At 42.2% G+C, this 144,179-nt stretch overlaps 2 protein-coding genes across 22 annotated transcripts; both read left to right on the top strand.

Annotated features, from left to right (window-relative positions):
- Positions 1-45,960: 45,960 nt before the first annotated feature.
- On the top strand, positions 45,961-106,446 carry col13a1 (collagen, type XIII, alpha 1; the record flags this gene model as incomplete). 18 transcript variants are annotated; one of them, XM_083774833.1, is made up of 42 exons in its annotated part: positions 45,961-45,981; positions 50,687-50,722; positions 52,136-52,162; positions 54,734-54,784; positions 62,129-62,164; positions 62,879-62,905; positions 63,195-63,221; positions 64,941-64,967; positions 65,056-65,082; positions 65,405-65,431; positions 66,672-66,746; positions 68,335-68,397; positions 70,379-70,459; positions 71,181-71,222; positions 71,340-71,357; positions 72,099-72,125; positions 72,594-72,638; positions 74,476-74,502; positions 75,226-75,270; positions 79,183-79,218; positions 80,797-80,832; positions 80,945-80,998; positions 82,063-82,149; positions 84,728-84,763; positions 84,961-85,017; positions 85,129-85,152; positions 85,309-85,362; positions 86,556-86,600; positions 87,145-87,279; positions 88,112-88,183; positions 88,487-88,528; positions 88,778-88,828; positions 89,018-89,044; positions 89,170-89,256; positions 91,194-91,229; positions 92,500-92,553; positions 93,000-93,053; positions 93,235-93,270; positions 96,790-96,876; positions 97,846-97,923; positions 98,905-98,943; positions 102,047-106,446. In XM_083774833.1, exons 2-42 carry the CDS (start codon positions 50,702-50,704, stop codon positions 102,077-102,079), a joined length of 1,953 nt encoding a protein of 650 aa, XP_083630959.1. In that variant the 5' UTR covers positions 45,961-45,981; positions 50,687-50,701. The 18 variants fall into 18 exon arrangements, with proteins under 18 accessions (XP_083630959.1, XP_083630949.1, XP_083630960.1 ...); XM_083774823.1 differs by having other exon boundaries at positions 70,376-70,459; XM_083774834.1 differs by lacking the exon at positions 102,047-106,446 and adding an exon at positions 99,505-101,661 and having other exon boundaries at positions 70,376-70,459.
- A 571-nt stretch (positions 106,447-107,017) lies between these two features.
- Positions 107,018-142,504, top strand: prkg2l (protein kinase cGMP-dependent 2, like). Of its 4 annotated transcripts, none has more exons than XM_083774694.1 (20): positions 107,018-107,133; positions 107,542-107,670; positions 108,032-108,409; positions 110,086-110,252; positions 110,593-110,706; positions 111,143-111,248; positions 111,934-111,997; positions 112,104-112,181; positions 112,522-112,616; positions 112,896-112,964; positions 114,390-114,488; positions 117,377-117,524; positions 120,850-120,986; positions 122,762-122,851; positions 123,108-123,249; positions 127,244-127,407; positions 130,192-130,314; positions 132,452-132,514; positions 137,815-137,881; positions 142,259-142,504. In XM_083774694.1, exons 2-20 carry the CDS (start codon positions 107,552-107,554, stop codon positions 142,352-142,354), a joined length of 2,319 nt encoding a protein of 772 aa, XP_083630820.1. In that variant the 5' UTR covers positions 107,018-107,133; positions 107,542-107,551; the 3' UTR covers positions 142,355-142,504. The 4 variants fall into 4 exon arrangements, with proteins under 4 accessions (XP_083630820.1, XP_083630818.1, XP_083630821.1 ...); XM_083774692.1 differs by having other exon boundaries at positions 107,031-107,133; positions 107,429-107,670; XM_083774693.1 differs by having other exon boundaries at positions 107,124-107,133; positions 107,407-107,670.
- The last annotated feature ends 1,675 nt before the right edge of the window (positions 142,505-144,179 follow it).

The following is a 144,179-nucleotide window of genomic DNA, read 5'->3' as shown; positions in this document are numbered from 1 at the left end:
AGACTGACGTCTGAGTTAGTCTTTGTGTATACAGGGCTGTTCATATAAGTCATTATTGATGTGAAGCAACTACAGTTGTGGTGGTAATTTCTAGACTGACGTCTGAGTTAGTTTCTCACAACATTGTCAAGAGTTTTCCTCCCCGGCCGTCTCCTTGAACGACTCTATGGAAAATGAGTCCAGCCTGGGGAATTCGCTCCCAATATTTTCCTTTTCTCATTTTTGGGGCTTTTTTGCCTTTTATTGATAGGTTACAGTAGCTTGACAGGAAAGGGGGAGAGAGACGAGGGGAAGACACGCAGCAAAGGTCGTCGGGCTCGGGACTCGAACCCGCAACAGGCTGTCAGGCTGGATTACTGGCCTAGGTGCCTGGACCGCTCAGCCGCGGCCCAGGCCTGGTGGATAATGTTTATGGTAGTAGGTCGGTCTCTCTCTCTCTCTCTCTCTCTCTCTCTCTCTCTCTCTCTCTCTCTCTCGCTCTCTCTCTCTCTCTCTCAGATTATAACCTCCCTAACATTTAAAATACTATCCAATTTTCAAACATTTTCAAATGTAGCTTTACACGTTCACAATGCATCGGCACATCGTGAGCTTATAGATCAGCTATTTTTGTATTTTAAGTATAACATATGGTGTAAGTGATTAAAGTTACAAATAAGACAAAGTCTTCCTCATCTTGTTGAGGCACTATGTTTTTGTTGCATTGCCAACCCAACATTATTATTATATGGCAGGCAAATATACTTCTGCCCTTTGCCAATGTCAGAACCGTAATCTCTTCATAGGCAACATATATTTTCCAATTTCTTCATTACAAGCATAGATGCACTGCCCATGGCCGAAACCTCAACAGGTGTCCAAAAAGAGAATACTTGCGAGGTGACTGTATTAACTCATACTCCATCAAATCAACCATGTACTCTTAAAAACATGAATTGAACCTGAACGCACCCTTATCTCGCCCCAGAGTGGCCTCTTTTGACATTTACAATTAACCACAAAGTGGCCTCTGCAGACTCGGCAGGGACCTAGTACACATTCTCGGTTGCGGAGGCTTGGTGTGAGTTGCAAGCCAGATTCAGAGGTGTGGAAAAGTGAGAAATACAAACACCCTCTACCCCGGTTTCCTCACTGTGATCCCCATAGATCTGTCACCCAACACAATGTAAAATATATGTACTGATGTGATGTGCTTGGATACGCATGTGTGCACACACACACACACACACACACACACACACACACACACACACACACACACACACACACACACACACACACACACGTGAAGCGTGAATGCAGAAATACAGAATGACATACAGACAGACAGATAGACCGATGAGTGCACACTGCACATATTAACACACATACACAATGCATGTGTATGTAATGTATTGTGTATTTCCCGTGTGCGTATTTGAAAGTATGAATGCCCTATGTGCTAATCAGACAGCCTAATGCAAACAGCACACTCTAGGAAAAGTGCCTGTTCAACCTCTGCACTTTGTCAGAGCACAGTTAGTGAAGGCTTCAAGATATGCACAGATGTGCAAGCAAGCACACACACACACACACACACACACACACACACACACACACACACACACACAGTCACACACACACACACACACACACACACACACACACACACACACACACACACACACACACACACACACACACACACACACACACACACACACACACACAAATAGCAGGAGTCAAGCTCTCAACCTATCCGAATGATTTATCCAAGGGATTAAAGCCACTGAACTCTGTACAGCCCTAATGCATTACAATAATTTTCTTTCACTTTAATGATTATAACTTGTACTGTGACAGTTCTTATCTTCTACTCAGAATGCGTCCAACTGTCCAGTGTCCAGTCTCAGAATCACTTGTTGCTGTTGGTTGAGGATTGTAGATGTTTTGTGTTACGATCCCCTGTGTCCAAATTTAGCAATGCTGGAATTCCTCAAGTACCTCAGTGCCTCAGTTTTACAACCGCTAGGTGTAACACCTTGTATCCTTGATGTGCCCTTGAGATACGGCAGCATAGCAGGATTTACAACAAGCTAACACAAGTATGTTTCCTTAATGACGTATGTTGGCAAACATGGGATCGTTGGTGAGAACAAAAGGATTCAATAGGAGCCTTTATGACATAGCGTTAAATGATTTAGGACCCCCATGGTTGATGATAGGGTTAGTGCTAATGTTACATCTGTTACATAAATCAGCTGGATTTACTTGTTTCACCCTAGAACAGGGGGACTAAGAGCAACCTGGGGACCACCACGATTGTGTCGGGTGGGTCCATCATAGACCCACCTGATACAATAGTGGTGGGAGTTCATGCACCAAGATTATTATTACTTGTTACTCACTAATCACACTATCACAGGCTACATTCTTGAGCTGGACAAAAAACCCAAAAACAAAACATGTTTTATTACCAGTCAGCAGGGATATAATCTGGCAAGAAGCACAACATTGTTCTTGGATACAGCCACACTTGAATGCATCAACTATTTACAGTATTTTTACCCTGGACCAAACAAGTCCTCTCTCAAAATGTTATTATTCACATGCAAACTAGACACAAGCAAATAAATTAATGATTTTCTGAATGCATGACCAGGGACCACCTGCAATACCTCTGTGGACCGTCAGTGGAAATCCCATGCCCTAGCCTCTAATACGCCGCTAGGCGTCCCATGGTTCCTTGATGTGGTAACAGTGATACAGTATAACCTGGGAAGAGATGGAGGACAGTCTGAATATTATTTTGAGCAGCATCAGTGAGGCCCTGTGGGGAGCTTAGTATAGCTTTAGGACAGTAGAAGGTTTTGTCATGCATTCAAAATAGAATGTTAAAACCAGATCAAAAACTCTGGCATCGGGTTACCATTAAAGTGGGGAGGCATAGAGGCGGAGAATGCAACGCCCCTCCCTCTCTTTTTATCACCCCATCTCTCCATCCACTCTTCAGCTCCCTTTCTCCAAAAGTACTGGGCAGTGGGCACCCCAGCTTTTATTCATGCATGCATGCATGCATGCACGCACTATGCATCATGCAATAATTTACGCATGTGATTTGTGTATGCCACACTCATATTCAAAGATGTTCATAGAAGCTTTGTCACTGGTCGAAAAAAAACCCCGGTCGCAATGACTAACCAATCAGGAAGCAGACAGGCAAATCGACCAATGACAGCTTCTAGAATCTTTGAATGCAGATTGCAGCCCCTACATCTTTTGGGGGGCGTTCTACCCATTACTGGCTGTCTGAATATTAAAAAAAAAGAACATCATTAAAATGTTGACATATTATTGCTTATAGCAGCTTTAAGTGGAATAATATACGAAATATAGTGGTGTATATTCATATTTTAGTTGTTCATAAAGTTGCTCATAACATTTATTTCATTTGTCTACCCGAGTGAGATTCACTTACAGTCTATGTACTGTGGTAATCCCTGACTGGCACTCCACCACCCAAATACAGTTACTACTAATCCAAAATTATTTTGTTTAATGGTGCACATTTGGACCTGAGTATTCAGGTATGATCCATGGCCACAGTCATGACATGTACTGGGACAGTGATCACACTAGGCCAACAGGCGGTACAGAGAATAGAGACGCAATGCTTAGAATGGCAGAGCGTTCATAACATCCCCTTCAGCACCTGTTTGCAGGCCTCTAAACAACCAGCCCTGGCATTCCTATGATAGTAACCATCACCAATGGGACTGCTGCTATGCCACAGGGAATGTACTAGAATGTTTTTGTGTTCTGCTCAGGGTCAAATCGCAAGCGGCCTTTTGTGGATCTAACAAGGTCAACTGTCACACGTTGATATTGTGATGAAGTTTAAATCGAGACTAGTGGCAAATCCATTGCATGTTTTGATTGATGTTTTCTAATCTCACTAATACTATCTCTATGTGTTGTACATTGTTTATACACATTTAAAGACAGGTCACACTTGGATATATTCACAGTATTCTGTCCAAGTGATTGGCATTGCCAATGAAGCTCACCAGCTATCTAAAAAACGTTATTGGACATTAGTAATACATCTGACATTGATTGATGGAATCAGGCCAACTGAAGTTTATACAATTATAAAGTACAATTTTACCATATTCTATACCAATGTCACCATATTGTAACATTGCTGTGTGTTTTGTCTCCTGTGCAGAAGCTTGCGGCTCGGCTACCGAAGACGCGAGAGGCCAGAGAAGTCTCCCACGCCTGCTTGTGTCCTCCAGGTAATCAATCACCCGCTTCTTCTCTCGCATACATCCCAACACCTCATGACTGACTCTTCTACACCTTCATGGCTGTGTTCTCAGGTCTAACCTAGAGGGTATTTAGCCACCGCGACTAATTGCCACTACTGCTCAAAGCTCTCCTTTGGTTTCACTCCTCTTGGGGGGGGGGGGGGGGGGATTTGCCCTGCTTAGATAGGTCACTAGATCGAGGTAGTGTGGGTGGGGTTCTTCGATTGTTCAGTAATAATGAGACCCTTCCCTCAATGTGTTAACCTAACTGCTAAAACCTTAAAAGGACATACAGTATGTTGCCATGTGTGTTGCCATGAAAAGGTTTAATTCGTAGCTTTGTTTTATTGATGCAATACTAACAACTGTTATCATTCATGGTGCTTTGGTTGTCAATGGAAACAGGGTAATAAGCAATAAACGGGAGATGACAGGGGTGAGTTTACATCAGCGTTATCTACACCTGTTATAATACTCTTGACATAGTAATGACACTTTTATCGCTCAAATATGATTAACCTAGGTAATGAATGATGTTGTTTTAAGTGGGTGACATAAACGATTAGAAACAGAAGAAATGCAAACATTGAATACTCTATAGCAATGTTTTTCTTTTCTTTTTTTAAGTAGAGAGTGTACACATGCAATCAAATGGACCTGCAAGAGTAAGGATTAGTGTATAAGAGAAGAGCAGCAGAGGTGAAACTGGGGCAACAGGGCAAACAATGCTGCATTCTTTGCCTCTTGGTCGTTATGGAGCACAAATTGGAAGGATTTAACAGGTTTTATTTGGTACATATGACTATCTGCCACACTTGATACTGTACATGCCAACTGGTGCCCTCCTGCACTTGTGCCTTCCGACTCTCTCTCAGCCATGCCGACAAGTGTAGGTGTATTTCGGGCACAGTTGGTTGGGGGTGGGCATTTGGTGTCACATTGAGTCATGATGCAAGAGGGCGCTTCATCCATTGCTGGGCATTCATTATTTTAACACGGTTCAAAATGCATTGTATTTTGTTGTGGCCAACAGACCCACTGATGTCATTGGCCAATTGCACGATTATTTTCAGTATTAGCAGTATTTAGTAGTATTTGTGTACTTTGTTTCCCTTTTACTGCCAAACCCCACTGTTGGTCTGGGGAGGGGTAAGACAACAATACACACTCACCAGCTGCTTTTTTCTCTGAGGTTCACGCCGTCTGGCCCAGTTCCCCTCCCTGTAGGCAGGCTGACCGTCCAGCAGGAGTCACTAGTGCAGCGAAAAAGAACAGCTGGCATTCCCAACTGCGGACAATGCCAGTCGCCTTCGATGGAAGCACTGCTAGCTACTGCTAGGAAAGCAAGCCCCAATCGCCATGGTGGCGAATGTGGCCTTCCACCAAATTTAAAAATAATCTCTAAATTAATTAAATTAGTTAGCATTTTCAGCATTTATTACTTTTTTATCGACATCATCAGCGACGCTAGGTTCACCTTTTTTCAAATTACATGATTAAAACAATTACATTCTTTCAATGATTAAAACCCTGTACAAACCCTGTACATTTTCTTACAGTAAATTGACCACTGAAGTCTGTGACCCTGATTCATGTTTTTTTTTCATTTGTATTGTAGGGCAATCTTAGATCGCCTCCATAAGAACTATGTTAAAAAAATAAACGAATCATCCAGGCTTTTCTGTCAGGGGGTGGCTCTGCATCATTTATGATGTTCATTCATATTGATACAGCCTGTTTCTGGAGAAATTTGAATTCATTCTGCCGTAAAGATCATAAAACTATACTTCCAGGTCGGAAATCAATGTTGCTACTAAAATACATCACGCTACGTCAAGACAACAAGCGATGGGTATGTTGTGCGCGACGGGTCCAGCTCAGAAATCTAGTCTTTGGGAATTGTTTGACTGGTTTCTTAAAGTTTATTGTGTTACTCTTCTGTAATATTTGTACATTTCCACCTTCAGTCGATGCTTCATATCAATATGAGTACAATCTCTGGGGTGATTTGTTTAGTGAGGTGATCTAAGAGCGCCCTATGGGGATTAAAAAAACAACAAAAAAAAACAGGGGAATAGAGCCATCTAGCGACAGTGACATCAGGACTTCAGTGGTCTATAAACAGATCAATAAATAAATCAACCAATCAAGACAAGTCAGTCAGTAGGCCTGCTGTCCAGTAGCGTCCTTTTTGCAGTGAGTCAAACTCCAGTGAGTCAAAATGTGCACTCGCACATTCAAATGTATATTTATTGTATGTGTCGGTTGAATGGTTTCTGCTTCTATTTTGCGTGTGTGTGCGCGTGCGTGCGTGCACACACATCATTGCATGTTTACTGCATGTCTCTTTACTAGGCTGTCTGTCTGTATATGCCAGGCTGGCCCATCCCCACTGACCTGTGAGAACTAGGGGAGGTGCTGGCCACCACACATTAGTGCTAATTGGACTTGTCAATAGGATGTCAGCGTTTCAATGTTCCGGTAAGTGTCTTCTGGACGTACCGTGAACACCAGTTATGGTGGAGGTGCTGTCAGAGCTTCAGAGAAGAAGCCACAGTCACTGCAGGTGTGGAAGTCTTTCAACTCCGGCTGTCCAGCTGGCGTGTGCTTTACAGCGGGGGCTGACTTTTGTGGGTTTCCGTGCGTCCCACGGCTCTGACCTCCTGTAAAAACGGGTGTCTTGAGACATTAAATTATTTTCCTGCACGAGCAGATAAATTAGATAAACTGGCAAGATACAGTTTCTCTTTTCACAAGGCATTTCGGCATAGAATCTTTTTCATTGAAAGCACTGAATAAAATAAGGTCGTAAAAACGAAGCCTTGACCGTCACACAGCATGATTTCACTCTTAACCTAGAGCTGTTTGGATAGGTTTTTTGTCCACAAACCATAGCCTATAGGCTATATCTTAGAGTTTATAAGCATTCCCATTTGAATTACTAATGACCAACCATGGCCTGTTCAAAAAATACAATTCAGCATGGCTGCTATCTCTTTGGGAGGCTCATCGCTGTGTTGTCTTGCATTGCATTGTGGGATATGTGTATGTATAGATGGCTATACTAGAGCGCCGTCCCATTGCCCACCTGGCCCCTGCCAGTCAGCATGACTGCACACCATGTTCACATGGCTGCCATTCTTTTGTTTATTTTCAGTGCCTGGTGATCAAGGTACAGACTGGGTCTCAAGAGCCCCCTGGGCAGAGACTAGGGACTCATGTTTGATGATATGGGATTATGTGGAAGACATAACAGTAGTTGAAAATTTATTTTCTTTTTGTCAATGATGAAGGTCTAAAGACCGAAACGTCATTTGGTAACAAAGCTTTTTGCAAGTTCTAGACAGTGTACGGTGCTTTTTTTCATTTGCATTTGGACTTTCCTTTTGTCCTTACGCACCTGCCGTTAAACTCTTTGGCATGGGCCCTTTTTCAATGTTTTCAATGTTGATTGAATACTTTTACAGTCAGAAATGTAAACGACACATGGAACAGTAAGACATTAAAGCTGAAAAGATAACACAAAACAGTCCTGGGGACTTGTTGCTATTGTGGTCCTGTGTATTCAATTAAAAATGTGTTGCATGGTCCTGTGCAGCACGGATTGAACTGTACATGCATATATGCACATGTGTCAGTGGTTGTTTCTGGTCCACGTGAAGGACATTGCGTATTATTCTCAGCTTGACATGTTTTGTGGGCAGCTTGTGAAGAATTTACTCTTATTATCTGTATTGCCTGTAGTTTTTCAAAATGCTATCATGATTGTGCAAAGCCTTGATGTGCCTAAAATAGATGTAACATACAGTACATGCTATTTTAAGTTGATGGTAATTAACCTACCAGACACATGGTTATGGTTGAGTGGTTCCATATCATCAGTCTGGGTATGCCAAGCCATGTGTACAGTATGTGACTACTTGTGTGTGTAAGCAGCCCATATGTGCCTCTATGTAAACATGGTATACGTAGTTGACAAGATGACTATAAGCCTCTGTATGTGTCACTTTCCAATAACCTTACAGTCACCGTCATATGCTAGCCTGCCATGTTTCACACAGATGGACAGACAACATTACAGATCGCAAAGGATATGAATATTTCACAAAGCCACTGGGTTTAAGGCATCTCTTACAGCAAAGGCCTGAGTTGTCAGACTTGTTTGTTATGATAACCTGCATGGTTTTAGATCTTAACAAGAAGAAACATATTTATTTTCTGGGCGGTCATAATAATGAGACATGCTTAGGGAAATTGAAACAAGATTTTCCAAAGAGCTTAACATGTTTTTTGTCACATCTTTGGTGGAGTCGAGACACTAAAAGCAGCACTCCTAAACCTGTGATGAATGAGTCTCTGTTGAGTGTTCCCAGTGTGAGATGCCTCTGGCAACCACCAGAGGGTGAAGACCTTCAGGTCAGATAAACAGCCTGCGGATTGTCAGTGGGAGTGAGTCTGCATGTTGTGTGGAGTGGACCATTGTTAAAGTGGGACTTTGGGACAAAGGATATGCAATGTATACGTTAGTGCTGTGATTTATGGTTTTAAAAATGTCTGTGCCTCAGTGTTTACCAACGCCTGTCCACGACTGTTATAAGCAGTGTTTACTTTTTATTATTTATAACATTACACTAAGTCACACATAAAGAGTGATTACGACATGGCTGCACTGGAGATAAAAAATCACAAACTGAGTGTTACATGTGACCAAAACAAGCCTGAGGTCTTAGTTGTGCAAGTATTAACACATTGGTCAAAGTGAAGAAAAGTGTCCAACAACAGTGATGACGGCGAACTTGGAAGCAGACTAAAAATACGACTCGAAACACCACGTTGCTGCAGGGAGCGGCTGAGTGGCACTTTCTTAGATGGAAAGTGAAGAAAAAGTAGAATGGACTTTGGGCACAACAGCCCCTCCTCCGTCTTTTTGTCAATTGCATTTCCGTCTCACCAAAGAACCGCTAACTCTGTGGATTTAGTTGCTTTGTGCCATGGAATCACAATGACCTATGTCTTCAAGCTATGGGGGAGGGAGAGTTTTGGTGTGTATGGAGCACATGCTCACATGAAAGATCATGTGATTCCGTAGATGTTGTCACAGACGGATGGTTTAGGATTTTTGTTTGCTAATGCATATGTGTGTTAATGCATCTCCATCTCCATGTATCACTACAATTATGTCTTGGTGAGATCAATGGGTCTCAGTTCGACCACTTGGCTTCCACGGAAACCGGCCCATCCTCACCACATGGCTTTGGGACATGACAGGGGTGCTGTCATAAGGGGGATTAGCCCCGGGTAAAAACAGGAAAGAGGGTGGGTGAATGGGGGTGGGGGGGGGGGGTGGAATAAAGAACTTTTTAAGCCTGCCGCCGCTGTGGGAGGAAGTAGGCTTTGACAGTTTACCTGGCCGGGATCCCAGGGGAAGCCATGTCCAGGGAACAGAGGCATGTAATCCAAGACCACATGCTCTGCCACACAGGCTGGCATGGTTGGCATAACTCCATTCAGTCTTCATTTAGCTGCTCGCCCACCCAGGACAGGACACCGTGAAGGAGACTGAAATCCTGCTGGTGCCTTTGGCTAACATCAATACTATCTGGGTCGTGGCTGGGTATGTAGACAAATACCTGTACATGCAGTGTGCCATGACAGAGCACTATATACACAGCTTGTCGTCCACATTTTTCATGTGACACGATGAGGTATTTATTGCAGTTTTCATATGTCATATCACATTGCATAACTGCAGCGCTTTCCCATGCCCATGTCCATCAGATCTAATTTGGACACTGCTTAGAACAGGATGGCTACTTGCGAGGACAGTAAGCCTTGCCGAGCCATGAGGCCCATAGGGCAGGAGCCTATCTCCTGTTTCTGTAGCGTGAGTCAGCTTGATGTACAAGTACACCCCCTGGACATGACGCTAGTATGTCGCAGGGACTTACCCCCAATCCAACCCTTGATGCTGAGTGTCAAGCATGGAGGCACTGGGCAAGGACAGTGCTATGTGCAAACATTGCAAGTCTGATATTGTCCAAGGTATGATGAGCCATTGTCAGATGGTCACCAGTGCCCCAGTGTGCGTGCCAGGGTTGCACGGTACACTTGTGGAGATGGAACTACCGGCACTCTAAGCATGCCTCCTCAGCCTGACTGCTGACAGCCTACTGCAGCCTTCAGTCCAACTGCAGCCTCCAGCTCCCCGCAGAGAGAGAATAAAGAAGCGACAGATGGGCAAAGGGGCAGATAAGAGAGGGAGTCGAAGAGGGGCGGGCAGAAAGCAGAACGAGAGAGAGCCTTCGTTCTGGTGTAATCAAACAATACGCTCATGGCATACATTACCACATGCACAGACACACACCAACTCCATCACCTCCTAAATTAGGCTGATGCTGTAAAGCCAGGTAATCCAGAGCCCCTATCTTTTTTTGTTCAGCATAAATACCCGTGCTGCGAAGATATATTTGCAGCTGTAAAAGACCCTTGCGATGCCCTTGTAAACAAGAGGCTTCCTATAATCTTTTGCTGCCGGGGGGGGGGGGGGGGGAGAAGGGGGGTGTTGGAGGGACCCAGGGTCGAAGGGCTGGTTATTTAAGGAGTCCCCCAAGTTCACCTTGACATCTCTGCTGACAGGAAGAGAGCCTGGCAGATCCCCTTTCTTCGTCCGTGATAAGTTTACAGCGCAGCTGCCAGTCTGTGGCCATACTTGGAGGAGGGCTGATGCCCGAGGCACCAACAGGCCGCGGGTAGAGAGAGAGCGAGACTAGAGATGGATTGGGTGAGACAGAGAGAGAATGCCTTGATATGAATGGGATGAGGAAGGGAAAGTGTCTGTCGACTGAGTCGTCGGCCTGCAAACATGCCATAAACATAGACATGGGTGTCTATCAGTAGCGGTCTTACATTTTAATTCGTTTTCTGGACCAAGCGTTCTGTTGGTGTCATCACATAATAAATAAATAAATTTCTTTTTTATAACACTTTTACATGTGAGACATTCGGCCTAATATTGGTTCTTGCTACTCTTATCTCCTTACTTTCGGCATTGGCGACGATAGTAGAGAGAGAAAGAGCCCAAAGGCGATGGTGAACCACACAAAGCTACAATCAATGTACAAGAAAGGTGGGCAGTGAACATAGAGCTATTAGACCATATGGTTTCCCTATAATGAATGCTGTCCTGGGCATGCAGCCACCTGATCTCCTTGCTACCACTGTTCCAGCTATTACACAGTGTACAACACACACACTTCCTAAACTTCTTAGCATCTTGTTTAGAAAGTCGCTTCATAGCCAACACTGTATGCACTGCTCAGGGAGAATTGTTGTTCTGGCTGATTGCCTACCTTGTCTTCATCACCCTAACTGAATTGGACAAAATACGGATATAGTGCAACAATGTATGTGCAGTATGTGTACAGTGTTTGCATACAAAAGCTGAGTTTTTGTTTTTATTCACATCACATTGTCATTTTTAGATACTTCTTCTTTTAGATCTGTTGCAATACAAAGTCCACTATATCTGGTTTCACACTGGCCCATTCAGTGCGTGTTGTATGATTTAGGAAATGCGTAGTCATTCAACAAGAGCTGACCGCAAATGACGCCCATTTCTGCTGTTACAAATAAAAGCATGATAGTGAATACAGCAAGGTGAAATTAGATGTAATTGAATCCGACCTCCCCCAGTGAGCCCCCCACTACAATTATGGCTAGTTTTCCTCGTATGGGAAAATGTCTAGCTGTCTTGGCATGGTACAGTACTGCACCGTTAAGGGCTACCAACTGTCAGGGGATTAGAAATCATGGAACAGAGTTTGTAATCTTTGTTGTACAAGTTGTAGAAAAAAGTCTAAATTGTCTAGAGATAGATAACTACATTCCAAAATATTGCCAGATATGTCAAAAGTGTTCATAGATGATATGCCCATTTCATGTTGGAGTCAAATGTATAATTTAGGATTCACTCTTGGCATCGTAATGATCTTTATGTCCTAAATCTGAAACTTCATGTAACATCACCCACATTTTCTTGGTCTTATGACCATGTATGCATTTCAGGAATTTTAAATTGTAAAGGTATTTGAGGGGAAATTATTCATTATTTATTGGACAATGGCCAACAAACACACCTAAGCTTTATTTCCAGTCTCAGATGTTTGGCTTTGGGGTAGATGAGTACTTTCCCAGATGGTGCTGAATTTACCTGAAATTCCTAACATAACAGCTATACCTTATAGGTTTTATAGGCATGGTTTATCTGATGTTTTGCCAGTTGGAATGCTCAGATTATATGTTATTTTCAGGGTCAGATTTTACATGCAAGTATATCACAGATCTGCAGCACAAAAGTCCTTGTATTCCTTTACATCCGCACATTGTTGACATTTGAACACAACACAGACGTATACCTTCATTATTTTCTCCCTGAGTATCACACTAGCAGTTCCACAGAATCCACACTACAGATCAGCAATGTGATCAAATACCATAACGCAATGCACACTCTGAGAAATAAATGACCTTTTTTATGACCATATCATTTAAGTCCACATTCTAGATAATTTCATAAGTTGACGCTTTGCATGAAATAAAATACACGTCCATAATTGCACAGGCATGACTAATGTCTTATAAAAACCTAATCGCATCCTAATCAGCTTGACAGTCAGCCCTTTTCACTGAGGGAATTGCTGTGTGGGAAGTCTGGATGAGGACTGACGTTCCTAGTTTATAGTACAACTCTGTTTGAGTTTGACGGGGGTTTGCTAATGCTATGCTTCCTTTATGTATGACAGGAAAGGCGGCACAAGTTAAACAAGGAATTGCCATATTTGTAAACTTCAGCTCCAGGTAGAATTGACTGAGCTCTAATTCGTTGGGAAATCCTGACGTATACTGTAGTTTGTTTCTTTTTTTCCACTGGCAAAGAGCTACGGGTGAAACAAACCCAGGGTGTTGTTACAGTTCTTGTGCTGCCACATCAATTCTGTACAGCTAATGTGCTTCATTACGATATATTTATTCAATAACACATGTTTACAGGAAACAAGGGGCCAAGACTTGACACCAGGTGTGTGGCCTGAAAGCGAGACCTCCAACACACCACTCACACACACACACACACACACACACACACACACACACACACACACACACACACACACACACACACACACACACACACACACACACACACACACACACACACACACACACACACACACACACACACACACACACACACACACACATAATTATGCATGCGCACAAACATGCACACACACTCCTTCTCAGAGGGCAGTGTTGTACATTGGCACTCAGTCTGTGAGGCCCCCCTCCCTGGCCTGCTCCAGACATCCTGTGGGCATCAGAGCGCAGCATGGCGAGCGAGTGAACAAACCCACAGGGAGTGCACTCTTATGTTAACAGACCTGGGATGCCTGCCAACAACAACACATTTTGTAGGCATTTTTCGAAAGGGGAGAAAGAAAAGAAAAAAAGAAAATTGGTATTGTTTTCCCCTTCTCCCATTGGCTACAGGAGGTCGATCAGTACCGGGAACAGTAGTTGAAATTGCAGTAGCTCATTTGCAAAAGGTCATGCATCACCTTTAGAGTTCACTTGTAATTAGAACCACTTGAAAGTCTTGGCCAAAGGGGACACACAGTCGCACGCACGCACGCACGCACACACACACACACACACACACACACACACACACACACAGGTTTCCTCCACATACTGTACGCCCCTGCACGATGGAATGGCCTTGCGCCACTTACAGCAGATAGGGTTGCGTAACTTGCGTGAATTGAGAGCTGATTGTTAATAAGGGCTATTAGGGGGGGTGTGTGCAAGTGTGTATCCATCACAGTTAATGGTCCTGAAGACACAGGCCATCTGCTTTGGATCATAGTCTGATTGAGAAAAGGAGTGGAACGGACCTTGAATAATATTATGATCGGCTGGAAAAAGTCTCTCTGTCTAGAAATCGTCCTCCAAGATTCTTCTGTTTGCCAGTTTCTCCCAGCTGCCGGAACATCAGCAGTCAATGGAGGGGGGAATGAGTTTGTTTGCCATATGTCGACTTTGATGGATGTTGCTTTTCTCCTGAATACTATTAGATTTTCATGAGGTGTTTCTGTTTTAAACCACTTTTTGACACATGCCCTTGAGCTCCTTTTGCTGATGATTTGTATTTCTTTCATTATTCCAAATTGGAGTCTTTCTTAAGTGAAATTAAAGTTTGGTTCTAAGAAATGGGGTTAGGGTTGTAGAGTTGCTGTGTAAGGACAATCTTGGGTCAGTTGTTCAGGTCACAACCTGCTGTGGTTGTTTGGAGTTGTTGCTGAAAAGGATCATTGTTTTGGACTCTATGAACTTTCAACTCTTTATATCAAACAAACGAGACTTCCCGGTAAATCAATTCTGAAGTAATTTCCCATTTAAGTTAGATGGAAAATTCGGGGACATTTACATTCCACTTCAGATGATGCAAACTGTAACTGACACTATAATAGGTCATGTGGAGAAAAAAAAGAAAAAAGAATTCCCCAGTTTAGGATAGTATCTATTTCTGTCTTATATACATACATTTATATAATATATGTGGTTTTATACAAACAATAAATATAGTCAAGTTGGTCTTAATAAAACAAATTGCTCAAAGAGTAGGTAATAGTGGTTGCACACATCATAGAGAAGTCTCTGAAATATCAAGCCCTGTTAAAGAAGAGGTCCAATCAATGTACAGATCACTCTTTAATAAAAGTTTGGCTTTCTTGTCTTCTTTTTTTACAAGGAGGACTTTTCCAGATGTTAAAAATATGAGAGGCTTTGCCCATGGATGGGTTACCTTTTGTGTTTGACATCAGGCACTGATTTGGTTGATCGGCCTTGGGGCTCAGCTTAAGCTATTTCCCCTTATGCTCATTGACTTCATATGAGGCCATAAGCCACAGGGTCTGTGACGCACACAGCCACTCTATGCTGGCCATTTGCCCTTTAACAGTGCCATTCCCCGGCAGAAATGCAGACTCTCGTAATACGACTTTAATCACATGACGGAGATTTCTCACAATGAAAACTGGAAAGGCAATAGTGACCTTAGTCAACTTGTAAGAGAACTGCCCGTAGAGTACCGAAGTCCTGACGTCACTCACTCGTTCATCCCTTTTACAGAAGTAATCTCTCCATGGAGAATAACATTGGGGGTTATCTTAGAATCGTCTCATATAAGAATTGTGGTCCAAAAACAAACAAACTGTCCGAGCGATATAGTCTGTCACTCATATTTGATACAGTCTGTTTCTGGCGAAAATGCAACTAATTCAGTATGGGGGAAAAACTGACCCAGGTAGGATGAGTAAATTACGTCATACTTTGCTCTATTCATAGCTCTGTTACCGTCAGTATTGTAATAGATACAGAATGGATTGAGGAGGGCTCATATTTTCAATGATGACAGGCCTCTTTACTGTCCACTCCACACGCATTCTCATCACATTGGTCATGGTGATGCACTGCGTCAACAATGATGTGTCGTAACAGTGGGGATCATCCTGTGATTTGTGGGAAATGGACCCTGTATCAGAAGCCTTTTAACAGGAGCCCTCTGAGGACCCATGTTTCTTTCTGCAGATTTGTGCTGAGGATAGAAGGGGTGGGGATACAGGGAGAAGAGGGAACAGAAGGGCGGATGACAAGTGTTGCGTCACAAAAACACACCAAAGAGATACCGGAAGATCGTCGGAGGTGGGAGGGGGCTGGATCTATTACAAGTCTGAGGCTCTTCAAGGGGTCGCCTTGATCTATGACCCCACACCCCCACTCTACCCTAAAATTGTCCACTAATGAATTGGGAGTGGGTTCACCCGGACCTCTAATGGGTTTTTAATGAGGTCTCTCAGCTTTGCTGTCTCTCCCTGTCTCCTCTCTCCCCACTCAGTTTGTCTCCATTTATTGTTTCCTCCAGGCCGGACAGTCGGAGGCCGGAGACTATATTTTCGCCCTTGTCCGTCAGTCTGTGTGTCTGTCCGTCAGTCTGTGTGTCTGTCCGTCAGTCTGTGACCAGCTCATCTCCAGCACTGTTAGACCGCTCAGCATGAAAATTTGCACGAACGCTCCTAGGAGGCCAAAGAAGAATATCAGCCTGTTATAGTGCCACCATGAGGCAAAACAATGTTTTTGCAACTACTCCTGCAGATTTTGTCCAAACCCCACGCAAATCAGTACACGTTACCTCTGGTGTCATTATGATCAAGATCTATGATGTTTCATATCCCCATTCTAAGACTTCTAATTCCTGACAACGGGTAGACAACCCGGCCAGGTCGGCCCTGGGTAGGCAACCCGGCCAGGTCGGAGGACACTTTTGTAGTTGCTTCAACATACTGGCTGTAGGTTTTTCTGACCCTTACTGGCACTCACTCACTCACTCACTCACTCGCTCAGTCGCTTGCTCGCTCGCTCAGTCGCTCACTCACTCACACACACACATGCTTAACCTCCTGTTGTTTCTACGACCCCCCACACCTTCCCCTAACCTCTCTCACCTTCTACTGGCCCCCTGTGGCCCCTCTCGATCTAATTAGGCCTATTAAACAGATAGGCTGTGTTTTTCTAAGCTGTACAGATGGAGCCTGGCCCTTCGAACTCTGTCAGCTTGGTTTGCTGCCTACGTTGTTAATTTAAGCGCGTGAATGTGTGTGTGTGTGTGTGTGCGCGCACGCCCGGGTGTGTTTGTGTGTGTGTGTGCTGTATATGCACATGATCAATAAAAGCAGTGATATATCATGTGTATTGCACATTTGCACACACACAGACTTGAAGTAATACCGTGTTAGATTTAACACAACCATGGACTTTTATGATATGTACAATAGCAATATAGGTATGCGTGTCAAACCACTGTTATGCAAGTGCCGCATGATTTGTTGATTTCATAGAGTGCACAATATTTGCGGAGACGATAAGACTGGCGTCAAAAGGTCACATGTCATATTCCTGCTAGATTTAGTTTTCCTTATCACCGTTATCACCATTGCTCTTGACCTGTCAACCTTTATGGCATTCGTCATCTAGGGCTGAAAGAAAGGGGAAGGACTTCATCTCACAGGTTGCACTCCAACAATGTTACACTGAAGTTATTGTACAGAGGCTATTGAGTGTAGCTTCTGTTTGATTGAGAAGGTTGTGCTGTTTGTAAGTTGAGCATGTCATTATGTAGAGCTATTTAAGTCTATTTAATGAAAAATATCACTTGCACCCCCTTTAATATACTGTACAGTCAACAGTAACACGAGGGGCATATTGGAAGTCCCTTATGTTGTGTAGGGAAAGAAAAAGTGAATTTGCATCAAGCATCTCTTTAGAGCACCATTCATCCACTATTGCTGTTCACTCTAAGGCAACAATCAACTCCTCCACTTTCAATAGAAGCTTTGTTGCTACTTGGATTTGGCTGATAGATCCAGAGTGCCTCGGATTCCTTATGGTCGCCCAAGAATGCACTAAGCTCCCACGTAGGACCTACTTCTCTCTTTCTTGTTGTCTTGCAAAGACGTTAGTGTGTCAGGTCTCTGAGGTGAGGTGAAGAATGCAGGAGAGCTCTATGGCTTTTCCAGAGTCCTGGGCTAGCCAGAAAGACACAAGAAGCCCAGAGCGGTGGGGATGGAGCCTGACCCTCATGACTTTCAGTGTGGAGAAGTGAGCAAAGGTATCGAATTGCTCTGGGTTTCATTGTTACGCGAAAGACTTGAGTCACGTCCATCCAGTCCATCGGCGAACAGCTATAGACAGAAAGTTCATCCAGATCCTTACAAAGTGAATCATCTTGTCAATTAATCATTAAAGGGGTCCTGAAAAGGGCACCTCTGGTGTGGTCCAACAAGCGCTAATACACCCGTATATCTTTACAGTTGTCTGGTAACAAACTCAAAAGCTACCATTTAAAAAACATTAAAAAATCATAAAGACTTCATCCACAGACAGTGTTAGATAAAGCCGCAGGAGGCGAGGGGCCAAAGTTAGGTTAAGCATTTTACCACACACCAGTGCTCGCCCATTCAGAAAAACATTAATGCATACTTATCAATTACAGTTTCTGTAAAGCCACAAAGCCCCCCCCTTACAGTTTCTGTAAAGCCCCCTCCCGCTGAGGGTACTGGAGCGTTTGCCTGGCAGTGTGTCAGACAAGCTACAGTATGGGCCTGTCAACAGAGTGAGGCCTTCCCAGAGTTTTGCCGTCGAACCCACTTCTAAAGACGGAAAATGGCTGCCAAACTAGGGTCAACTTTTAAGAGGACCTTGTTGGGGAAGTCGTATAAAAACCATTTGTGACCTGGTGAGGTTATAATAATAATAAGTTTTAATAAAAACCTATCTTGGCAGAGCATTCTAGTCAGGATCAAGGAACCTACTGTGTTTGAATGTGGCTGGTGAACCTCATTTCGTTCCACTTTACTTCCCTATCCTTCCCGTCATTCTTGAATATAGCATTTAATATCTGTGCACTATAAATAGTAATAGTAATAATCTTTCAAAATATTGCCAGTTGATTTTTCATCAAAATGTCAATGTTTTTCTTCCATTGTAAAACTACGTTTTAATATTGTAAGCCTTTTAAAGATGTTTCCATTACACTGAAGAAAAAAATATATACCCCTGTCTCGTTGAGTTTATTCACTGCCATATTTCTTCTTGTTGTTCTATAACAGTATGTGCCTATGTAGAATCTTTTAATAATAATAATAATAAACTTTATTTGTATAGCACTTTTCATACATAAATGCAGCTCAAAGTGCTTCACAGGGCAGGACACAAAAATAAAATACAATAAAACACAAGTAGTTAAAATGATAGAACAATGGCAGAGGACAAAATTGAATATAAGAACATAAAAAATAAAAAAAAACTAAAAGCAAGGGTGAAGAGGTGAGTCTTGAGTTGAGATTTAAAAATGTCTACAGAGGGTGCGTGTCTGAGCTCGAATGGAAGTTTATTCCAGGCTGTTGGGCCATAGAAGCAAAAAGCTGCACATTCTTTTAGGCACTTCAAGTAGGCCAGCATTGGAGGACCTGAGGGGGCGGCTAGGGACATATCTAGGTAGGCAATCACGGAGGTACGGAGGTGCGAGACCATTGAGAGCTTTATAGACAAGTAAAATAATTTTTAAATCAATCCTAAAAACAACAGGAAGCCAGTGCAGTGATGCCAAAACTGGAGTAATATGTTCTCTCATCTTAGTTCTAGTTACAACTCTAGCTGCTGCATTTTGGACAAGTTGTAGTCTGTCAGTTGTTTTCTTAGGCAGTCCTGACAAGAGCGCATTGCAGTAGTCAAGCCGAGAAAAAACAAAGGCGTGGATTAGCGTTTTTGCATCGTCCAAGGACAAATAGGCTCTGATTCGTGCAATATTTCTAAGGTGAAAAAAGGCAATCTTGGTAACATGATTAATGTGTGAATTAAAATTCAATTCAGAATCAATAATAACCCCCAGGTTCTTTACTGTACTGTTACTTTCTACAGTCAGGTTGCCAAGTCTGCTTATTATTGATTCTTTCTGCTCGCTAGAACCGTTTATGAGAACTTCTGTCTTATCCTCATTTAGCTTGAGAAAGTTCTCACTCATCCAACATTTGATGCTAGACAGACAGGTCAACAGCGGGTCTAAAGCACAGGGATCATCTGGGGCCACAGAAAGATATAGTTGGGTATCATCAGCATAGAAATTAAAATTTCATCATTTAAGACCTGCCAGATAATGGCTTTGTTCAGATTGCTGGGAAATCTGATATTTAGTGTGTGTACAAGTGATCAGATAGGATTTGTGTATTCACACAATATTGTTCCTTGCTTGCTAATTCCTAATTTATTCTGTCATATGGCAAAATGCAGCGCGTTGTGAGCTTGTAGATCGGCTATTTTCACCATCGTATGACATGTGATTTATCGTATCGTAAGTAACTATGAATCAGGCTTCAGTGTGAGAGTGACTGAGACACATCTTATGATCTTTTATAACTCAGGTTTGAATCATTTCAAACCACCCAGGCCAGGACTGGTGTTCAAATATAATGCAAAAAAATCATGTTACCATGTTGTTTTTGTATCCAATCTGGATAGGCCAGAAATAAGATTTGGGCTGTGAGTGTGAATGTTAATGTGTCTGAGAATGAATGAATTCAGAGAGATGGAACCAAACTGAAACAAGACAAAGAAGGGACAAATTGACTTCCAGGATGTCAAAACGATATCTTCCTCAGATAAACTGACAGGGTGCTTTGTAAGCAGCTGTGAATGGAGCTTATCTGTCCAGGTATCTCTAGTGTGTGGATCCCTTATCATGTAGGTCATAGGGCAAGCCTGTTGCCGACTCACCCCTGGGCTGTGTCGTGTGTGTGTGTGCAGTGCCTGGCTGTGTGTCACTGTGTGCACATGCATGCCTGTGTGTCTGTATATGAGTATGTGTTTATCTGTGCGGGAGTGTGTGTGACTCACATGTGCGCTTCTCTTCCTGTAAGGCGAAGGCAGATGATGACACTGTGCTGCTTCTGCACAATGACTTCCCCAGCTGTGAAACGAGAGAGCGCTGCTCACTCACAGAAGGAGGGTTGAGGAGGGGGGGATACAGAGAGAGAGAGAGAGGCTGGGTGAGTGAAAGCACCGGTGCCATGCAGAGGGCGGGGCGGGGGGGGGTCTGGGGCTGTCGGGAAGCCTCCCAGGCTCAGACAGTTGTTTAGCTCATCTAGTCCCTAAACAGGCGTTTGATGTCCTCAAGATAAACAAGGTTATTTATGGTCCTGCCGGCAGGGGACCGTGACTTGAGGAGGTGACAGTAGTGGCATCTCCTCCTCCTCAGCCTTCACGGAACGGCTCTTCAGTGCACATTCGGACAGATGGGCCTTTTAAGTGATTAGCAGCCTGTTGTGTTTGGGAGCGAGAGTGACTCTCTCTCCTTGTTTACACACATGTCTTTCTACGCCGGCGTGTGTTTGGGTTTGTGCTATTACACAGCCAACAAAAGTGTTTGCATTAGTGTAAGTGTACTCCCTGGGCTGAGTTCTTTTTTCTTTTCTTTTTTTACCTGACCTCAACATGACCTTTTGACCCCTGGAGACGGTCCCACTGTACTTCACACAGGAAGGAACCTTCTGTCCCTGGCGGCACTCTAGCTTGTAATGAAAGAAGAATGACCAGGTCGCTTACAATTACACTGTTACAGGTCCTCTTTAATCTCAGTGATAGGAAAGGCCTGCTTGGGGGGAGATGTGGTGAAATCCTCCTCTCCTCTCCTCTCCTCTCCTCTCCTCTCCTCTCCTCTCCTCTCCTCTCCTCTCCTCTCCTCTCCTCTCCTCTCCTCTCCTCTCCTCTCCTCTCCTCTCCTCTCCTCTCCTCTCCTCTCCTCTCCTCTCAGTGTGATGGGTCTCTCTATGTGGTTGAGAAGGCCACTTCTCCCCTTCCTCCCCTCGTTCTTGTGCCAAGACCTGGGGGCCCCCCTACTGCAAGGCAAGGCTGTAGAGATAAAGCTGGCAGCCCCCGCTGTCCCAGACACTCAGGACTCACACCACCAAAACCTGATATCATCATTTACTGTAGTGCATAATGTGTGTGTGTGTGTGTGTGTGTGTGTGTGTGTGTGTGTGTGTGTGTGTGTGTGTGTGTGTGTGTGTGTGTGTGTGTGTGTGTGTGTGTGTGTGTGTGTGTGTGTGTGTGTGTGTGTGTGTGTGTGTGTGTGTGTGTGTGTGTGTGAGTGAGAGAAAGGGGTCAGGACTCAGAAAGGCTTTCACAGCCAGGTTGAGTGACGGTGATGGGATGAAGGCACAGCATTCTGAGCCTGTCAAGGTCCCATTCATGGTATTGAAGGATTAAAACCCTGTGTGTGTGGGTGCGTGCGTGCATGTGTGTGTGTGTGTGTGTGTGTGTGTGTGTGTGCGTGTGTGAACGCTGCCCTCTTATTGTTTAGCTTCTGTCAACATGGTCTCAGCAGGGTGCTGATGACTGACCCTATAATCCAGACGGGACAGGAGGAGAACCTCTGCCATGGTAACGCTGACCACATAGTCAGAGACCCAGACGGGACAGGAGGAGAACCTCTGCCATGGTAACGCTGACCACATAGTCAGAGACTCAGACGGGACAGGAGGAGAACCTCTGCCATGGTAACGCTGACCACATAGTCAGAGACTCTTGAACTGCGGGCTGCTGGGGCACTAAATAATGGGCCGTGGTCCAAGTGCTGGTGGGTGCTGCAGTGCTTACATAACACGAGTAGCTATGGATTGTTTGGGTAATTTGCAGGCTGTTGGAAATGTTTGACCATGGTTCACAGGGTGTCCATGCAACTGGAATGGAATGGAGACCAGAGAATGACACTAAGCGGTGGGCGTCCAGGGGACATGCATCCGTTTGTCTTTAGGATTATGTACAGGCGCTATTGCTATCTTGATAGATGAAACAAATAATTGTAGGTATTAGGTACCGTATGTATCTGTGAATGAGTCCACTCTTACATTTACCTTCTGCATGAAACAAAGTCAGTTAGTATAGTTGAAAAATCAGACCCGTTAGAGCTGAGTGGTGCTGTGTGTGTGTGTGTGTGTGTGTGTGTGTGTGTGTGTGTGTGTGTGTGTGTGTGTGTGTGTGTGTGTGTGTGTGTGTGTGTGTGTGTGTGTGTGTGTGTGTGTGTGTGTGTGTGTGCGTGTGCATGTGTGCGTGCGTCCCCAGTGAGAATCAAACCCAGGACCTTCTAGCTGTGAGGCGGCAGCAGTACCGACATGCCCCCAAACAGCTACTGTTCATCAAATGGGAATCCCCCACTGGTCAAAGGAGATAATATAGTAATATGGGCTTCATGCAAGGCTACTCTGCTACATTCAGCCCCTCTTTACCAAGGGAGATATTAGGCTTGTTGTGGTCTTCACGGGCACGACTGTTCTTCTACACTTGCATGAGCAAATATGTGGGTTTATCTAAGGATGTCTGATACACTTGTACGTACAGTACGTATGAGATAGAAGAACTGCAAGCATTGCCACCGGACCAGTAAATTCAGCTCTAAACATTAAAGCAGGGCCAGGATGTTGTCATCAATCCTGAGCTCATGAGAGCATTCAGAGGATGATCCAGCTCCTCGCGTCCTGTCCCGCTGGTAGTAGGAAGTCCCTTAGGAAGTCAGGCTTCCACGTTCTTCATCGTTTTCCAGGTCCTGTCTGGATTTCAGGTCAAACCATGTGGTCAAGTAAAGAGCTATGACAGGGCCACCTGCGATTTGGCTGCATAATATTTTTGTCCTAATAGCGGTGGGGCTGTATGCATTGTTTTATTGAACCCATGGCCTTTCCTATAGAGTATACAGTAGCAGTGGATGTGGTTTTCTTGACCCACTTTTCATTTTCCTTTTTTCCCCAGAATCAAAGGATTTATGGTCATGACTCACCAGGATCATTCTAGGCTTAAACTAATGTACCGTATATAAATATTTCTTTGTAAATCTCTCTCTTTTTCTGTGGGTCCAGAAAACCATGCCCACTGCTATGCTCTATAGTGTCAATCTTAAGCCAAAATGTCCACAAGCCTCCAAGATATCCCAGGTTCTAATGTGTGGCTTGCAAGATTTACCCTGCTGATTTTGGTGAACCCATGGTTTCTATAACCATGGCCTCTAGCCCCTCTTTCAGTGAATATTTTATATACAGTATATGTATACAATAATCTTCTGTTCTTTTTCATCTCAACGTTGTCATAAAGTAATGTGCAACTAGACTAACTGGCCACGTTGTTAGCTGGGAGGTGCTGTTGTTCTGGACCACTTCAGCAACTCTGGGCACTAATGGGGAGTGAGTCAGGAATGCTTGCACGAACAGGCATCCTCCCCAACCAACGTCTCTCTCTCTCTCTCTCTCTCTCTGTCAACTATACCTTGACTCTTAAGAATCTGACCTCATGCCAACTCTAAATAGCTTTGAATATGGACTGCTGATCTGTAGTGGCCTCACTATTTGCTGTCACGGTTGACCTTTGTGCTTGCTCACACGTGATGACATGGATATCCCAGATTATGAGGCCTGACACTGCCCAGGGGATTTGAACAACCACTGTGTCTCAGTCTCGCTCTAGTGAGCCAAAATGGATGCTATAGCTTCCTTGGTCACAGCACTATGTCAGTGGTCCAACAGTGCAAGTAGAAGGCGGGGCATCAGCCCCAGCGGTATTTGGACAGGGGTTCTAGTTGGCTGACCATGGGGGCCACTGTTGCGTACAGGAGTCGGTTTTGTTCTGTAGGTAACAATTGAACAGCAGATGGTTGATCTGAGCCAATGTGTTCAGCACACCACAGAGATCTTCAGAAAGAGGCCCATTGCTCGTATCCCAGAACTTCCCCTGTCCGGAAACCCTTGGATTTTTTAATTATCACCCCAAGGAGTCGTCGGCAATTTAGGATTGTTTTATTGGATTTGGGCGCAAGGCTGGGGTTTCTGTTTGTCAAGCTTTGAAGTCTATAATTCCTGGAAGTGCATGACCAGTGACCACCTCAGTGTCCTACCCACATGTCCAAAGTCCAAACACATATACACATATGGATGGACATACGCACGCACACACGCACGCACGTACGCACGCACGCACGCACACAGGTTTTTCTAAGATCGAAATCTGTTTTCCAAGGATTGAGGGCTGAGGTTTCATGGACGTTCGTCTGGTTATGTCTGACGATTTTCCTAATTGTATCTGATGACAGTAAAAGGGAAACCTGCAGTTAATTTAAATCAGATCAATCCCTCAGTCAAAAATCTGACCATGAAATTACCAGCTTCTTTCATTAATAAATCTAGTGTGTCCCTCTAAAGAAATGTCATATGATACACAATACGACCCATTGTTGCAACTTCCTATCATCGATTTTGAAAGGGAGCAATTATAATGCTGAATTCACTTTTGACAAGCCAAACATTTTTTTTTTTTTTTTTTCACATGGGAATTCTACGTTTCCTCCTCTTCTATGAAAGCAGATTCCTTTTTATAAAGGAAGCTTAGCCTGAGGCATGAGCAGACTGAAGTTTGATCTCCCTGGCTTCTGAGTGGCATTTGTTCAACTCCTGGAAAAGGAGAGAGTAGAGGAGGAGTGGGGGCGGGGGCTGACTAGCTGCACACGCACGTGTGCGCGAGTGTTTTGCCCTAGAGCAAGTGTTCTGTGGCTTGGGACATTGTTAATTTCTGGTGTGGATTGTGAGAGAGACCATATGTCAGCCCTTTTGAAATGTGCTTGGAAACAAATAAGGCCTGTTTCTTGTTTATTGTTGTACGATAATGATTTTGGAGTGTGTGTGTGGGGGGCGCGATTTGTGTTTTGGTTACATATATCTGCTGCAGAGGTTGACAGAGTTTATTATGCTCTCTGCAATGTTAAGGGTTGCAAGCTCAATGTGTACGTAGTCTCGCATGCCATAAATATATATGAAAATGTTGTTTGGAAAGCCACATACTGTAACAGACCTGCTTTGAAACCTAACACTTTGTGCTGAACCGGTATACTTGACATTTCCTCCCTACCCCACGGCACAACAGATTTATTTTTCATTCATAGGTTGCATGAATCCAACCTATGAATCCTTCTATCATACACTATAGAACAGAGAACAACCACTCTGGCCAAACCAAGTGGTAGTTCTTGACCTTCTGAGGGCACAGTAGACCCTGTCTAGACAGAAATATCTCTGGCAGACAAGTTATTGTCATTGTCAGATTATAGAGATTTGGTTGCATTTTGTACTATTTTCTGTTGATATTACCAACTTTTTTCTTCTTTCTTTTTTACAAGAATTGAGCTACAGTATGTGAAAATAACCAACCACACCAACAACTACTCCCAATAGTCACAACTCCTTGCAACAAAACAGTTTTAAGGTCAACCACACCAATGTGTGTGTGTGTGTGTGTGTGTGTGTGTGAGAGCGTGTTTAGTCTTAGCCCTGTCTTTATATCTGAGATGCAGATGTGTAGGAAATCCTGTGAAGATTACTCAGAAGACATCTGGAAAGAGACACAGAGGGGGAAATGTGTGTGCGTGCGTGCACACACGCATAGTGTCCGTGCATATGTGCGTGCGCCGTGCGTAACTGTGTGTGCGGGTGTGCATGCGTGCGTAACGGAGTATGGGAGAGAGGAAGACACACAGAGAGAGAGAGAGCAAAATATCTGAATATTTCTGTTGATGCAGCAGGTTCTGGGAAGTGCTTATGTCCAGGGTCTCTATGTAGCTGTAGACCAGCCTATAGGACGTACAGATGACGCTAGGTTGCAGTTTGTCCTCCCCTAAACAATATGTTGTGACATTTCCATTCCATTCCCATTGGCAATATCATGCAAACGTTCTATATTAACATGCCACACTTGCATGGCATCAGCTGGCAATATTTAATGGTAATGTATGTAGTTGCAGTTAGACATTGATGTTTTATTTAAATATCAATAATGCCACTTAGCTCGAGGAACACTATTCAATTTCATTAGGTATGGACACCTGGTATTCTGCACACTAGGTCCCTGCTACCATACTGGGGTGTTTTCGTTTTGCACAGCAGGATCAGTCTGAGTGCTAACGGAGAGGGGGGGCGCAAACAGTAAAATGTCATTGGTGTCCCCAGCAGTAGTATTTAACTAAGCTGCAGCAGCGGGCTTCACATATCGCTGCTCCGGGTTACAAGCCTCAAGCGTGTGCTGCATGTTTGATTATGTCTGCTTTTGCCCCTTTTTTCTGCAGTGAATTTCCTGGTCTGGCTGGAGAGAGGGAAGACAGAAAGATAGACAGAGAGAGAGAGAGAGACAGAGAGAGAGAGAGAGAGAGAGAGAGACAGAGCGAGAGAGAACAGGAAAGGAAGGAGAGGAAGGGTTGTGGTGGTAGGGTGAAGGAATGTGAGAATGTCTTGTCAGTCATAACTCCGCTCGGCTGGAGGTGAGGTGGCGTTTGCGGCCAGCGCTGTTTTTCTCATTTGGGGCTGTGTTAAGGGAAACTTGATCCGTTCATGTGATTTGGCGTTTCACTTTGTTTGTCTTTGCAGTGGACATGCCATCCCTCATCAGCCCTACTGTTTATTTTGATATCCTGTTTGGGACCAAGAGCTGAGCTAGACAATATATTGATTGGGCACCGTCTGGACGGCTTGTCAAAAGGATTTACACAAAGCTGTTCTGTTCCCAAATCAGAGTATGCCTGTTGAAACAAAACACAAAAATGAATTAATACCATGTAGTATGCAACTTTTCATTGTACTGTTTATTATTATCTTTTTATTTTTTAAACAAAGGACAAGATATAAAATTTTGTCACTGTCTGGCAGCTTGATATCTGCTATTTTCACTATTTTATGATTTATTTTTTGAGCGTATATTAATGAATAGAGGTACCAGCTTGAAAGTCTTTGTGTTTTATATATAAGTCAGCAAGTCGCCCAATAGTGACAATATGCACCCTTATCATTTAAGGCAGCATTTTAACATTCAAATCTATCCTGCCATGCATGCACATACACATATCATGACTAGTATCACGTTACAGCAACAAACCACAAAAATATCTCTGTACGGTTTTGAAGTGTTTGTTTACCCCCGTCAGAACTGCATACAGTATGTACTTGATTCATTTGTTTTGCACAGGGAAGTCAGACTGAATAATGTCACCGATGACAGCTCAACCTAAGCCTGGCTTGTGACATTGAGGTGTCTGGGCTAATGACAAACAGCAGACCTATGGTCTGCTAATCTTCGGACATTGCGACATTGCTTAATGCCTGGCTTGAACAAGAGATTGTTGCCTAACAACACTGTAACTCTCCTGCAGCCATGCAGGGGTCTGGTATAAAAGGTGAGAGGGGACAAGGGGTCGGATAAAGTGGGGCGAGGGTGGGTCTTTTTTTCCCTGGATGTTATTTCAGAGAAGCTGAAATCCAAGCTTTGCTGCGGTCCTACTGTCAGACTGCACAAGGGGGGGCTTAGATTATATCTCAAGCTCATCTTTCAGCTTCACGAAGCTACAAGAACACTTCAAGGACTTGCGCGCCCATCAGTGGCCACCAGTTCATTCAACTTGAGTGTGGGGACAGCAGAGATTGTGGGGCCTGATTACAGGCTCTCTATATTAAGATATAGAATGTCTGTCCTGTAGCTAACCACAGCTAGCATTATCACTACCAACAGTCAATTGTAGCCTACTAATTGAATAAAAAATAGAAAAAGTGCCCCTCGGGGCACAGGTCTCAAGTTATTGTGGCCTCCTGGTGGCGCTATAATAGGCCAATGTGCCATTTCTTCTTACGCTTTTGATGGCAATTAGATGATTTGAGGCATTTTGTTCCAAAAATGTATTTAGCAAAAATCCACCTGTTGGTGGCGCTATAACAGGCCAATGTCAAAAGGGTGGGATTTATTCCTCAGCCTAGTAGGAAAGTGCGTGAAAGCTTTCACGTAAATTGCACGCTGCGTTCATGATTTGAGGCTTTTTGTTCAAAACCTTTTTTTTTTTTTTGGGCCAAACCTGCAAACTTTGGAAGCCAATGTTAGCCAATTTGATCATGGAATATGAAACATCGAACAGATCTGTCTTGAGCACATGACTATAGAGATACTGTGTAACGATGTGCGGGATTTTTTGACAGAATCTTGATGAGTAATATAAAAACATGTGTTTTACAAAAGTCGGCCTCTTGGTGGTGCTATAAAAGGCAGATGTGAAAACTGCAGGGCAAAGGTTTTTCCTTGGCCTCTAGGGAGTGTGCTTTCAACGTTTCACGCAGATTGGTGCAGTGATAGGTACAAATCTGGAAATCTGCCTCATGGTGGCGCTATAACAGGCCGTTCTGGAAAATTTGGGGCACAGGTTCGTCGTTGGCATCCAGGGAGTGTGTGTGCAAAGTTTGTCATTGACCAGGTTAACAGTGCCGGAGATTAGCTGGTGACAGACGGACACAGACACACGGATGGAGGGCATAACATACTCTCTCCCCATGAGACAAAAATATATATATTTCCAGTTCAAAACTTTGAAAGTGGGTAACATTTTCAATTTAGTAACGGTTTTGTTTTCCCTCTGTATGAATGAGTGCAATTTTGGCTTGTTCCCCACCTGATTAAAGCCATCCGTATAAGTCCCTCTCAATGCATAGGACTTGTGATGTTTACCTGGTGTTTCTGCCTTTGTATTTAGCCCGAGAGAGAGAGAGAGAGAGAGAGAGAGACACAGAGACAGAGACAGAGACAGAGAGAGAGAAAAACCACATTTTAACACTATAGGACCTAATGTGCAGTGTGAAGCTGACCAAATGCCAAACTCCTACGACACACATGGCAAATGCATTGACTTCCTTCTCATTTATTTCTGCATTCTCTCTTTATGTCTCTCTCTTGCAGGCCCTCTCTGTGAGCTTCAGTTTTAATAACTTATAGCATGACAAGAATAAGATACTACAATTCTTCTGTCTTGTTGCTCAGTATGAGAAGTAATCCATACAGCTGCTCAGTTTTGATCTTGGCAGATGACTTGGACTTATGAATTCAACGGCTCCTAGCTGGTGGTCCTCAGGGAGACTTGACATCTGCACTATTTCACATTTAATAATGCTCAAAGTTGGACTAAAACATTAAGCCTAATACTTTGTTGTGAAACGTTGTCGCGTGCCAAGCTAACAATGCATTGTTATGTGACTAATTGAATGTAGGCATTAGTCTCTCTCACTGCCATAGAATGATAGAAATCAACATGAGAACCCGAGGAGACCAAACCAGCCTGTTTTCGGTTGTTATAAGACCACAGGGGATTAAGAGAGTGACTAATTGCCACGTCAAAGCCATGCTGTGATTACATTTGTCAAAAAATTATGATATATCCCAGCTGCCGCATGCATGATTACACTGAAGATTGATGTCACCAATTGAAGAATGTCAACTCTTAAAAATTCCCTCACCTCACTGTTGAACTGAATTATTCTGAAGTTTAACTGTTTTCAAATCAAGTAAGCTCAACAAACCATCCTAGATCATAAGTCTTTATCAAGTGAGAGGAAACGTCAGTATCACATGTCATGCCACCAGCACCACTTATTTTCTGACTCGACGAAAACATTTCAGGTTCCTTTACGAACGCAGGCTTAAATCCGATATCTCACAGCTACCTGTTGATGTGACTAATTGACTGTACTTCTCCTTGTTTGTTTTCATAGGGCTGTTTTTGCAGGGTCAGTGATTCATTTATCAGGCTCTAAAAACAATAACACTCATTTAGATCATGTCTCAAATCGCTCACTTCACAAAGTCATCAGAGGATACACATAGATGAGGCCCGAGAGGCTGGAGGAAGGGCGAGCAGGCTCGCTTGCACAATGCATCCTCTGTTGTCCTCGACCCGGCATAAAACACTCTGAGGGTTTCACGTTAGCCATGAATGTTTCTTCTCCCGGATCGTTGTCAAGTTGTTGTTTTAACCTTCACTCTGATGCTATTTGTCTGGGTTAAATAATGTGCTTTGGGGTCAAAAAGCGGTGGCTTTTCCCTCCTGGAACGCCCACCGTCTCTCGTTAACGTGTGGCTCAAAGGAAGAGAGTGGCGCCTGGAGACTGCTCGCCCAGCGTTGCTGTGCACGTGCCGTGCCTATTATTAGAGCCCTGTTTCTACTGTTGACATCAGTGCAAATATTCTGCTCCTGGAAAACAATGGGTTTTAAAGTCTTCATAGCCTACTCTATGGTTGACTGAGGAGCCTGACACATTTTGGCACACGGTCAAAAAGTTTAGGTGTATGTAACTATTTTAATTCCTACTGTCCTGCATGTAAAGTATATATAAGTAAACTATTTATAAAGTAAAGACTGTTTTAAATAACTTCAGTCTTTAGTTGAAGAGTTAAAGAGGACGTGGTGAGTGGAACATTTATTTGGGAGGGAAAATAATCCAAGTGCAATTATCAAATCAGACAATATGAAATCAATAAAGTCCTTTGGCATGCTTTCCCTTTCAGCAATCATGGGTCTGTTTGCTTCATTAATTCGCTGCTGAAGGTTTGCATGCCATAGCATCCAATCCAAATCCCCCCATCCACGGACAGCATAGCAGACATCTTCCTCTGGCACACGCGCTGTCTGTTAACCCGTGCCTAACTCCTGCTCAGGGCCAGGCAGACATACAGTAACCCCACCCTGAACCAAAACCCACAGGATACGTCTGAATAACTCTTGATGATTTTAAAACCTAAAGAGATGGATTGTGAGTCTCTCTCTCTCTCTCTCTCTCTCTCTGTCTCTCTCTGTCTCTCTCTGTGTCTCCCCTGTCTCCATGCACTCCACTTCCCATATAGCTATGTACCTTCCCGTAGCTGTTTCCTTTAGTCGGTGACAAACAGCAAAGGAAGTACATGCTGCATGAGATATTAGTTTTCATGACAGAGGCCTGTGTGCTTTTGAAGGTTATTTAATAGCACAGAGGCCCCTCTTGGGTTACAGTGTGGGAGGTGGGCGCATCATCACTGAAGGCATTGAGCAGAAGCCATTTCTGGTTGGCTCTGACTGAAAATTCCAACACTGAATTCTATGTTTTCCTTTTTTTACACTCTAGACTTTAGTTATTATCTCTTTCATCAGCCCTTGCTATTAAATAGTGAGGTTTGGTTTATAATCTTTGGCATCAGCTTGATTTGGCAGGTAATAGTACAGTCTTCCTTCATCTAGTCTGTGGTTAGTTGTCGTATAGCCTGGAGTATCCACTGTCAGTTTTTCTTTTGTTTTGTGTTGTTTTTTCTATGTGGAAGATAAGAGCCGGGAGCCGGGAAATCAGATGACCTCTGTCTGTTGACTTCCCTATGGCTTCTCTATAGCCATTAAGTCAAATAGCTTTTTTCCCCTGCCTGCCACAGATCTTTTGTGTTGTGTTAATTCATGGCCTAAAGGTCTAAGAACAGCTCAGCATGTTCAAAAGCAAAACCCATGTCAACCTGAATAAAGCTTCAGTGCAACTGAATGCAACCCCACTATTAAGTCAATGAAAGAGGAGCCAGGGTTGAGGGCTCATTAAAGCACTGGGCATTTGCAGAAAGGCCCTGACTGTGCACTTCTAGTGGTTAGGTGAATTAGCAAGTCAGGGAATTGTAACCTAGTAGTATCCCTAGGCACTGATGTTTCACCTAATTTCTCAATGATATAGTCTAGGCTTTATTAGTTTCCACAGTACAGACAAAGTGTTCAGAATGTGAGAACATAATGTACAGTTATAGAATTCTATAGGGTATGTACTGTAGTAAATATTATTTTATTAATGTATCTGTTACCATGCAAATTCACAAGGGCACCACCTGCACAAGCAGTTCATGACACATATAGACTCAAATGGGAGTTTGAGAAGGAAGGTTCTGGAGCAGTTGGGAAGATTTAAGGCTTAAAAAAAAAGAAAAAATGTAGATTAACAACATCATCAGAGGCACCTCATGGCTGAGGTGCAGTGTAACTCCCTTTCTTCTTGCATTCAAATACAGTTTACAAGTTTTCTGTTTTGCTTTGGCTTAGGCTCGCATATACATAATTGGTTGGGTTTTTGCCGTAGTTTCACGCCTGTGATTTAAATACAGGAAAGTATGGTAGATGGGGAAAACAAAGGAGAGATTTATGCTTCCGCAGCATGAAAGTACTCAGTTGAGTGAATTGCTTTTGGAAGCTTTTGTAGAGTGGACTAGAGTGGAACTGTTAGGATTTTTTATGTATGCCTTTTCTTCCCCCCTGGGAGCAATTTGGGAGAATAATGGTAAAGGCAGATTAATTGTTGCCTGTCTGGCACAATGTCATCTCTGTAGCAGTCTGATGTAAACACCACAGACTCATTATTTAATCATCTCTGTAGCGGTCTGATGTAAGCGCCACAGACTCATTATTTAATCCTAGACTTAGTGGCATTATTAATTGCGCTCAAAGAGTCGGAAAATAGTCTCTGTGAAGTCATGTTGCATAGAAAGCATAACAGGTAGTAATTTCTCCCATTCCAGAACTGAACAGTGCTAAAGGAAACTGAATAGGATTCTTTGAATCAAGATTTAATTTGCATAATGCATGGTAAGCTGGCGTCTAGACCTGTATTTTACTGATACTGTGATGAACTGTTCATAAAGGATGTGGACTTTAAAAGACATTTGAACGGTGCACACCACATGTTGCTCGTCCACCCAGCCCCTAAGCATATTGGCTCCCCACCCAGGGTTCATTTCCCATGGCCTCCCAGCCCATCCCATGGATGCTAACGAAGCCAAAGCCTTCCGTGCGTATAAAGATCCAGCTCTTTGCCATGAGCCAGCTCACTCAAACTAAATTACGTAGGAAATGTGTCTGGACGTTGCTGGTATGAGTTCACGTGAAGGCGCTGCTTATGACAAAGAGCCAAAGCAAAATCATCTGTGGTGATTCTTCTCAAAATGTTTTTTCAGCAGATTAGAGAGCATCTTTTCATAAGGGTTGGATGACTCCCTTGCCTCCCTTATGTACCTTACATTTGATGATTTGACATTTTTATGGCATGAGCCATTTGAAATCACAGGCTCTCATGACATTATGCTCAACATGGCTGCAGAGTTACAGGAGCTCCGAATGAATGGGTCATCTGTCATCTACGGGTGCACGTAGGTGACGAGGTCGAGGATGAGGAATGAGCCCCCCCTACACGCACGCACACACGCACAGTCGCACACACAGTCACACTCACACACTGGTTGTAAATGAGCAGAATATAGAGGTAGTTTGATAAACTATTAGTTTGTCTAGACATGAATGTTTCGGTGGAAGGCATATAGGAACCCAATATATCCATTGTCAGCGTTTATTGGATCCCCGTGGATGCAGTGGCGGCAGTGGTGTATAGAGAGAGTCGTACTATTTCATTTTCCTTTTTCTAAGGAGTCAACTAATCTCCCTCGCCTCCCTGAAGGTCAGATTTCCCTTTTTTCCTTTTTGGAAGGGGAGGACATTCTATGTGTATGTGTGGGCAGGGGGGGGGGGGTTGATATGTACAGTAACAGCAGTGAAAAGGCATGAAATTTGAAGAAGAATTTTTTTCCACATCTCAATAGGAGGTGGAGGCGTTTTCTTCCCCCTCCCTATGACAGAAGTGCAAAAGTTCAGTCTGTTTTATCCTTGACAGATACACACCCCGAGGTAAACCTCTACTGTTTGCACAACTGCAGTTGAAAATCCTTTAAGGTTGAAAGTGAATTTACAGAGTAAAATCAATTGGTTGTTTTTGCTAAGGCTTCTTTTCCCCTAAAAATCTGGAGATTTGTTATGTTTGTTACGGTTTGAGAGCAATACAATTTATGATAATGATTGGCCTTGAAAGTGCAAGTTCTGCTGACAGAAATAATTTAAACTTCAATCTTCGGAACGAATAAATGAATAAATATATAATTGAGTCTAATATAGTTTTATGTTGACTCATACACTTACTTAGACTTAGTTCCTCCCGTTCCTATTGGAACATTGGGAGACGAGTCCTCTCCATTTACTCCGGCCTCTGGCGACCCTTCTTGCTCCGTGCCAGCTGACACCCATCTCGCTTAGGTCTTCCTTCGCTGTCTGTCTCCATGTCTTTTTTGGCCTCCCTCTCTTCCTCTTTCCACCTTCTGGCATCCAGTCCATTGCCACACTTGCCGGTCTCTCTCTTGGCAGTCGGAGTACGTGTCCAGCCATTCTCCTTCTCCTTTCATCGATGATGACAGACAGTGGTGCTACCCCTGCCCTTCTCATCACCTCCTCATTGGTGATGTGGTCTCTCCATGAGATCCTCAGGATGGATCTGAGGCATCTTCGGTGGAAGACATCCAACTTGTTGGTGGTGTTGGCTGTCTTCGTCCACATCTCACAGGCGTAGGTCGCTGTTGGGATGACCACTGACATGTAGAGGCCTAGCTTGGTGGCCGTAGAGATGATTTTAGACGACCAAATGTTGCAGAGACGCTGAAACACTCCTGCAGCTTTGCCAACTCGGTTGTTGACGTCTTTCTCCACGTCTCCTGTGTTCGAGATGTTACTTCCAAGGTACGTGAAGTTGTCAACGTACTCTATGTCATGTAGGCCTATAGTGAGTGGTGGAAGGTGTTGGTATTGTCTTTTCTTGGCTTATCCGTAAACCGACCTTATCCCCGTGCTCATGGAGACTGTTGGTCAACTCTTGGAGTGCAGGCTGGGTATGACTTAACAGAGCCAAGTCGTCCGCAAAGTCCAGATCGGCTAGTCTGCCCCCTCCCCACTTGATACCGAAGTTTTTCCCGGTGACGGACTTCCTCATCACAAAGTCAATTGTAATGATGAAGACCAGCGGTGACAGAATGCAACCCTGTCTTACACCGGTCACGATGTCAAAGTCATCGGTTGTGCCGTTGTTGGTTTTGACTCTGCAAGTGGAGTTGTGGTACAGGGACCTGAAGATGTTCACGTACTTGGGTGGTACACCATACAGCTGGACGATCTGCCACAGTGATTCCCTGTGGATGCTGTCGAAAGCTTTTTTAAAGTCGATGTAGTTGATCATGAGGGGTGTCTGAAGCTCTTGGCACTGCTCAATGATGTTGCGAAGAGTAAAGATTTGTTCGGAGCAGGACCTTCCCTTCCTGAAGCCAGCTTGCTCTTCCCTTAGGATGTTGTCCACCTCCTCTTTAAGGCGTTGGAGCAATACACTGCAGAATACCTTGCCAGGGATAGACAGCAGTGTGATGCCCCGCCAGTTGTTGCAGTCCGCGAGGTTTCCCTTCTTGGGCAGTGTCACAATGACGCCACGTCTCCAGTTGGCTGGAACTTCTTCAGCATATTCAAATCATGTTGAACAGGCTAGTGAGGCTCAACAACGTCTTGGCCGTGCTTCAACAACTCGGCGGCTACCTCATCGAGTCCCGGTGCCTTGTTGTTTTTGAGGCTCTTGACTGCTCGTACAACCTCAGTCCCGGATATTTCTCCTGAAGTAACGTTCAGAGTTGGAGCCGGTGTTTCGTGATCGAAATTGAAGAGCATGGAAGGTATTGGCTGATTGAGAACCTCCTTGAAGTGCTCCACCCACCTTGCCTCCTGTTCTTCGTCGGTCAGGAGTACCCTGCCATCCTTGCTCCTGATTGGCACACCGGAGCTGCTCCTGGAGCTGGTTAGCTCCCGCACGATCCTGTACAACGTTTTTGTGTTGTTCTTCTCCGCTGCCTCCTGTGCCTCTCTTGTTTTCTCCTCTAGCCACCGTCTTTTATCATTTCTGCAGCTCTTCTTCACTTCCCTGTCCAGACGCCTGTACTCCTCGTCTTCCATCCTCCAACTCCGGAGTCTCCTCTTCTGTTCTCTTATTATCTTGGCCACCTTCCTTTCATCGATCAACTTCCATGTGTGGTCTGTTATCCACTTTTCCTTGTTGGTACCCCTCCTTCTGCCTAAAACTGCCTCTGCAGTCTCAGTGATGGCACGTGAGAACAGACTCCACTGCTCCTCAATGGTTGAAGGATGTTGTGGTACCGCAAGCTTCTTGCTCAACTCCTCACGGAAGCTTTCTCATACGTTGTTATTCTTCAGCTTGTCCACCTTCTTTAGCTTCAGCCTGATTTTACCCACCACAAGGAAGTGATCTGATCCTACATCTGCACCTCTATAGGAGCGAACGTCTAGCAATGACGAGCGCCACCTTGTGTTGATGCAGATGTAGTCCAGCTGACTCATACACACACATTCCTAAATGTCAAATAACCATTAATCATATATATTCTTTGAGGGGTGCTAGCCCCTCTTATATCCACAAACATTAAATTCCCATTGACAATGAATGGACAATTAACATCATAGTGTCTGAGCAAACAGACATAGTGTTTATTTTACGTCATGATGATTTTATTTTATAAAGTTATTTTCCTAGCGTATGGATCATAGCATGGTTTATAGAGGACTCTCCTCATCCTCTGAGCTTGTCCATCACGGTTGACCACCAAAGCCCCAAACGATTGTTAATAGCTTTGTAACTATTGAGATATATATGTTGTTGCATTCACTATTTCAAGCACGTAACCTGCTAGCCATAACCTACTAATATTGAACCTATAATGGCTGTTAGGGCTGTGTTTTTGGCAGGGCATGTTGTACATGATGACATATATTCTGTTTGTTTTCCTCTGCAGTATTTTCTTTTTAAAGATTTTTTTTGTGGCTTTTTTGCCTTTATTGATAGTATCAAGTGAAGATGGACAGAGAGAAGTGGAGAGACATGCAGCAAAGGTCGTCAAGAACGAGACTCGAACACGCGACACGCTGTCAGGCCAAAGCTTATATGTGGCATGTGCATGGACCACTTGGCCAGCGGGCGCCTCCTCTGCAGTATTAAGCATTTCCTAGAACGTGTCTCTCTTTGACACTTAAAGAATAGAAGCCTGATAGGCAACACATTTGCGCTGGCCACTACTGTGTGTTTACAAGAGCAACCCGAGAAGCAGGGAATCTGAGAGACTGGTGCCGAGTGAGCGGGTGAGGGTTTGGATCTGGGTATTTTCAACACTGGAATCCCATGGGTTATTCCTGGATCTATATCCTCGGACAGGGCATGTCTCAAGATGGCAACCCACCTGCCCAGAGGCCCCCACCACTGGTGTACTTTAAATGACACAAAAGGTCAAGCGAGCTTAGAATGAAGAGGATATGGTTATTTAACATCAGAATTATTATGTTTACTAGTGTTATGGGCATTGTCAAATATGATTTTGGATGGTGCTAGCATGCTAACAAAGTTTCCTGCTGCCCGCCTGGAACAGTGTTAGGTCAGATGGGTTCCACTTGCCATAGGACTCGGAGTGGATCACCCATGCATGTTGGCATGCAATATTCGATGGATGCCCATTTCGAGCTACTTCCTACCAAGGCTCTTACGTAAGAAGGAACAGGTGTTAGTGATACTGTAACTGTACACCATTAAGCCCAGTGGAGGTGAAGGCGGGGCATATATAATATCAATGCAGTGTAACTACTTCCCCTTTCATGCCATGTGTACTGTATGTGTGTAAAGTATGGTTCATTGCTCAATGCCTGCTGCGTGTGAAGCTTTTGCTTGAGTGGCCCCTCTGCAAGCACCATCACTTAAGCTATATTTATTTGAAAGCCCTTCCACCCTGTGTGCCTTTGGATCAAGGTGGTCTATAGATGTCCCCCCTCACCCAAGGTTTCAGCCAACAGGATGTGATGGTGGGCCCAGAATGCAACTGGAATCTGGGTTCCATACTTGCTTTCCCCTTGCTTGCATGCAGAGAGGGTTTAGGCTTACGCTTTGGGGACAGACTCGCAACCACAAGAATGACTGGAGCGGCCCAAATGAGTTGCTCCTCCCACCAGTAACTGATCTCCTTGTTTGATTTGAGTTTTGCAAATGCATTGCTTATTTTTTTTTAGATATGAGCTGCTTGTGTGGCTATACAGTGAGTGGGTTAGTGCAGGAGTGGCTTAAAATCATGAAATATCCTGGTACCTTCTAAGCTTAGGAAATTGCAGGTTTTGTTTATTGTATACATCTGCAATGCCATGATGCTGGACATACTGTACAGTATAGGCCATTTCTGGTTTAAAGTGTCAAAGTTTGGTAGAACCTTGTGTTGTATACTACTTACCTGGGCATGATATACATCTAAGGCTTAATACGGTATTGTCAGTCTTCTTTATGTGTTTCTTGTGCTCCTTGAGTGATAAGTAGAGGCTCATGTTTATATATTGCTGGAATCCATTTTGTGTTTAGGCTATGTGCTAAAAGTGTGCTGTGATTTTGAGATATAGTATGCCTATTCAGCTATATATCTCAAGGTTCTATCAAAGTTAAGTATTACTGTAAAGGGATATTGCTTTAGCCAGTGACTAATGTTTACCTGATGGTTGTGTCTCAACCAGGGCGTCCTGGGTCGAGAGGAAAGAGAGGTCGCGGGCATCCAGGTACAGTAGGATGAATGAAACCTGCCCGTGTGTTACAACATGCACCGTCCTTCTGTAACTACACAGGGGAAGGGAAAGATTTCAGGTTGCACGCCACTCTCCCTAGTGGGTTGTTTTATGTGTAGCTGTCTGTATATGTAGGCTAGTATACTGTTCTGTACTTAACCGTACTGTGCTGTTTTGATAGATGCTCTCTGGTGGTGATATACTGTATCTGTCACATTTCAGATATTTTCATTTAAAGACTATTTAAGTCTTGCATTCTGTGATGAAGTCACAGTGAGATATCTCTGCTGCAACCCACCATTACCTGAGGGTTTCAGCACCCACTTTTGGTTTGGACGGTTACTTGCACTCAAGTCTGCGTGAACAAAAAGGAGAAAAGAAATCTCAAATTACTAGAAAAACACAGCCAAAAAAAAGGGAAAGGAAAGAAAAATGCCTGGTCCAAAAGGGGGAATATTTGTCACCACCGACCGCATCATGCTTTAACCCCTGAATGTTATCATTCATGTCAGACTATTTCACCAGGTTGCAGTAGTGACCACTGACCTTTACCTTATGCTCACTTCGTCAGTTTTTGCAAGTTATTGATTTATGGTTGGCTGTCTCTTTTTGAAACACCATACATTTCTTAATCTCTGAGTGCTTTTAAAGCAGGATTTATGACAGACAATTTGACTTAGGCGTCCTGTGTTACAGTGTTGCACCGTATTAAGGCGCTTGGTGTCCCTAGTGCCCTATTTCTGTCTCCTCCTTACCAAGTGCTAGTCTGCACGTCTGGCTCCAGTCAATTTAGCAGGAAAATTATCATTTTTTTTTTCTATTTCAAACTGTCTGTATAACCTCCTCTTAGTATCCCTCAAACTGTCTCGTTTCTCGGTGCCAACTGGTTTTCATTTAAAGGCAGAACAAAGTGAACAAATTGATCTGACAGCGGGACTTTCATCGGGGACAGACCAAACCTTGAGGAGCAGACAAAATAAGCCTGTTTAGAAGATAATGCAGGGGATTTGTGTTGACATTTCATGGAAGTGATTTGTCATTAGTGGTTTTCCTCGCCTCATTGTGATTGACGTAATGGCATATTTAGTTGCCCCCTACCCCCGCCTCTGTCACGAATCATCGGTAATTGATTTTGTCGGATGACTCTGGGCTTTCTGATTATACTTGTGTGAAAGCGTCATGGGAGCAATATTCAGTTCCCTTTTGGGTGAAAAGCCTACCTGAGCAGTCTGAGTTTGAGTGTGTGGCCCTGCCTCAATGTGTCCCTCCCATATGTTTTTGATGATCATTTTAAAACCTGGTATTACCCAGCAGGGCAGCCTTTTGATCTGGTCTCTCTCTATGGAGCCTTGAATAACCCGACTCTAAAGATAATAAACAATACATTTCCAATTTAAGCCCATTTGGACCTACAATAATGCAATAATTATTTTAACATTTGAGTTCATCGAGTTCAATATAAGAGTAGTTTAAGATATTCTTACTGAGAGTTAGAGTTTATCCCTGAATGGAAAAACGTCTCACCGCTTTGGCCAGATGCCTTGAATTAATCTGTGACTGGGCGTGGAAGAAGTGCTTAAAGGAACGACCCTGTTCATCTCTGGCACAGGCTGCGCATTGTATTGTCAGACAGCACCTCCCTGGCACACGCCATGTCCTTCTCTCTTACTTGCTCTCCATCTCCTGCCTTCTCTCATCAATCAATCCAAGGATTGATCGTTGGGCAGAATATCTGTCAGTGTAGCCAGGGTCATGAAAGGTTTTCAACAAGGCAAGGACAACTGACAGTATTTGTCAGATGTACTGTATGATGATTGACTGCATTAAAGGTACGTATATTCAGTGATTTCACTCAAAAAACCTTAGGTTTCGTTTTTGGCTGTGGGACCCAGCCTTTCGTCCAATCAGGATAGAGAGTAAAAAACGAAACCTAAGGTTTTTTGACCCCCAGGGGTTAACTGGGGACAGGGAGGAACTATATGGCCAGCACACTCTATAGTAGGGAGGATTATCACAACAAAACAAAAAAATAAGTGATATTTGAATTAAGTGAAATCACTGAATATACCTTTAAGGGCAAGTCCTCTGAAATTGATACATTGGTTTGTGCTTCAATGACGCGACATAGGTTCGAAAGCACCACTTGGCTTTATGCGTGGAATTAGCTCCTGCAGTACACCAAGTACTACACAACTACAGTATTAAGGCAACAGACAGACTGAATGCACCAGTGAGACTATAACAGGTGATGCCAAAGACTTAAATTTCAAAGCACTTTTCCTCACCAGTTTTGTAGGTCTTGCTGAATCAGACATAACACTTTTATAATCCCCTGTTTGTAAATGTTAGAATGTTCTCAAGACATGCTCAATTTGAATTTACTCTACTATGAATCGGTCAAAAACGGGAAGTTTGCATGGGTTAAATACTGACTGGATTCTGAACAAATTGAATGCAGATTGTTTGAAACTCTCAATGCCTATCCTTAAGGTAAATTGTTTTTTAAATCACAGAAAAACTAAACAGTCTTTTTTTCTCTCTCTTTCTCTTTCTCTTTCAGGACCTCCAGTAAGTAGATGAGAAGCCTTGTGTGACCCGATTGTGGTAAAGTGACTGTTTTCTTTATGCATTTTGGTGTGGAGGCACTTTCTCTGAGGTTGAGTATTCAGGTTGGTTGATACCTGCGTCTTACCGTGCCTTGAATCTGAGTGTGTGACGTGTGCACAGGGCCCATTCATACTCTGTAAGTGGTCATAATGTTATATTACATTTCCACATAGCCGCACAAGTTCAGACTTTTTAAGGACTACTCTATCAAGCAATCACAGTTGAAAATGAGACATTTAGTGCTTAAACTACTGCTATTATGCATTCATTACAGTGTCCTAAAGGCTCATTGAGTATGAATGCCGTATTTGTAGTCGTTAATCCACACCTCAGCCAAACGTCCCTCCCTGGAAAGTATGATGGGTGATTTCATAGAGGAGATATCCAAGGTACATGATGTCAGACAACGAGGCGCGTTTTCCATTTTCGTACACTTCCAACACCACAGGAGCTGTAAACTCCAAAATATACTCAGATTAAACGTCTCTTCTGCACAGTTAAATTCTCAGTGTTAAACGCTGATTTTTACTGTATACGGCAGGGCCCTATCTTCAAAATAGTAAAAAATGCCAAATAAGTTTAGGGGTAAAGGGGTGTCTAGTGTCTACCCCTTATCCCTTAACTTATTTGCCATTTTTTACTATTTTGAAACACATTTTTAAATCGCCAATCTACATCGGCGAGTTGTGAGCTTGTAGATTGGCTATTTGAACTATTTTAAAAGCTTTTTCAAAATAGTAAAAATGGCAAATGGCGCAAGGGGTGGTGCAAGATTCTTTCATCCCTAAACTTCTGTGTCTTGTGTCGATGTAGATCGGCTAGTTGAACAATTTTCAAATGTTTTTCTAAATAGTAAAAAAAATGCAAAGAAGTTTAGGGATACAGAGTTTAGCACTGACGAAAATAGGGCCCAATTGCCTAGTCTGCCTTATGCCAAATCCCTATGATGTGGTATCTCATCCTATCAGTTGCGTATCAAGGCTAACCTGTAAGGCCAGTCTTTGCCTTTGGTGCCTTTGGAGGGATGTATGCAACTTGTTGGTGCTAAAATTGCTCACAGCTGTGACAGCTGCGTCCTGGCACTGAGCAAGGGTGAAGGGCCATGGCAATGATGGATTGTACTGGGACAGCCAGGGGGAAGGATGGAAGTGGTAGAGCCAGGGATAGCCAGAGACTGACAGGGTAGACAGGCTGGGTGTGTACCACAAGGGCTTCTGTAGGAATCCATTTGGGTCGTTGTGGGTACGTAGGTCAACTAAGAGGATTAATTACAGCTAGTTAGATGGTTTGATAAAACAACTAAAGTTACAATAGAATTATACAGTGCCTATTTTGTGATCAAAACGTAATGTCTGTCAAGCTGTTTGAATATTACAAATCTAAAATGTTATTCATCCTTTTTAGGCAGATTTAAATTAAGCTTTGGACTAGCCAGCTTCACCAAGCCAAAGTAGTAAACCATCTTATGAATAAATCAAGTAAACTATAGTATGTTAGTCTCATATATCAACTTTAAATAGATAGTTTAGTTGTTGTTTTGTAAATCTATGTTCCATAAATCTGTCTTCTAACACACTGGAATTAATGTGCACTTTGACAAGGGTGGGAAGTTCTGACAAGACAATTTGTATACATTATTCCAGGAATCTATTTACATAAGAAGCTTAAGCTAACACAATTACCCGAGTGATTCCAAGTGTAAAATGACGTGAAATTAGTCCTTTCCTGCTCTCCTGAAAACCGTGCGCTGTCGAACACACAATAACATTATCATTCTTCATAGGTCACATCACAGGGGCTTGGCCCTCTGCCCTCGCTCTGGCCGTGTGCGTTTAACACACTCTAAAACAATCAAGTGTGATGGGAAACACCCTCCAACGCTAATAAAACTGAACAGTGCTGCCAAATTGGCGCCTTCAAAAGCTGTCAATCACAAACTCAACAAACACAGTAAGCCACCATTTAACACCATCATGGGTGAAAATGGAGGGCATGTTTATTAAAGATTAATTGCCAATGCATTTTCATAGTCAGTTAGCCATCACCTCACATTGCTCTGATGTCAGTTTCTGGGTAAAATAACACCAATCAGAGTACAGCTAAGTCGGGCCTTTCTCCCACACATCCCAACTAGTTCCTTAGAGGCTCCAGAGAACCCAGGAGACTGTAGATCACCCGCATGATAGCCAAATACATCCCACCCCCTTTCTCATTCATTCAGCGGCACTTTGCCAAATGGGAGCCACATGTTGCAGGGCTACCGCGTAATTCCAATGAAGAGTTCCTTCCGGCGGTAGGGAACCCCTGACCCCTGCAGACGGCCCCTGGAGGCCCTGTAGCTTATGGGCAGGCACCCATGTGTCTCACTCGGCACCTGGCGCTGCACCTCACCACTGCCCTCTGACTGCCGGTGCCGCGTACGCGTAAGGTGCTTTAGTCAAACTACTCATCTTCTGACCAAACACTAGTCACTGGTCTCACTTGTTGTTTTAAGTGTCTGGCAGAGCATGTCACATTCAATAGATGGGCTGCTTACTGTATACAGCACGTAGACTCTAGAGTATGCACTGGACATTAGGGCTAAGTGATATGACATCACATTTTTCAAAAAGTTACAGGTACATAAGAGTAAAACATATTTATGTTTGGCTTCCTACTGTAGGCTACGGTACATACTTAATTTTGTCCTTACTGTAGCTTATACTCCTAAGCATTGTAGATAATTTAATGATTCCTCAGAAAGACATATCACATAGAGGCAATATATCATCAAAATATGGTCCTACTGTAGTTTTGCTGGTAGCTTTTGTTGCTGTTACTTAACTTAATTAATTTTGTCAGAATCAAAGCGCAATGAGAAATGAAAGGCGTGTTAATGTCTCTTCCCTCTAGTATAATTGAAGTAAGAATAATGACTTCCCTTCTCTCGCTGTCGGCCAGAACTCACCCACACACACAGACACACATTGGGATGGTCTAACAAAGTCTCTCAGGACTCCTCAGGGAGGAATAGCGATGAAATGCCAACATTCAAGTCCAGGAACTCCAAAAGAATGATCATACTTCTTAGTAAACAGCCAGTGTGTCTAGGTACAGTTGCCTTTTAGAAAATGTCAAGAGTTCCTGTTTAATCTTACAGGCAATTAGTTGATCATCCTTTGCCAAAGGCTTACTTACAAAAGAACCATTTATTTGTTTTCTTCTACCATGGAGAAGACAAAGCACACTTGACATTGACAATGTGGCCCCACTTCTTGAAGACGTCCGTAATTGAGTATTATTGTACTCACTGACATTGTACCCCTCTGCCTTTGTTTGTTGTGGAAGTCACTGAGCAGAAATGCCCTTATTTCGGCTTTCACTTAAGAGAGAGTGAGTTCAGTGTTTGGAAGTTCATGGTCAGTCGTGCAGGTGCAGAAGAGAGTTTAAGCCTGATTTATACTTGGTTGTGCATTGTCATGCACCGAAAATAACCAACACATTGCAACCCATTGTGACCTTGAAGATTTGCTATTTTTGGTGCAGATACTGGAGCACAACAGAGAATAAATCAGGCGTTAGTCTGTAGTTAAGATAGTTTAAAAATGCATACTGTGGCATGCACTTTCACAAAAATCTTTGCATGTTTCTATACTGATAAAAATTGTTGTGATCTGTAATGTTCATGAAAATCTTATTTGTTGATATGTACTTTCTGATATGTACTTTTTCTTTTCTTTATAGCATTTGACCTCGATTTAAAGAGGCATGTGATTGCATTAGCCATAGTTAGCATTCAACTAAAATCAATCACTTCAAGTAGCTACTTTCTCATGTATGTTTTTCTTCAGTCATGGAATGCTTTGTTGTCTCTTTTTTTGTCTGCCTGTTTTTGCTGAACCATCAAAGGTCAAAATAAAAATGTACACATACTGTACAATTTAAGTCAAAACCTTTACTATTATTAGGTATGAAATTGTGGTTTCAGTAATGCTTATCAACACTATTTTATTCTGGCCTGGCTCAGTGATTTGTTCTTTACCTTTTATGATATAGACTCTCTCTATAATACATTTACTCTCTCTTTTTTGTACCCATCTTCTCTCACCCTTTTTTCAGGGTCCTCCTGGACGAAGCGGCTTTCCGGTAACTGTCTTTTAACTTGTGTCCTTTCTGTACCTCCGTCTGGTTGCCTGTGTGAAGTATTGTCCAGTATTGATCTGTATCTCCGTCTGGTTGCCTGTGTGAAGTATTGTCCAGTATTGATCTTTCTACACTGGTTGCCTGTGTGAAGTATTGTCCAGTATTGATCTTTCTTCATTCTACCGAGAAGCTCACATTTCTGTGCTGGGTGCAAAAATGTAAGCAAATGGACCCTTTGTACACTCTCAAATGGATATATGTACTGTGCTATAACTGTACTATTAATAAGAGATACAAGTTATATAATTGAAAATGATGAGAGATTTAACTTGATCACGATTGGAATTAAAATATCAGTTGCCGGTTTGATTAGTTTGTAGCTAGATGTATTACTTAGTTTAAATATATGACAGCTTCTCAGTAGATCTCAGAGACATCAATGCAACAGACAATTAGTGTGCATACAAAGCAGTTTGCAAATGAACATGATTTGTCATGATCATTGCAGTCTGTTTGGTATAAACCTCACCTCCCCTGTGTCTATTGGCCTAACAGCTCCCCCCCTGATCAGCCAGCCATCTCTCTAACATGTCTTAACAACCATGGACCCAGGCCAAACCCCACCTGGTCTCCATCACAGCATGGCAACAGGAGACCGTCTAATATCAGATCTTTGACATGAGTTTGCAGCCACCCCACTCACCCCACCCCCCATCTCCGTTACTGACTAGCTCGATTATGAAACAGACTTATGAAACAGTCAGCAGAGGCAGGACACGGGTTTCTCACAGCAGATTATCTAACTAGCACCTTTTGTCAAAGATAGGACGAGAATCTTTACCAGACTTTGTGATTGATTATACCTGTCAGCAAGCTGGAAATGAAGTCACAAGTGGTCCTTGAGTAAATGAAGGGGAAGGATGTGGTTTTGGAAGCGGAACTGTCTGCTTTCAAATCAGTATGCAGTGTTTCCATAGAATGTGGTTATAGTAGATTTTTCAGCAAAATTGTTGAGTGATGATGGATGGATTGTAAGCACGTTGTTCCCTCTTTGTCTTACACAGCACACAAATACGGCGGCCACGCACGCACGCACACACACACACACACACACACACACACACACACACACACACACACACACACACACACACACACACACACACACACACACACACACAATATAATATAGTGTCTTTGCCACATAATTCTCCAAAATCTCCACATACTGTATATTTCAAACTACATATGGATACGGACAATTAACCCATTCTGACCTGAGATCAGATTCATACGAGGTTTCCGCCGGACACACACTGGTCTGATTAACCCATTCTGACCTGAGATCAGATTCTAGAAATGTCAGTCGCTCTTCGATTTTTCAAAAATAGCAGACCTACAAGCTCGTATCGCGCCACTCGGTGGCGCGATATGAGCTTGTAGATCTGCTATTTTTAAATAGCTAAAGCATAACATGATGCTGACACCAAAATGGGTGCCTGGTCAGAATGGGTTAAGCTCTGGGCTGTCTTACAGCCCAACAATAAGAACCATAACCGGGCTACAACCATAAAAGACATTAATGTATCATCATGCTATAACTTTATTGAAACTGCTGTGCCCTAAGCCCTGCAGGGATTTTCATTTAGCAATGCCCTGTCATCAATGTATATAGAAGCAAAAGCCATATGATTGTGTGTATATTTTACCAGTAGTAGCTTTAGTGTTGAGTGGGAGCTTCTGCAGCAGGCGTGTGTGCGTGTGTGTGTGTGTGTGTGTGTGTGTGTGTGTGTGTGTGTGTGTGTGTGTGTGTGTGTGTGTGTGTGTGTGTGTGTGTGTGTGTGTGTGTGTGTGTGTGTGTGTGTGTGTGTGTGTGTGTGTGTGTGTGTGTGTGTACTTGTACTTGTACTTGTACTTGTACTTGTATATTACTATAATTGTGAGGGGCAAATGTCCCCACAAATATAGTGGAATTTGGGAAACAGACATTATTAGCACACATTTCCTGGTCCTCACTGGATAATTATTAGGGTTACGATTAGTTGAAGACTCAGGTTGGAGTTAGGGTCAGACTGCATTTTGTTCGTTATTTAGGGGTTAGGGGCGAAACACTGCATGCAGCTGAATATAATGCAGGCTTTAGGCTTAGAGTTAAAAATGGCAAAATAATGGTTTTAATTGTCATCCTAAAATGTTGATGTCCTCTCAAGTATAGTAATTCAGACGTGTGTGTGCGTGCGCGAGTGTGTGTGTGTGTGTGTGTGCGAGTGCGTGCGTGCACGTGCGTGTGTGTGTGTGTTTGACAGGAGCCTAAGATCCAGCTGAGTCTCATTACTGCTGTAAATACGCCTGAGAGGCCTTAACGCTGCACTGCTAAGGGCCTGCATAAATCCTTCTGACTGGAGTGGAGCATACAGTACGTGTGTGGGTTGCGTTTGTCAGCTGTAGGCGTGCGCGTATATCTGTGTTTTATATGTGTGAAAATGGGTGGTCAGCTGTGTGGTCAGACACCAGTGAATTTGAGACTACTGAATCCCCAATAACTCTGAAAACCAGACTAGAGAGTGATAGGTAATACAAAAAGAGAGTGACACAAGAGAGCTCAATTGTGTGTGTGTGTGTGTGTGTGTGTGTGTGTGTGTGTGTGTGTGTGTGTGTGTGTGTGTGTGTGTGTGTGTGTGTGTGTGTGTGTGTGTGTGTGTGTGTGTGTGTGTGTGTGTGTGTGTGTGTGTGTGTGTGTGTGTGTAAAGTGGGGGTAAACGGTAAAGTAACCCTTATCTTTTTAAGGAGAAAGACCTAAACAATAGCGGCAGTTAAGTGACACATGGAGTGGAATTGTGTGGGGAGTTATCAGGTTTCTGTCTGCGATCTCCCGGAATGTTGTGTAACACAAAAACAGACTTGGCTGCTTGGCTGTGTGAGCTTTGAGAGCACACAATTCACCCAATGGGTGGAAAACCAACTTTAGTGAAGGTTATATTTTGTGGTTATAGAAAATAACCACTGTGGGTCTTTTAGGCACTTCATATAGCCCCCGACTCTGAATGAAAACAATCTTGTGGTATTGGTAGTGTTGTTCTAAAACCTTGGCTCAAATCAGGACCTTGGACAGAGATTTAAAGAGCCCCACTTCAGTCTCTGGAGACAGTAGTACAGCATGAAGTTATTTTTAAATGTCTCTCACTTATTGGTGACACACACCATCTGGTTTGGCTTCAATATTATACCGCAATGGAGTTTTTCAGGAGAGAATCAATTAATATTTTTCAGTATTAACCACTTGAATCCTACAGTATACTTCATTGTACGACAAATAGCAATAATAGCTGATCTACAAGCTCACAACACACCGCTATGCATCACGTTGTGAGCTTGTAGATCTGCTATTCTCGCAGAATGTTCGGCTGTTTTGGCCTTTGGGCGAAATGTTTCCCTACTGGTATTATGGCATGCCCCAGAATTGGATTGATGAGATTCAATTTATTGTCAATGTACAGTACAAGTACAGCATTCGTGTGGTTAATGATCAGAGAGTTAGAGTTTCATAATAAGCCTGTCTCAGACTTCTGCTCAAAGTTGTAAATGTCCTAGCATGAGGTAACATTGCAATAGTTTATGGAGCCTGGCCCAACGTGTAGGTCTACTACTGTAGCTACAGTAGCACAACAGCCAGCTCTGCTCCTGTGATGGCTCCAACTTCAACCACCCTGTACTACCCCCTCCAAAAACTCCTAGGCCCGTTCTTTTCCATGACGTGTCACAAGAGTGAGTCGTCAAACAGCTGTCATCACCAGCCAACTCCCCCATCCCTGGGCAGGCCTGCTATTGGGGCTGCGGGCGGCCCGGGCATATTAAAGGGCTCCAGGAATGAGCACCTTCATGTGATAAGTCATTTCAGTGTGACGTGAGTTTATGGTTGTTTGGGATAGTGTGAAAGAAGTCGATATGCAGGGCCAGACGACGTGCAAGCCTCGAGGGAGAAGGCAGGTCATTTGGGAATGCTATGCGATTGGCTGATGCTGTTGTTTGTTGTTGTTTGGCTTTTAAAACATGTCCCAAACTTGAGTCTCATACGTACCGCAGCCTCCACTGTTTCAAACCCTCATGACCTCTTAGGAATAATATCGAATTTGCAGATGGTGATCAAAACTACAGACAAGGTGTGGTCAGCTTGCAATCTTCATTTCAGGCAACTTCTATGATTCAAGTTATTTCAGTATATAAGAACTTTGTTCTTAAGCAAACCAATATTCTTGGGCATGGCTGCATCAAAGTAGTTAGTCCTATCACTGTGTAATGGCTGTAGTCTCATTTCAACATTAGGCATGTTGGCATGGTAGACTGGTTCAGCTTTGTATAGGTGGCAAAGTTAACCCATTGTATTAGTTTTGTTGGTCCTTAAATGGATACCATGGCTTTTAGAATTCTAGTCATGACAATTAAAAAGCATGTCACAATATGGGGGAAATGCTTTGTTACTTCAATGAATCATAGTTGAATGAATTCCAAATAATGCTTACGTGCCAATTAAAATATGACTAATGGTCAGTTTTCAGAAGTATTCTTTTCTCATAATGTGACTAAATAGTGCTTACAGAAACAGTGTGACAGACTGTAATTCGGAATGTTATGGTATCCCTTTAAGAGTTAATTTGTTAGTTTTATTTATTATTATTAACTGTCCTTTTGACTTTGCGTTGCTGAATAGGGTGACAAAGGAAGTATGGGAATCCCAGGAAGAATGGTGAGTGATTTGGGATTGTGCAGAAGGTGTAGCTTGTAGAAACTGTAGATCCACATATAAGCAAATACTCCAGTAAATAAATACATAATGCTTAAGACTTAATAATAGAATAGACTGTATCATGACTTCAAAGGAAAAGGATGACATTGTCTTCAGTAAAAGGGAACCAAAAGACATTCTATTCCCTTTTCTTAATAATCCATTAGTACAGGTATATGCACGACTACTATTAGTAGGGCCTATAATCCCACAAAGAGTCTAATATAAATATAGTACAGTATATTATGTATATTATACTGTATAATTTCCACCTTTGGTGCCCCTTTTATAAATGGTGCAGGGATCGCAAATTATGGGAATGTTTTGTTCTGACACTACAACTTTGCAAATACAGCTCTAACCTGCAGTTAGGACATTCATAACTGCAAACATGTAATTGTATTCACATATTATGTTATAGTTTATGTTTTCATGTTAGCTGTCTACAAACATGCCAACTTACTGAAATGACTTCATTTATTATATATTCATGAAGAACAAGCACATTGTGCTTGATTGTAAACTATCATTACCAGTTCCAGTCTCCCTCTCCATGTAATTTATTAGTGTTTGCACGCCTAATGTCTCACAAAGCTATTTACAGTAAGCCCATTTTTACATAATCTGTTTTATGCATTAGTCTTCAATACATATGTATATAAATCTTTATGACTGATTTGTCTTTTTCTTTGAGTCTTGGAAGAAGGGTTGCATACTTTTGTTTAGCCAATTCAGCTTTCTTGAGATAACATGCATTTGTCATTTACAGATATAAAGAACACATTTTGTTCTACTGACAAGCCAAAGCCTCCCCTTATATTGCAAACAGATTGCCTCATTCAGTAAGATTTGTGTCTGTTGTATATGTCAATTCTTCAAGGCAGTTACAGTATATCCCTACACCATATGGACAACATTTGACCACTATCTCTCAGCTGAGGACTTTCACTTATCCTCGTTCTTCTGCTGCTACTTTGGACTCAATACTTTCAAAACACTCCCGCTCCAATACGGTAGGCTTTTCGCCGTCTAGCTCCCGCTGTGAGACCAATGCAGAGTACTCACTATTTCAAACAGGGTTGAATTATGTACTTCTCAAGTACCTCCTCAAAGGCAGTTAGATTTTTTTTGATGGCTTATCCCTTACTTCCCTTGCGGTCTATGGATGAAATGTCTGTCTCGAAACAACACATCTCCCGTTAGCGGCGCCCACGTCTCCCATTGACCACACTGAGACCGATGCATGCCCCATACCCTCTCCATGTCTATAACACCAATTCCTCTCTCTCTCTCTCTCTCTCTCTCTCTCTCTCTCTTTCTCTCCTCACTTCACACCTCGTTGCATGCAACTGTGTCTGCTGTGACTGACTCCAGGGCTTAAAAGGACACGCAGGGGAGAAGGTAAGTTTAGGAGCGTCTGCCATTATCCAAGGAACCTGTTGAATAATCGTCAGAATAATAGAGAAGAAGGCAGGGGAGATATACACAAATCACAACTTATATGTATGTTTGCATAGTTCCAAGGTTTTGATTTGAGACATTTGAAAAATGTATTTGGTCATGTCACGGTCACAGACTCTTACATAGGACATACTGTAGTTGGATGAGTAGGTCAAGGTTCAGTGTGGTATAAATAGGGTGTCACCCAAGACATTGCTAAGATCTCTGTCTTAGTGGGTGGCGGTGTTGGTGGTTAGCAGTGCATACTTGTGCATGGTGTAGTGTATACAGGTAGCATTGATTTAAATCAGGGAACCTGGGCCTGTATTTTTAAAAGGGCATAAGGGTCACATTCTGCAAACCGCTTCCCAGCCCGGTTGGATTACCTGAGCTTTTATACATTATGAAACACAATAGTAAAGATCTGTCACAGAGTCTGAATGCTTTAATTTAAGACTCCCCAGAGAAGGTAGAAGGACATTTATGGAGACCACAGCAGAGTTCATGAGAAGATTCCCTGAGGGGAACGTGCATAGTATCAGAGGATTGATATAATGATGGCTGAATTGTGAGGTATGTTGTGCAAATGTTCCATCATATTTCCATCTCCAAAAATCTTCCAACGTGTTCACTTGCACCCCAAAGACGTGCTTGGAGACACGGCACCCTATCATGCTCTGAAGAATTGTGCCTGCCATTATTGTGACCTCCTGAATCCTGACTCGCCACATTTGCAAAAGCAATCATCTCATCCATTTCGATATTTTTGCTCGTATCAAAGCCAGAAGCAGCAGCTTTTTCAGATTGACTTTTCATCAAATGTGAGGTGATTTATAGCGTGCTGGGATGTATGTGCGATGAAACAGGAAACATGCGTCACATTCTGCACTGTCACACTGTAATAACAAAGAAACTTACTAGCCAAGCGTCAGTCAGCCAACACAGTTGTTGTGTTGGCCTCTAGGAGCCATTTATTGACCAGTGAGAAAACAGAAATAACGTTCTGACCACCAGAAAGTGGAGATCCAGATGATGTAGCGTACGTTTTTGGTAACTCTTGACAGATTTGTATCCAAAAGAATCCAACGGCTTCCATTTGCTTCAAGCAGCGGTTGTTTTAGGGAAGCACACGGTAATATTGGAGCCGGGGTTTCTCCCCTGTGGTTGGTTTTGCACTGTGGTTGCCAGGAGAGAGACTATAAGGAAATACAGTAAGACTTGGCTGCTGTTCAGCAGCACATAGGAAAGCATCTTCGCTAAAATTAAGACAGACAGTGAGACACAAAAAGAAACAGTGAAGATGAGTTTTTCCAGAACATTTCACTTTAAAACAAATGGGTTCTGTGGGTTTTGTGGGTTGGGCTTGTGGGGCAAGTGACTGGCAAATAGAACCAGTCTGAGAGTCAAAACGGAAAGAAATGATGGATAGGTTTAGCAGAAAAAGCGCATGAACCACAACAGATGGCCAATCTGCTTTTTATGGGCTGGAGAAGATTTCATTTTGGGAGAAATTAAGTCTGAAAAGACTTTTCATAGCCCTTATTTCTACTATATGTATTTTATGTATGTTGTTGGTTTTAGTAGTGATCTTGTTTCTGCTTTGATATACTGGCTCATTTTAAGCAGTGTAATGTACAGTACAAGGGTCTCTGCAGATCTTTGCACATCTTGTTTACGGCATCGTCAGATGATCAAGAAAGTAACTGTAACCTGGAACCTGACCGGGAAACCTCTTTTTCACCGTTACCTTTGGCATTTTTTGCCCTTGCGACCTGTGTGATATATCCACCATCAATCTATCTAACCAAGAGTGTGAAAACAAATACTTCCCCTCCCCAAGTAGGCATTTATTCAGAAACATTTAGAATCACCTGTGTTTTTGATGGATGGCTTGGCCATCAAAGATGTCCTTGTGATAGGGTTTCCTTCGGGGGTTGTTGGCGGGGCTTGGGATTTGTGCACAGTAGAAGCTAATTAGAGAAAGTGCTGGAAACCTGAGCTGGACCAGTCTGGCCCAGTGGTTTGTGGGATTTCGCTGGGAGGGTCTGTGGTGCTATAGTACATGGACCAGGGCTGACATGGTGCAAATCATCTGTTTTGTGCCAGAGCTGAAGCCCAGAGGCTCTCTCACTGTTTGCACAGCAGTGCTGTTGACCTTTTGAGTCACATTTTCAAGTTATAAAGTATAGGCCTGAAATCAGACCCCTTTTGCTGGGTTGAAATTGATAGTAAATTAGAACAATTATGCTCATATGCATGCTAACCTTGTCCCATGATTGGCCCTAGAGGATATAGTCATGTGTTGGAGGTAGAGATACAGTAGGCCCATGTTTAACAGATGTTAACTGATGTTATGCACTTGCCCCCACTTCCCAACACCCCTCTTTTGCTATTGTATGAATGTATTTGGTCACAGTGCTCGATTTCTGTAGAGGTTTTTCAGGAAAGAAAATGCTGTTCTTTCTGTTGCTCTTGCCTCTGTTGTACTGTATCTACTCCATGTCATTTGTTTATCTTTCTGTCTGTCCTTAGGGGGCACCAGGGGAGCCAGGCCTGTCCATTATTGGTCCAAGAGGACCTCCTGTAAGTCTCTTCACCTCTCCTTACACCAAATAAACTCCTGTCTTATCTCTAGTCTAAACCAGGGTTTTTCAACTGATTGTGAACCAGGGACCACCACCCTGACCTAGAGTCAACCTGTTGCGTTGAGCAGGGATATGGGCTAAGATTAATGCTTTTGTAACACTAGCTATGCATCCCATGTGTATACATCCCACTGTTTCTCAACCAATTGTCCACTGACTACTAATAATTTCCTAATAATAATGACTCAACCAGACAATCCGCTGCACTTTCCCCTCTTGAGATTCTTACTCCCTTTTTCTGTTGAATTTCTTGACCTCCAACAAATGACTACATGGACGGTCATCATAGGTCACCGGGTCATTCAGTTCACTGTTTCTCAAAGAGGAATGACATTATTAAAAATCAACAAATCCTACATTACTAAATTAATGGTCAGGGACCACATGCAATACTTCAGGGACCACGGACCACCTGTTGAAAACCCCTGCTCTAAACACTTGCACAGCACACTTGGGCCTGCAATCTTAAGCATTGTATTTGCTGCCCTTTCTGGAGATGTCTGCTTAATGCTTCTGGGACTCATGCCTGTTTTATGCTACGTTGTACGACGGTGTTGCATGCTGAAAATAGCCGAGCTTGCAGATTTGCTATTTACAGCTCGTGATTGGACAATTGTTGAAATTTTCTGTCCACGCTCTTGTTACAGTATATGAGATCCAGGATTAAGAATGTTAGTCAAACAGTCACTGTCCTAGATTGTAGGTGAATGTACCCTGATCCAGACAATAGGACAGTGCTACTGTAAATGCATATTTTGTGGGAATATCTTAACAATGGTGATAATTGTTTTGGTGGTAAAATAGATCATTTCACATGCCTGATTCTTTAACCATTTAAGGAGGAAATGCCGATCTTCTAGCTTCATGTGTCACATTGTGACAAATTGTGATCTAACTGGACATGAGACCATAATAAGGTCTTTTCTATTATGGCCCTGAAGCCTGTGAGACAAAAATCAATGGACCAAATCGTGCTTTGTTGCATTTTATATCTTTCCTCTTCTTTTCAAACAGCATGAAAACAATAGTGTGTCAATCTGTGTTGCACAATATCCCTTTTCTCAAATCTCTTTGAAGACACTTCAGTCATAGTTCCTCTTTTGTTCCAGTCGGTTGCAGAACAGTAATATACACAGCCAATAGTCTAGCCACTTAAGTGGAGCCGACATCTGTTTTTCAAATTGGTGATTATTACAATATATAGGCTACCTGTGTGTGTGTGTGTGTGTGTGTGTGTGTGTGTGTGTGTGTGTGTGTGTGTGTGTGTGTGTGTGTGTGTGTGTGTGTGTGTGTGTGTGTGTGTGTGTGTGTGTGTGTGTGTGTGTGTGTGTGTGTGTGTGTGTGTGTGTGTGTGTGTGTGTGTGTGTGTGTGTGTGTGTGTGTGTGTTCGTGTGTGTGTGTGCGCGTGTGTGCCCACTCTTCCTGAATGGGTAATAGGCATTTCTAATGAATAGCAGGCTGGGGAGGAAGTGAAGCGCAGTAGGAGCCAGGTTCTGAACATAGAGGGCCAGTCAGAATGAGGTACTTGAAAGATAGGTTCCCACAGCAGGTGAGATTGACATGAGAGGTTGGTCTTGACCTGAGATGGAACAAGGGAGTTAATTTGGCAGATAGGTTGGGAGAAGCAGAGAGGAAATGACAGCTTAGGCTAGCCAGGTGGGCTAGCACTGTCATTTTTAGAGAGTGGAAGATCAGTGGTGCAGGGTTTTCTTCTGCAAGAAAGGTTTTCCACTATAGTGGAAAACTGCATGGGTTGCAAACCAAACAATGTTTTTCCCCCTGCTAGCAGTGGGGCTCTAAGGACGGCAATGTCAGGTGTTCAGTGCCTCAAACACTTTGGTTACATATAACGTATCTCTAAAACTACTGGCTCGAATCGGTTCTACACCTTCATGCTCCCCAAAGGATGGCGTCTACATATTTTGGAGACCCCAAAGTCACCCCATGGCCTTTCTTCTAATGCCTACCAAATTTTCCACTTACACCCAAGATATCTGGTCAGGTAACTGGAATGCTCGCCTTAAAACACACAAACATTTGTTTTTCTTTTCTTCTTACTGAGAGATTTGTTTAGGAATACGTTTAGGGTTAGGCTTAGATTCAGTTTTACCGTTTTACTGAGTTTAAGATTAGGAATAAGATTAGATTTAAGCATTTACTTTTAGGCATAGTTTACTGAGGTTATGTTTAGGAAAACCAGGCTGAGTATATCGTTAGCCTCATAGGATAAATGCCTAAGTCATTTTTTGGCGAAATTGAGATTTCTGCCTACAGGTGCTCTCCTGGGGCTGCTGCATCGTCCTGGATTAGCGCCTATGTCCTCAGCCAATCACAAAGCTCACTATCTTCAAAAATGATGATCTGCCTAAGTCACTTGTGTGATTTGAGCATTTTTACGTTGCCGCCTAACTCACTTTGTGTGACTTGGGCATTTTTACATTGCATACACAGCAAACAACAGTTACTCTAATAGACCCCTAGGTGTTTAGTATGGAGTTAACATTACTCTAATAGACCCCTAGGTGTTTAGTATGGAGTTAACATTACTCTAATAGACCCCCAGGTGTTTAGTATGGAGTTAACATCACTCTAATAGACCCCCAGGTGTTTAGTATGGAGTTAGCATTACTCTAATAGACCCCCAGGTGTTTAGTATGGAGTTAACATTACTCTAATAGACCCCCAGGTGTTTAGTATGGAGTTAACATTACTCTAATAGACCCCCAGGTGTTTAGTATGGAGTTAGCATTACTCTAATAGACCCCCAGGTGTTTAGTATGGAGTTAACATTACTCTAATAGACCCCCAGGTGTTTAGTATGGAGTTAACATTACTCTAATAGACCCCCAGGTGTTTAGTATGGAGTTAACATTACTCTAATAGACCCCCAGGTGTTTAGTATGGAGTTAGCATTACTCTAATAGACCCCCAGGTGTTTAGTATGGAGTTAACATCACTCTAATAGACCCCCAGGTGTTCTGTATGGAGTTAACATTACTCTAACAGACCCCCAGGTGTTTAGTATGGAGTTAACATTACTCTAATAGACCCCCAGGTGTTTAGTATGGAGTTAGCATCACTCTAATAGACCCCCAGGTGTTTAGTATGGAGTTAACATTACTCTAATAGACCCCCAGGTGTTTAGTATGGAGTTAACATCACTCTAATAGACCCCCAGGTGTTTAGTATGGAGTTAGCATTACTCTAATAGACCCCCAGGTGTTTAGTATGGAGTTAGCATTACTCTAATAGACCCCCAGGTGTTTAGTATGGAGTTAACATTACTCTAATAGACCCCCAGGTGTTTAGTATGGAGTTAGCATTACTCTAATAGACCCCCAGGTGTTTAGTATGGAGTTAACATCACTCTAATAGACCCCCAGGTGTTCTGTATGGAGTTAACATTACTCTAACAGACCCCCAGGTGTTTAGTATGGAGTTAACATTACTCTAATAGACCCCCAGGTGTTTAGTATGGAGTTAGCATCACTCTAATAGACCCCCAGGTGTTTAGTATGGAGTTAACATTACTCTAATAGACCCCCAGGTGTTTAGTATGGAGTTAACATCACTCTAATAGACCCCCAGGTGTTTAGTATGGAGTTAGCATTACTCTAATAGACCCCCAGGTGTTTAGTATGGAGTTAGCATTACTCTAATAGACCCCCAGGTGTTTAGTATGGAGTTAACATCACTCTAATAGACCCCCAGGTGTTCTGTATGGAGTTAACATTACTCTAACAGACCCCCAGGTGTTTAGTATGGAGTTAACATTACTCTAATAGACCCCCAGGTGTTTAGTATGGAGTTAGCATCACTCTAATAGACCCCCAGGTGTTTAGTATGGAGTTAACATTACTCTAATAGACCCCCAGGTGTTTAGTATGGAGTTAACATCACTCTAATAGACCCCCAGGTGTTTAGTATGGAGTTAGCATTACTCTAATAGACCCCCAGGTGTTTAGTATGGAGTTAGCATTACTCTAATAGACCCCCAGGTGTTTAGTATGGAGTTAACATCACTCTAATAGACCCCCAGGTGTTCTGTATGGAGTTAGCATTACTCTAACGGACCCCCAGGTGTTTAGTATGGAGTTAACATTACTCTAATAGACCCCCAGGTGTTTAGTATGGAGTTAACATCACTCTAATAGACCCCCAGGTGTTTAGTATGGAGTTAGCATCACTCTAATAGACCCCCAGGTGTTTAGTATGGAGTTAGCATCACTCTAATAGACCCCCAGGTGTTTAGTATGGAGTTAACATTACTCTAATAGACCCCCAGGTGTTTAGTATGGAGTTAACATCACTCTAATAGACCCCCAGGTGTTTAGTATGGAGTTAGCATTACTCTAATAGACCCCCAGGTGTTTAGTATGGAGTTAGCATTACTCTAATAGACCCCCAGGTGTTTAGTATGGAGTTAACATCACTCTAATAGACCCCCAGGTGTTCTGTATGGAGTTAACATTACTCTAACAGACCCCCAGGTGTTTAGTATGGAGTTAACATTACTCTAATAGACCCCCAGGTGTTTAGTATGGAGTTAACATCACTCTAATAGACCCCCAGGTGTTCTGTATGGAGTTAACATTACTCTAATAGACCCCCAGGTGTTTAGTATGGAGTTAACATTACTCTAATAGACCCCCAGGTGTTTAGTATGGAGTTAACATCACTCTAATAGACCCCCAGGTGTTTAGTATGGAGTTAACATCACTCTAATAGACCCCCAGGTGTTTAGTATGGAGTTAACATCACTCTAATAGACCCCCAGGTGTTTAGTATGGAGTTAACATTACTCTAATAGACCCCCAGGTGTTTAGTATGGAGTTAACATTACTCTAATATACCCCCAGGTGTTTAGTATGGAGTTAACATTACTCTAATAGACCCCCAGGTGTTTAGTATGGAGTTAACATTACTCTAATAGACCCCCAGGTGTTTAGTATGGAGTTAACATCACTCTAATAGACCCCCAGGTGTTTAGTATGGAGTTAACATCACTCTAATAGGCCCCCCAGGTGTTTAGTATGGAGTTAACATTACTCTAATAGACCCCCAGGTGTTTAGTATGGAGTTAACATTACTCTAATAGACCCCCAGGTGTTTAGTATAGAGTTAACATCACTCTAATAGACCCCCCATGTGTTTAGTATGGAGTTAACATTACTCTAATAGACCCCCCAGGTGTTTAGTATGGAGTTAACATTACTCTAATAGACCCCCAGGTGTTTAGTATGGAGTTAACATTACTCTAACAGACCCCCAGGTGTTTAGTATGGAGTTAACATCACTCTAATAGACCCCCAGGTGTTTAGTATGGAGTTAACATCACTCTAATAGACCCCCAGGTGTTTAGTATGGAGTTAACATTACTCTAATAGACCCCCAGGTGTTTAGTATGGAGTTAACATTACTCTAATAGACCCCCAGGTGTTTAGTATGGAGTTAACATCACTCTAATAGACCCCCCAGGTGTTTAGTATGGAGTTAACATCACTCTAATAGACCCCCAGGTGTTTAGTAGACATGTATTAAAAAATGCCTAAGTCACAGATTATTTTCTTGAAAATGGCCTAAGTCACTTTTTTTTGTTATGGAATGACTCTCATGTTTATCTTTTTGTAAAAAACATTTTGTTAACCCCTCAGGAAGCCATTGTAAAAATCTGCATTAAAAACTCTTACATACTTGCGAGAAAATGTGTTTTTTCTTATTATCCGAAAATCATAAAAAATGACTTAGGCATTTATCCTATGAGGCTAACGATATGTAGTTCCGCCGTGTGTGTGTGTGTGTGTCCGTTAGCAGCTAATCTCGGCCACCGTTAACCCGGTCGATGCCAAATTTTGCACACACACTCCCTGGATGCCAACGATGAACCTCTGCCCCAAACTTTCCAGAACGGCCTGTTATAGCGCCACCAGGAGGCCGCTTTGTGCAAAACAAGTTTTTGCACAGCACACCTACAGATTTTGTCCAAACATCACGCAAATTGGTACACAGTCTCTCTAGAGCCATTCAACGAAACGGGTCTTTCAGATTTCTCAGACTCCATCCTGATTGGTTAAGATTGGCTTCCAAAGTTCACAGGAGTGCTCAGTTTCAAACAAAATGCTGCAAATCATGAACACATCGCGTGATTTCCGTGAAATTGTGCACCCACATTCCCACTAGGCCGAGGACGAAATGCCACATGAACAATTTCAACTCAGCCTCAAGGTGGCGCTATAACTGGCCGAAAAGTGTTTTTACCTCTAACTGCACGGATCTGTGGATAACCTGGTGGAGACCTGTGCCCAGAAGGGCACTTTTTCTAGTTTTAGATGTTTTTGTCCCACTAACGGCAGTTTGAACTTTGAGCATCTAATGATGGAAATATTGGTTGGTTGAAACCACTCTAATCATATGGATAGTGATGACTTGTCCTACCATTATTTTTTTTGTTAGACGTCTATAAAAACAACAACCCAATGGCAAAGACATTCAAACAATTCTTCTTTTACAAACCACATTGATTATATGTTGCAAAATATGTTTATCATAGCGTGCTCCGTGCCGTCAATATCCCATGTCCCTTGTAAAGCCTGATGTAAAATACAACAAAGCCATGTTCTACAATGTTTTTCATAACAGACTTGAGATTCTCCCAGGAGAGAAAACATGCAAGCCTGCATATAAGTACTTCTGGTCGCAGACGTACAATCTGTTTCATTAGCCACATTCACCCCTTCCTTGTAATTTTCTTCCTGTTTGTCTTTATTGCCCCCCCCCCCCCTCACTCTTTCCCCCTGGGATATAGATTGGCCTTTACCAGTCAGTCCCTGAAGCACAGCTCAAATCCAACTCGTTTTCATCAGAGCCAGCCTGCAGGCTCTGATGAAAACATGTTAATTGCTATCGACGTATGTTAATTGAGCTTATTCGACCTTGTTCTTTATACTAGTCCGTATTTATTACATTGGAAAAGCGAAATCTCTTTGTGGATCTCTCTATTCAGTGTTGTGTTTCAGCGTGTTCCGCGGTACTCCTCTCTTTGGAAGGGTTTTATTTTTTCCTTCTCCCTTCACAACCCACGCTGAAGTTACTCCCCATTGCCTACGGTATCACTCCCGCTGTCAAAGTCAATTACAGCACACTGCCCAAAAGCTTTTCTGCACAGAAGGAGGGGGAGAATGGAGCCATGACTTTGTACACTGACCTCCTTTCAGCAGATTTCCACGTCAGTCCTCCACAAGTCAAAAAAACACACCGTGATTTTGTTTCTGTTTCTCTTTAGGGGCAGCCGGGAACCAGAGGATTTCCAGGCTTTCCAGTAAGTCAAAGCTGGGCCGTTTATCCTTTATAAGTGGTGGTCAGTCGTTATAGATGAAGATTTTATTAAATGGGGCCATATTAAGCAAATACTTGCTCTGAGTACCTAAGTGGCCTTCATAAGCAAAAAAAGTGTCGGTAAATGACTTAAGTACGTAAGTGTCCCATGTACTGAAGTGTTACTGCCAAACAGTAGTTGTTTCAGGTAGGCCTCATTTCCATGATTTTGCAATCATGGAAATGAATCATGCATCATACAGAATATACCTAACCAGTGTTGTGAGACACTGGATACTTGACTCAAAGTCACCCATTAATAATACCGGGAAATCATCTGTGTCATTTTAGATTATTTGCGTTTTCTATTCAAATATAGCAGATATACAAGCTCACAGCGAGCTTGTACATTGCAATTTTTTTACATTTTTAAAAAATCTTGAAAGTGTGAGATTAACTGATTTTGAAGAATCCCTTAATGGGTCAACATAGTACAGTAGTTCCCTTGACCACTTGCACTCATCCTGTTTTCACCCAGTTCGGAGCACAGATGCTCCTAACCCATTACCGTTACGTGACTTGAAAATGCTTTTACTGCCTCTTGAAAATGTCCACACCACAGAGCTGTGGTCACACTGGTCAGTAATAATGTTAGCTATGCAATGCATCAACCATTATTATGCTTTTAAATCTATTGCTCTCTTCTTTTATCCTATAGGGTCCAATCGGGTTGGACGGCAAGCCTGTGAGTTTCCACCCACTTCCTGACAAATGTGAAATAATTGCGCAATTTAGTGTTTTTTAGTGCCCAGAACCTGCCACCTTATGATGGTAATGAGCATAATTAAGTTAAGAATGATTATGGTCATTATTGTAATAAAATCTCTATTAGCATCATTACTGTTATTACAGGGTGGAGTTAAACATGTTATTGATTCCTAAGACGTTTTCCCAAGGAAATCAAGTCCAGGTAACTGTTGGGATCAATTTGATTATTTTTGTCCATCTGCACTCACTGTGTTATGTTCATACAGGGGCAGAACGGATTGAAAGGAGACATGGTAAGTGCATATATATTGTACATCTTGTTTCTTCACAATAAATGCTTGGCCCTGTAGAAACAGACCAGTGGATATGTATTTTAGATGCATTACATACGATTACCATAAACAAAGCTTTACGCAAATATAAAACGGTGTGAGCTCTCTTTTGGTATTATGGCATTGCATTACCTGGTTGTTTACTTTGTGCCCTCAGTGTAGCCACACAAATTCACTGGGAAAACAGACTAGTGGGCTGATTTATGTACAGAGTAACGGGATAGCAGTAGGCCTCCTGTTCTAGTGACAAGGAGAATGCCGGGCCATATTTAGTAGAGAGGGTGCGTCTGATGGGAGCTGTTATGCACACTCTGGGTTTCAATCAGGGTTAGTAGGTAAAACGCAGTATAACTGACATGGACACAAAGGGATTTTGCACTGACCCATCATGAACCATGAATGCATATGCTTTATGTATTTTCCTCTACATTGAAAGAAAAAAGATATGGGCAAATCCCAGTTTTGTTTTATTGTCCGTGCTGTGAACACTGTTTCTGAGACACCTTACAAAGCAACGTTTAAGCTCTGAAATTCATCCATTTCATACCGTGACCAATGATCTGACAATGACTCTCTGGCTTTGTGATGCTCGCGTTTCTACTCTGCCGGAGAGCCAAAGAAAAGAGATGGATTCCCCTCTCCTCCAGACACCTTTACTGGCTCCCATCAATCCCATAGGCTCCCAGCGCGCCTTCGGCTTGAGTCACCACCACTGTTAAAACGCTACTGCCCCCACCACATCTATCTGACCGCTGGACGGCTCTTACTATGCCTCACCTGGGACTTGGAATCATAGTTTTATTGACAACTTTTCTCACCGATTTAGATCCTTATTGGATTTTTTTACAGCCTCAATAAAGATATATTTTATTTTTTTTAAAGAAAGAAAGAAGGAGCTCTGTGTTCTTCTTGGATGATGTCCGTAGAGCAGCTTGGAAGCCGTTATGACATTGATGCTCTGGTTTTTATCATGCCCGCTGGTGATGTTAGTACCTTTGTTTGAAAACCATTACTCTTGCTCAGACTTGGAGGAGGCGGGGCTATCACGCAGGGGTTCGTTTTATTAGTGGTGGCTGAGCTCCGAGTGTGTGTGGAGTGGTTCCTCTTCATTGGAGCTCTGCACACGCGGGAGGATCTCTGGGCCAGCACAAATGGCACGTCCATCCGGGAGGCCAAATGGGGTTGGATAATGTTGAAATAATGTTGAATGTTGATGAATGGCCCTATAATGAGCTCCCCTTTCGAACCCCCTTCCTGACGAATGTCGAGGAGCATTGAAAAAGGCTTTGAGGGGTCATCTGGTAAATGTATAGAGATGGTGTCCCCTTCACAAAGTAGCTTTGGCACTCTTGTGACAGCGGGGTCACAGGCGTGGGGTGTGCTGGATGTGTCCAACTGGGCCCTTTCCCCGAGTCCATTAATCAACCAGTCACCAGGCTCTGACAGCTAGCTAGACAGGCACCCACCCCACGAGCTGATGGGAAGTCATATTGAGTGGCTTTGACTAGAGTGGAATCGACATATGTAGTTGGCAAGTCATCCGATTAGATTCAGTCCTTTACTGATCTGATAAACTTTACCGGGATACATGTTTAGAAATCCTGTTCAATTTAAATCTTTGAACTTCTATGTATGCATACATCCATCAATGATTGATTGTTCTACTGTTTATTGTCTTAGGGTCACCGTGGACCAAAAGGAATCCCAGTAAGTTTATGAAGTCTGCTATTCGTCTATACTGAATGTCTGTATTTTCATCACCCTATATTTGCTCACCTCTTCTCCTACTTTCCAGGGTGAACCTGGTCCCAAAGGCGAGAAGGTGAGTTTTTTATAATATTATTATTATTATTATTATATTTTTGTGTTAAAAGCAGTGTGTAACACATACATTTTACTTACTGACTAAAGCAAATAGCATTTCACCAGCCAATTCAATTTCTGCAATAAAATCAAGATAGACTACACTGATTGTACTCAAACTTATATCCTGATTAAGGCGATTATAGACTTAACCAACCACAGCCAGCCCCAACCAAATCTTACCAAACCTTGGCTGGTGAGGTGAATAGTGTTAGACCTGACTACTGAAATTACTGGAGATTATTTTCTCTGATCCATTCCTGTGTTCCTGTTTTCTCCAGGGCATCTGTGGAGACTATTCACACCGGGTAAGAAGATATCCTACATTCATCCAACTTATGCTCGTTCATCTTATTTGCGAAGTCTGTTTTTTAATGTATTATTCAAGTGTGACATTTCTTTCTCCTCATAGATGGTAACGGGCATCAGAATAATACTGTATTTTCCTATATAACAACTTATCTTTCACAGGTCCAGAAATATGGGCAGCGGTGAACCTATTGTAATAACAGAGGAGAATAGAGAGAGAACTTGAAAGAGGAGCAGGAGAAAAAAAGAAGCAGGGCTTTAGACAAACGACTCTGTGATAGGTAGCACATGCATAAAATGCAAACAGGCGTCCGGGTGATGCAGATCGTCCCAGCGTCTCTGGGGCTTGGCTGCTTGGGAGAAAACAAGGCAATTACAGGCTGCTTGCTGGAGCATACACTCAGATGTGATAAGGTCCTGTATGTGGGGGTGCCAAGAATAAGAGTCTCCTGTGTGTACTGGGGGGATTTTTCAGATAACTAAGTGTAACCTGAACTCCTAGCTATTTAACGGCTGCTGTGGAGATGTTAAGAGCAACGTTTTCATAAACGTTTGTTACACTGTCAAACTTTGTATCAAAGCTCTGTAAAATAACAGTCCATGTTGAAACAAGTCGTTGATAATTCCGTAGGCTCTGATATGCATCTCCTGCCACCAAATGCTTTTGGGTTAGATAAACATAGTAGTTCAGAATGTGGAGTTCAGCGGAAGTGGAACTCAGTATGCTTTGGGGCTGTTCTAAATTCTTCAATCTGCACTGGTGCCCCGTCTCACTTGACGTGCGTGTGTTTAATTACTTTTATACAGTTCTTGGAGTCTCCTGCAGCAATCTGCATGGGAGGTCCCCTGTTGGTGGGCAGTTCCACTCAAGTTCACATGATGAAGATGCGGGTGCTAGTCAAGTCAATTTTATTTATAGATCACATTTAAAAACAACAGTGTTAGGGGAGACAAGGTGGTGTGTGCGCGTGTGTGTGTGTGTGTGTGTGTGTGCGCGTGTGTGTGAGTGTGTGTTTTTGTGTGTTTCTGCCAATCTGCGTGCGTGTTTGTAGCTGACCCTTTGTGTTGATTTAAATGTTCTGAAGACGAAAGTGATCTCAAGTCATGACTGACCCGTCAGTAGATCTACTGACCCGTCAGTAGATCTACACTCCATTAAATCATAATCACCATTACCGCTGTTGAGTAAATGTTAAAATGTTATTGAGTTTCAAAACTGACCCCTTACCTGGTATGCAGGGCGTCTCTGTGCAAGAACTCCCTCTGAAAACCCTGGCTGCCTTGCGCTCCAGTCAGGCTCTGATGATGTTGAAGGTTTGTGGGTGCCCTTAAAACACCCCCGTATCCTCGAAAGTGGTCTCCACACAGTCGTGCCGCAAAGAGAGACAGTGCTCCAAAATACTCAGGTGCTCCTCAAACCTCTGCTCTCCACCCACCCCCCCACCCCTCCAAGAAAGAGCCAGTCAATCAATGTCACTGGCCTCCCAACCTACAGTAGCAATGTGCAGCGAGGAGGTTTTGGTTTCTAACGAAACAATCTGACATCTTTCATCCCCTTACCTTCAGCTGGGACTCTTTGAGAACAGAAACAGAGCAGGCTTTCACTGTTTGTTTTTGTTAAGACGAGAGCTTTGACATTGGGTACCTAGTGGTAATGTTGTTTCACTTAATCACTTAAATCCTATATGATTTGTTGACTGGGGTGGCTCTATACCTGATCCTCTCCTCTTTTCTTGTACACCACCTCTTCACCGAAAATGGCCCATCTACAAGCATGCATTGTGAGCTTGTACATCAGCTATTCTTTGCAGAATCTTCGCCCTAGAATGAATGTGGTTAAGCAATAGAGCGATGATCTTGTGAGCTGGTGGTGTCAGTGGTAACACACTATAATACAGCATGGGGGCAGATGTGGTGGATCGCTGAACATGGTGGGGTTATATACAACTATAGCAGCACACTTGCCTACTTTTAATCCATTTCCTCCCCTTTACTCATAAATCACATGCTGTATATATTTCCTCATCATGTAACTATGTAATCAGTATTTCTCTGTTAAACAAGTCAATGATTAAAGTCATATACGTAGGGTAATAATTATCCTATTGATCATAGTGAGGAAAAGCATTCTCCTTTTGTTCAAAATTCCAAATGGAAATATATACTGTATGTAAAAAGTAGGCAGGTTGCACACAGCTCGCTCCAGTAGCCTGTGTCAACTAGGACATGGGGATGTCAGTGGGATCATACCTTTACCCTTCCTCTCTCTCTAACTTGTATCTGAAAATGCTGGTCATCTCAACAGAAGCGACGTATTGTACAGCCCTGTGTTGGACAGTTGGCCACAGTAAGTCTGGATGTGTACTGTGCTGTAGCTACTGCTGTACTGTACTCTCTTTGTGGCAAGACTGAATCCCACCTGATCTCTGCTCAGCTGCAATCTAGGGGCCCAGAGTGTTGTTGATGAGTTGGTGCAAAAAATTAAAATAATAAAAACATAGAGATATATACACAGAGTATATATAAAGAAATATGTGCAGGCCCATTATGAATAGCCTATGGCTGATGGCTTGTACATGAGAAATGTGCATGCCTTTCACATGCTTGTGAAATAATGGTGTTGGGTATGCAGGTATGTCAACACTCCCCTTTTGCCAACATCAGCTACTGTAGCCTCTAGTTTGCAGGACTGGCAACTCTTTGTGTTTTTCTTTCTTCAGCCTCCTCTCTTTCTCTCCCTTGCCTTGCTTTTCACTCTAATTTTATTGTTTTCTATTCTTTTCTCCCTCCTTCCTCCCTTCTTTTGCCCCCACTTCTGGTTCCCTTCCCTGTCTCCTTTCCCTGTCCTCCTTCTCCTGTGACCTTTTTGCACCGCTGGCCACCTGTGCTTTGTGAACCCCAGATGTTGCCCATCACCGTGCGCAACATGCCCTCAATAAGCCCTCTAATCCTAAAGCGCCTCAAGGTACTATTTCTCTCTGAGCCTGTCACGTGCCTCTCTGTCCTGTGGATGCCAACTGCCGTCGACCGTCGCCAAACTCCGCTAAAATCTGAGTTATACTTGTCACTATATGTCGCACGTTGAAAGTTGCCGATCACATCTGCGACACATTGTGAGCTTGTAGATCGGCGATTTTCAGTGCATGAAGCCATCGTGCAACTATAAATCAGGCATTTCTGTAATGCTTCATTTAATTCCTTCTTCACTCTTGATGTATTTTGTTGTTTAGTGACAGACCTTATCCTAGATTGAGCGAAGTTACACCTTATCTGGAATCAGGGCTATTGCTTTGATATGAAAGTAGTCTGTATTGTTTTTAATTGGTTATAATAAAACATGATTCATCTTAACATTAAAAATTATATAACCATCTATTGATTTAAGAACAATTTGGAGGTGGCCAGTGGCATACAAAAGGATAGTTTTTATTTTTTACATTATACAAATAGTGTGCCATTTATTTACCATTCACCTCAAAGTGAATGGCTGTCCTGTTGTTATAGTCAACAACATTCCTATGCCAAAGAACCCACGGTTTCGATCGAATGTGGAACAATCTACAACATTACAATCAGATCATGTACTGTACACAGCAGTATCTTGACAGCCGGAAATACACATGTCAAATCAGAGCCCGATTATGGCAAGTATAATGCCTGATCTTCACAGTGAACTTTCACCTCTGACTCTCTGAAAGAGCCTCAGCTTACCTGTGCTTCAGCGGGCACCCTACCCTGTTAGTGAGAGGGCCTCCTGGCACAGGTAGACCCGAGTTGGCATCCACCCTTCATCTTGTTTTTCCCCCAGGTGTGCAGTCCGCTCTGTGCCAGGACAGAATACCTTGTTTGGAGACAATGCCACACACTGTAGTAGAGCAAAAAATCTAAAGGGAAATACCACCCTTAACTGGGTTGGCTGTGTTTTGTAAAAAAAAAAAAAAGGGGGGAAAAAGCCCTGCGTGGATCCAATCTGGTGTACCATAGAGGAATGTGTTCATTTTAGTCCTGTATCCGGCGACATAAATCATAGCTGCACAAATTTTGTTCCACAGTGGGGAATGCTAAAATATGGATCGGATATGTTCCGGATTATCTCAGGGTAGACCCACTGTTAGACTTGGCAACACTGAGCATGAGCTACTGTAAATGTATGTTCTTTATAAAGTTGCACTGTGATTATGGAGTACTTGGATCAAGGCCAGTGCCTTGTATTATTAAATTATTTTTCAGTTGGACCGCGTGTGCTAATAAATCATATACTGTGGTTGAATCATGTCATGCCATGTCAAATTGTTACTTTCTATTGAAATGACAATGAATATAAATCCAGACCTAAGAATCTTTATCATAGATCATGGAGATCATAGTGGTCTTATTAAGTGTGTGAGATGAATTCCAGGAGTATGATCGGAGAGTAAACTCTTAAAACCGTAGGATCTGTGCCTGCAGGCAAGATCATTTCAGGTCTCCATATTGTCCATTGAACTTTACCTTGATTTGATTTGTTTAGTCTTTGCTTGTGTTATAAATAATTTCCTGTTCTCTTGTTCTTAGTGGACGAGTTCACAGAGCAATCACACAAAGAGATGAGTTGCTTGTCGGGTAAAATGCAGGAAAAATGACACAATTCCATTCATTAATTTGAATATAAACGGTTAACACTGTAGTGGACAATGTAAGTCTGCAAGACGATGGCATTGAGATTGCATTGAGAATCCACAGTTTACCCATCCACAGTGCCACACTCTCCAAACCAAGGTACTCGTTGAAAACAGTAACGGCAATACAACGCTTTGTCTTGCTCCTCTCTAACATTTCTCTGTGCAACAACCTCCTCATCCAGTTATTGTATGTGCAGTGCAGTGTTGAGGTTGTTGTGCTGGCATGGTTTGCTGTTGGAAGGCTGGCTCTAGCATGGCAGGTTGTAACTCAAGGTCTCTCAGCAGGGCGAGCCTGGAGCGCAAGGCCCAGCAGGACCTCCTGGCCCCCCAGGGCCCGCCGGCTTGAATGGAGTCAGTGGCCCGCCGGTGAGTTCTTTACCTAGTACAGAGCACCGGATGTACCGGATGTGCAATTGCAATTCAATCCAAATTTTACACAACCTCAGACAGGAAGTACTATTGTACTTAAATGGCCCAGTGTGATTTGTTAACCTTGGTCAGTGTATTCAATGAAATCATTCAATGTCATCATTCTACCATTCCATTTCCATTCCGATACCAAAACATTTTGGTAAACAAACTGATGTGCTTGAAAGGCAACTTCACTGACTGATATTTAATGTGAGTCATGTCGTTCTATTGTGAGGACGACATGAATATTTGACATAACACTGACATAGCACCTATTATTCTCTGTTTCACAAGCTCTCTCTTTGTGCTGAAAAGTGTACATAAATGCTGTGGAAATATGTCATATTACATAGGCTGGCAGCGCTTTTCCAGTGCTGAGAGAGTAAACTGTTGACACACGTAACGCAGTTGGGAATTGTTATGATCATTATTCACGTCTTTCTCACAGTGGAAGAATAGGATTCACGTTAAATACAGCTGAAGTTGCCCTTTAACTTAGAGAGCATCCTGTTTGGCAGTCAAGAGGTGTTATAACTGTCATAATTTAAGTGTTTTCATTACTCAATGTAAAATAGAGTTGCAGAATTTATATTTTCTAGTTCTATCTACACTGTTTTAATAAAAAATAGACATTTTGATCTTCACTCATAAAGACTCTTTGTTCTACTTAATAAAGGGGAAACCAGGTGAACCAGGCAAACCAGGAAAAGACCCGAGGGTGAGCTTTAGTTTTGTCATACCTCTACTATTATTATTATTCTATTTTTACTTGATTTGCACATGTGAAAATACTGTATCGGTATGACGTTAATTTTCTTCTTTATTCTCTTTGTAGCTTCTACCAGGAATGAAGGTAAACAAATCACTCTTGTTTTTACAAACACAATTATCGTTAATTTTCTTCAGCAGCTCAGTGGATTCTCATGGTGATCTTTGATTTAACTCGAGATGAAAAAGGTGGATTAGATGGAGTTGAGTTGTTTCCTCTCTCTTATTGCTGCAGCTGTGTGCACAGCCCCAACCTACACGGCAGAAAGAGACCTCACCGGTAGTCTATGTGTTTCTTTTGGACAGAGCAAATACATTTCCACCGATGATGCATTAATTGTCATGGATAATTTGAGAGGAAGAATCTTTGATTGTCACGTCATGGAACAGCATAGTACTGTAAAACGGCTGTGTCTTTACGAAAGAAAAAGAGAAAAACTCACAAGTTCATATCACAGCAGGGGCTTGAAGGTTCGCTGTGTTTCTCACTTCATGGGACCTTAAACAATGAGCAATAGCATCCCTCAGCTGGTCTACAGCAGGACCAAAGCCATCTGGTTGGAAAATATGACTTTGATCTCCTCAATACAAGACAGCATACAGGCCACCTGCTAGGTCTCCTGTACTGTCAAACCTGTCTGTGTAATGATACTATGGTGTACAACACATGTTTCACTTGTCCGTGCTATTTACACTATGAGAGTGTAAAAAAAATGGAACCACATTTGGCACAAGACGGTCCATTTGGTCCCATTTGTAGACATTGAAGACAACATAGAGGATTTCACAGTATAAGTGAAAGATGAATATTGGTTTCTCTTTATAGGGTGAAGCGGGTTCAGCAGGTCCAAAGGTGAGTCTGTGATACACACTGTAGTTCCAGTACGTGATCTACAAATTGCCTACTGGGCAACAGATGGATTTTACATCACAAAGTGAAAATAATAACCATATATCACTGCCAGTAGATATGGAGGGGGGGGGGGGGCAGCAATTTCTCTGGGTCCATCTGCTTTCAAGTATCGGCTTGGATTAAAATTTAATACAGGGATATAGTGAGGTGATACTTAATCTCTGTGTCATATGACTTATTTGAAAATGTCCCACAGACTGTTTATGGGTTTCATACGTGTCTGTAAGCAATAACCTGGCATTTTTGGAAGGAAATGATATATCTGTAAGAAACCTGCCATTATATTGAACTTTTAACAAGGCCTCAATCAGCAAAGACTTGATACCCGATACAATTAATTCCTGCGTTTTTGTTATGTTGTTTCTTGTCGTCACCATCAACTTTGCCTTGCCTTGTCTTTCTTCACAGGGCGATCAAGGTGACGTTGGTCCTGTAGGTCCAGAAGGCCTGAAGGTACTTTATGTTTCTATGCCTTTCTTGACAATATTCATATCTCAATTCCTCACTTACGCATGGGGAGTGTCGGGTAGCATGCTGACTGATTGACAACTAGCACTGCCTGGAGCCCCTAGCACAATAAATATCTCCCCTCACCGAGCAGTGGTAGAAATGTGGTCTCTCATGAGTGCAAAGACCGCAGGTTCGAAGCCAACCTCAATCTTGTCTCCCATGTCTCTCCTCTCTCTCTCTCTCGGCCCTTTGTTTCCTGTCTCTGACCTATCTGAAATAAATAATGAACCTAAGAGACAAAAACAACACAACATGCATAGTACATACGCAGGCACAGTCACACAGTCACATGGTCCCTGTGGCCAATTCTGGGAGCTAACCTTGGCTGAAGCCCTGCAGAGGACAGAGAGAGAGAGAGAGCTATGCCCATTAAACCATCCACGTGGCTGTCCTCCACCACTTTTCCATGGCTTAATGGACTTCCTCTGGCGGACAAACACACACACACACACACACACATACACAACTGTTCTGCACTAAGCTGACCCTAAGCTGAGCCATCACATACAACGTGACTACTGAGACAGACAGACAGAGGTGAGAGAGAGAGCGAGAGAGTCACAGGGTTTCAAAAGGTAGGAAATAAAGAACGTTAAGTGGAACTTAATAGAGAATGGAGCAGCCGGGCAGAGTGGAGGACATTAAATCATAAAAAGTATGTGCCAAGAAATGGCTAATAATTTTAGAATTTGTCACACGACCGCATCCCTGGACAAAAATAACCGATTCTCATTAGAAAACGGGGGAAATGCCTGCCTCCTTTGGCCACAGGGTCACCTCTACATAAGCCCCGCGGGCCGGCTAAAAGTCTTAGCCCCAGAGTAACGTCCAAATGTTTGGCTGCTGCTGTCACAACAAAACCACTGTATATAAATCCATGACGTGATGCCTTTAGAAAAGAAATAAGTGATTATTACCCGATGCCACATATAAAAATTGCTGATTTATAATGTGGGAGCTTTTTATAGTTGACAAAATACCCTTTCATTGTATGGTTTTAATACTATACATTGATACAGGGGACACTGGAAGAAGCTGAGCTCCTGTGCATATTATTGCCCTGTTAAACCTCAGCTACAGTAGTCTCCTCATCTCTCTCCGTTTTCCCATGAAATCCTCCCAGGAAAGCCTATGAATTGTGGGCTTTATGAGGATGGTGGCTCCACTGTACTGTAGGTTGCTGAAAGGCCAGGGGAAGTGATTGATTTAAATGGGTCTATTATGGTTTTATAATCGTATTCAAGCTCTATACATTGATTAATTCATGAAAACATTGTGTACGATACAGTATGTTACGGTACTACAGTATGTCCTCCTCCACACTCCCAGGTTGCTTTATTATGACATTTGCAGAAACATCAGCTATTGAAAAATGTATATAAAGATAGGCTCATAGTTCCTACCTATAAATTAATTTAATCCATTGTCAGGTAAAAGTGCTCTTTATGTATGGCTCTGTGTGCATGGGGCCAGATAATGCTTGCAGCAGGTTATATTGTGCCATCTAGTGGTTGACTAGTAAATTGTAATTTACAACAATACGATGAAGGTACCATTGTGTCAGTGCAATCTAATTTATTGTGTACTGTAGTGACAGTAAAATGGTTACGTGGTCTTGTGTACAGGTACTGTACTTTACAATAACATTTATTTTGACTCGGCTTCTCAGACATTGTAGCAATTAGTAATCTATTTTTTTTTACCTCTGTTTTTAAAGCAAACATATACACAACAACGACAATAATAACATGTATTTTGTATTTGTGTTGTCCTCTCACAGGGACTGAAGGGAGACCAAGGAATTAAGGTAATTTCATGCATGTATGTATAATCCAGAGCAGTGTTGGTTACTTAATTTAACTTTACTTCAGGGAATGTTCTTGCAGGGAATATTCTTGTTCTTGAGTAATTTGGCTTTAGTTTAATTCAGCATGCCTACCAAAGTACAACACAGCCCACAATGGACTTTAGTTGTTTTTTTTGTACTTGTGCTTGTTTTATGAATGGACATACTCTCCTCTGACAACCTTGCGGGAAAGGAGCCTCCCATTGAAAACATTTGTGAGTGAGGGCGTGTGCTGTCAGGTTGTCGCCCCTATCTAGAATAAACCGGATGTCTGTGGCTCAATCTGTGAAAGTACTGTACACTAACACAGTGAAAGCTCGATTGCCCGGTCTGGGCCAGATATCAGCACACTTCAAAAGGTTTCCCTCCGCCCCACATGCTTCGGCCTTGTCCAGTTTTAATTCCCCTTTGGCCAAAGATTGATGGAATATTCATTTCCACCAAAAGACCACAAGTTCGTTCTCCAGTCCAAGGACCACCGTGATAGAAGGCCCGTGCAGAACGGCGCTGGTGTCATCTCTAAAGAGGGAGATTTATGTGACCTTGTTTCAGGCTTGTGTCATGTGGGAGCACTCCTTTTCCCCCTGGGCCGTTGATAGTCTTTTGATTCTCTCCTGGTTGAAATGGTGGGCTTGTTTTTGCCCACCTTGCCTTTCTGAAATGATGTCTCCATCCGCGCTGTAGGGAGATGAAGGACAACAGGGTTTCCCTGGGGAGAAAGGAGAAAAGGTACAGAGAAAGCCATGAATGAAGTTGTGCGTGGCATGTTGTTTAGTTTTTGATGGTGATCTGCATGGAAACATTACTCATGTCGGCCCTGGAGATGATTTAAATGTCATTCCTCGATTTATTTGACAGAAAGTTGTAATGGGCTGTATGTTGTGGTCTAAAGGCTGTCCTTATTTTATTCGTCACATAATCCTATGCATGTAAACCACATCAACTATCAGAGGCATTCCTTCCCCATGAAAATAGTAATTGTTGTTGCCTGTTTTTGAACATGAACAGATTCTCAGATTTGTTAGTTTCTGAGCTTATGTACTGTAGCCTCTTCAGCCTGTAGGACCCTTGACCCCTTTCTTTGCCCCATCCACAACACTCAATTTTTTATCTATCAGGGTCCACATGTCCACATTTAGGATTTCAAGTTAATCACTAGCAGCCATAGATGTGTATCAGCATATATTTCTACAACTACAGTAGCTGAATAGTGTCCAGATCCTGTAGTGAACATAATTCTCCACCTTTCATCTTCCTGCCTCCGCCATCCAGGAAGTTCAGTTGTCCCGTAACCATGGCAAATGATCTTGTTGCCGCGGTAGCGCTAGCAGTAGCGGCACAGGCCTGTGTGTTTTCTGCATTAAGCCCTTCACATGGACAGATTGAGAGAGGGGAAAGAGAGAGAGAGACTTCAAGGAAAGCACATATCAAGACGGTGGTATCCACGGGAAACATTGAGCTGGAAAGGCTTTTATTGTTTTATAATAAAGAGAAAGTGCTTTCGCAGGCCAACCCTTCAAAGTTTTTGTATGGTCACCAGAGGATTTGTGGTTCTCAACTGACCCAATGGATCTCTGTTCTATATATAAGCACACAGAGCTGGCTGGCTGTTCCTGCTACTAGACAGAAATAAAGTGGAACAGGTAGAGATTTTGCGGCATAAGTCATAACAATTAATATCTGCATGGTGCCGACCGCAATGGATGACGGCGTCACACCCTTAACCACTTCAAGCCCAAAGCGCACAGCAGGCTGCAGTTCCACATGCAGTCATAGAGGAAGCAGACAAGACTATACCACTCATAGACCGTGTCTCCGTTACAACACTGTGGATCATTCTTAACCACAAGAACCCTAGCGTCCCTATTCTGGGCATGTCATAATAGGTGAACATTTGGCACATAGGCGATCATTCTGTGAAAATAACAAATCCACAAGCTCACAATGCATCACAACACGATGTGTTGTGAGCTTCAGAGTAATATAGTAAGAGAGTGGCGACACTACCGTTGACTCGCATTGTAACAATAGAATGCGGTCTGCGGAAGTGCACATTCTATCTAAATGGGATAGTTCCAGCCATAGGAGCAATGTTTGGAACTATAGCCCATACCATAGGCACCCGCTTCGCGGCGAGATCAGAGCGTGTCGTTACTCTATGACTCTACACTCTGGTGAGCTTGTAGATCTGCTATTCCACGGACAACAAAGTATATACTTTCGTTGTGAGAATCTGTTACATTAACTGCGCAATGACAGACACTTGTCTGTCGTATATCAGCCTTAATGTCATCATCACGGATGTGTGTCCCCGAGTCTACTTCAGTTTAATTCAATAAGCTTTGTCTTTAAAGGGGTCTTTGATTTCCGTTCCCCCTCGAGTCAGTGAGTGAGGTCCACTCTGGCCGGGAAAGTTGGATGATAGAAGGATGGGCTTAATGACGAGAAAGAGGGGGTCTGTGGGGAAGCTGCTTTTGCTTTTCTCAGACTGACTGAATAGACCTTCCTGCCCTCCTGGAAATGAGAGAGGCAATGGCCAAACGCAGCTGGAAAGAACATTATGAACCATGGGGAAGACAAGCAATTAAATTCCCAGATCACCCACCTAGTCTTATTATTGTTCATTGTACTGTAGCTATTAGCTCTGCATGCACTAACTCTAAAGCCTTATTCAGATTCAGATCAAAGATTTGCAATGAGATTAAGCCACTTTAAGCCAAATGTATACTTGTGTTGTGCCCTGCAAATAGCTTATTTATGAGCTCACAACATGTCGCTGATGCAAAGAGTTGTGAGGTTGAAGATCAGTTATTTTCAGCTTGTGACACCATCATTCCACAGAGAATAGCCTAAATGAAGCATTACAACTTTGCAGAGAAAAATCACAGAATTTCCCATACTATGAATTGGGTTTCATTTGCACCACTGCACAGATTGCCACAACTGTATTTATTCCCCTATAATAAAACCTGCATGAAACGTGAACTGCAGTAATATCACAGGGAATCATAAACTAGACTTGCCATTTTTATCGCCCAACTTCTCTGATTATTATCCTGTCCAGCTGTTGCCAGCATTAGTATTGCTCTGTTTAGACCACTAGTGGAAAGTGTACTTCCCGGTCATAATGGAAACACTGGAAGAGAGGAGCCTTAGCTTTAGATGAGGTCGACAGCACAAACAGATTTTAAACTTGGCTGCAGCACAAACAGATTTTAAACAACTATAAGCCTGGCAGCATCAGTGGGGGGATCATTCCCGTTTCTTTAAAAGCCGCGTGGTGTGGTCATTGATCTGTTTCGCCGCGTCTGTCTCGCTACATTTCCTCAGAAGTGGAACGCCTCTGTCCGCACGGCTTCAATAAAGAGATTAACAAATTGATAAATCATGGCTCGGCATGCCAATTTGACAGGTACATGCTGCCCTACACCAATTGAGCATCACAAGCATAGAGCCATGCACACGTACGCACGCATGCACACACACACACACACACACACACACACACACACACACACACACACACACACACACACACACACACACAGTCACACAAACACACACAAACACACACACACACTTTACTTTAATGTTAAAATAGAAGCTAGCAGAGGGAATGGGGGACGGACCATTAAGTGCATGAGTGGAATGCTGCAAGCTTATTGGTGGAGCCACAGATCAAAGCGAGGCTCCGGTTCCTGTTTTAAGGGGGGCTGGTTGTGGTGAGCCTCTGAGGGACCCCAGTCACCCCACGTGATTACAGCCATCACCGCTTGCATCCTCCTGTGGGACGACTCGGATAAGGGGAGGGGGTCCAACAATGCTTTCATCTTTCTAGAAACTTATGCTACGTATCAGACTCTCTATCCTGAAAGGGTCCCTTCACCCTTCCCAACTTGACAGAGGAGTGTGATTATGAGATATGAGTCAGTCACACACACACACGCACGCACGCACACACACACACACACACACACACACACACACACACACACACCGCTGTCCCACCCACCATATCCCTCGACTCAACCCACTCCCTCTGCACAACCCATGCACACAGTGAAGTCCTCAGTGTTCATTTAACTCTGAGTGTTATGTCTAATTGTCCGTCCTCTCGCTGTGCTCCCCATCCCCCTTCTCACCACCACCCCCACATGCCACTGCCACCACAGCACCTGTTAGGAGCTACAGTCACTTGTTGAGTGTTTGTCTGTCAGTGCAGAAAGGACAGGGGATCCATGGTCTAAAGATCTGCCGACTTGCAAACTATGATCTGCATGTCTTCCTTCAGACCAGCAGGAGCCCAGTTTTTACTGTCGACACACGATTACAACCAGAGTGTCCATTTAACTCTTGAGACCCTTACAGGTCCATATTATACTCTCAAGAGTCAAAATGAACGCTCCGGATTTTACTATTGCCTGTAGTGCCATCCATACCTTGCAGTTTTATTCAGGGTCAAGGTTTTACTAGGCATGTTTTGATGTGCTGATGGTGCTTGCTATGCTGGGTTTCACCTTTTTTCTTTCCTTTTAACACCAACTGCCATGTTCTATACTACCAATGTCGCTTTGATTCAAATCTTTGAAAGCTGTTGTAGTTTACAGTATGTATTTCATAGTTGTAATTATGTGCTTTTAGGCAGAACTTGGAATGTCAGGGAAACAAGGACTGAAGGTAGTCAATGCATTTTATTTAGCCAGAAATGGTTCAATTGGATCACTTTGAATTACTAACAGTCCATCTCCTAATTGTTGTTGTGTGTTTGTTAAAGGCTTGTACACTCTGGCACCTACTGTACGAAATTATGACTGTATTGTGCACAGTGCGCTCCCTAATTAATTGATAGATTTGTATGGTTATATTTTCAGCGTGATTGTATAGAAACAATGTCCAAATTTCACCCTTTTATTTGTGTCTGCTGTTTCTATAGTCTTGTTCGGCATACCCAAAGTATGTGCAGTTTGGGTTGTGTGGTGTGCTGAACATCCCAAAAAGTAGTACTAGCAACTACAGTATTAGCACCATTTTTACTTTTATTATTTATAACCCTTTTTTGCGATGATAAGAGTGCCCCTCACTTTAATCACTTCACACAGGTGTGATTTTATTGCCTATATATAGGCAACCACACTCCCCAGGATTGCATTGTCGATGCTGGGGAGTGCGTGAAAATTCACGTAATCCCCAGTGGAGTGCGTGAAAATTCAGATCAGTTGCTCCAGCCACTGAGGAGAAGGGTCTTGTCATGACAAGAGTATTGCATAATGTCTAATCACATCTTTTTCCATCCGTTATGCGATGCTCAGCCAATCACAACGCAGAATGACACACCTTCCACTTCCAGCCAATCACAGCACACAATACGTGCGGACGATTCCGTCCTGAAATTCAGTCCTCAAATTATTCCGTCCTCAAATTTTGAGGACACAATTACTAAAATTATTAGTTATTAAGATAGATAACTCCAACATTGACCATTTTCATGGATTATTTGAATTTCAATTATATTATATTGTTTTATTGTATGACTTAGAGGTGGTGAAAACACTTTAAACCCAACCTCTATACATCTATCTATATTTACATGTACAGTATAAGGTATTTATGTCTCAGCAGACACACCTTCCACATTATACCAAATCCAGTGGGACAACTAGAATAGTAGGACTTGCATGCTCCTCCTTCAAGGCGGTCTGTGTACCGTTTCTGTACGTCTGTGGTCACAGCTGTGACTGTATATCATCTTTGGCACGTCTACTTGTTAATCTGGCCAATTGATGAGGGCAGCAAACACACAGACAAATTAAATGACTCTCATGTGCTCCCCGCTATTTTTAACAACCAATTTCCGAGAGTTAATCGTCTTGCGGCTGCCTCTTGACGGATGATGATCATGCGACAGTTACTGTAGTCACCCAGACTCAAAACTGTAGAGAAAATATAGGAAATATACTTGACATTTCAAAGCAGAGTTGTTAAAAACCTCTGTTCATTTGCGTAAATGCTCGCCTGCCAGTTTGTATATGTCTTTTTTGTCTTGATGGATGGATGGATGGATTGAGCTATCAATCTGTGTTTGTGTGCTAGTGTGCATGTTTGTGAATGTACTCTTTCAAGGGGAAAATATAGGATTTCCGCTCATTGCTCATTATTTTTCATCTAGATAATATATATTCTCATCACTTCCTATCTGCTTCATTTCCTGCTTTTCTCTCCACTTATCTGTTTTGCCTTGCTGACCAATGACCATAGGGAGAGTCAGGCTTTCCAGGCACCCCCGGACGTAAGGTAAATTAGCTTGGAGTGGTGACTGTGGCTTCTTGTTGTGTCATCGCAGTAAAGAATAGCATCAATGATCCCATCTCTTTGTCATAACTTCAATCTTCCTTCCATTGGAAAGGGGCAAGCCGCCATTCCTGGTACCCCTGGTATCCCCGGCAAGAGGGGCTATAGGGTAGGCCTGGCATGGAGGCATCCTAAATGTTTTGCTCCACCTGTCAGTCATCTGTGTGTCTTAGTACCTGGACAGTGGACCTCAGTCCTCAGTGTTCACAGTGCTGTGAATAATTCACAACTTGCTTCTTTCACCCAAATAACATGTTTCAATTGGCTTTTGTTTTGTTGAAGTGTTTTTGATCCTAATAGCTGGTATGATTAACCAGCCTTAAGGGCTAATCCTAATTTAGGTGGACTGTTTGCTGTACTGATGTGTCATTCACATGGTGACCTCTCATTGTGCTGTGTGTCAGTAATGGACTGACAGTTGATTATTAACACCTCTGCAGCGCATAATCACAGAATGGCTCAGGATGTCTGGGAGATGTGCTGTGATTATTCAGTATGTGCGTGTGCTGTTGATGTTGCACAGATGGATCAAGTGGTTCTCAAACATTTTCATGTCAAAGACATCTTAGAAGAAAAAAGTCCTTATGCACACCTACAGAGGACAGGTGCGGTTGGATAACTGGAACTGGAGAAGTGGAAAAAATGGGATCCCGCACACTCTTCACTTACAGCATTATTTTTTACTGAGCAACGTTTCGGTCGTTCAGACCTTCATCAGGCATCCATGTTAAAGACATGGATGTAAAAAAAATATTCGTAATCGGCAGCAAGAGAAAACCCCCATTTGAAAAGATTTGTTTGCCAGGGATCCCCATAAGGGACGTTTTGTTGTTAGATTAGTTTTTGTACATTCTACAGCTCTATACTGCAGGTGGGGAGATTACAGTGGAGAGAGGGAAACCTATGAGCTGAATAATCATTCTTCCACTGGGTTACCTGTGGGGCTGGGGGTCCACGGACCCCACTTTGAGAACCACTGAGATGGATGAACCCAACAAAGAATGAACATGGGTTCATCTTTGCTCTTTGCCCGCTGATCTGTGATGTTGATCTCAAATTGTAATTTGAGTTTCATGTTGTTTTACCAATAATTAATTTGACCATACTGTTATTGTCATTAAACCAGTTTTTACTGTGCGCTGTGTATTGACCTTGTCTTTGTGCTTCTGGCAGGGTGACAAGGGAGAGCCCAGTGCAGCAGGTCAAGGAATCAAGGGGGAACCCGGGGTCCCAGGATTCCAAGGCCACGCAGGACCTAAGGTATAATAATGACAGAATTCTTACAACATATTTAAGCTCTATGTCTCTGCTGTTGGGGAGAAACCAAAATGTAAATTTTTCAAAGTTGCCTCATCAAAGTTGGTATTGTGACTTTATTTGCGAATGCATTGAGCAGCTTACTATGGATCACTGTCTGTCTGTCTGTGCATGCGTGTGTCACGCTGTGACACCACCCGCCCGCCACCAGAGGGCGCAGCTGTATCACACAAAAAATGCACGCACGTACACACACAATTTCAATTTTTCAATTCAAAGGGCTTTATTGGCATGAGAAAACATACGTTTACATTGCCAAAGCAGAAAGAACAGTACAACAATACAGCAATACAATCAAAACAAAAACAAAAATTATGTACTTTGTCAGATTCTTCAATAGATCAACTTCTATGTTCAAGATCACTCGATGCAGGTATAGTGCAGGCATATACACAATGATTAGTCTTTACGGTGGTTGTGTTCCATTTGATATCCTTCTCCTATCACAGCAACTCACAAATCTTGCTGCTGTGTTTGCACATTGTTGTACTTCGCCCAGCAGATATGGGAGTTTTTTGTCATTGGTCATGTTTTCAAAATCTCCGTGTGTGGTTGTAATCTGTGGGAAGTATGTGTCTCTGATGTCTTGGTACAATGGACAGATGGTTAGGAAGTGTAGCTCGGTTTCCACTTCATTTAGTGTGCAGTGGGTGCATAGTCTGTCTTCTCTCGGGATACAGGTCTGCCTATGACGGCCTTTCTCGATCGCGAGACTGTGCTCACTGAGTCTGTACCTAGTTAAGATTTTTCTTTGTTTTGGGTCGGTCACAGTGCTCAGGTATTCTGCCACTGTGTATTCTCTGTTTAGGGCCAGATAGCATTCTAGTTTACTCTGCTTTTGTGTTGCCACTTTCCAGTGTGTCAGATAGTTTTCCTTTTGCTGTTTTATAATTTGGTTTAGTCCAATGGGTTTTCTATCTCGTGGCTCTGTTTGTGTTTGTGCCCGGAGTTCCAGGGCCAGCTGGCTGAGGGGGCATCTCTCTAGAGTTTCACTGTGTGTGAGTGCCTTGTTATGGAGTGCATCTAGGTCACTTTCTTTTAGGTGGTTGTAGAACTTAAGTGCTCTCTTTTTTATTTTGATTATGAGTGGGTATCGTCCTAATTCTGCCCTGCATGCATTATTTGGTGTTTTTCGCTGGGTACGGAGAATGGATTTGCAGAATTCTGTGTGTAGGGTCTCGGTTTGGTGTTTATCCCATTTTTCAAGGTCATGGTTTGCTAATGGTCCCCAGATCTCGCAACCATAGAGGGAAATTGGTTCTATCACAGAGTCCAGTATTTTAAGCCATGTTTTAATTGGGATGTCTATTTTGATGTTTCTTTTGATGGCATAGAATGCCCTTCTTGCCTTGTCTCTCAGGTCCTTTACAGCTTGGTTGTAGTTCCCTGTGCTGCTGATGTTTAGGCCAAGGTAGGTATAGTTTTTAGTTTGTTCTAGTGGGATTGTATTTAGGAAAAATTGGTGGTTTTGGCGGCTGGGCCTTTTTTGAAATATCATGATTTTAGTCTTGGTTAGGTTCACTGTCAGGGCCCATGTCTGGGAGAATTTGTCTAGGAGATCGAGTTGCTGCTGTAGTCCTTCCTTGGTTGGGGACAGCAGCAGCACAAACTTACAAAAAAACTTCAAAAAATAAAACATAATAAAATCTTTAAAAGAAAAAGGACGTAAAAAAAGGAAAAAATAAAACATACCTAATTTATTCTAATTGTTGCAATTTACGAGCTGCGTTCGCTTCCCGTGTTCGCGCGTCTTACTTGTATAGTCAATTACTTGCGTGAGATTGGGGAGAGGTGCTGGAGTTAGATGGTTTCCTCCCGACAGCGACAACATATAAATCACTGTACAATGAATAGCAAATGTGCGTCTTTAGATCAGCTATTTTAGACATTTCTTAAAGTTTTGATATTATATTTATATTATAATATTTGTATAATTTATATTCATGATAGTACGACGTGTTACTTGTTGACAACTCTAGATTTTCAAGCTGATGCGATGGAGTATAAAATACAGCTTTACTCGCACGCAGACACACATATGTACACGCACACACGCCACACATACACACACTCACTCATTGGACTAAAGATGCCTTTTCTGTTTGGTAATGTTTTAGTGACTATGAAAATATAAATCAAAACATTAAGCCATTGGTCTATGTCTACAGTATATGTACTGTATAGCTGAATGGACGCTGTGAACAGACAATCAAATGTATTGACACCAGTATGGTACCTCATTAATTATAGACGTGTACATTAAATAACTCAATATTATCAGTGCCTTCGGTTTGAACTACAACAGTAGTTTTAAGACTTACATCCTGCAATGACAGAGGCGACACAACATTTTTAGTTCATTATGAAAGTGTGGGATCACCCTAGCATTAAAAAAAATATATATATTCAGTGTCAGGCTAGGATCACCCACTCTTTCAAAGAAAACATTCCTGAACATGTTCCCAACACTGTTTTGTTTGAGCTAGATAATCTAACTGTCATAACCTTATTCCACCTCTAGGGGGAAGCAGGTTCTGATGGTCCAGCTGGACCCAGAGTAAGTCAAGACTGTGTTAGATTTATAATGAGTGTTTTTTTTCCTCACAAACACAAAAATGTCAGTACTGTATTTCACTTGTTTACAAAATAATGTATTTATATTTCATAAACATACAAAATATATGTTTACCAATACATTTTGTTGATTGTTGGGACACATTAGGAAATGTTTTTAATTTCTGAACAACTTTGTAGGGTCCTCCCGGGCCAACGGGTGAGCCGGGAAAGGCAGAAATCCAAAACAATGAAAATGTATGTCACTCTTATTATTATTATTATTATTATAAGCATTCAAAATTAACAGAGCGGTTTCAGAATAATTCCGTTTTTAAAACTAACTTTTCATCCAATATTTATCCGCAGGATATCCGCAACATACCTCTGATGGTAGGTCCCTCTGCAGTATGTTGTTATGAGGTCCTTTATTTGTTGTGGTTCAGGATTTTCTTAACTCAAAAGAAAAATGTAATGACTTTGTCATAAACAAATACACTAGTTCCAAGGTTGTGTTAAATCCATCTTTTAATTTCCCTCCCTGCCAAGGGCCCACCGGGGTTGCCAGGTCCTTCAGGCCCTGCTGGACATCCTGGCACAAAGGTAGGTGGTTTCCAGTGGTGATTTTTATTTAGTTTTAGTCATAGTCTTTTTAATGCAATTCCATTTAGTTTCAGTCATATTTTATTCATCTGAAATGTTTTAGTTTTTAGTTTTTGTCGAAAATAGCAGATCTACAAGCAGCTTGTAGATCGGCATGTAGAGAGTGACACCTGCACACAACCAAGCATTGGTTGTGAGCAGGGGGTGTTTTAGTTCTACTACTGGATCTCTTCTCCACTAACATTTGAGTCTAGTTTTTGAGTGGTACAGCCACTCCATTGCCTAGCAATGTGTGTCCCTGGCTGGGTCCGTCCAAGCACGAAAATAGCGTTTGGTTGGTCTTCACCACCAACAGACACGTGTACATATTAACTGTATATATGATGATTTTGGGTGTGACAGTACAGTACAGTAAAGTAGAGGGACCCCGTGGGGACCCCCACACGATAACTCTGTTATTTCTCAACCGTTTCGGATGCGGGCGGCTCGCCGGAACCGGGACGGCACCCTTCAAATAAATGTATCAAACAACAAATATTTGGATCCGACGTGTAGTGGAGTAGAAATAAAAGTATTGGAAATTGGAAAGTAACGTTCAAATACCTCACAATTGTACTTAAGTACAGTACTTATGTAATTGTAGTAAATACTTTACACCACTGCCGATGCCACATTTTGGGGGCTGATGGGCGGGTGGCCCATTGATCGGCCACCCGATAATATATTGGTCTGCCTCTAGGTTTTACTCTTTAGCTTGAATTCCTTGATAATTCCAATTCCAATTTCTACTACTTGAATCAAAAACAGTTGTCTCAACTTTTCTGTGTAGAATAGATGTTTGCTATTGAGTAGAAAATACTGTACAGTAGATCAGATTACAATACAATTTAAATGTTCTGCCACTAGTAATACAGTACAACTCATAATTACATCATGTGCTATTACTTAAGAGATTTATGAAAGTAAGGAGTGATTTAATTGTATAGCACTAGCCAGTAGTTAAATAATTACGTCATGGATACAGAAGAACACAAATCTAATGTGCAACGCATTTGTTTGTATCTTGATCTTATTTAAGTGATAGCTGTTGTACATTCACATGATGGCACATGTTGAAATTAGTCATGCATTGTGTGTGTGTGTGTGTGTGTGTGTGTGTGTGTGTGTGTGTGTGTGTGTGTGTGTGTGTCCAGGGTGAAGTTGGTCTACCAGGTCCTCCTGGACATGATGGGGAGAAGGCAAGTTGTTATTTCTTATCACAACTTCATAATCTAACGGACAGACAGAGCTGTATTGATCTCACTGAGGGAAACCAGTTGCCAATGGCAGTACAGCAGTAAGAAACACTGCTGTAGTCGACAAGATTATGTCATAGAGATGACTCATGTCATTCACTGCCCTACTATTCCATCCGTGCAATATTCTTCTTCCTCTCTTCATCATGGCGAAAATTGTAGATAACGGGTAGAGAGAGCTTGTTTCACTCATGCAATAACCCGATCAATGCTTGGGTACCAATTACTTTGCCTGAACAAGCTTGAACATGTTACGAGGCGTGGCATTGTCAGCTTGTATTAAATGGCATGTAACCATAACAATGGGGCCATGGTATAATTATGTGATAATGCCCATATTTTCTGTCCTAATAATGGAAAATAGACTCTGTGGAGAGAACTGTACGTCATGGAGTTCACCCTCAACTCGATATTGGGACACCTCAGTCGTTCATTATCCCTTGTATCTAGCTAAAAAGCTACCTATGTGTATGTACTATATGTGCAGGGACCCAGAGGGAAGCCAGGGGACATCGGTCCTGCCGGCCCATCCGGTCCTGAGGGTCCCAGGGGGGAGGGTGGGCTCATGGGTTTCCCAGGACCCAAAGGAGACAAGGGGGACATGGGCCCTTCTGGATCACCTGTGAGTAACCACTGAGCCACATCACACCGCTGCTTGAGCCTCCCACACCAAAGCTCCAAGCCTCCATCTGTCATTATGCTGAGGGAAGGGAAGTCTGTAGCTTGTAGTGCCACTCTCTTATTATCTAATTAGAGACTTAGTGACATGGAAAGGACCCAAGGATGACAGTGAATTAGGCCTCATTTATGCGCCATTGCCAATTTACAAGTTAACAACATTGTTGCTTGAGATCGGTTCTTTTTGGCAAGCGACACCTTTGGATGATGGAATATAAATTAAGCTTTAGAATTCTTGGATCCCATGTGTGATCCAATAATAATAATTATATGTAATGTTGCACTATATATAATCTAGTGGAGCCTGCAGTCGGTAGTGAATATCTATGTTTTCGTTTGCTAGATGTGGCCAACTGGCCCTGTTGGTTTCACTCAAACATTTCTGGTGTAAGTGTGTTAGGATGGGCAGCATTGCGTCCCTCACTATTTTATGTCAAGACATAGGTTTTTACATTGTTACACAAACAATTCGTACAAAGTTCCATGTTTTGGCATTTAATAGCTACCGCTAAGAACTGACACAAAAGGGAGAAAAAAAGGCTCTTTCAATCCTCTGTTTCGAATATTCACTATTTTACTATGCATGAAAATTTAATCTTGAATTGAATTGAATTGAACTGAATTGAACTGAACTGAACTGAACTGAACTGAACTGAACTGAACTGAACTGAACTGAACTGAACTGAACTGAACTGAACTGAACTGAACTGAATTGAATGGAATGGAAATTCTCTGCCATTATGGTGCTATTTATCTCCCCCTTCCCTGTTCTATAGGGTTTAGATGGCCCTACTGGTGAAAAGGGGGTTGCGGGGGCCCCTGGCCCCATTGGATTACCTGGCACAATGGTACGCAATGGTGCCCTTCAGACTGAAGCACCCTGTGTGTCTGAATCTATGCAATTCCTAAGGCTTGAATTTGACTGTGTGCACCGGTAATCGGCAAGCTTACAATGTGACATACCGATAGCCCGATGCTTTGTGACATTGTAAATCTGCTATTTTTGGCACGCGATACGGTGCGCAACGAAGTATAAATCGAGTTGTATAGGTTCACCCGTAGTGAAGGTCGAAAGAAAGGCCTTTTTCATAGTTCCAGTGATGAAAGAATGTATTGTCAACTTCTTTATTCTTTCACAACCACCATCACAGGGTTCTAAAGGGGAGTCCGGTGAGGGAGGAAGATCAGAAATGGTGAGGATTATACAGTGCATATAGTTTTAATGGTGCGTTTCTGGTGGATATTTTTGCAGTAAAAGCAAAAGTACGGTACCTTGGTCAATCGTGTTTTATGAATCTGTGTGTGTGTGTGTGTGTGTGTGTGTGTGTGTGTGTGTGTGTGTGTGTGTGTGTGTGTGTGTGTGTGTGTGTGTGTGTGTGTGTGTGTGTGTGTGTGTGTGTGTGTGTGTGTGTGTGTGTGTGTGTTTTTCTTATTTTTTTTAGGTCTATGGCCCTCCAGGGCCGGCCGGCGCTCCTGGACCAGTTGGCCCAGCAGTGAGTTTAATTTAATCCAAGTCATTGGTGTTATTGAACAATACATGCATATTGGCACATTGCATAGGCTACCTAAGTATCCTGAAGCTACACCGTAGCTGAGATAAACTTTGATTGATGCCCATGTGGAAATTCAGGTGTCACAGCAGCTATAGCAGTAAGTGTGAACATTTTATTTCTCTCCTGCAGGGACCTCCAGGATTCTCAGGGCCAAAGGTGAGATTGTGTTCCATTGTACAGTAACCTGGCTGTACATACTGGCTCATTCATATATTTTTAGAATTCACATTTACAATACAATGCAACAAACCTCTTGCTTGTTTGGTTTGTTTCTCTACCAGGGGGAGCCGGGCATGGGAATCAGAGGAGAGAAGGGAGCGTCTGGTCATAAGGGTGACAAGGGGGACAGAGGCCATCTTGGACTTCCTGTAAGTGACTGGACTTTCATTCCATTCTGTAAAGACTTTATCTTTTTTAATCAGTGAGATTAAACAAGACAAAGGTATTTTCTCTTACTGACTTGTTTATGTGACTGTATTACTGTAGGGCTGCAACTATTGTTTATTTTCTTTGTGATTATGATATCAAATGAATCAACAACAACAACAAAAAGTCTGATCATTTTTTCATAATGGTTGACTAAATCTATTATTCTGATTAACCACTATTGTAGTCATACAATGATGAAAATTTGCGACAATACCAATCTACATGGGCGGTGAGCTTTCGTAGTTTGCTGTTTTTGATCGATTACAACTGTTGCACCCCTGTATTGCTGTAGATGGGAGTTTTATGTGTCTTGAGACTGACTGCCATAATGCTGTCACATCATGCGTGGCTTTGAGTTCAGGCCTAACCCTCAAAGGATAGGTTCCATGCCTCAGCAGTTGCTTTTATGTTGTCATAATCCTGTCCAAATGTTGCATGGATGGGTGGACTGTATCATGTCAGAGCAATTAACTAACATGACAGGTCTTAACATCCCATCAGGGATACATTGTAACTGCCAGGGGGATGTCAAATGATTAGGGGCATTAGGGTTTTCTCTGTACAAATGATTTCACACATGCCACATTTTATATTTCTGTTATTCTTATAGTGGTTTATCTATCAGTGTCTATTATTAGTACTAGTACTGAACATAACAGATTTAAGTGTCTTGGTTCTCATTGATATGTACTCTACTATCCATACAAACAATGTATGGAACGAAGTTTACGTTCATACTGTAGCTACACTATGCTTCCGTCTCAAACACAAAATAATCAATCGTGAGGATACTTCCATGGCGATATGAATATTGAGTCAGTTATACTTTATCCATAGCAATAAGCGTCACTGGGTCCCCGAGCAAAGTAGGTGCTGTGAACACAGTAGTAGACCTATCTATACTTTTATATCTATGGTACTATCATAGACACATCATCACAGCACAGTAACTCCTTTTGTACAGAGACATTCTGAGTCATATTGTGTAACTCAATAGAGTTACACAACTCTATTGCGTCATAGTCATTTTTCCCATAGATGTTTCATAAAGTATTTATTTAAAGACCTGTAACAATCGGTCTATACGATATGTTATTATGGGCATTATTGAGCAAGTAGCACTGCATGATATATACTGTACCTATATTGTAAATATGAAAACATGGATTTACCACTCAAGCCCTATTTTATAATTCGCCGTACAACGAAAATGGTGAAAAATGCCAAATCTACTATCTCAATCGTGTCAAATCGTGACATGTTGAACTTGTAGATCCGCTATTTTCACCTTTTGAATTTTGAATTATTTGCTAATTATGGCATGCCCCAATGCCAGGTTGAAAGGTGTTGAGTTATATTAGTCATATTATAGTATACAGATTGTGCACCCATTGCCCCCCAGGCCAACAGTGGTGGGTTAGCAGTGACACGGACCACCACAGTGAGTGCCAATGACTTGGGAGAGAATGAAACTCGGTTTGAAATGTGTTTTCAGGATTGTACAGATTGACCAAAACTGTCTATAAAATACGACCGTGTTTATTTCTTACCATGTTTTGACCACAATATAAAGTCAGAATGGAGCACTGTAGAACAGGAGTTACTGACGTTGCTGTCACTCACCTCACTCATCACCGTCATCAATCACCATCATCACCACCACCAAAACCACTTCCACCACTATCACCCTTTTATTCATCAACACCTGAATGTGTTTTTGGAGTCACTGCTTCACTCACAACCCCAACCACCCCACCCCCACCCTTCTCCACAATTCCTCCTCCTCCTCCTCCTTCTTCTTCTCCTCCTCCTTCTTCTCCTCCTCCACACCATCTCTCCATCATCTCCGCTCCCTAACTGTGTACACGCTATACAGGGGGCTCATGGGTTAGACGGCAGACCAGGTCCAGTGGTGAGTGGTGCAAGTCCTGTTCCGGCTCCCCCTCTCTTTTCTCCTTCTCCTCCTCCACTTCCACTTCCACACCCCCACGCCCTCCCCCGCTTCCACAGCTTGCCTGCCTTGTCTGTCTGTCTGCATTGCTGTCTTGTCTTGCTTTCTTACCTTCCATGCTCGTCCTGTCTCGTTCCCTCCTAGTTATATGAAGAAAGAGAGAGAGAGAGAGCGGTTCTGTTTAGTGCTGTGTTTTGAGGATGCATTGGTTGTGGGGAAATAAATTCATTCACACCATTAGAGGCATTTCGACAGGCAGCGTTGTCTCTTCTGTTGGAGGCAATGCAAATCCACCCAATCCTCAACCATACCTAAACAGTTTCCTGCCTCCTGATCCTGTGAACCCGCAGTGGACTGTAAAACTCTGAGCCGCCATTTTGCTTTAGGGCAGAGGAGCATGTGGAGAGGCTGCATGTGGACATCTATTACAGTACAGCAGGACAATATGGCCGTCCTCCTGTTTTACTCTGCACAGCACTGCACACACTGGATATGCCTGAGATGCAACGTCCTCTCCTCCGTTCCTGACCACTGCACTGTAAAATATGGAGTTCTCGTTTAACTCAGAGACCCTTAAAGGATTGGTTCACCCACAATAATTTCTTATTTTCTATCGATTTCACACCTCATGCAGCCTTGAATTCATGGAGATGTTTTTGTTTTTGTCACATTCCTAAGCCAATAATTTGGTGACTTAGTCGATCATCAAATTATTGGTTTAGTTAGGAATGTAACGAAAACAAAACAATTGACATGAATTCAAGGCTTTATGGGGTCTGAATTTGATAGAAAATAAGAGGTTTGGGGGGTGAACTACTTGTTTAAGGACACATTTTGAAATGAACAAACAAGATTTTACAGTGCACTCAGAAAGCAAGCCGCAGCAGAACTCTTTTAAAATATATATTTTACTCATTCTTCCCTCCTTTTTTTAATAACGATAACTGCTTCTGTAGTTCAACAAGCTTGGTGCGCTTGGGAACAGAATCCCACAGTGGGAGTTAATATTCAACCATAATCTGAGCCTCGTTTTCTGTTGCTCTACTAAGATAAACGATGAGATCTAAATGAATGGTCGACATGTCTCTGACAGTGTTGTTGACAACTGTTCACATCCACCAAGAAGCTTGTTGATCTACTGACAGTAGACGGTTGATAATGTTCTGCTTGCTCTTATCATCGTTTGTCTGGTGAGATGCATGACAAGTGCGTTTGATTTGTTCTTCTTCAGGGTCTTATTGGACCATCAGGGGTTCCAGGACCGGCAGGACCAAAGGGAGAGAGAGTGAGTACAGTATATGTGTGTGTATAGGCCTACTGTACTGCCTTACAAAGCCAAAGTGCAGTAACTACGGGAAAGAATATTGGCCGATAATGGGTTTAAAAGTGGTCAGCCAAATGAGATATTGGTAAATAAGTGATATTACATTAATTGTAAATATGTTCTCGAGGTAATTGTTTATCCCTAATAATAACAAAGGCTAATTTCACCTTTGGGATACACAATTAAGTCGTGTGTCCAACAAAACGTAGTTACTACACTGTGGCTTTGTAGGGCAGTATAGTAGAATATGAAGAATCAATCAATCAATCAATCAGATTTCACAAGGGTAGTATAATATGACAGATTGTGAGTGTGTGGGTGTGTCCACAAGCACAAATTGAAACATTTGATTTGATTTGAGAGGTGCAGCACATGCAATTTGAATCCTCTCTTCTCTATCATCACAGGCTACCAAAGGGGACGCAGGCGTTCCAGGACCAATTGGGCCTCAAGGCATCCCTGTAAGCCATTATGTCGCATTCATTCTAAATAATCCCACAGGTCATTTCTAGATGGCACTTGGAACCTCTCCACAGAGGTTGGAGGGATTTTGATTTGATTAATGGTGGCACAGCCTCCTCATCTCTGATTGTTTCAGAATATTATTACTACCTTCATTATTATTTGTCATTTCTCTTTTAGGGTTTATTAGGACCACAAGGATTCAAAGGGAACCGGGTAAGATAACTCTCTTAACTCTTCGCTTTCTCTAATGTTCATATGCTGTTTAGATCAGTGGGCATGGTTCTGTCAAATAGGCACAACGTGGAATACAAAATGACCTCCACTTCACAGTAAAATCCTGTTAACTTAACTATGTGTAACAATGGACTGTAATGGTTACATTAAAACTCAGGATTTTGTTGTGTACTACTACTCTATGACAGCTTTACTAAACTTAGAAGCATTCTTTATTTTCTCAAATTCTTTATTGTTATCAAAGAGCAGATCGAGCTAGTATTTATTTTCAAATCAAATGCATTAGCTAACCTCCACCATTATTATTGTGACTGCCTTTGTAGGGCCGTAAAAGTTAATTCAAGCATACTTATGGAGGGTTCAAAGACTTAATTAAATAAACATCCAATCATCCAATCAAGTGTCCTGTTTGATAGGTTGCCAGAAAGACAACCAGATTAGCTTTGTGTTGTTTTATTGTGGTTATTGGATGATTCGTGTAAAGAAGTCTTTTTTCTAATACATTTGTTTTGCAGTGGCTCCACACACATTTTACTTAAAAAATAAACTGTTGTTGTAATTTGTCAACGTGCATAGTTTTCCTATTATCTTCCTCTCTCTTCTGTTCTCTTTGTATCACTAATCACCATCATTGCATGGTAAAATAGCCCTAGGAAATCAAATGTGTCTGTTTAAAATGATGGACTCTATCCACAGGTTGCCAGTGTATCAGAGAATCTGTTTTCCATTCCTGTTTACCCCTTCCTGTCTGAGAATGTCTGTTTCCTTCCTATTAACCTATGACTGTTTTAATATTCTTACTCCCATTTAAAAAAAAGTCTTTCAGAGACATTTCATTAGCTCTCTCAGCACATTCAACTGGTCTCAAGTCAAAAGTAACACATTTGTTTGCACTGCTCAATCTCGGTTAATTCCAAATGTCTGTTCAGTTGGCTAAACCAACTGATTTAAACTATAAACAATAAAGTAATTAAACCTTCACACGCTTTCATAAACGTCTCCACGGATGTCCAGTTGAAGGTGTTGCAGACATAGCTATGAGATTGTGCTGTTTTTATTCTTTGTCCTGTCTTCCTTTGTTTCTGCAGGTCTTCCTATTCCCTTTTCCTTCCCTCCACCTTGCACTGTGTCCCGTGGCTCTTTTTATTGCCGGGGTTGCCCTCTCTCCCTCTCACAAACCTTGGCCTCCTGCTGCTCCTCTTCCTCCTGCATTCTAATGTAGTCCTGGGTTAATCTTCTCCTCCTACACCCACCCACCTCCCTTTAAGGCGAATTCATACCTAGCCACGCTGACCGCATTGCTCGATGTAAATGCTGTCATTTCAACCAGAAAACGTTTCGACACAGCTGGCGTCGACACATTTTTCTGTTGAAATGACATGTCATTTGTTGAGTGACGCTCTCACATGGCGAAGCATGAATGAATCCTTTACTCCTACTAATGACCTCCTCCTTGCAAGCCTCTTCCTTCTTGTAATCTCCACTGCTCTTGGCTAACAAGCAATGTTTTCCCCAACATTTGCCAACATCAATGTTGGAGGGTTAGTTGAGCAGGTAACATCGTGACAATGTTGGGAGAACATTACTTGTCAGTCAGGCAGTTTCCTATCATAATTCCTTATCAACAAACTCCTATAATCTACTCTGATCCCTTAAAGCCTTTAACCTTGGTGAGCAGACATTGATGATGAGCAGTGTTCATATTGCTGCGTTTTCAAGCAGGATACTCTTACGCGGGTACAAAGGGTATTGCGTAGCTGGGTGGGGCAACTTCCATCGTTACTGACTCGGTGCTCTACAGCTGGGCACCGGTCTTATAAAGTAATGTGTTTTATATTACTTTGTTACTCTTGAAACTAATTAATTACAGACCCTTTCCCACATGGAATCCATAACATTACTGGATGAAAAATATCCAGCAAATGCACTATAAAGTCATTCACACATTGGCCACATTTATTGAAAAGTTCCGTTTGCTGTCTTTTCCCACTAGATTAATGTTACAGATAAAGTGCTTAATTGTTGCCTAAAGTTGCCAATAGTGGTTTTCAATGTTTTTTTCATATCAAGGTCCATTTTGTATTCTACATTTGAGCAGAATGTTATTAGCCTCTCAGACCCCAAACTTAGAATATTTTGTTGTCGTTGGATAACAATTTGTCCACAATTCCATGTTGTATTGATTGGTACCATAGGAGAAATAACAGGCAAACATTGATCAAAATAACAAATTTTCTACATTTTCCAGTTGTGTAGACCAAATGGACTCATAAGGATCCAATTGGTTTCATTTTACACTCTCAAGAGTTAAATAACATTCAATAACGGTTCATTTGGTTACCACTTACCAACTCTCCCTCAATTAGCTGGGGACCACCTGGAATCCTCTCAAGGATCAGTGGTTGTCTTTTTTAAACATATGTTTATTCATTTTCTATTTATTTTTTAGTTTATTCAGTACAAATAAGTATTTTCAAAACAATTGACATATATTTTTTTCCCCCCACATCCCCATGGAAGCACACATACAAACAAAATCTTATCACAAAATGTTTTGACAATAATAAATACAGAACAAAAATAAATAAATAATGACATAAAGAAAAATAAAACGAAAATAAAACACATTACATACAGTTAAACAAACAAATGCCCAATGTCCGTCACAGTTCCCTACCCCCACCCCACAGCTGACTACTCAGTTAGATCAGTGGTTGTCTAGGTGTTTTAAATATAGCCTACTGTAGAAGATCTCACAACAGGTTATAGATCTGCTATTTTAAAATAGCTGATGCATATTCCTTTGAAGTGGTTAAACTGATTGTGATGCTATATTAAATAATTTAGCTGGGGACCCCCTGGAACCCCATGTACGTCATTATGTAATTACGTCATTATGTTACAGAAATTCACTCACACTACAGAATAATAAGATAATGCGTTACCCCCCCCCCCCCCCCCAACAACACTAAAAACACACTGAGAGTAGCGCATCTTTCTGGCAGATGAAAGTGAAAATCTGTGAAAATCCAAAGAAGGGTGATTTATATAAAAAAAGAACTTAATCAAAAAGGTCTTTGTCACGGTGACTAACGCGTTAAATTGGGGATGTAGCCAACCGTTTTTGTTTTGGTAAACAATGCCATGTTGATAGCGTGATCTCTAGAGTTAGTTTGAAGTTTTATATATTGATTCTAATTAGTATCAATGAAGTACATTCAAATAAATTGAATCAGCGCAAGTTGCATCAATGAAACCTGCTCACCAAGTGCACTGCAAATCCCTTCTCCCTAACTCCCTCTACTTACCTTCCCCTTCCTACAATTTTTTATAGTAATGCATAATTAACGGTAATTAAATTAATTACACATACAGTAGGTAGGACATTACAGGCAGATGATTATGCTTTTACCAACACCAACATATTTGCTTACTGTGTGGCAGATTGACCAGGAGGACTAAAGTTTGTCTTTGTTTTTAATGCGCTGTTGTTCGCAGGGAGAGAGGGGCAAGAAAGGCAACAGGGGGGCCAAAGGGGATAAGGGAGACCAAGGAGCACCTGGATTAGATGCCCCCTGTCCGTTGGTATGTCTGTAGTACAATGTGTAACCAGGAGGCAGAGGGAAGGAGCACAACCTTAGAATACAACATAGCTACCAAGAACTTCAATTCCCAGAAGTCTTTGTATTCTGAGGATGACTTCCTTTTGCCCCTGGTGTGCAATGGTTCTAATAAACCCTCAAACAAGGAGGTCTAAGTGTCCACTGCAGCTAATTCTAATTGGTCTAATTGTTAAAGAAAATGCATGTTCTCTGCTAAAGAGATAGTCTACCGATATGAAACAATTAATCAAATAAAAGATGGTTTGGTAAACTACACTCAGTGGACCACAGGCCGTAACTCTGCTTGAGGGATCTTTTCTTTCCAGGGATGAGACGTACAGGAACCAGGCAACCACTGTTGATGAGTAGCAACAGATGTCAAAGTTATTAGCTGCACTGTCATTGAGGTTCAACATCCCTCCGGCAGCCCTGCAGTCTTGTGCTCTCTCTGAAAGCAGACATGACAGGCTGAGCACAAATGGAAAATGTCCAGTGATGACACTCCGTGACCTCACCCTCTCATTTCTGCAAATCTTGACTACCACACCCGCCCATCTTGAATGAGTATACAATCAAAAGTTGAATCAGTTTGCTGATGATGCGGGGTCCAGCTTTCTACAGAATCAGCATGCCGTCTCAAACAAAGATCCGAGACTCCATCGCCATTATTCCAGACATTTGCCAAAGAACCACAATATTCTGTCGCCATCGTCTATACCCAAACAATTCATAGACCTGGCCTTATGCTATCTCGTCTCTGCGAGCCCGGTTCCTGGATGTCCGAGGTGACCTGCATGCTTAGGCACACCTGTTTCCAGAGTTACCACCAGAGAACCTGCACATCTGCCCGCCAACAAACAGCAGGAGGGGGGGGGGGGAGGGCGGGGGACACTCCCCTGCTGTAAGAGAGGTGCAAAGCAACAGATGTTTAAATGGTTGATTTCACAAACAGGGTTTCCGAGGCTTTAAAGGAGAGAAGGGTGAACCGGGCTTGCCAGGCCTGGACGGGCTGGATGCCCCTTGTGCTGTGGTATGGTGCTCTCTCTCCCCTCCCTTTCCTTGCATGCATTTAGCTCTCTCTAACCACACCCGTAACTACTACCTCTTAAGTGAAACTTGCATGTCGGTATGATAATTAAAATAAACTCACTGTGGGTTAATAGTTTGTTTAACTGGCCCAGTGTCACAGTTTGAGGCACCTGCTGTCTGTACTACTACTACTACTAACAATAATGCCTATTTAACCACCTACTGTAAGTAGAAATAATATGTATATTATTAAACCAAAGTAACCATCACTATTTGACAATAACTTACAACTCACAACTTAATATACAAGGATCATTGATAACCAGTGTACATCAAATTTGCATGATGATTTGTGTGTAACTTACCAGTAACATAACTAGAACCAACCTGATCTAAAAACTTTAAAACCAATAACTTCACCTAGACGAAGAAACATACTTTAATACTGAACTTTCCTCTACCATCTCTTGCATGGGGCACCATGTATTATCCAGCCTTTTTCTAACCTATTGAGGCAACAGACTACCCTGAGTGGTGAAGAGTAGGTATGAGGTAGATTAATTAAGGTAGGGTGAGGTTCTCTCCTCTCACAAGTCTGGATAACATAAGCAGAGGAGAATTCATTTTGAGACTTATTGTAGAAGATCATTTGAAATGTTTCACAGGTACTGAAAGGGTCCAATGGGTACACACAGTTTCATGAGCAGTACTGTAGGTGAAATAAGAACTTGTTTCACCTTGTGTTTTGTTATTGAATGCCATTATAAACCTCACATGCATCTGCTATAACCTGAAAATATAGTTAAAAAAATATAGTTAAACACCTGCAATGGCATACTAATTTAGACTGAAATGTATTTTGTCTGGTGTAGCGAGTTGCTTTTGTACGTGTATGTGTATGTGGGCTTATGCTTGCATGATTCCATTGTCATTCTCTTCGGCATGGTATCTCTATTCTCACATGTCGTCTGTCTTTCTCCAGGGTGATGATGGCTTACCTGTACCAGGGTGCTGGAATAAAGTAAGTTTGCGATTGGAGTGGTTGAAGCTGTGCATTTGTGTTTGCATGTTTTTTGTTACTGTACATTAAGCCATTAAGCTGATCTACTGTACAACCTGACAACGCATCACAGCGCCATGCGTTGTGAGCTTGTAGATCATCTAATATCAGTGTGCAACACTCGTGTGCAACTAAGTATAAAGTATGAAAGTTAGATTTCACCACATATAACTTCAGAAGAATGCACATGAAGTGCACAAAGACCAGCACACTGTCTGCACTTGCAATACGAACTTTATTGGCAACGTTTCGGTCAAAGACCTTCAGGCATCTGCTGATAATAGGTAGCCACATAGCTATATAGTATATAGTGTGTGTATATAGTATATACACACACATAGATCCACAATGACCAATCACAGTCGCCCTCGTTAATAGGGATGAGACCCATAGCAGGTGGTGAGCTCACTCACCACATATAACTTAACATCATGCTTAATCGCCTGTTTTAATGTCACCGTTGACATGGTTTGGACTTTGGACTAATGCGTTATGTTTCGCTTTTTGCTCTTCTCCTTGCAGTGACCATAACTTCAGAATGGCTTGAGTGATTGTACATAGAATATTTATTTTTGTACTTCTTATCTGCTCTGTTATACTGTTGGGGGAAAAAAGATGGAAAATCATAAAGATTTGGCAGGATATTTGTACAGATTGTTTATTTTTAATACGTATGATCATGTTTATGTACTGGATTTTATATCTATGCATTATTTTGATATGTTTGGACAACGAAGAATTATAATGTGGCTGCATATGCATGATATTTGTGCATAATGTGAAGTGGATATTGCCTATTAACTTATTGTATCATGTTGTTTTGTTCTGTTGTACTAGACCATGCTGCACTGATGTGGGGCTGGAAAGATGAAGTGTTAGCCTTTTAAATTCTTAGTTGAACTCTCCTCTTTGTGATAAGATGTTAAACATAAATGTTGTTGACAAGCACTGCAAGTACAGTATTTTACATTAAGTACTGGGGTTACTTCTTTGTACACAATTAACAGTAGCAGACAGCACTGTTTTAAGTCTGCACTTTGTTTTATGATTGTGTGCGCATACTGAAACATTGGAGCCATACATTAAAGATCCAAAGCTTTTATTATAATAATGCTGTCTTTACAAGTAATATTTTGGGCTTTAGAAATTGGAGTTGTTTGGATAGCCAGATTGATAACGCCAAAAAATGGTAAATCTTTTTTGATGTAGACTATTAGGGGACAGCATTATATTTTTTTAGTTTATTTGATTTGTATTTGATATTTAACACAATCATCTGAAAGTACATTAATCCAAACAATCAGATTTGCATCTCCAATCTAAACATCTGTATCATTGGAAGAGGGTTTCAACCGAGATTGCCTTACCATTTGGAGCTTTGAAGCCAAGGTGTGAAAGAAACTGAAAAAATAAGTGTTTAGTTGTACAGCCAAAATTCAACATCTTTAAAAAAAATGCTTCTTATCAAGAATGATTGATGATCCTTCTGGTCTCAATTTGTTCAAGTTATTTGTAAATAATTTATTTTTGCCCTGTGTAAAGGGCAGCCAAACTCTTGCTTTTTGACTATCAGGCTGTCTTTAACTATAGTGTTTGGACTTGGTTTTTTATTGTTTGTGTGTCTCATTGTTTCTTTTATTTTTTAAATCTGTGGCACAGTATACAACTCATAAAGCTTTTTGTTGGATGACTGCATTATTGCTGCTCACCCTTAAGGCATGCTGCTGCAACAGACACAATGCCTCATTGCCCATGAATGCCTCATCCATTTATATTGATATGAAGAAAGCTCTAAGCTTATTTGGACAATGAAGATCTGTTTATTAAGAACTACCGACAAATCTGATCCAAGGCCTTTTTATATGGAATAGCTATGTTCTTTAAGCTAATCTCATTTACTATGTTAAAACTCAATCAGTGTTGAAGAAATGGATGGGGGGGCCCAGAGTGGAACTTAATCCATTGTTTGCTGCTCTTTGTAAAAAGCTATGTTTGTATATTGCTCTGCCTGGAATTGTTGCCACAAGAGATTGTCAGATCCTTGCCTTCAATAAACTATTCATCAGGTCCCTTTACAGTACAGTACCTCATGCTAACATGTGCCTATAGTCACTACTAGTTGGCATTTATTGTGTTGTAAGATTGATCACGAATACACATGGATTTGTCCAAACATGTCTGAAATGTTAATATGTTGATTGTGTTCAAAATGACAATCAGAATTAAATATTCATTTCTAAAGGATTGTTTTGTTCTCTAAAGCATTGATGTATGCTCACCTCAATGGGAAGGGATCTGTTTAATTCCCTGCGATTTTCAGTAAATGTGCAATGGAATTAGAGCACTAACAGCGGGAGCTAATTACCTTTGTGTGTGTTTTTTTTATTAACTCTAATCTCTTGTTAAGATTTCAAGTTGTGTAGGCCTACCTCATTGCATGAATTGAATGAGTTTGTTGAGGTGAGTGTTTTCAACTTCTCTTATTTACCTCTGCCAATGGAGTTGGATGGGGGTTTTATCTCCACTCCAAACTTTATCAATATGGCACATATATTCCAAATGGATTCATGTAACACGACAAACTAGATTGGATATGATCCCCAATTTGTCTCCTCTCTTTCTGCCCTTAATTGGTTTCCTGCCTGTTTGCACTGGTGTGGGAAGAAAATAAAAATAAAACTAAACTTTGAGGAAATGTTTGTCACAGGGCAAGGAAAAACTCATGATCTTGTCAAACCAATTGGTGGCCGACCTTCCTGGGCCACAGGGGGCATTGTGGGTACCGTATCATTAGACTTGGCTCGAAGCCGCCAATTTGCCTGTCGACCTCCTGGACCTCGCCCATTTGTATTTTTCTGAGACAACACCAGAAATGTTTGGGCAATAACAGGGTAGTCGTTCAGTTCCTACCTGTAAACTGCTCATCTCACAGTAAACACATTTAACACTATTTTGTATGTATGATGCCTTTTTGCGGAACCTCATTACTCCATGACGTCACATTTGATTCCTGTATCTTAACTGACAAAGACACACTGAAGAATTACATTTTCTTGTTTCACAGGGTCAACATCCTTTCCAACTGGCCAAGAAGTAGAGGTACCAGAGGTCTTCTTGATTTTAATATACAGGAACTGCAGAGTGGAAACTTGAAGACATTTTGGATATATCTTTGAGTTTTACCCAAACCTGGATCTTCCAGGAGGCTGGACCACGGGGCCAGTGATGTTGGGAGGCTCCAGTGGCAGCGGTGAGCAGAACAACTTCAATAAGACTAGAAATAGAGGATGTTTGCCATGGGTTTCAGTTCTTTTGGTGAAGGCTCCTCGGATGGGAACGCCATCACTGTCACAAGGAGATCGCATTTGTTTGTTTCTTCACTTCATGCATTGATCTCTGGATCATTGACTGTGTGAAAACTTGGCATGAAGACTTTTTCCTGTTTTATCTGACACCATATTAGTGTACGTAACTGTGATTGAGAATTCAGAGCAGCTCACAGGACAGATAGATGCCACCTCTCCATGTTCATGTGTTTCCAACAGGCCAAAAACCAAGGGAAACCCTATTTTGATGATTCCTTATTAACATGATCAAACTCACTGCCTTTTCAAATACCATTTAGCCTGCAGCTATTCAATTCTGCTTGAGTAGGTAATCTGCTGCTAAAGTAAAGACTTTGACACCTGCCATATAATTTTATATGAAGGTGTGTATGTTTGTATACATCCCTTGCCACAAATAGCATTACATTCTTTATCTTGGTGTTGGAGGACACCAGAAATCAATGCTTGTATTGTACAATATCAAAGAAATAACATTACTATGTGCATAAACTATGTAATTGTATCACATACATAATTACTAGCATCCACATTTGGCAGTATTTGACTTTAGAAGACTATTGTATTTTGTACTAAGCACAGTGCATGCACAGTAATTATAAATGAGATGACTGCAGATCATAGCTGCTATAATTTGGAGCTTGTATCCAAATCATTTGAGTTTTTATAATATGATGGTAGCCCTTTCACGCTCCTTCATTTGGCATTTTCACTGTTAATCAATTGGCTCATATTGTACCTTTAGATGTGATGAATAATACACATTAATATACATATTACACATTTTGATTCAAAATAACTGGGCAGCAGATTTGCCTTTAAAATTATTTACTATTTCTTTATAAATTTAGTTTTGTGTGAAAACAGAATATTTTGAATGGCCGCCCTATTACATACAGTATGTACATCAGCCATATGTTTAAAAGTAACTTTCCTGTTTCATTGAAATCCAATGAACAGCAGCATTCCTTATGCCATTTTGACATCTGTTTTATCAACAGATGTGAGTCAATATAGCATTTCTTTATTTTATTTAGTTTTATTTTTTTTCCAGGGTGAGTCATTTTTGTATGGGGCGTGGATTGATGAAGGGTAGAGTGGTTGGTTCAAATCCTTTGGTTCAATACCTTTTTCAAAACACCATACAGTGTTTTGTGTATGAAATGTGTGTAAATGTGGATTCTCCAGCAGGCTTGACGAAATGCTATGATCAACACCTTGCTTTCTGACTCCACAATTCAGTCAAAAGCTTTTGGAAAATTGGGATTTAACCCTGGCCATGTTTAAGAGTTTTGTAAGGTAAAGGTGGTTGCACACCGGCCGCGTTTTTCGGAAAACGCAGCAAAAAATCCGAATTCGCATCCGATTCACGCCCGGTGTGTGTAGACCTTAACTGTTTTCATGAGAATGACATCATGCTGAACACCATGCAGCTATACAACCATACAGTAGCAAGCAATAGCATACAAAAACATATTTATAGTTTTAGTTCATATTCCTAATATGCACACTGAATCAGATTTAGACTCTTATTGTTAATAATTTGTTGTTGGTTTTGCCTGATGGTGTAATCCCTGAAGGTTTTTAGGCATTTTTCATTTATTTTTGCACAATGCTGGAGGTAACCTAAACTTTCATTTGAATGGTTATGGAGTTAGGAGTCGTTTTTTTTCATACTGTACATTTCCCTCTTGTCAAAAACAAATTCAGTGTCTTGAATGTATACATTACTTATTGTTAACTCAGTATGCCAGTATACTGTACTCATGTAATATACTGTAACTAAGATATGCATCAAGATAGTTTCATGCATGAATTCAGCTTACAGGATATGACATTTTATTGTTTTATCTATGCACATAATGGCTTTTGGGCCCTGTACTGTATATATATGTAGATTTATTTGTATCGTATATCAAATTCCTTCATTCTAATGTAAGGACATTCAAGTAACAGTTTTCAGCCACCTATAATGGCATGCTGATTCAGATTATCAGTAGTAACTTCATTTTAGCCACCACAGTTGTTTTATCCACTTTGCCTTATCCTGATTTTTTTCTCCCTGTAATTGCTTTTAAATTCTTGTGAACACTTTTGGAAAACGTTGAGGAAATTTGAAAATATCTTAATAAGACTGAAGTGCAAGCATGGTATAATGGTCAGAGAGACCACCTCAAAAACCACAGGCCACAGGTTAGATCCCCATAAACGTTGTGCAAGTGAAGTGAGTTCAAGTGACTAACCTGACCTCTGGGGAATTGTGAGCAAAAATGGTAGAATGTAAAATGTATTGGAATAGCAGTCTGGTGCCCAAGGGAAATTTCAAAACCTTTAAGAAGTAAAGTAGTCGTAATATACGAGTATTTTAACATTGATATAAACCCTCAAAGCAATTCTAGATTCACATTTTATATGAAGAGCACACAGGTGTTTGGAGTAATCAAAGAATCTTCCAACATTTGGTCAGCATTGCAGATATGTTTATGATGAACTGACTCTGTGCTCTATGTATATATTATTTTTCACGATGCTTGAAGAATTGGTCATAAGGTACAGAAAATACATTATAAGGACATTATAATTCAAAACAGTTAAGGATCTTTGCTAGAATGTACATTCATGACACAATAATGGAATATGTCATGTTTAGATACGTACCACAATGCAAGTCTTTACGCTAGGGTGTAACGATACATTTGAACAGCATTACAATGCGTAAAACGATACATGGTTGACGATACTATACAGTACATGGACGATATTGGTTCAATTATGGCGATAGAATACGATAGGATTCAATGATTTCAAATCAATACAGTAACTATTTAATATTTAGCAAATAAATTAAATCTGTGTGAAACATGTGGATAGTGCAGGTTTTTTAAGGGAAACATTTTTTTTAACACATGGACCTTGACATGAACACAGAGAATACACACATTTATCAATAGACCAAGTGTACCGATATTGAATGGGAAAGTAATTAAACCCCTCTTTTTATTTTTTCTTCTTAAAATTGCTAAATACAAGGTATAAGTACTTAGTATTGATACAATTGATTATTTGTATTGCAAAACGATTCAATACCGATTATTTGAATTGCAAAACGATACGATACAAAGTCAAACGATACGATATGTTGCTGTTTACATAATGTAACAATGTACTTTTCGATGCAGTTACTATCGTTACACCCCTACTACAAACAAATCAAGAAACATGCATTATATGCTTTACAGATGCATATATACAGCATTATGTATGTGTGTGTGTATAGGCTTATATATGTATATAAAATATGCTTAAAATGTGCTTATGGTACTGTACCTCTCACTGTACTACTTCAAGTAAAGTGTTGTTTAACATTTTCATTAGAAGAATGCACAATATCTTCTTTAGACCCTCATTTGCATGTACATCAGGAAATGAAAGATGCAGAAACATAAGTAGTCTACTTTGACCTATTTAACTTGTACTATTTTAATAGGTTTATACTAGAGATCAAGATGTATAATATAATGAAACCATTTTGTGTGAAAATTGTATATTTATAATTTAACCAAATACTACTGTAAAATAGCTGAAAATGGATAAAAGGGCATTTTTTTTATCTCAGTGCATTTGATGTTAAAACAATGTGCATGCTGATATTAGAAGCACTTTGTTAACTTTATTAGCAACATCAATGTAACCTGACTTTTTGTGCGTTTCAATAACACAAACTGTGGTATTTTATATGCTATTTATGCACATCATGGGGAGATCTGTCAGTTGAGTGACCATTTTCCTCTACTGTTCAGATTTCTGGTATAGTGCTATTGGAACATTGAATTGAGATGTAAGTTTATTTCCCCAGATTCAATGTGAGTTTGTAGGCCTATCAGCAATTGACAGTAAATGCAATCCACAATTTAGTATATATTTAGTAACGTTGAGTGGTGTAAGAAATTAATGTTTATACACTAAATAATTATGTTTTTATTTTCCAAAATTTGTTTTTACTTTTTATAATCCATACAACGGCAGCTTTTGTCACTGATAGCCAAAGACAGATTCACTGTTCAAGACTAAGTGTATCTTGAAAACATTGTCAATGATTCAAAATAAAGAATTACATTTTCATCTGCCTGTAAAACTCGTTTTCTTTTGTTAAATTCAATTGTGTCCTGCCTTCAGTGGTGTAAAGTAACATGTAGGCCTACTCAAATACTGTACGCAGTAAGTACAAATTTGAACTATTTTTACAGGAGTAGCCTATGTCCAATTGTCAATACTTTTATTACTTCTACTCTGACATATCAGACAGAGGCTAATATTGTACAGTTTTTACTCCACTGCAATAAAAAAATATATAGTACGTTTTGAATACCAGACTTTTACTACACTGTGCACTGTGCAGATACTGATACATGTACTTGTACTTCGACCATCACTGCCTGCATGCCTTCCTGCATGAAGAGGCGTTTCAGGCGTGTTTGATGTAAACCACTGTGCGACCACAAGGGGTAGCTGTTGCTCAACTTTCTCTCACTGATGCAGCCTACTCACTGTAAGTGTAACGATTATATGCCCTACTGTAGGCTACAGACAGTACACTTCTCGTCACTTAATTCCAAACGGAGGGGACAAGCTTTCAGAGATGTCACACACTGCTGGTCCTAATCCCCGAGCCTTTTGTTATTGCGTTTTTTAGCAGCACTTCACCAATTCATGAGGTTGAGCTAAAAGAACGGACACATGCGCGCGCGCCGAGAACAGTCTGGTCGACTGGTCCACAGAATACAACTGCTGCTTGAACGTCATCCTCGTAAGTATATCAACACTGCTGTTGAATCACCTCACCAGCGATTATTTCAGTATTGCAGGCGGATGATAAAAGTGTGAACACATGTAACCTGTTCACTGCGTGGCAAAATAACGCCTTTTCGGGGAATTCTTCACTATTTAACGCGATATTTTCCATCATCATTAGTTAATATAAAGCTGGTGTGTATAGTAGCCTAATTTATGTCTCAAACTTGCAGCCTTGTTGTGACGTGTGACTCGTCATATTGTGATTCTTTCTTTCAACCTGTTTCAGCTTGTCTTTTATTTTTCTACAGCAGTTTTTTAGCATGTGAGACAACCAACAGCCAGGGAAGTCAAGGAACAGAGTGCAATAAGTTGTCTAACAATAATCACAGAGATTTCTCAGACGTAATTGCTTGACTTAAAGGGCCGTTCCTATGGTGGCCAGACACCTAGCCATGGGCAACGGTTCAATAAAAGCCCCTAGGGCTGAAGAGAACAGTTGCCTGGTCTCCAACAATAAGGACCCCCCCGGTTGGGATGCAGAGCCCCTCAGGTGAGCCCATGAAGGACTAGTTCACTCAAAAAATGACTTATTTTATAATTTTCTATCAGTTACACACATGGAGCCTTGAATTCATGGAGATTTTTTGTTTTTGTCACATTCCTGAGCCAATAATTTGATGACCGATGATCAAATTATTGGCTCAGAAATCTAAAGGAATACATTTAAATAAATCCATGAATTCAGCTTCATGGGTGTGTAATTGTTGATAGAACTACTCCTTTTACTATTTACAATGCATAATGTAGTAACATCTTGATAGCTGACCTGGTGAATTTCTCTGTACAAATTCTTCATAGCCTATACCAATGTGCCTTGCTGCTTCTATAGTTTACCTCATCTTATACTTCAGGCAGCGGATTGCCCACCTGGAGAAGGAGCTCGCTCGGCGGAACCGGGAGTTCTGTGCCCAGGAGCACCAGCTGCAACATCTCCAGAAGGAGCTGGAGGCCAAGGTCTGCCAGATCGACAAGCTCCAGGATGCCATCGGCTACAACCACCACAATCTTCTGGTTCGCTCTCCGCCGACCCCTGGCCGCCACAGCCACCGCCTGCTCAGTGTCATCAACCAGGGCCCCAGTCGCTTCCACAAGGTGGCCGTGGAGGTCCACCACAGGCTGAAAGCCAAGGACGGCGTGTCCGCTGAGCCCACGTCAGAGAACTTTTGCGTTGGGCTGAGTAGCGCGCACAGATCCATCGAGAGCCGGGCTTGGGTCCGCAAAGACTCACAGTAAGTGAGCGGGGTCCCCTGGGGCTCTATGCCAGTGGAACCAAGTCAAACTAAATTGAATGCTGACTCCTACAATGCAAGTGCTTATCAGGGTGGGGGGTCCCCAGTTCACATAAGATAATTTTTGGGGGGTCACGGCCTGTAAACGTTGAGAACCACTGCTCTCTATACTACCTGTATGTCAGCTTGTATTTCCCTCTACTAAATCTCTTTGGTGTGAGCTTGTGGATCAGCTATTTTTGCCAAATGTTTGCCTTAGAATAATAGGACGCTAGGATTCAAGTGGTTAAAAGACGTTATATAAGTAGGCTATGTTATGGTACAATGCGATATACTGATGGCTGTCGAGAAGTTCAGTAAATCCACAAAGCCTGGTTTATTTTGATAGTATTCAAATTAGACAGGTTTGCCTCCCAAACAGTGGCAGAAACGCGATAGAGCTCTGTCAGGCCTTTGTAGTGTCAGCGCTTTTCTGCTAATCTGAAAGCCTGTATTTGCATCAGAGGATAATGGCAAGACATACAAAGAAACAAAAGGTGACAGGATCTAAACGCATGGGCTGGGCCATTATGGGCTTCAGTTACATAACGCAGACTGCTTCCCCTGCCCACTACTCTCAGACCCATTCAGAGAGCTCCTTTTTTGGTTAACGGGCAGGCATATCATCTGTGTGTGATATGGTAATCAGGGGACTTGAAGGAGGACGGACAAACACCCAGGGAAACCTGCAGGTTGAATTGGTACCAACTTCAGAGATATGGATTGGAGCTCACATTTGAAAGGTTTGGCCAGTTCTGTGACAGGCGCAGGCACGTGCACACAGTAGGAGCAAACCTGTGCCCAAGCACCTGTCTGATCACCTGCATAGGAGAAAGTGTGCTTTTGTATGCCTGCACGATTTCTGTAAAGGAACCGCAGTTGCAGTCTGCCCTGCTCTCATTCAATACAAGGGCTTTTTTTGCCTGGTCCCATATTTCCCCCTCCTGATAAGTCATGCTCTGGGCCAGAAACAAACATAAACCTCTGGTTTTATGGTGTCTTTAAAGGACCATAACAGCGTTCTGGCATGTTTTGTCCATTGCCTAGAACTCACAGTATACTAGTTTGTTTGATCCTCGAGGAAAGGAAACCATTGGAATTTCATGAAAATGTACTTGCAGAGATTTGAAACTTACTCAATATAGATAATGTAAGGCAATAAAAGTATGCAGTTCTTTTTTTTTGTCCATGTTAAATGCTGTATTATATGTGCCATGACGCACTGTGAGCTTGTAGGCCTTCTTCTGGGCTTTTGTCTGAACGTTCACTTACATGATTTGTTCATCTATTTGTAAATTATGAATTCGTTTAGACTACTACACCATAATATCATATATGGCACCCTTATTGGGATTACAAATTAAGCGAAACACAATTAAAACATGAAAGACGTTCATCCACGAACATCATTTAAAACTATAAAATAATAATGTATAATGTTAAGCAGAGTTGATATCTCTGACTTAAAACTGCCCCCAGAAACTAAAGCTGTGATTTGTACATGTGATGCCCTACCCGGGATTCAAACTCTGGTCAATTTGCTCAGTGTTGCAGGAATGTTGACTTCCTGTTGCACCAGATCTTCAGAATTGTTTTGTCCACTGTTTGTCTGAATCTCTCTGCTTCATCTCCTGCAGTACCAAGAAACTCATCAATGACGCACTCATGAATAATGACTTTCTAAAGAAACTGGAGCCACAGCATACGAGGGAGATGGTTGACAGTATGTATGAAAACATATACACCGAAGGCCAGCTTGTGATCCAAGAGGGCGAGTCTGGAAACTACCTGTATGTGCTTGCAGGTCAGATCGACATAATACCTGTTTCTATTGCAGTCATTGCAATGTCTTTGAATATACCATTTCATGGGTTAAGATTTTTTTTATTTTATTTTTTCCCCCCTTCCTTGTTACACACTAATTACACTATCACAGGCTACATTCATGGCGTAGAATGTTGCTTGTATTCAGTAGTATATCCAAAAACCTGGTCATTTTGTAAGAAATTGTTTTGACTGTAAGACATTGATTGCATCTATCACATAGTGTTGTTTTGATAATTTGAGTATTATAGATTGTCAGAATACATTTTCAATTGTGCAACAAATGCCTTAATTGTTTTTAAATGTTTTCAACATTGCAGAGGGTTTGCTGGAGGTGATACAGAATGGAAAGTTGTTAGGTCAGATGTGTCCAGGAACAGCGTTCGGAGAATTGGCCATACTGTACAACTGTAAAAGAACTGCAACTGTCAAAGGTGATCTGCAGAACACAAGCTTTATTTATTTATCTGAAGACATGAGAACCTCGTTTCCAAGTAAAACACAAAACAACATGAAAGACTCAAGGAAATTAAATGACTAAACAGAGTCCTAAAGCCACATTGCATAGGTTCATCCACACAAGTACATAATTTAAAATGGCTAAATGGGTGTTTAGGATAAGCAGACTTGATATATCTGACTGAAACTGCTCCAGGAGAGCAAGGGAATGGTACTTGCATACAGTACAGTGTAAAGTTATGCAGGGGCAAACAACTTAAAAGCAGTCTTTCCAAGGTGATAGCAACAACCAACCTTGTTTGTACGCATTCAGTTAAATTCACACTTAGGATTTGACTGTGCACCATTATGATGTGCTTCTGCTGATATGATAGCCATAGTGCTATGATAATGGTTTTGCTCTTTGTGTAGCTGTATCCAAGTCTCATATCTGGGCATTGGATCGGCGGACGTTCCAGACTATTATGATGAGAACGACCCAGGCCAGGCATGAAGAGTACTTCAGCTTCTTACGCAGGTAGACACTGATAATGTTGTATAATTATTCCAGTGATTCACAACCCTTTTAATTTCAAGGAACCCAACATGCAAATGCGATAGGCCACTGGTTCTCAAACTTCTTTGGTTTCAGTATCCCCTTTCCATGATTTTGAATCCAAGTACTCCCTTTACCTGACTACAGCATCTTACTTAGAAAACTGCAAGACAAAACCACAGTTAGCATATGATGCTATGAAATAACGTCAACAATAACCCACTTTAAAGTAGATATAAGCAATAATATGTCGAAATCTACCTTTACCAAACCATTTACCTGGGAACCCTCATAGTACTGTGTGTCTCTGAACCGCCAATCTGGGAACCAATCGTCAAAAAAAAGGAAAAAACGGCACCCTCTCCCAGTAGAATGTGTATAACAGGATGTTGGCCCATTTGGCCCGGCCTCAGCCCTCCACTTCCTGTGGTGTGCCTGTGTTTTCATTCCCACTATCAACCGTGTATACACATTCTGAATGGCCTTGCTGACAGATTTGGTAGCGCAGCATAGAATCTGTTCTTGAGAGATTACTGAACCGCGAGTTGAGAACCTGTGGTGTTCATAGTTTAGCACAGGACAGTAAATACTGTCACAGGTTCAAAGATGTAACAGAATTGCTGTAATTGTGTCTTTCACCTAAGGCATATTTGTGCTTGTCCCAAAGTGTGTCCATACTCAGAGAACTACCAGAGGAGAAACTGGCAAAGATCGTTGATTGTCTGGAAATTGTGAGTGTTTCCAAAAATGTGTTGTATGTGATGTATTTTTTATATTTACTTTCCGGTATCTGACATTTGAATTGACAACACTGAATTTACACTCATGTTTTTCTAGGACTATTTTGATAAAGGCGAGTATATTATTCGAGAAGGTGAAGAGGGCAGCACTTTCTTTATTATAGCAAAAGGACAGGTGAGATATCGGCTTTTCTTTTTCTCTTGGATAAGCAGTCTTATTGTTTTTTTGATTAAATATCTGACCTCCAAACCATGCATCGGGTATCGCTTTAAAACCCTACGGCAGAAAATAAATACCCAATGAATGGTACTTGATATACATCTCTTAATTGTACATTCTTCATGCTTACAGGTACAGTTCAGCTCAGTACAAATATTGAATTTAATCCAAGAGTCTGAAGAGACTGAAATAATATCCATATCGTTTGCAATGACTGAAGCTGTGAAAAAAACAATGAGAAAGAAAGAGAGAAGATTGTTCATTTGCTATGATATTTCGTGCCTTCATTCTACAGGTGTCAGTCACTCAGTCTACAGAAGGCTGTAACGAGCCCCAGGAAATTAAAACATTGGGGGTAGGGGACTATTTTGGAGAGAAAGCCCTCATAAGGTAAAATCTCACACTGATTGTGTTTGAAAGAAAATAGTGCAAGAATATATTGACAAAATACTGCAAAAGGATAATTACTTTTCCATCTACTTGACTTTTTTTTCTCTCGCTTGTATGGAATTTATAAAATGAAAATGAATTAAGCTTCATGCTATCTGATGCCTCTCATTCTTGTGTAGTATGCAGGGGAGCAGTGGTAATGGCATATTACCATTGCATTTAAGTAGTGTTGATTTCAGTATTGCAGTATTGACTCAATGTTGTCCTGTGTCTCCATAGTGAGGATGTGCGTTCCGCCAACGTACTCTGCACTGAGAATGACACACAGTGCTTGGTGGTGGATAGAGAGTGAGTAGTGCACTATGAGAGTACACAGTATAATAGCCTATTGATAACACACTCACAACAGATCTCAGTCAACATTTTATTTGCAAACGCCCTTAAATACAGTCACTTTTTGTATTTTTTTTATTTTATAAAGCACATTTATAAACGGCCACCAGCCGACCAAAGTGCTGTACACCAAGAGAAGAAACAACAATTGTAGCACTATTGTAGCACTGATGCGATGAGATGCGATGAGATTTGCTTGAAATGTAAAGTGCGTTATAAATAAAATGTATTACTATTATTAATTTCCAGGTAAGGATTAGGCCTGGGAGAACAGGTGTGTTTTCAGTCTGCTTTTAAAAGTGTCCAATGAGGGTGCAGACCTAATAGTTAGGGGTAGGTTGTTCCACAGGTTTGGAGCGTGACCTTAAAGGCTCGGTAACCTTTTTTTTTTTTTTTAAGATATTTTTTTGCGGCTTACGCCTTTTTTATTGATTTTTGAAGGGACAGACAGTAGGCTGACAGGAAACGGGAGAGAGATGGGGGGATGACATGCAGTAAAGGCCGTGTCGGGTCCGGGAGTCGAACCCGCGGCACACTGCGACTGGATTACCAGTCCGGTGCCCAGACCGTTACGCTACGGCCTGGGCCGCTCGGTAACCTTTTAACTTAAGCTTAGTATGTGGAACCGTCAGGCTGCAGTTGTAAGAATCTGTTCTGAATCTTGCCCATCTGGTTAAATATAAGGTAAAAAATATTTTTTAATAATAATAGCAATAAAAATGCACTGATCTCTACGGATGGTGATCGAACATGTTTGTACCGTTGGTGGCACACTCTTGACTCCCTGTGCCAACCGCATGTCCACTACAGATGGTGTGGTAAAGCTTCTACTATTTCACAGACGGCAAGAGGCACAGGCATTAGTGTACAGGGAGAAGATGAGGGGGAAAGCACGCAACCTTGTGGTGCACCCGTGCTCACACTGAAAGGGGTCCATCACAGGGGTGTGGTGGGTCGCAAGATTCGGTTCAGTTCGGCTTGATACGATTAGTGAAATGAAAAAGGGAGAAGATGTGCAATGATTTAATATGATTAAATTGAAACATCTAACATCATGATCTTCCTTTCAATCATTTTACACACACACACACACGCACACCACACACACACACACACATGCACACCACACCACACACACACACACACACACACACACACACACACACACACACACACACACACACACACACACACACACGTCACACACTCACACACACACACACACACACACACACACACACACACACACACACACACACACACACACACTCACTCACTCACTCACTCTCACTGTCTCACACACACACACACACACACACACACACACACACTCACACACACTCGTCTCTTTCTGAATTGGATATTGCTTCCTTTCCCCAGTAACTTCAACCAGATGGTGGGAACCTATGAAGAACTTCAGACTTACCTGAAAGAATACGTTGAAGAACTGTCCAGGAGTGATGAGAGGAGAAATGCTTTGTGAGTAAAGTGAAAACACATCTAAGATTATGAGATTAAAATGTCACTGCAATCATTTCACCTCTAATGTCTAATGGAACACTTGCTATTGTGCTACATTGCTTTCAAGCTTCTTTACATGCCTTTTTGTGTTGGCTATAAAGTTATGATAATGATGCCAAAATAGGTTTTCCCCATTGATGCCCATGTTAAACAGTGGTTTAAATGTTTTCTTGTCAAATTTTCACACAAAAGGTTCAGAACTGTCCACAATCAACCAGAAACTGTTGGATGCAGCTTGTGATAAAAAAAACTACAAAAAACCTTCAAGTACCATTTCTGTAGGCTATTATGTTTACAGTACGTACTCGTTTTTTATGTTAATTTCATATGTATTATTATGTGAAATACTGTTCATGTGATTTTGTTGATTGAATGCACCGCATTTTCTGTATGAAGGAATAATTATGTTTATCATCATTGTCGTCGTCGTCATCAGCATTATCATCATAATCAGACCATTTAGTTTTACTAAACCCCGAATTAGGAACTTAACTTTAACTGTCTGGTATAAATGTACTGTGGTCACCACATCCAATATGTCTAGTGGTACCATCACTCAAGCTACTCAAGAGGATCTGATGTATATATTGTCAGATGTCCAGCTTAACATCACATAGCCATACCCTCGTCTCTGGTCTTATACGTCGAAGATGATTCATCATTGATGATTTGAAGCATTCAACCCCAGTGTGTAGATGGTTCAGGAGGTTCCATTGTCTTCAACTGTGATGGCATCCCCTGGGTACCAGATGTACTGAAGGATTTGTGTGGGTCCGGCCGTCTCCCACTCCTGCTTCCAAGATCTCGTCAGCCATGCATTGATAGACAGGTCCTTGGGGATAGAACGGAGCATCTCTTGTGCTGCCTTATTGTAGGGATGTCAGGACTTGAGTCTGCATGGAAGTGCTGCTGTCCTTGTGGTAGCATGCAGGATGTGCTAGTCATGTTTTTGGGCTTTCCTTGCCAGGGCGAGGGTAGCAGCCTCCCATCGATGGCTGGTGTCATCCCATGCGGACTGGCAGGATGAACACAGGGTGGGCTACAGGCAACCAGCTATGATGTGGACTGTGGAGGGAGCTGTTGATGGCAACGTCGCCCTTTTTGACATGTGGACTTCAGCACAATGAGGCGCTGCATTTGGCTGCAGAGAAGACCCAGGGCTTGCGTGGATTTGTAAATCCAGTGTCTTGGCGGCGTCTCGCCATGCAGGTCATGCAGTGAGACCCTTGATGACACCTTGTATTGGTCTTAACTTCTTCAAAGTGTTGCTTGAAGGACGGTGTCCTATCTAGATGTACTCTGATCTGGGGCTTGCTCGAATTACAGGCACATGTTGTCAACAAACATTTTGCCAATGCTGAGCAACAGATGCAACCTCCGGAGGTAGGCTATCACTTTCAATAATAATTAAACCTGTTAGTTTTCAATTAGATGTTAAGTGTATTACATAGACTCCTCACTAATTAGCCAGGGCTTCCAAGGCAAGCTCTCTGCCCATTCATCTACGGCCACCCTGTTGTCTTTGCTTCCATGTTGATCATCACGGCATGATGGCTAGGTCGTCTACGTAACCATATTTTCATCCGGTAGGTAATTTAGATGTTAAACAGATCATTGGGGAGAGAAGGGAACAGACCCTTAGGCCGGGGACACCATTCTGCAGACTTCTGAACCTGCTGTGCTGGCTATCGCTGGTCTGTAGAGTGAAGCTGCAGTTTGACAGCATCTCCACGATGAAGATCATCATAATGCAGATCAGGGATTGTCCTCAGCAACTTAAGGTGGATTCCATGGTGCGAGGTCCAATGGTGTCGTAGTCCAACATCGACTTGGATATGGTCCACAATTCATTATTACTTGACAGTTAATCAATAAAGTATACTATTTTGGACATTAGTAGCCTATTACAAAACATTTGTTAAAATATAATAATAATGCAGTGATGACCCCCAGAAACGGTCAGAGCGCCTGTTCAGGGATGGGGGGGATAGCGTCTACCTCCACATGCGTTACGCCCCCCTAGTGAGACCCTTCACTGTCCGGTGAAAAGAAGATGGTGGATTGACTGCCTGGGTATCGGAAGAGAACCGAGGCTATATCTTCACCCTCCCAATGACTTATTGGGAGGGTAAATAGAGATGGAGTACTCGCAGAGAGGCTGGGAACGGGAAATGGCTCAATTATCAAATTGGGATATGAAAATATTTTATTTTTTCCTTTTTTCTGGGAGCGGCATGGGTTGCAGCATAGTCTTCATTACTCGCTTGCCCTGAGATTTGTATCATCAAAAATGAGAATAATAATGATAATAATTGTATTAATTATTATAATTATTATTAATATATATTTCACTTTCATGCAGAAAATCCAGCATAAAGTAATAAGTAGTAACATAAGTAGTAACATAATGAAATGAATATGAAAACTGAGTGCATAAACATGCATTATACAGAAATGGCACTGAAGGGTTACGTTTTTTTTTCTTCTTTTGCACAAGCACTGTACTACATCCAACACAGTTTATGTTTGATTGTGGACAGTATTGAACCTTTTGTGTGAAAATTAGACAAGAAAACATGCTTAAATCATTGTTTAACAGGGGCGTCAATGGGAATTTTTTCAGCATTTTTCAATATGTTCCCCTACTTGGATTTCTTAGGACTTTTGATATGTTATTACTAACATATTTATGAAACAAAAAAAAGTTGAAAGCTTTTGTGTTGCAATTTGTTTGAGGTAGAAAAAGTAAAGAATAATAGAAAAGTAAAGAAAAACCAATTGGACCAATTTCATCTATACAGTAAGCATGTACTGTATCCACATACTGTATTGTTGTCTTCTCACAGGCCCCAGTCCCCGCAGATAGACCCAAAATATGCCCCGGAGATGAAGAGGCTGCGTGAGAGAACAGCTCTCCTGCTTCATCAGCAGCCATTCCAAGGCCTGGAGGTCATCGCCACGCTGGGTGTGGGTGGCTTTGGGAGAGTGGAGCTGGTGAGATATCATCTTCTGATTACTTTATGTGCCAGGAGCGAAGAGCTTTAATATAGGGCTGGGCAGTTAACCGGAAATATGTAGTTTAATCGAATAACTTTCTTTTTGAAATAATAATACTTTTTTATAATCGACTAAATCAATTAGTCTAATTAACCATTAAAGCCTGTATTACATTTTGGTGGAGTACAAAAATATATATCAGCCGAGGTTGTGCAGTGCAGAGTGTCTGTCCTCTTTGGTGCTCAGCTTGTGTGTGTGTGTGTGTGTGTGTGTTTGGGAGGCCAACCCGTTTTTCTTACCAGAAATGTCACCAGTGAGCACTAGTACATCCATAGTAGTAGGAAGTAGTAGGAAGTATTACAGCGTTTCCAGACCTTAACCGACAGCCGCGGCCATTTTCTCTGTCGGCCAGCGTCTTTTCCGGGTTTTTAGACAGCTGGTGGATGGAAAATAAACTCCTCCCACGCGGCTGAATGCCGCGACGGCCAGATTTCCAGAAACGCTTTCCCCCGCGGCAGTCAGCGGGGGTGGAGCTTAATTTCCATCCACCAGCTGTTTAAAAACCTGGAAAAGACGCTGGCCGACACAGAAAACGGCCGAGGCCTGTCTGGTAGGTCTGGCTACGGCTTTAGAGCGCCCACGGGGCGTGCCATTCTCACATGCTAATACAGCCTGATTCTATTCTACGTCCGAGCATAGACATGGTAACGCCCCGCCTGCCTCTGATTGGCCTACCGACACTGCCAGCCTTACCAGACTTTCAAGTTTACACATACAAATAAATGACACAATAATCAACACACTTTATTTAGAACACACCCACATCAAATCATATTACGGCGTACGTGTTCAATCAATTGTTCCATCAAAGCAAACAGCATAAACAGCATATTAGTTTGCCTCTTGCCAAGCTGTCACCACAGAGTAACCTTGCGGCAGACTATCCACCTCGGAGTTAAGTCTGGTAAGGCTGGCAGTGTCGGTAGGCCAATCAGAGGCAGGCGGGGCATTACAGTACCATGTCTATGCTCGGACGTAGAATAGAATCAGGCGCTAATACAGCCAGAAAACCCCATTCTGTCTGCCAGCTCTGTAGCGTGCCTCGCTTTGATTGATTGATTGAAATATTTATTAACAGTTTGTAGAATTTACAGTACATTTTAAGCACAAACTCAATACAAAGACTGGCAACTGTGAGTGGACGACCCAATTAAGCATTACACTTGTTTACAACAGGGTCCACATTGTTCAATTCATCAAAACATTTAAAGACATACAAACATTTAGAGACATACAAATAGACATTTCTATGTAGCTAAAGTACAGAACAGGAATTCATCATATGGGAAGCAAAAAAGGGAAAAGATACAATATACAGTGAGGGAAAATGGGGGGGGGGGGGGGGGGAATCATTAGACTCCCAACCCACACCTCCTGGTCGGCACAAACATGTGAAGCCAGTGTGGGCACCGGGTTCCCTGATCAGCTGACCTGACCCGCCACCTTTACAGATTCTGGTCATGTTTCTACTATTTCCCATGTCAGACTTATTGTTCCCTACTTCCATGGCGCCAAGTAAGCCACAGTATTCTTAATTTATACTGTATATGTATACATCATACCCTACTACCCCAGTGTTGCGCAGCAAAAATAGCAAATACTGTACTATAGAAGCTCAAGCTTGTAGAACGAGCCTTCCTCACAAATGGAGGCATTTCTATCTCGATGGGATTTTTTCAAATATGAGGCCTCCTTCCACATGGTGGTCACTGAGCAAGGGTGACTTTGTTTGAATAAACAAAGGAAGCATTGATGATATCCTATATGAAACATTATTTGATAGAAAGATGTACATGGTTGTAAACATCTTACACGTCATTGCACTTGAAAAAGCAGATTGGCCATATCCTTTCCTTATATTTATATATCCTATATTTAAAGCTCTGCTTGGTTTGGGTCCTAATTATCTCTGTACATTTGTATCTTAACAGAAGTCAGGGACACTACAACGTCCTTGGCTGACTGTTCCACATGCTTGTACAGAGCTGGAGGAAGAAAAGCTGGCATATTTTTTGTCTGAGTTCAATTATGATAAAGTTGTGATAATAATCAAAAATAAACTATAAGGCTCTATACAGCCCCCCCCCCCCCCCCCCCCCCCCAACTTCAAAATCCCTCCCACCGCGTCTGAGAGGGCCGAGCCAAAACAGTGTGTCATCGATAGTATCTCCCCTACGTCATCCCATTGGAATAATTCATACATGTAGCCTAAACATACAACATAGTCATAAATATTCTTGTTGCATCAAACTCAAAGCATCGTTAGGCTACTTATGTGCACAAAGTGCCTGTTTTTTTCCTGTACATTTTCCAGCCATGCAGAGACCAACCATGGCAACCAATCATCATCAAAGTGTTATGTTGATTTTCCTGTCGATCTGAATATTAATTGATTTACACTACAGCCTAACCCCCTAACCCTCTAAACCAGAATATATTTATGACTGAGCTGTCATCGTTTCCTGATTAATTGAAAATGGAGAACCTTGATGTAGTCTTAGTGCTTTTTCTGGTTTTAACCTCAGAGCAGTTTTTGTATTGACCTGTACCTTCTAACCGTACCCATTCTGTGAATAAAAATGTCAATCAATCTTGACCTGAACATTGTCCATACCAAAGGCGCGCTGTGAAAGCGGAGCTGTGTTCACATAATATTTATCACGTCATCGGCATGGTGAAATGGCGCCATCTACTGGCTAACTATACTTTGGACTTAATATTATTTTATGTTTCTAAATCGTTTTTTTAACTGGACATCCTTAGGGGTTTGATAGATATGCATCTTTTTTTTTTTTTAAGTAAATTTCCCTGCTTCCCACCCTTTAAACATGCTGCCCCCCTCTGCCTGGAACACCTCCCAGAAAGACTTAACCAGTTGAACCCCAGCATCCGTATTCTGGGGGGAACAATAGCTAAAAATAGCAGATGGCTTGTAGATCAGCTATTTTCGACAAAGAGATTTGGTGCAGATAAGGAAAAGAGATCCAAGTACAGTTGTAACTCAAGTCTTCTCTAGACATTTAATGGGATATTTCATTTACAAACCGGTTTGGAGTCCTTTTAACGTCTACTCAGGCTTTTGTAACTTCAAACTCCATTTTAGACCATGTTAGATTAAATGAAAACACACGTCCTTGGTTCTGGTGACTGATCTTGGCCTTCTAATGCGTGAGGGAGCCGTGTTTTGCCTTTTGCCAATTACTGAACTGGGTTATATTGTTTGTATATATCCTGACTGCATTTTGTTCCTGTTGTTTCTCAGGTCAAACTGAAGGATGAGGACACCACCTTTGCTCTCAAGTGCATCAAGAAGAAGCACATTGTAGACACAAGACAGCAGGAGCACATCTACTCTGAGAAGAACATTCTTCAGCAGACCAACTCGCAATTTATAGTCAGGTGTGTCTTAAGCCTAATTTCTACTCAATAGAATGACTGTCGCTTGCCTAAAAGCGGCAGTCTTTAAGAAAAGCTGCAAAAGCGACAATTAGCCGTTCGCTAAGTCCCACCCAACTCCAAGCCCGTTTTTGGCCAATACCCCGTTAGCGACAGTTACTAAGTAAGGATCCTGGTCAAGCTTTCAATGTGGGTCAAAATGGTTAAGCGGTGTCAATAAATATATTTGCTGTAGCATGTGTGGACCTGAGAAAGAGGGTTTGTTTTCTTACCTTGTTATGAGCAAACTAGTCCATTCCATGAATTATTTCGCTCCGTTGTGCAGTTTAATAGTAAATATTAGAAACACAACAAAAGCTGATTCTGACAGGTTATCATCAGGAAAACTCATTCGCACAACGGAGCGAAATAATTCATGGAATGGTTTTCTGAGTGCAGCCTCCACCTTGGGATCTGGATAGAAAACCTATAGCATATTATGGTGCATTATACTGTAATATGCCACAATTATACAAAGTGCTAAATCCAAATGTTGAAGCAAAATTATCATTGTGAATTTGAACGGCTGGTATTTGTCTCGTTGGTCAGTTCAGAATTGTGCAATAGGACACAATGGTCATATTGTGCATGGCTCATTATCTGAAAATGTATGCAGAGAGCCCTTGAGTTATTTCCACAAAATGAATAAAAGAACAGCTCAGAAAGGGACAGTTCCATTCATTGTCTAAATCTGTTAGACATGAAAGAGAAATTAATTCATATTGTCTTGCAGTGGCAAATGAATCATTTATATTTTGATGGGTATAACAGAGCAAAGTCACAAATGGAAAAACAAGAACAATTTTGTACCTTCTTTGTAGCCATGTAACCTCATAAGATAATGAAATTAATATGAAATAATATTCTACTCAGACTTTAGATCAGAGCTTGTATACAACAAAATAAGTCTAAACATTGAAAAGAAAAATATAACTTTGACGTACAGATATGACATTGAACCTAAGATCAAGCCGTATACATCATTATACAAGACTGACAGGTACAGGTAGACTGCTGTCCTTGAAAAACGAGGTTGCGATTGAGGTGTTTCTTCAGTGAAGTGCAAAGGGAGTCCTCACTACTCGTGTTAGGTTTCCCAGTAGGGTTGCTAAGGAGCCTCTTTAGAGAATGTCTTGGCACCATGGCAGGGTTTGACTCACCGTAACTGTCCTGTGGCATTCAAAGACAAAAGCCACAAGCAAACACTGCAATCAGCTGTCGCTCAAGGGAAAGGTTCAATTTCTCTCACTCTCAGTGTCTCCATTTTCCTGAGACTGCTTTCAATTTATTTTGTTTTTAAGGAAGAATGTTGATTCATGCAGAGAAACCATGTGATGTTTATGCAATAGAAAGGAGCACAGTTTGATGCAGATAAATACTACTTGTTAATAGAGTTGGCTTTAAAGGTATATTCAGTGATTTCACTCAAAAAACCTTAGGTTTCGTTTTTGGCTGTGGGACCCAGCCTTTCGTCCAATCAGGATAGAGAGTCAAAAACGAAACCTAAGGTTTTTTGACCCCCAGGGGTTAACTGGGGACAGGGAGGAACTCCTTATATGGCCAGCACACTCTATAGTAGGGAGGATTATCACAACAAAACAAAAAAATAAGTGTTATTTGAATTAAGTGAAATCACTGAATATACCTTTAAAGGTTTCACTTACTTTGTCAATGAGCATCAATCAGACTTTTGATTCACTGCAGTGAAATATTCTCTTGGATGTTTGACATTATTTCAGGTTATTCAGGACATTTCGAGATGAGAAGTTTGTCTACTTGCTGTTGGAAGCTTGTCTTGGTGGGGAGTTATGGAGTGTACTACGGGACATGTGAGTGTAATCACCAGCACTCATGGAAATGCATTTTGGCAGAGCCAGTTGTGTCACCTAGGTGACCTTCACACCAGAACGCTTTACTGCGATTAAAACTAATCCTGCTGCACATTGTCGGAAAGTGTGTTTCGTTTGGCGCACACGTGCGTGTTTCCACGTCAGTGCATGTAAATATAGTATTATTATACAGTATACACCCATAGAATGGTTTAATTGTAATTGGCAATATTGTATTTTTTATCTTTTCACCAAGGAGTTTCTTCGATGATCCCACAGCTCGATTCTGCATTGGCTGTGTCTTAGAGGCCTTTGATTACCTCCACTCCAGAGCAATTGTCTATAGAGACCTGAAACCTGAAAACTTAATGCTGGATTCTGCGGGTTACGTCAAAATGGTAATAAACATCTTGTTTATTATGCTCTCAATAAGTCTTACTTTGCAGTGCATGCATATTATTATTATTGTCTCCACCAGGCCCGAAGGCATGGGGAGAGAGTATGTTTTGCACTCCGTGTGTCTGTCCGTCCGTCCGTCTGTCTGAACAGCTAATCTCCGGCACCATTAACCCGGTCAATGCCAAATTTTGCACACACACACACTCCCTAGATGTCAACGATGAACCTCTGCCCCAAAATGTCCAGAACGGCCTGTTATCAGGTTCAGGTTCAGGTTCAGGTTCAGGTTTATTTGTCATTTGTATAGATACAGAGTATACATACAATGAAATTTATTTTGCTCAGAGCACTCTCCGTCTTACATACACAGGACATAAACAAACATCTATAGTGCAAGAAAAGACAAAAAAAAAAAAAAAAAAAAAAAAAAAAAAAAACAGTAAAAGAAAGTGCAAGTGAAGTGAAGTGCAATACAGTTCAAGGTCAGCTGTTCAGCAGCCTGACTGCCTGGGGGTAAAAACTGTTACTGAGACGGGTGGTACGAGATTTGATGCTCTGGTAGCGTTTTTTGGAGGGGAGTAGTTTGAACAGGGTATTTGCGGGGTGGCTGGTGTCTTCCATGATGTTATGGGCTTTTTTCATACAGCGAGTGGTGTAGATGTTATGGAGACTGGGTAATTCTGTAGTGCCGATGATTTTAGCTGCTGTTTTAATGGTCCTCTGCAACCTGTTGCAGTCCTGAGCGGTCGTGTTACCGTACCACACTGTGATACAGCCAGTTAAGACACTTTCAATTATACAGCGATAAAAGTTCACTAGTCCTTTTGTACTTAAGCCAAATTTTTTAAGGCGCCTCAGAAAGTACAGTCGCTGCTGCGCCTTCTTGAGGATGTACTCGTTGTTGAGTGACCATGTGAATGTGTCTGTGATATGTATGCCCAGGAATTTAAAGTTATCAACTATGTCGACAGATGACCCTTTGATGGAAATGGGGGTGTGGATGCCTTTGGACTTCCTAAAGTCTACAATGATTTCTTTGGTCTTATTGGTGTTAAGTGAGAGGTTATTGTTATCGCACCATAGAGTTAGATCCTCTATCTCTCTCCTATAGGCCCTCTCATCACCGTCGGTTATTAGTCCGATCACTGTGGTATCATCCGCAAATTTAATTATGATGTTATTCTCGTATCTGGCGACACAATCAAACGTAAACAAGCTGTACAGCAGAGGACTGAGGCAGCAGCCTTGGGGCGCACCGGTTCTGGTGAGAATTGTGGATGAGCTTCTCTCTCCTATGCGAACACACTGGGGCCTACCCGTCAGAAAATCAAATAGCCAGTTACAGATGGAGCTGCCCACACCAAGTCCACTGAGTTTCAACACTAATTTAGATGGTACAATAGTGTTAAATGCGGAACTATAGTCTATGAACAGTAGTCTGACATAAGAGCTTTTCTTGTCTAGATGTACCAGGGCAGTGTGTAAAGCAAGAGAGATTGCATCATCCACAGATCTATTTGCACAGTAAGCAAACTGTAAAGGATCAATACTAGCAGGAATTATGCTCTTGATATAAGAGATAACCATTTTCTCCAGGCATTTCATGAGAACAGATGTCAAAGCAACAGGTCGATAATCATTGAGACAGGTAACAGGTTTTTTCTTGGCAATGGGTACAATTATTGTTTTTTTAAAACACAATGGCACCACACACAGTGACAGGGACAGGTTAAATATGTCTGTGTAAACCCATGACAGCTGGTTATAGCATGTTTTAAGGACACGAGAAGCTATCCCGTCTGGCCCTGCAGCTTTATGAGCATTAACTTTTTGAAACGCTTTACTCACAGACCTCTGCGTCACCTGCAGGTCCACCGCCTCAGGTGCGCTCTGCGCAGTGGCTGGGTCCGAGTTGTGAGCCTCGAAGCGGGCAAAAAAGTTGTTCAGCTCGTCTGGTAAAGACGCGGAGGTGTCAGTGATATTACCTGACTTGGGTTTATAGCCCGTAACCGCCTGCAGTCCGCTCCACATTCGCCGCGAGTCACAGCCGCTGTAGTCGAGTTCTAATTTGACTCTGTACTGTCTCTTTGCGGCTTTGATAGCCTTTCTCAGTTCATATCTGGATCGCTTGTAGAGTTCCACATCCCCGGATTTGAAAGCGACGGTGCGCTCCCTCAGTTTGATGCGAATGTCACTGTTAATCCATGGCTTCTGGTTCGGATAGGAGCGAACTGAACGTACTGGAATGCAGATATCCACACAGAACTTGACGTAGTCGGCGACAGAATCCGCATATTCATCCAGACTCGTGGCAGAGTCCTTGAAAATGGTCCAATCTGTCGCATCAAGACAGCCCTGGAGTTTGGTAACGTGATCTGTGGACCAGCTCTGTACCGATCTCACTGTGGGCTGCTCACACTTCACCTTCTGCTTAAAGGCAGGGAGTAGAAGCACGGCCAGGTGGTCGGATTTCCCAAAGTGAGGGCGCGGTAGCGCTCTATAAGCAGCCTTGATGGTGGAGTAACAGTGATCGAGAGTTTTATTCCCTCTGGTTGGGCATTTGACATGTTGGTAGTATTTTGGTAACACAGTTTTCATGTTACAGTGGTTAAAGTCCCCCGCCACAATTGATACGGCCTCCGGGTGTAAAGTCTCCTGTTTGCTAATAACGCCATACAGCTCATCCAACGCCTCGGCTGCCTTGACTTCTGGCGGGATGTAAACAGCCGTTAGCAATACACAGGGGAACTCCCTGGGGAGATAGAATGGCCTGCACCTTAGTGTTAGATGTTCTAGTACTGGCGAGCAGTACTGTGAGGCAATAACCACGTCTGTGCACCAAGTGTCATTTATGAGGAAACAAACACCACCTCCCTTCGACTTGCCCGTGGCCGTCCTAGAACGGTCAGTGCGGAACACAGAGAGGCCGCTTTGTGCAAAACACAAAATTTTTTGGACAGTACACCTACAGATTTTTTCCAAACATCACGCAAATTGGTACACAGTCTCTCTAGAGCCATTCAACAAAACATGTCTTTCAGATTTCTCAGACTCCATCCTGATTGGCTAAGATTGGCTTCCAAAGTTCGCAGGAGTGCTCAGTTTGAAACAAAATGCTGCAAATCATGAACACATCGTGTGATTTCCGTGAAATTGTGCACGCACATTCCCACTAGGCTGAGGAAGAAATGCCACATGAACATTTTCAACTCAGCCTCATGGTGGCACTATAACTGACCGAAAAGTGTTTTACCTCTAACTGCATGGATCTGTGGATAACTTTGTATGCCAACTCCCTAGAGGCCAAGGAAAAACCTTTGCCTGGAATTTTTCACATCTGCTCTTTATAGCGCCACCAGGAGGCCAACATATGTAAAACACATTTTCTAATATTACTCCTTCTGATTTTATCCAAATTTCACGCAAATCGGTACACATGCTCTCCATAGTCATGTGATCAAGACGGGTTTGTTTGATTTATCATAATCCATCCTGATTAGCTACGATTAGCTTCTAAAGTTTTCAGGAGTAGCCCGCTTTGTACCCGTTTTGTACAAATCGCCAACTACTCAACCCAGTAGAAAGTTTTCAAATCAGCCTCATGGTGGCGGTACAACAGGCCAAGCCGCGTCACACACACACAGGCATGCCCAAATATGGAGTACATGCTGACGTCAGAATGATGTCAGAACAGGGCAGCTCCATATATGGACCCTGCGCAGGGGGCCCTGTCCAGACTGGAGAACCGTGGGTCCGACCGACTCGACACTCGGGCGAAACGGTTCTCGAGTTACGTGAATTAGACACAGACGTACAGACAGAGACTTCGTGCATAATTATAGATAGAAGATTGTAAAGACCCTGTGCGTTTGCAGTACGCATGTACAGTAATGTATGCCACTCGGTCCTCAAATTCTGTCCCCAAATCTGAGGGTGCCCATAACTCCAAACATTGTAATATTATGTTTTTATTACATATGATGCATTCTACAGGCTGACTTTGGCTTTGCTAAGAAGCTCGGCCTGGGGAAGAAGACATGGACATTCTGTGGGACTCCAGAGTATGTGGCACCAGAAGTCATCATGAACAAAGGCCATGACTTTGGAGCCGATTGCTGGTCTTTAGGCATACTCATCTTTGAGCTCCTGACTGGCAAGTGAGTCATTATGGCAGAATGAATTTATTAATGTGATAGATTGCCCTACAGTATATACTGTAGGAGAAAACCTAATTGTCTCCACCAGGCCGAAGGTGTGGCAGAGTCTGTTTTCACCCCTGTCCCCATTTTCATCAGTCAGTCCTTCTGTCTGTCCGTCTAACCTCCGGCACAGTTGGACAGATTGCCGTGAAACTGCATGCACACTCCCTGGAGGCCAAGGAACCGGCTGGACAAGGACCTCTGCCCCAATTCTTTACTAAACTAAATCATGAACACAGTGTCCGATTGCTATGAAACTTTGCACGGACATTCCGATTACGACAAGGAATAAATGCCAATAAATGCCATTTCAAATTGCCTCATAGTGGTGCTATAACATGCCGATTCACGTTTGGGGCTGGCAAGGAAAACTGGCCTGATCAGAGGAGCACACGTTTCTAGTTTTTTTTTTTTTTTTTAAGATATTTTTTTGCGGCTTACGCCTTTTATTTAAGAGATTTAAATGTTTATTTTCTTAGCCCATGGAGTCCAGAGAAAGTTCCCCTTGCATGACTTTGTCTAAATATTCGATTGATTTTTTTCTTCCCATTTGAAACGTTTTGTAAATATGATTTTAGGCATATATCTCCTACTCAGTCTGGCTATTTCTGCCCAATCGACCGCCGTCCCCCCTTCTCCCCCACTCGTCTAATGATCTTCACACCTCCGACAGCTGGAGACGGCATTGTTCAAGCCTGCATTCCATGTCCAACTAATTAAATCATTTGGCTGGTTAATTAACTTGGAATTTGTTTATTATTTTGATAAGATAATAGGAATATGAATACAATGATTATTATCCATGATGAGGGTGGGATGTTATTGAATGCTCGGTTAGACTCGACCGACATTTACTTTCCATGAAGCGAGAATGCTTGCCGATGCGCAATACAAAATAAAAAGTGTTTGAAATAATTCTAACCAGATAGACCTCCCGAACCTCTAAATGTTTTGTCAGTCAAAAGAACAGTTATTTCTGCAAGCGACGTGGAACTATTCTGCAAGTCTGCCTGCACGCAAGGCTATTTCATTTTTTTCCTCTCTCCCTCTCTCAACTGCTGCTGCTGTTGCGCTGTTGTGAGGTGTGCGGAGATCTGCAAACTCAACACGGTGAACACGCATATAATAATATAAATGAGGGCTGAGGCTGATTAAGTTTGCAAATAACGGCCCGTATGTAGGCCTGCTGCTGTGGATTAATTTGTTCCACAGCCTATTCTGGCATATAGGCTAAATATCGCCAGCTCTTTGTCAGTCAAAAGAGTTCAGCCGACAGCCTGTCCGTCCTTCTTTATCTGTAAACTTTTCTGCAAGCGACTAGACCCGTGGAACTTTCCTTTTTCTCTCTCCCCCTCTCAGGGAGGCATGTAAATGTTCATGAATTCAATAACTGCGCAATGTTATAAACAGCAGCTGAGCTGGGGTTTCTCCTCAACAGTGGCATTTCACGTGTGGAGTTTATTTTTTGTATCACCAGGCTGCAGACTGTAGCCTATATTTTTCTATTTAGTGTGCAAGGCTTACATCCGGTCTAAAGCCCACCCACTGTATGCGCTGATTTCCATACACAATACATACACGATCCGTATCCTCCCCTCACCGGATGTTGAATTAACAGTGCTAACGGCCGTATTTGATATCTAATCTTTTACACTAATAAACCGATTTCCTTTTCACTTGATACCGTTTCGTAGAGAGGGCCTACACACACAACGATCTATATACCAAATGAAAGCCAGAATTTCGTAGTTTACATGGTATTTTGATTTTTTTTAAATTAGCAAAAAATGAGCGAGTTATGATTTAAAGAAAAGAGGGGTGGAGGGGGAAAAAAGAACACACAACACACAGACAGCTAGCTAACTAAAGTATAACCCAAATGCTCCTCCATACTATAGCCATGTAGAATAATTCTGTGTTTACAAACACACAAGCACGCTAATGGGCGGTGATCAGAGCGTGAAACCTGAAAACAAAGACATTCTAGGACCAATCGAAAACAACATGCAAACTTTTTCGTTTGCATGGTCGGTTTGACCCGATGCGATTCTTTGGCACAATCAATCAAATATATATGAATTACATCGATAACACACGCGTAGCCTATAATGTTTCCCCCTCTATATAAAAATGACAATATATAACTAATAGAAGAAAAAAAGAAAAGTGCGTGCGTGCGTGCAGACAACAATGTCGTCTCCAGCTGGAGAGGGAGGTGTGAACTGTGAAGATCTTTAGACAGTGGGGGAGATTCCCCCAGTGGGGGAGATCGGTCGATTTGGCCGAAATAGCCAGACTGAGTAGGAGTGAAATTTTTTCAGACTTCCTAGTGTTAAGGGACAGACAGTAGGCTGACAGGAAACGGGAGAGAGATGGGGTAAGATATGCAGTAAAGGCCGTGTCGGGCTCGGGAGTCGAACCCGCGGCACACTGCGACTGGATTATCAGTCGGGTGCCCAGGCGGTTACGCCACCGCCTGGGCCATTTCTAGTTTATTTATGGAGTCATAGAACATACAGCCAAGATTAGCTGAATCATTCTTCTTGGTTAAAATGTCTATGTGATCAATTATCAAAGTTCAATGCTTTTGTTTCTTTTTCACTCATGTACTTCCTTCATGCCTATGGTATTCCTATTTTGCTTTTTTTTTTTTTACCATTTGTGTCAGCAGTAGCATGCACGCATTGCCTATGTTATAATACTCTCTTTGTTCCGCTTTCATTTTGTGGTCTATTCCACCAGTCCCCCCTTTGTTGGCTCAGACCCCATGAAAATCTACACCATGGTTCTCCATGGCATGGAGAAAATAGACTTTCCCAAGAATGTAGGGAAGCGTCCAGATGACCTTATCAGGAGACTCTGCAAGTATATATGTTCAACTTCAGTTATTCAGTTACTCATGAATTATGTTCTGTGCTGCACAGTACAGTACAGTACAGTACAGTACAGTACAGTACAGCCTTGATTGTGCTAAGATGCAGACGTGTACTCCCATCCGTGATTGTGATTCAGTACAACCGCAGGACCTGTGATATTGTTTTTACAGTTCTCGTGCAATTCTACAACAAACGTAATTATCATGTAATGGCAGAAAATAGTTCCACCAAACAATGCAGTTCCCTAAGTAGTCAGTCTCGGCTATATGGGTACAAAATAATAACAAAGGAAATAGAGCATGCACCTCCACTCTAGCCCAGGTGCTAGACAAAAGGCAGTACAATAGAAAAAATAGAGTCTGCAACACTGGTATGAAAAACTCAGCTCCACTGGTTTATTTGATTCAACGTTTCGATCCCTTAGGATCTTCTTCAGGAATAGTGTGACAGGGAATGGGTGTGTACCTATATACAGGAAGGGGTACAACTGATTGGCTCTAACGATGGGTGGTGACTCATGCCACCTAAGCCCAAACCAATTAGCCAGTTTCCAATGTCACAATACTAATAATAAACATGACAGGTTTAAATATACACAAATACAAAAATACAACAGGTACAGAATGTGTACACAATATGCAATATTTAAGCACAATAATACACATTGATTTCAGGATAGGACACAAAAAGATTGTCATGGATAACAAAAATCTTATTTGAAATTCCAGATGACTCATTTATTAATTGTTTGATGTTGAAAATAAAAAAGGATAAAGTCCCAAAGCTCCTAGTGAGGAAGCTGAGACCATTACTTTAATTATCACCAATTGTGTCCGATGCTGAGAACAAATGAGGATGAGGACTAGTAGTTCTTCAGGAGGGGCACTCCATCAGAGTACATCATCCGACAACCTACAGATAAGAAAGAGAACATGTGAGATACAAATAGTAGGTGAGTGCCTAAACATAATAGAGTGTGGGGCATGCACACTGTACTACTGCAAGAGTTAAAATCATGTTAAAAACCTTCAAGTACAAAATAATAACACTCTACGAAAATAAATCACACATTTTCAAATGAAGAATATTGAGGCTTAACATTAATTTGAAAGTTAGTGTAATCATATGTTACAGTCAAAATAACTGCTGTTTGTTATCTGAAATACAGTGATACATAAAATGCATGTAATTACACATTACACATCTGAACAGTGTTTGCTGTAGCACCTGCCTGCAGTGCAGATAAGGGCATCTGTGTTAAAAGCCTGCAAGCAGCATCATTTAGAATAATTGGCAGATGGTGACCTTGTAGTGTTGTTGCTCACGTCAGTCATACAAATATGGCATCATATCCATTAGTGTCATATCAATCGGTTGTGGTACAATTACTCAAGTACTGTACTTAAGTAAATTCTTTAGGTGTTTTTTTTGTTTTGTTTTTTTTGTTTTACTTTACTGGAGTGTTTCCCATTTTCAATAACTTTACTTCTACTCCACTGAATCTCAAAGGCATTATTGTCTCCACCAGGCTGAAGGCATGGGGAGAGAGTATGTTTTGCACTCCGTCCGTGTGTCCGTCCGTCTGTCTGTGAACAGCTAATCTCCGGCACCGTTACACACACACACACACACACACACTCCTATCCTCCTGGTGGAGACCTGTGCCCAGAAGGGCACTTTTTCTAGTTGTACTTTTTACTCCACTAAATATTTTATTTATTTTTATTTTCCTAGTTACTTTGTAGATTTGGATTATTATTACGAAACCTCTTCAGACCTGCGTTGTGAACTCGTTGTGAACTGCTATACTGTCTGTAATACATTTTTATACATTTGAAAACTTGAAATGGGACCTTCTGCATAATGAGGACTTTTTAACCAGACTCCTTCTCTTCTTCCATCACTCATATTATCAACTAGTATCACCTGGCTCCATTTCAGGGGGTTGTGGTAGAGCTATAGCTCCTCTAATGTTTTAAAGTAATTTAATCAAATAATTACATTTTGTGTGTGTGTCCTGGTGAAAATACCACGGTGGTTGTTTGTTTTTATTGCTGTGACGTTAGATCCAGATGGTTGTTAAAGACAGACATAACACCACCATACACATTACTCTCTCCCCTCAGGCTCAGCCCTGTGGACCGGCTTGGCAATAAAAAGAACGGCATCGTCGACATAAAAAAACACAAGTACGTTTACTCTCAATAATAACATATTTGAACTGAATCACACACATGTTTTATAGTACTTTTGTCACTTTTCGTTTATAAAAGTTTACATGATGCTTTCAGGAAATAATCAAAAAGTAAATATTTAAATAACTGAAGATCACATACTGCATATGCACTACCTCAACACAATCGTCTTGCTGTCAGCTACTCTCAGGCCATTATTCTATTACGCCCCCAGCCCCAACCATTTTCCCGAGTGTCATGTGGTAAGCTGGCAGGAACAGTGCTTGCCACACATTGTCTGTTTAGCCAACATTGCGTAACAAGCAGCAGTTCCCACAGGGGAACAATTAAAGTGCAGATTGAGGGTGAAACTTGCAGAAATCTCTCTGCCACTTAATAATAACATAGTAGGAGTCAAGAGAATGGAGACTTGGGGGACCGTGTGTAGCAGTGCAAATTAAGCAACATATTGGGAATATAAAAATTGAAATAACCAATGAAAGAATTATAACATACTGTAGTACTGTATGACACTTTATTGACAACATAGAGCAGTATGTCATTTGTTTGATAGCATAGTGTAGTGTAATAAGTAGGGATGTCCCGATTTTTTGTTTTCTATCCAATCCCGATACTGATACTGAATACCGATACCAGTGTTGTGAATAGCTATCTAGCTATATATCTCGTGTTGTGCACGTGTTTATAGCAGACTCCTCACTCAAATGTGCACTTGCAGTTGGGGCAACTCAAAGCAAGCTCCACATGCCGCAACATTTTATTTACTTGCCATAGTGTCAACCCCTTACCCCCGATCGATGTCGATGTCAATTTCGATGTCGATCGATATTCCTCATCACGCTACATTTATCGGCATAGTTTATACATCAACAATATTATTAAGATTAGTGCTCTACAGCACAGTTTTAAAACTGTCCCAGGCCCGGGAGGTCACGCCCAATTATTTTTTCATTATTGAAGAAGTTAAGGGCCTCTGTCACTAAAGCAAGTGATGCTTCTACACGCCTAGGCCACTAGAGTGCATCAGAGCCTCACAGACAGAGCTCCCCCCCAGAGCGGGGTCTCCCTCCTACTAAACCCATCAATAGAGGTGTAAAGTCTTCCCAGTGGGTCACACACACTGCGAGGGCAGGATAACACAGACTCCTTGTCTTAAGAATCCTCCCATATGCGAGAACACGGGGGGGGGGGGGGGGGGATGTGCTCGCAGACATAATGCCTCGGCACAGAACCCTCAGTAGAATGCCGCATTGCAGTATATGGGTTAGTATGTGTTCAACGGGATAGCTACTACGGACGGAACTGTCACGGTAAAGCAGCCGTCTCCCAACCTCTCATCATGAGAGAAAAACACACTGCCTCTACGCGCCCAGACTGCTAGAGGGCACCAGAGCCTCACGGACAGGATCTCCCCTGAGCTGGGAGCTCCGTGTTACGTCACCAGGCCCAGTGGCAGACACATGAGGATTCCCCATGGTCATGCGCACTATAACAAAGGTTACAAGCTCCAATTCACCTAAAAGAACCGCACACTTTCGAAAGAATCATCTTCACGAAAGCGAGCGGAGGGGCGGTGCATATTCTAAAGGAGGGAATCAATTCCCTCCCGCAGAAAGGCGCCATCTTAGAGGTCTCTGCCAACCAGTCTCTCAACGGGTTTATTCCCGCTATTTCCTGGTGGAAAAGAAGGGGGGCGGGCTTCGCCCCACTCTAGACCTCAGAGCATTGAATCGCTTTGAAGACATCTCTTCACAACGCTGACGCCACCAGTCCTACTACGCTACTCCGCAAAGGGGGACTGGCCCACGTCATAGACCTACAAGCAGCCTACTTTCACGTTCCAATTTACCCCCTGCACAGAAAATCAATCTGCGCTTCGGGTTCGAAGGGGGAGTATACAAAAACAACGTCCTCCCCTTCGGAATGTCTTCGAGTCCGAGAGTCTTTGTGAGAGTTACAGCCGCGGCTATAGCTCCACTACGACAAATAGGACATTCGTCTAGCAACGTATATAGACGACTGGGTCCTGTCAACAGACTCGCCACAAGAGGCGCTGTTGCACACTCAACAAGTGCTCAGTCACCTCCACGCTCTTGGGTTCCGAATAAACCACGGGAAGAGCGGGTTAATCCCGAAACAGTCTTAGACGTTATCGGTATAACGCCGATCTCTTTCACAGCTCGTCCGAGCCAAGAGAGAATAGAGGTGATAATGCAGTCCGCGACGTCATTCAGAAAGGATCGCTCGATTCCCTTTCTTGCATGTTTCTTGCATGGGGCTTATGGCCTCAGTGGTCTACATAATCCGCCTAGCCACGCCGAATATGAGACCTTTTCAACGGTGGATGAATGCTTTACGCATACCCATGCACCGTCGCCACCACAGTGTAACAGTGACATCACAATACGTGCTAGCCCTGAAGTGGTGGACGAACAGACGAGCCCCCTCAGGGGCAGACCTCTGACCAGGAAAGTCGTCACCACAGACGCCATGAGGACTGGCTAGGGAACCACGCTGTAGCGCACTACGACCAGAGGGATGTGGTCAGGACGACTAAACGGTCCCACCACACAGCTGATGGCGGTGTTCCTCGCACTGAGGAACTTTGAACCGCGCACCCGAGGTTGTCACGTCCTGGTCAGGACAGACAGCACGACAACGATGTGCTGCATCAACAAGCAAGGGGGACTCAGGTCCCTCCACTTGCACCATCAGACTCAGAGACTCACGCTATGTTACGACGCTTGTCTCCTGCCCATTACAGCGTGTCACGTCCCGGGTGTTCTAAAAAACACAGGAGCGGACCTGCTGTCCTGGGGACACCTCCGCTACGCGGACTGGTCACTACACCCCCGGGTGGTGACCCAGATCCAGGCACAGACTCGGGACACCCGAGGTGGACCTGTTCGCCTCAAAGCAGGACACGAAGTGTCCTCTCTTCTTTGCCATAAGAGGACCATCGACATCGGGACTAGACGATCTAGCACACCAATGGCCCAGCCCCCCCCCCTCTATGCCTCCCCCCCACTGAGTCTCATTCCTCCCACTGGACAGAATGAGGATTCGGGGTCTGACGGCACCACTAGTGGCACCAGCCTAGGGCGCCTGGAGGACGGAGATAGCTCCCCTCCTCTACAGCCATCATGACAGCTCTCTCCGGGCGGATCCTCTCACGCAAGCGGGAGGAGGGATCTTCCACCCCCGCCCCTAGGACTTAGACCTATGGGTCTGGCCTGTGAGAGGTTAATGCTGGCTGAGACTGGTCTCCCTCTGAATGTTGTCGCAACTATTCAGAAGGCCGGAGCCCAGTCAACAATGACCTGCTACGACACAGCCTGGAGCGTGTTCGAGCAGTGGTGCTTAAAACGACCTAACCAGGTTACCCCTTTCCAAGCTTCAATAGTTAACACTCTGACATCCCTGCAGGAGTTCCTGGACAGAGGTCTAGGCCTCCCCTCAGTGAAAACCCACTTGTCAGCCATCTCGGCTTGCCATGGGACTTTAACAACCAGACAATATGGAAACATCTGCTGGTCAAACAGTTGTGAAAGGCGTAAGCACGGAACACAGGGTCAACAGACCCCTGGTCCCCTCCAGGGATCTGTCCCTAGTCCTCAGGGCTCTAACCAATGAGCCCTTCGAGACATTGCAGACGGCTGACCTGAAGCGTCTTACTCCTAAAAGACAGCCTTCCTAGTCGCTCTGACGACCGCCAAGAGGGTCAACGATCTACATGCACTTTCGACTACTCCAGAGTGCATGAGATTCGACGACAGGTCAACTAGGGTCACCATCAAAGCAAACCCAGCCTTCTTACCAAAGAACGCTTTCTCGGTTTGCGTACCAGTAGACCTACGAGCTTTCCACCCTCCTCCCTCCACTACTGAAGAGGACAGGAGGCTGAGCTGTTCTCGCCCAGTAAGAGCGTTCCACGCTCACATGGACAGAACAGATCCCCCAAGGATAGGTCATCAACGATGCACATCCCGGGGTACCAGAACAAGGGAAAGCCTGTCACGAAAGTCACTATCCCAAGCTGGATAGTACAGGCCATTTGTATGGCCTACACCACTCAGGGAATGGAGCCCTGCTGACACTAAGGGCTCATTCCACGAGAAACACGACAACACCCTGGGCACTCCACAAGGATGTTCAATCCAGGATGTCTGCACAAGCGGCAAGCTGGCCCCCTCTTCGACCTTCGCCACACAATTAATTAGATGTGGCAGTGCCCTCTTGGCACACGTGGTCTTGGGGGCAGCCGCATCACAAGTGGACTCTGAGCGAATCCACCCCGCGAGAGCCTTAGAGGGGCTGAGGCACGCTCCTCCTCCCCCTTAGACACCTAGGCTACCTGGGGCAATCTCCACCCTACCCCAGTCAGCCGCTCCGGGAAGACACTGACAGTCCCAGACCGTCACCTTCCACTCTGTGGGACCTACAAACCTAAGGTTTATCCCCAGCCTCTTTATCCCCAAGTCCTAGGACTCACTGGCTAATTCAGGATACGGGAGTTCATAAGGTCCCATAGAGCGAAGTATTTCGCGAACACAACTTGAAAGAACTTTAAGGTTACTTCAGTAACCATGGTTCTTTAAGTAAGTGAGCGAAATACTTCGCTGAACACCCTTCTGTCTTGCTCTCGGGCAGAAGGGAAAAGTGTTCGAATGACTTATGACGTAGGGGCTAGGCCTTAAATACCCCTGAGGCGCTGGGCACCTACGTCACAAGTCTTAAACCCGCAGGCCATATTTAAATGTCCTGTGGGAGATCATAAAATGAAATTCTGTATCTCGCTTTCAGAACGAAACCTCCCTTATAGAGCGAAGTATTTTGCTCACTTACTTAAAGAACCATGGTTACTGAAGTAACCTTAACGTTTTCGACGATTATCGAAAATGGCCCTATAAGACCAGGGCCATTTCATTTTGGCACGCCGTAACCTCTCGGGAATATCAGAAATGGATTCTCCATACCTCATGGTAAAAATTTGGTTTTGGTTGCTACCCCCTCAATGCTTGATTTAACCACTTTCTAAAGGTCTGAAATATTCGAGACCTACACCATTCGATTCGGTGTGCTCCAAATAGTGTGGGAGGGGTGATGAAAATCATGCTTTTCGACGACAGTCAGTTCATGTCAACAACTTGTTCAGTATCATGTCGGTATCATTGTCAGTAGAGTATCATGTCGGTATCAGTATCATAGTTAGGTAGAGAGTTGGGGTAGTTTCGTAGTTAGGTAGTTTCTCTAATTTCGGTAAATGTAATTGGCTGTTGTGTGATGTTTTACAGATGGTTCCAGGGCTTCAACTGGGTGGGCCTGAGGCATCGGCAGCTCCTGTCTCCGCTGAAAAGAGAGGTGAAGTGTTTACCAATACATGTTACCCAACAATGAGTACTTTGATTGATTTTTGATTGATTGACCGCCCGGGTGTATTTGAAACCATTAAATCAGGGCGCCCAGTGATTTACAGCTTCAGAGCCTTTTTCAAGGTTGCTCCGCACCATCTTGGAAGTAGCTAGAAGTAGCTAGATGTAGCCAAAACACCCCAGAGGGGATCGACAACAACGGAAGGTTTGATTACTTATAACGCGACAAGTGACGGGACCGCGATGGGCCATCAAAAACATAATCTTTGGTTAGAATTGGAAGCATTGAGTTATTCACGTTAAGATTTTTCATCCCATCCATTAAAATGGAGGGAGACCACTTGGGATGACGTCCCAACCGGAAATTACATTGAATGTTGCCCAATCGATGTCCCCCAGCCTGTAGAGGGGTGCGCTCGGTTATGAAATGAATAATCAAGGATTCAAGATACATTTTAATGACACCACACCAACATAAAGTTCTTCCTTCTTTTTAAATATTTTCTTGCACATGGTTATAATAATCATTATAATATATATATCCCCATGCAGTCAGAGTTCATAGTTTTAATGAATGTGCTGTGCAGAATGTAATTTACATACAAATGTGGGGGACTTCATTTATTTGACTACCGTATATATGTTTAAACCGACAATACTCAGTGGTCACCCTCCTTTGTGCCAATGTGGCACTGGTGCCCATGATCAAGCTCACAACGCGTCGCGATGTCATGCATTGTGAGCTTGTAGATCTGCTATTTTCAAAAGGAATCTTGGAAAGAAAGATATTCCACAATTGTGGAATTTCTTTTAACATTTTATTGAAACATTTAAAAACACAAATCTGTCATTGGGGTCCCTGGCCCAAAATATTTTTAGATTCCAGGGTCCTTAGTTGGGCAAATGCATTCACCTGGGGGTCCTTGACATGGCAATGTCACTGTGTGAGAATCACTGATTTAAATAACATTAGGAGAAAGGAAAAAAAGCAACCACAACTACCAATATTTACAAGCAAACGTTACAGAAAAAGAAGCCCAAAGTCGCTTATAATAAACAGACATGGCAACACTGCTAAGCAGCGCACAGATCGCTCTTGTGTCAAATCAAACATTGCTTTTTGCATTTAAGAGGTGGTCAGACCCAGGTGTAATCGGTATGCACTTACTCTTTTTAGGTCAAGGGGCATAATAGCAGATAGCGCAAATCGAATATAATTAACATATGGACACTCCCCCGATGCTAAAATATGCAGGAAAGTGGTATGCCATATGTGTGTGCGACGTGCGTTCAGCACGACTTGCATAATATGAAGGGCGCATAACGAGGTCAAGGTTTGAGAACATTAAGCAATACCACCTGATAGATATTTTTCCACCATATGTTTCACTGAGGACAAGGACTGTATGCATTTAGTTACTATAAATAGCTTTGACAGCAGAGCTATGATACTGGGAACTGAGAGCAGATAGCACCGAAACACCGGAACTCTCAAAATACTTTTAAGAGTAATCCAATTACAATATATACTTAACTTTAGCTTTTACCAGGATACTTTAAGTAAATAGCCAATATGAACAATGTTACTTTAGGAGAATTACCTTATAAATACCAAAATGTTACCTGAGTTCACCACAGACGAGATCCATTCAGAGTGAGGGTTTTAGTCATATTTTATATTGATTCAGAGAGACAGAACAAGGATTCACAAACAGCATAATGATAATTTCAGATACATCCAGACCCCAAAGGGTCTGGTGGGTAAATGGTTTCTCTCCCCAGTCTCAAAATGGGAGACAGTACTTATACTCTTTCAGTACAAAATGGAGAATGGTACAAAGTAGACGTGGCAGAACGAAGAGCATCTTACTCAATGTAAAGGGATATGTAGTTTTGGAAATGACCTGTAGTTCTTAAATCAAGTCACTGGCTGGAAAAACACAGAGGCGGCCTGGTTGCCATGGCACCCGGCTGATAAGATACCCCAGCAAGGTCAGAAACATGCAGTCTCAAGACAGAGACAGAGTGAAGTGATAATAATTCTTACTAACTAAACGCCATAAGACAGCGTGAAGTCACTACACAGGGCAACCAGATTAAAAGGTCAAAAGGTCAAAGGAGCTGACCATTCACCCACAAAATATACAAAATTACCCATCACCACCTGAAAAATGTATAATTGGGCCCCATGTGTACCGTAATTTGTGCAAAGGCGTAATATCATCATCATGGCATCATCATAATTTGCAGCATTTTGTTCAAAACGGAGCGCTCTTGCGAACTTTGGAAGCCAATCTTAGCCCGCCAGGCGGGCAGGCCAGGACATACTCTCCCCATGCCTTCGACTTGGTGGAGACAAAAATACACTCCCATGTGTTTCCTGGACACAAAGGTCCTGATTCTTCAAAAACGAAATGTGCCAGAGTGTAACGGTGGCGGAAACAGATATCGTATTTTTCCGTCCGATCAAGCTACATTGAGATGACATGTTATTCAGAGAAGCTGGTGTAATCACTTCATTTGTGCGGATCGCTGAGTGTATCCTTTCCGCATTTTTCCCAAGCGATTCGCCTGGTGTCGCCTGGTTAGTTGGAACATCCACGCCCATTCTACACCATATAAGGCAACAGGAAATCTCGAAATACGTCACCATAGCCGGCAAAGAGGATTCCCAAACTTTAAATTCTATACAACAGCGCAAACTGCGCGATGAGCTTGTAGAGTAGTTAATTTTGACAGGAGGTTCTCTGCATGGACAGATCTTCAAGCAAACAGCGCAAGTTATATGTATATAATTATAAACGAAACTTGCCAACTTGGCACGCATTGCTTCACTCCTTGTTAAATGTCAGAACGTTAATAAGTTAACTGATATGTTAGTTACTTTCACATACTGAGAAAGAAGTTAATTTGTACTGTTCACCACACGACCAAATGCTATATTACAACTCGGCAATGACAAGCCCTTACTGATGAATGCAATGCAGGGTTATAAAAAAAAGAAAGAACACTCGCCTGCAGAAGTAAAATAGATATCCGATACTTTTTTTTATCAGAGCTGCATTGATTCATGCGGGGAATAGATTAATATCATCTCACTGTCATCTGTCTGAATGCCATGTGGAGAATGGATTTGTTCTGATCATGGACACGTATAGCATCTATTTAAAAGTTAAAACTAACTGGCCAAATTGCACGTGCTGATGCCATAATGTGGATTTATAGGGCGAATTAGCCCTCGTGACTGCTGTCTGTCTGTCAGACCGGCATGTCTGTGAACCATAGAATGACATACATAGAATGCCAGTCGGGCCGAGCCGTGTTCTGTCCTGGCCGGGCTCACTGCGCCGTTATATTAATTTTCCAATGTAAATTTCACCCAGATTGGACTCGGTTCAGCGGCAGCATGCTTCTGTCCGCCACACACACACACACACACACACACACACACACACACACACACACACACACACACCGACAGTCAGAGAACTGACTCACTAACTAAACAACACTAACACACACTAAACAACGTTGGATTCGTACAGTGCAGATTAGAATGCAGATAAGTGTAGCCAGGCCTATGTTCTTATTATAATTGTGAGTTTGTTTTTTAACATGCAGCGAGTCCGCGAGAGCCGATCTACAAGCTCACAACGCGTTGCACTGCGAGTAGAAGCTGTCAAGTGAGAAGCACAATCGCGCATGCTAGAAATATCCTAATAAATAAATAAAAAGGTGTCGGGCTTGCAGGGGCAGTTTCTGCATGGGACTCTAGGCTAACTTGCCTAGAATGCATGCATTTATGCATACAAGTGCATACAAGTGCACTCGGCTTCTTATGTGCTGACCAATGTTGGGGGGACATGCCTACATATTTTATCTGAGATTTGAGAACTATTTATTGATTCAGCATGAAGACTAAAGCCTTCTGAATAAATCCGTAAATTCCTCCGCCACCTAAAGAGGTCCCGTAGGATTTGGCGAAGTTTCCGACCAACCTACGTGAGCGTCAAGTTCACGGCCATTTCCATGAATTCCAAATTAATGTGGGAAATCCACGTAAATGCCTTTCCGCTAGCGTCACGTCATGTTATCAGAGTAAACGCCGTTGTGAATTTGGACAAAAGAGTTGATTATGTTTGAACAATGTGGCATAATGTGAATATATATTTAGCCTCTGAGATGTAGTGTAGTAGAAGTAAAAGTACTGGAAATTGGAAATAGTCAAGTAAAGTACAAAAATATACTTAAGTATAGTACATAATAAGGAAATGTACTTACCGGTAGTTACTTTACACTACTGATTATGGGGTTTACAATGTGGTTAACAGACAATTATATAATCAATAAAATGTCATTCCTTCAGGTAAAAGGGCCCATGGACCACAGTCACTTTGACCTGTTCCCCCCCGACCTGGATGAACCTCCCAATGAACTGTCTGGCTGGGACAAGGACTTCTAAAGCCCAACACTTTCAAAACTATACACTGGATGTAAATACAAACAAGACACATTTTTACATACAGAAGCGCTTTGTTTGTTTGTTTAATTGATTTATTTATATTTGTTCTCCTAAACATTTACAAATTTGTCACATTTAAAATAAAAATGTATTGACCTTTTTTTTGTATTTTATTCGAAAATGTGGCAGTGTCTAACCACCAGCAACAGAAATGTTGTGTTTTTTATTTTCTTTAATATCTTATGCTCAAATATGTGCCATTTATCAAAATCGTTTCCCTTCAACGTGTCATAGAGTGGCAGGAGGCTACCTTCCCCCTGCTGAGATGTGACAGTGCACTTAAGTTGGGAGACGACATTGGGAGCATTTTTTCCCAATACCCATTATCTCTTCATTCACTAGTGATAAAACCAGCATTCTGTGCTTATTTAAATGATACGTAGCCTGCAGAGTTAGTTCAGTCAGACATACTCGAGGGGGTTCATGCCATGCTCAAAGGCGCATACTATACTCAAGGGGTTAACATGTATTACTATGTGGGTGTATAAGTGTGTGCAAGTCCCACACATCATTCGCTGATGTGGCAGTCAGCTGACCAATTGGGCGGGCTACTTAAGCTCACTAGACTGCATGCCCTTCTTGCCTTCCTCCAAGGACTGTCTAAAGAGGACGAGACGCGAAGACCGTACGGTTGACGCCATGTTGCTCCATGGTGCTCCATGGAAGGAAAGAAACATGTGCAGTTGAGACCAGGAAGTTGTACATGCACAAATTTGTGCATGTACAACTTGTACATGCACAAATTTGTGCATGTACAACTTCCTGGTCTCAACTGCGCATGTTTCTTATCTTCCATGGAGCAACATGGCGTCGCCGGTACGGTCTTCGCGTCTCGTCCTCTTTAGACAGTCCTTGCCTTCCTCCAAGGTTACTTAAATAATGTTAGGAAGCGAAGACCGTACGGTGGACTCCATGTTGCTCCCTGGAAGGAAATAATCATAAACAGGGCTTAGAATTAACTCTTTTACTTGGTAGAACTGGTGCTACAGTACCAAGGACCACCAGAAAACAATTTAGGAGCACCCACCAAATTTTAAGGAGCACCAATATGTAATCGAGGCCGGTACAAAAAAAAAAAAAAGATAAAAAAAAAAAAAAAAAAATCGGCTGGCCGACCCACCCACGGACCGGCCGACCCATCCCACCGGCCGACAGGCCGGCCGGTACAAATGGATTCTGCCCTCCCTCTCACTGAACGGGGTCCAACTCTCTGTGGTGCCCTGCTCAATTTGTTGTATTTACATGGTTTATTTTCTGCTCATTGTGTTGCCTTTTCATAGATGATAACCCCCAGGTTCTTTTTTTATTTTGATTTATTTATTAGATCCCCATTAGCTTACTGTGAGTAACATCAGCTACTCTTCCTGGGGTCTTTACTGTGTTTGTACTCCCTACAGTTAGGTTACCAAGTCTATTTATTAGGGCCGGGACTAATTGCGATTAATTTAGATTAATTAACTACAGAAAAATTTATCGCGATTAATTATCTACAGACAAATTAATCGCGATTAACTACAGAAAAATTAATCGCGATTAACTACAGATAAATTAATCGCACCTTTTTTTTCACCGCGTAACGTTTCTCACTGGGCGCTTTTCTATAGTACTGAAAACTGTAAATAATAAAAAGTCACCCCATTTTGTGTTGCCTAGAACTGGAGGTCTGACAAAAAACTGTGACAATATGAAGTAAGTACAGCTTTGTGATGTCACTGAGATGTACTTGTTACTGTTACTAATTTCTTTTCAGACCTCCAGTTCTAGG

This window comes from Protomyctophum parallelum (assembly GCF_964188405.1).
Source record: "Protomyctophum parallelum genome assembly, chromosome: 10".
NCBI classification, from domain to species: domain Eukaryota; kingdom Metazoa; phylum Chordata; class Actinopteri; order Myctophiformes; family Myctophidae; genus Protomyctophum; species Protomyctophum parallelum.
Note: the sequence above shows the minus strand (reverse complement) of the source record. Positions and strands in the feature narration are given on the sequence as shown.

What these genes read in the sequence shown, in the direction of transcription:
- prkg2l (XM_083774694.1), top strand. Translation starts at nt 107,552, where the DNA reads ATGGTGGCCAGACACCTAGCCATGGGCAACGGTTCAATAAAAGCCCCT. An exon ending in GATGAGAGGAGAAATGCTTT is followed by an intron (nt 114,489 to 117,376) that starts GTGAGTAAAGTG and finishes GTCTTCTCACAG; the next exon opens with GCCCCAGTCCCCGCAGATAG. An exon ending in GCTTTGGGAGAGTGGAGCTG is followed by an intron (nt 117,525 to 120,849) that starts GTGAGATATCAT and finishes GTTGTTTCTCAG; the next exon opens with GTCAAACTGAAGGATGAGGA.